At 44.2% G+C, this 121,896-nt stretch overlaps 3 protein-coding genes across 6 annotated transcripts; 1 reads left to right on the top strand and 2 right to left on the bottom strand.

Annotated features, from left to right (window-relative positions):
• Positions 1-245: 245 nt before the first annotated feature.
• On the bottom strand, positions 246-3,677 carry c1h17orf67 (chromosome 1 C17orf67 homolog). Its single transcript, XM_036551525.1, has 4 exons — positions 3,577-3,677; positions 1,837-1,937; positions 1,200-1,336; positions 246-642 (listed from the first exon to the last, which is right to left on the bottom strand). Exons 1-3 carry the CDS (start codon positions 3,629-3,631, stop codon positions 1,220-1,222), a joined length of 273 nt encoding a protein of 90 aa, XP_036407418.1. The 5' UTR covers positions 3,632-3,677; the 3' UTR covers positions 246-642; positions 1,200-1,219.
• Positions 3,678-5,697: 2,020 nt separating this feature from the next.
• Positions 5,698-19,276, bottom strand: trim25 (tripartite motif containing 25). Of its 3 annotated transcripts, XM_036537232.1 has the most exons (12): positions 18,804-19,276; positions 17,781-18,437; positions 17,567-17,662; positions 16,355-16,588; positions 15,692-15,860; positions 15,007-15,033; positions 14,533-14,577; positions 14,125-14,193; positions 13,769-13,807; positions 12,753-12,860; positions 9,429-9,488; positions 5,698-9,171 (listed from the first exon to the last, which is right to left on the bottom strand). In XM_036537232.1, the coding sequence occupies exons 2-12, from the start codon at positions 18,384-18,386 to the stop codon at positions 8,639-8,641; spliced, it is 1,986 nt and encodes a 661-aa protein (XP_036393125.1). In that variant the 5' UTR covers positions 18,387-18,437; positions 18,804-19,276; the 3' UTR covers positions 5,698-8,638. The 3 variants fall into 3 exon arrangements, with proteins under 3 accessions (XP_036393125.1, XP_036393134.1, XP_036393142.1); XM_036537241.1 differs by lacking the exon at positions 15,007-15,033; XM_036537249.1 differs by lacking the exons at positions 14,533-14,577; positions 15,007-15,033.
• A 4,280-nt stretch (positions 19,277-23,556) lies between these two features.
• On the top strand, positions 23,557-95,002 carry LOC118777672 (rab11 family-interacting protein 4A-like). 2 transcript variants are annotated; one of them, XM_036528781.1, is made up of 15 exons: positions 23,557-23,778; positions 34,183-34,270; positions 39,178-39,263; positions 78,326-78,543; positions 79,310-79,495; positions 81,449-81,583; positions 84,232-84,267; positions 85,574-85,673; positions 86,565-86,668; positions 86,924-87,064; positions 87,447-87,528; positions 88,611-88,748; positions 88,973-89,131; positions 90,206-90,349; positions 90,612-95,002. In XM_036528781.1, exons 1-15 carry the CDS (start codon positions 23,626-23,628, stop codon positions 90,726-90,728), a joined length of 1,887 nt encoding a protein of 628 aa, XP_036384674.1. In that variant the 5' UTR covers positions 23,557-23,625; the 3' UTR covers positions 90,729-95,002. The 2 variants fall into 2 exon arrangements, with proteins under 2 accessions (XP_036384674.1, XP_036384682.1); XM_036528789.1 differs by lacking the exons at positions 23,557-23,778; positions 34,183-34,270; positions 39,178-39,263 and adding an exon at positions 65,972-66,322.
• Positions 95,003-121,896: the final 26,894 nt, after the last annotated feature.

Below are 121,896 nucleotides of genomic sequence, written 5' to 3'. Positions count from 1 at the left end.
ACCATCAAATAACATCACGTCCCCCCGTACTTGCTGGCAGACTTCACAGCTGATCATGCAACCCTGTCAGCTCAGAAAAAGGTTCCTTGTTGTACTTTCACATTTTGCTCATTTCAATGGCTTGATTATATCCCCAATCATATTATACCAATTTTATTTGCAGCCCATCTGATTATCTTTTATCTGTTTCAGATTATCTTTAGGGGGAAAAAAAACAGAAACCAAAGGAGACAATCTGTCAGTATACATTTTATTAGTTTATTTCTTTTTATAATGCAAGTGAATATGGGTTTTGCATGTTAAAAGTCAAATATTTTGCTTCCCTCCGTATCAGCACAATCTCCACCAGGGTCCAAACAGCAGTGAAACAAAGCACATGTAAGGTTCTATTTGTGCTCTACACTATTTTAAAGCATAAGCTGATGACGAGTAACATTAAAAACCTCAATAAATGGCTTGCAGAGGACCCGCTGATATCTGATAGCAGACATATTTATGAATAAGGAAGAGATGGAGAGAGGCTAGACACATTTCCATATATGTTATCTGCATTTCAACCAAAATGCCATCCACAACACGGGCAGCGCTTTGGGGACCTTCAGACCCTTCCTTTCAGCACCAGCTTCACATTGTGTGTTCACACTGTGGACAGAGAGCGTTTGGTATGTTCAGACCATGTGGGAGATATAATTATCCATGTCTTCCATTATCATATAATTTATTTGCTAGCTGAGGTACACAGCTCACACATTGCATAAGATACATTCATATCGCTACATTTACTGAGTTCAAGTTAATTTGAATGAACCTTGCTCAAAAGATTAATGGAAATGTTCCACCTAAGAATTGAGACTGCAAACTTTTGTTTTTAGGCCCAGCACCGTAACCACTACACCTACCATCATGCAGCATGGTTTCACAGTGACCTTTAAATTAAAATCATCAGGAGGTCAGACACATGGAAATGACATCATGCTGTGTGTATCCAGAGGGGTGGAAGAGATAGTGAAAGACCAGGTCAGATAGCAGGCAGGCAGAGGTAGGTGTTTCTGTGGTCAGAGAGGAGGGAGATAACTGGTGTGGCAGGCAGTAGCATGCCAAGATGGAAATTCTTGTGATCGGGTGGGGGGGGGAGTCACATCAGTGGGAGCAACGATGATGTGGTATTGCATGCGGGCGGAGGAGCAGGAGGAGGAGACCTGGTCACAGTGGAGGCTGCTTATACGGGGTGAACGTAGTTCCTGTCACAGTGAGGCAAGCAGTGGGGATTGAGCCAGTGCTCCAGGTTGGTCTCGCGGGCTCTCTGCTCCAGCTGCTGCATGTGCAGCATGTGCTCCTGCGCAGGCAGAGGAGGGGATACGGGGGCAGAGCAGAGGAAGCGTGCATTTTTAGAGGAGGCTGGTGAAGTGCGTAGGGGAGGGGCTTTCAGGACACCACAACTTACAGTGGAAGGAGGAGCACTTCCTGTAACATTCAGGGCTAATTATTTGCACATTTTATAAAATGTTAACACCAGATGTTACAACAAACAGTTTTTCTACGATACTGGACAACAGTCGTTTGGTAGTAAATTTAAGTCACCTATAAACCACCTCATATATGTATACTTGTGATGTTTTAAAATGAAGACAGGGAAAAAATATAGCAAAAATGTAGGACAAATAGGGATGGAATGATTAGGATAGAGAGCACAGGAAATAGGGAATGAGATGCTGCAGAGGTTAGCCATTTACATGACATTTATACAAACTGTTATTTCAATGACCAAACCATGGGTGTTAAACATATTGACACATTTAACTGAATATTTTGTGCCCTTTAATTTTAGGAGCCTACCCTCATTGGCTCATCTGGGTAGCCCGCTTTACTGGGTCGTTCCTGCCGTTTGCTTCGGAGAAGCTGTTTGGCTAATTTCTCTTTGATGATGGGTGAAGCATCTACCAACAGAGGGAGACTTTGTAAGGCTTACTAACTTTTCAGTTCACAGCCAAACTGCCCACTTTCACCTGTGTCATGCACTGAAGCTCTGGGCCACATTGCTGGAAAGTAACTATGAGGAATGATTGTGTTTAGAAAAGCATTAGGGAGGAAAACAAACTTTTGTGGAGAGCACTTATGGGAAAGAGGCAATTAAAACATAAAAATTAGATCCCTCCATAATCAAGCATTGCAATCATAATGCTTCCCATAAAGCACTTGTTTGAAGCTCAAAACAGCTGTTTGAAGTCTATAAATTAATTGAGGCTAATCTACTTTGCATTTTTGTGTATCAGCAGCTGCATCTGCTCATATGTCTGCAAAAAGACAAGCTTGCTTTTAGAAGGCATAGTTATACAAATAGTCCTGTTTAAACATGGCAAATAAAGAAATGAAATGGAAATTTTTCTGCATTTTGGAAGTACACTCTGTTCCATATACTGTTCCAAATAGTACAAGTGCACAGTCAGTCCCCCAGGGGTATAATCTGAAATGATTTAATCTTCACATAGAGAGAAAAAAATCCTTCTTTGAAAATGCTTCCGTAAACAAAGCTGGTGATTTGTAGACCCCTGTGTTTTTTCAGTTATGCTGAATAAAACAGAGGAAAACCTGCATTCATAACTGTCATCATCCACCTTTTTGCTTGCATTAATTGTGGGATTTAAAGCCGCGGCTCTGGTGCTTTTGTCTAGAGTTTTACAGATAGCTTCTTTAAGATACAAGCCTGGAGGACTGCCCCCCCCCCCCCCCTCCCTCCCTTAACAGAATTCATTCCATCTCAGAGCAGAATGCCATTAGAAGTTGTTTTTGGTTGGAGCAACAAAGTGCCCATTCATTCCCCCCTCTCCCCAGGGATCTGGGCTCCAGGAGCACGTGACCCAAAGGCCAACCTGTGAAGGGGGGAATGAAAATGAACCTGGCTCCGTCAACACTGCAAAGCACACAGCAACGTGGCAAGCAGCACTGAGGGTCCACTTTGAGGAGAGGGCTGTGTGTATTCACCACACTTTGTGCAGAATGCTCCGGTGTTTACACAGCCTTTAATGTACAGCACAGTTTTAAAATACCATTGTGGATGTTTACATGCGTCTGACTGAATACAGCACTGGAAGACAAAAAAGGACAGAAAACACATCACACGGTGCTGGAATTAAATTGTCTGTGCCATAAGTTCATTTTAAAATAAACTACATGTCAAGAGCAAAGAGCAGGAATGTGAATAATATTTCTATGTGCTCTGCCTAGATGTTGCATAGTAATTTGTTTGAAAGCAATATGTGCAAAGTTTGGAAATGCTCCTTATATCAAGAAGTGTATACTATATTCTTTGAATTAGAGAGTAAATATTTGTTCAAAGGATTTTTTTTTTCTTTACTCCTTTACCAGGGGGGTAGTCTGCTCCTCCTTAGCCCAAATTGTGTCCCATAACAGTAAAATGTATAAAGCATGACGGACTAACATGGAAATTGTAAATGCAATTTTTATTGCTGACATCTCTGAGATGTCAGAAATTTTGCAAGGCAAGCGTCGCGCATCAGCAGAGAGGATTAGGCGGTGCTGACAGAAAAGCCATGCAACATGCTTCTCGTATCCTACCTGTGACGACGGCCAGGAGGACCAGGCACAGAAAAAACGCCACAAACTTCTTCATTTTCGCTCCTGCACTCCTCTGCCCGCCGCTCGAGCACTGAAGCGTGATCTGGTGAAGGTGAGGGGTAAGTTCGGCTCCTACGTCATTCTACACTTAAATTTGACACACTGCTGTTAAAACATCTGGGTAACGTCTACACCACACCGCACAGCATTGCCACTCATCAGGTATGTATTTTCCAAAGCATGTCGGTGAAGAACTCCCAAGGACTGTTTTTGCTGCTGCAAGAGTAAAATTCTCGTGGCAATTGTGTGGGCAAACACTTTTTGCCACTCTATAACAATAAATAAAAAATAAAAATAATTTGTGTCTGTGCGGATACATGTTTGCTGTTTCTCTTTATATCGGATGTCAGTAACTAATGTCTTTTGGTAATGAACACACAGGCTTGAGAACAAGCCGTGTTAACACACTAATGTTGCATATTCAAGCACATGAGATAAAAAGAACGTACCTACTATTTCTGGAATTCTGTAAAATAAATACAGCTAAATATTTTGCAAAAGTGAAACTGTATATTTTGTAGATTTGAGAAGTTTACCACAGATCAAAACGCTTAAAAGGACTGTGCCGACCTAGCCGATAGATAAGTGTTCGGTGGAATCATGTGTTTCTTTCTTATCATTCGTCTAGATAATGATTTGTGTCAGTCCCACCACCATAAATACGTTTTAAAATGAGTGAGCTTTTATATCCTTTAGCTGGGAATTTGTGTCTAAGTGTTGTATGGAATAGTAACTGTAGGCATGCCCGGACAACAGTAACTTGGCGGGCGGCATCCCAGTTGTGCTACAAAATGTAGCATTTACATTTACATTTATTCATTTAGCAGACGCTTTTATCCAAAGCGACTTACATAGGTTACAGTTCTTTACAATGTTATCCATTCATACAGCTGGATATTTACTGAGGCAACTGTGGGTTAAGTACCTTGCCCAAGGGTACAGCAGCAGTGTCCCAGCGGGGATCGAACCGGCAACCTTTCGGTTACGAGTCCTGCTCCTTAACCACTATGCTACACTGCCGCATCTATAATATCCACTAGATGGTGCACCAGTCTAATTTTTCTGAGAAACCCATCGCTTTCGATGTTTCTGAATCGTTCCTTGTAACCGTTTATATATATATATATATATATATATATATATATATATATATATATATATATATATATATATATAGAGAGAGAGAGAGAGAGAGAGAGACAGACAGACTACAGCATTATTTCTTTTCTTTCTTATTTGGGTCTATACAGGTGTATTGTCACTCACACAACAATGCTGCATCAATTGTATTATCTCTTGGACTTTTCACTCAAGAATTCAGGGTTCGTTACAATACACTTAACAAATACTTAACTGCAAAAATTGCTAAGGTATCTTATTGATAACATAAAGAAAGGTGTTTGATAAGGATAAGGGGTGTTTTGGGATGGTCATGCATTTAATAAGTCTGTACAAGGTGAAAAAGGGTGTGTTCAGTTCAGCTGTACAGCATTACCTTTGCCCGGATTATGGAGTACTCTGCTGTGTCATTCTAGCGCACATTCACATGTACTTGTTTACAGATTCTAAAATTAACATGTGAGAAAGGGTGTACTCAATGGCTTCCAACTAGAATTTTAAGTAAAGAATTTATGCATTGTCCATCCCCAGCAAGTGGTAAAAGGATAAGAAATAAAAATGATACTGTTGAATCATTGAATGAATGACTGTTTTGTAGTGGTGTTAATTTTATTGTGTTCCTTTCTTTCAGCTACTTCATGGATGTTGGCATTTCACAGCCAAATTATTTAGGGGCTGAGCAATACAACCACAGCATCTAACTGTAACAACAGTTGCTATGAATGTATTCTTACATGTTTCAAATGTCTGAAATGGGGTGGGTTAGTGTTGTCCAGATTTTGCACCGTTTTGGTGTTGGTTCTACACTGTTAATCGTGATCACGGCATTGCATCAGAAATTGAGAAAGAATTTCCCTTGTTGTGGTTATGTGTATTGTTTCTGAATAAAATGATACAAATGAACACCTAACAAATGGTAAAGCCTTTATTTTTTTATTGAGTTTTTCAGGTTACCACAAATCAAACTGAACACATCACACTAATTGAAGCAGAACTTTGATATGAATAATGAGGTCAGCTTATGCTGGAATGTAACTGTCAGGAGGCATGCCCATCTCTTTCACAACTTTGTACAAGGTTACCACAAGGACATCAAACAGAAACAGGAAGATACATGAAGTGCCAGACTAAATAAACATCATCACTTGCCACAAATAAATTCCAATGCCTGCAGTATCACAAATGAGAGAGACCCAGTTTAAATATTGGGCTCTCATATGTTATAACACCAGCAGACCTTGCATACTATGGTCATGTTTTGTAATCACAGATGAGAGCCAGTGTGATGTAATTCTAGCCCAACTCACACTTCTTAGTTTTACAATTCATCCCAATTCCCTTCTTGCAACCACTTCAAAGTACAATGCAGAAACCATAGTACTACAGTGGATTCAGAGCTGAATGGCTTCTCCTGGCTGTGATATGTGACCTTAGAACAGCAGTCCAAAGGGAAGGGCCCAGAGCTCCAGTAACCCTTGACCCCAGCCAGACGACAGCAGGCAGAGCAAACCATTGTTTTGCAAGGCGCCACTGCTGTGCCATCACACAATGTGGAAGAGCATGATATCCGAGAGTGCTATTGCTGCCAGCATGCAGATATAAATGGTTTTACTTGAGGTTTTAAACATGCCCACACTCCCTATCATCATGTCATAACTGGGTTTGAGGGAAACCAGCTTATTTTGCCCCCAGACTGAAAATGTGAAGAGATCCACATTTCTGTTGGGCATGGAAAGGCATGGCAATCCTTCACTGCATGAGCCAAGGGTACACATGCTGAGTAGATGCCACTTTGCATTTACACTGTGATTCCTAAAATAACCCAAAATAAATTCAGTATACTTCACTTAACTAGAAACATATTCTTACTTCAAAGATCAACATCCAACATTCAGCTGCTACGCTACAGCGTCTTGTTTCCACCGAACTGTGTCCTGGTACGCTTGAATGTGGCCCGGCCATTAAGGCCGTTGCCATTTACAACCAGCTATAATAGTCTTGAAAGCGGGTGGCACCAGGTACAGTTGGATACCTAGTAATTCTTTTGGCCAGTGCATGGTTACGCTACGCTGGGCATGTTTCAAGAACCTTGTCATATGAAAAAAGGAGGAAACAGCCTGGCTCAACGGCAATAAAATAACTAGACCTGCCACAATAATAAATTATTTTTGGTATTGTGATCCAAAGAAAATACTGAATATGTGCGGGCAGATGGAGACATTACTTATTGTGTGGGACGAGGAGGTCACCACTTTTGTGGACATTTGAGCAGAGTGCTCCATCCATCTGACTTCCTTCCGTAGCTAACTGAACCCGAGATGATGTAACGGAAACACAGTCTGTTTTGTAGACGGACTCAGGTCCGCACCGGGGCTGTTGACCCATAGCTCAAAGTGGCAAGTGCTGGACAAAAAGCCATAGCTGTGTACCGGAAATCTACTTTTTGCATCTGAAACAGGGTCCGCTTCGCTCTTCTTTATATTTCATATCTGAAAACCTTTTACAATAAAACATGAATTGCAAACAAGAGTTCATCCAAAACCCAAAACCCAGAGAAACCTACAGCTCTCCACAACATCCCTGACAGGACAGTCGATGAGCACTGATAACTGATTCTCCAACCATGACATATTGTTGTGATTTAACATCGTATTTCAGCACAGAGCATCTCTCTTTTATCTCTAACCCGTTGTGTCCAAACTGTTTCAACCAAAACAAATTGGTTGTAGGTTAAAAATATGATGCTCTTTTCAGTTAACGATGAATGGAATCTAAATGCTACCAGTTTGGGATTCCAACAATTACAAAAACAGTGTGGAATATTCCAGTCACTGGAATAGTAAAATCAGTGGAATCCCAGTAAAGCAATGAATTGCCTTCAGTAAGCGATGGCTATTCAAAAGATTCATTCATTCCAGAGCCTCATGACAGCAATGACAAAATAGCTTTCAGGGACACACTGGCAACAGCATAAAACAGTCCCACTTTTGCCATTAAAACTGTGTTTTAAGCACGAAGCACAGAAGCAGAAGTGCCTGTTCATTCATAGGCTGTATATCAAACACTGATATTTGCAAGAGATTTTATCCTTCTTTTTCAGCAAGCAACTTGCTTTTAAATCACAGTTGTATTATATGAGTATACCTGAAACAAATATTATGTTACAGAGTTCACTCATAAAATGCATAACAAGCAGATCTACTGCTTAGATAAAACAGCAGATTCTTTTGGCTGTCAACAAGCATGAATAGACGCCATAATAAACCTGCATTAATGCCTGCAATTTACCAAAGGTGAGATTATGTCAGAACCACAGATTTCTCTGGCTGTATTACCTACTACTCAGTCACATTTATAAATGTGCATTTAAACATTACATTTACCATATACTGGAATAAACCCAAAACTCGATCCATCTGTTTTGCAACGACACCCTGATACCATATGTAAAATAATCAAAAGTTTTCATTGTTATAATATTTGATTAGCAGGTGGGTCAAATCTTTGACTCATTTGTGCCAGTGCTTCACCATAGCAATATAGTAGAAAGCGTACATAGAAAACAATCATCAGGTTACACTTTGTCCTCTCTCACTGTACTCTGTAACGAAACCTGCCAACGCAAACTCACTCTACCCCAAACCATTTCTGTTAAAAATAACTGTATAAAATAATGTATTATATCCACTGTATAGTTGTTCACTCAAGTGAAACAAAGTACAATCACGCTATGCACCAGACACTGGAAGCTGACAGAACACAGACACAGAACTCTAGCATAGATGGTGTGCAATCTAATAGCATACCTTTTAATGAATCATTTCATTTGGAAGAGAAAGTGCTGTTAATAAGACTGGGATAATGTAAGGGGCCGGGCAGGCCATTAGTTGGTCAGCTTGCACAGGGTGATGGTCGTGCCACTGGAGAAGATCCAGAAGGCGGGGTAGACGGCCTCGCTGAAGGGGGCCATGAAGGTGTGGATGGGGTAGGCCCGGTCAGCCACGTTGTAGAAGGTGGCGGTGCCCTCCTCGCAGTCGAGCAGGACCCCCACGCGGCTGGGGCTGGGGTTCGGCAGGATGGTCTCGCTGCTGGCGTGCCAGGCGGACAGCTTGACGTTGAACCACTCCACGCACCACGACTGGCTGTTGCGGCCCAGCCGGCTGGCGGGGCCTTTGCGGTCGATGCTGTTGTAGGCCAGGCCGATGCCACAGAAGTTGTTGCTGCTCATCTTCACCTCCCAGTAGTGGCGTCCGCGGGAGAAGCCCTTGGAGCACAGCACCTGCGAGCACACCGAGAAGCGGGCGGGGCCGTCCGGGTAGGAGCACGGCTCGTCGGAAACCGTCGTCCTCGTGAAATTCTCAGACAGGGCAATGCGCTTGTGGGCTGTCTTGGGATCCAGGGTAAGCACAGTGCCATCTGTAAAATGGACAGTCAATACAGGGATAACAACGACATTGTAGTCTGGAGTATGTTCATCGTGAGAAAATAGCTGAGGGACAAAGCACCCAAGGAGGCTGAGGGGGAAGGCACCTTTCCTTACAGTCTTAACACTGAGGAATAAGCTGGAACCAGAAGCAGTATCTCTTGGACAGATACCAGACTATCTCTTTGACAGAATCCATAAGACCTTTAGTTTTCAAATTTCTTTCACCAATATGGGAACATGAACTCACACTGAAGAAGGTCGCTTCTTTTTGCCGGAGAAAGGATACTTGGGGGCAAATCTTTTGGTCCTATAGAAAAAACAAAAACACTCAGGTACATTAATTTAGCACACAACTACTGACTCGACTTACTTTATCAAACTATGTCTGGTAAATATACTCAACAAATTTTGAGTATACACCCAGATATGTGTGTATAACCTGTAGGGTGTGCCTACTGATGTAAAAGCATGCTGGGGAAACTGCAGTGTCCACAGTGGCATAATCTATATCACAAGGTGTAGTGACGTTACCATTACTACATTATTGGCATTTAGCAGACACTCCTATCCAGAGCGACTTACATAGGTTACAATTTTTACATGTTATCCATTTATACAGCTGGATATTTACTGAGGCGATTCTGGATTAAGAACCTTGCCCAAGGGTATAGCAGCAGTGCCCCAGTGAGGAATCGAACCGGCAACTTTTCGGTCACAAGCACTGCTCCGTACAACTATGCTACACTGCCTATCTACTATTCTACACATACTACATGCCACACTCCCATCATACAGGGGAATGTGGAAAGACCAGAATGTGACTTCCAATCAGGCCATGAATCACTGGGTCTAAATGCACAGGCTGTGGGGTAGAGTCACTATTAAAACCACAATGGCCCTTTCAACTTGAAAATCTCAATAGAGGACCTCCTTAACAGCTATCACACTCTTCCAGGCATTAGCCAGATGGACAACCAAGCCCCAGTGGGAAGACAATGATTTTTCTATTGTCTCACTGATGTACATTTATTTTCCAAAGAGCCAACCCCTTTTAACTGCTTTTTAAAATCTTCCGTGACTGCCAATATTGCCATTCATGCCATAAAGAGAAATCCTATGAGCAGTTAGCTCAAGGTAGATCATTTGATTCATGGAAAAATGGGAATCCTAAAGCCCCTCCCCAAACAGGTACCACAGCTGACATCATGCTTTTTGTATGCTCTCCATGTCTGGGCCTTAGGTCACCTTACATCTCCACACAGGTGATTCTACATGTAGGAACCTGTAGGCTACATCAATAGTATACAATATCAGATGTCCAAGTACTTCTTTAGTAATGATTGAATACCACAATACTGTCCACAGCGTATTAGCAAAAAATTCTAGTGGTATCACATAAGTTTTTTTCATGAAAACATGTGATTTTGCAATAACATAATAATAACAATATTAGCAAACTTAATGGAGAAGTGAGGAGCAAAGGATAACTACCTGCCCTAAATATGTTTTCTACACAATCTTTTTTCTTTCGATCCATGCTTTCCAATCCATTTCCTTTGGAGAGGGTTAACAACAGAGAGTGTGTTACTGCCCTTGAGGAGAAAATTTACAAAATGCTGTTTAGTTCAGCGTTATCTTATCCAGCACAATAGTGACTGAGGTCAGTGTCTATTCATTCACTCAAATCATGAAGAGTAAGTAAAATGATGACTGAGGCTGACTCATTCACCAGGAAACATGGATGGATCAGATCATCAGTTTTTTAATAATATGTTTTATGCTACAAACAAAGTTCTTTATAAGAACTGGGCAAATTGTTAAGAATGCCGCGGGGCCTGATGAGAATCCAGGAAGAGTGCTCAGAGACTGCGCCCATCAGCTTGCGGAGGTGTTTACTGACATTTTCAACCTGTCCCTCTCCCAGGCTACTGTACCTGCCTGTCTGAAATCAGCCACAATCATACCAGTGCCCAAACAGACCAACATCAGCAGTCTGAAAGACTATAGACCAGTGGCACTCACACCCATCATAGCAAAGTGCTTTGAAAGACTGGTTTTGAAGCACATCAGATCCACCCTCACCCCCGCCCTGGACCAGCACCAGTATGCATACAGAGCAAACAGATCTACAGAGGACGCCATCGCCACTGCTCTCCACACAGCACTGACCCACCTCGAACAGAAGGGGACATATGTGAGGATGCTTTTTATAGACTACAGCTCCGCATTCAACACTATTGTCCCCAGCAGGTTGGTCACCAAACTCCTTGAGCTGGGTCTCAGTAAACCACTGTGCATGTGGATCAAGGACTTCCTGTCCAACCACCCACAGACAGTCAGACTTGGCCCCCACGTCTCCCCAAGCCTGACCCTCAGCACTGGCGCACCACAAGGCTGCGTGCTGAGTCCCCTCCTCTATTTTCTTTACACATATGACTGCATCCCCAAATATCCCTCAAACACAATCATTAAATTTGCAGACAACACAACAGTGGTGGCATTGATCTCAGACGGGGATGAGACAGCCTACAGAGATGAAGTCCTTGGACTGGCAGGATGGTGCACAGAGAATAACTTATCACTGAACATCAAAAAAACTAAAGAACTCATCATAGATTTCAGGAGACACCACGAAGACCTCTCTCCTCTAAACATCAAAGGAGAAGTGGTGGAGAGGGTCTCTAGCTTCAAGTTTCTAGGAACCCACATCACAGAGGACCTCACATGGACAGTCAACTCTACTGCTCTGGTCAAGAAGGCTCAACAGCGGCTACACTTTTTAAGGACACTCAGGAAGATCAACTTGTCCACAGAGCTGCTTGTGTCCTTCTACCACTGCTCTGTTAAGAGTGTTTTTACAGCATGGTATGCCAACTGCACATCAACACAGCCCAGAAAATAATTGGACTCCCCCTGCCCTCACTGGAAGACACCTTCAGATCACGATGCCTCCGCAGAGCCAGCGGCATTCTGAGGGATGCAACTCACCCCTGCCATCACCTCTTCTCTCTGTTGCCATCTGGTAGGCACTACAGGGCCTTAAAGTCCCATACTTCCAGGCTCAAAAACAGCTTTTACCCCAGAGCCATTACTGAACTGAACTCCATAAAACACTGATAACACCCCACTGCTAACCCCCCCCCCCCCCCCACAACTGGAATAGTATTTCCATACAATCTGCATATAACATGCAATAATAGTTATAAGTGCAATAATACTGGTACAGTTGCAATTTTTTCCACAGTGCAATAATATTTCTTCATGGTGCAACAGCATAAGTACAATATAAGCTTTTGATATGCCACTTTTTTTTATTCTATTTTTTTTTTCCTATTGTGTGTTTGTGTGTGTGTACATGTGTAGAATGTACCGTCTCAGGGGCTGCACAGCAAATTTCGTTGTACAACAATGTGTCAATGACAATAAAGGCATTCTATTCTATTCTATTCTAAATTGGTTAAAGAAGGAAGGATGTCAACAGAAACAACCGAATGCTGAGGTGAATGACGGTGAGTTGAGTTCATACTGACACACAATTGAAATAAAGGTAAAAAAGTAAAAGCCAACATACCATGGCCACAGGATGCTTCTAGCAAGGAACCCCTTGGAATGTCATGCGGCAGTTTTTGAGCAGGCGCAGCTGAGTCTTTGAGAGTACTTTGGTTTTTCTTGGAGGGTTCTTAAAGAAAACAGAAGTGCATTTTAGTAAAGAGTCATCATGGCTCTTGTGATGGCTGTACTGATGACATTACAGTATCTATTTGCTCCACAGAAAGCCTGCTCATTTTACACAGCTCACATTTTGCACATCCATTTATAAAGGGTATAAACAGCAGTGCCCCATGTGGGGCACCTGCAACCAGCAACCTTTGGATTACAAGACTGATGTCATTTTGATGGATATATTTGGAGATAGAGTTTAGGTGAAACCCTTTTGGAGATATGTTTAGTTTTGGCTGCCAGTGTGTAAGCTCCATAATAGTATTCAATAGTATTGAATAGTCATCCCTTTCAAGCAGCTGAGAGGACTGGCTGTCAAAAGCAGCACGAACTTGGCCTGCCACCTGATACTGTCAAATTTCAGAATGATGTTGCTTTAATGCTGTCAACAGACACATTTGTACACAATGTGATGTAGCTGTGCTCATGTGGTTTGCTCTTTATTATGATATAACAAAGGCATGTTTTCCTTAATCTCTTGCCATAAAGCCTCACGTTGGTAAAAGTGAACAACCACCTACTGTATTTAAGAGCTTATCTTTAGCGAATGATTCAGAATAGCTATAGCACATTTGTCAGAGCACATTTGCCTTTAATAAAATATGTAAAACATGGTGTGACTAAATCAGTCATGAGTTTCTGTTTGTCTTTTTGTCTGTTTCTCTTTGTGTTAGACAGAAACTCTGTATATACTTACTTACTATATATACTTACTCAGGCATTACAAAGCTATTATATACACCTTTGGTTTATTTCCTAAGAGATGTGCTAAGTGTGCAATCAGGAAAACTGTGGATATCCTTGAAACAAATCTCTCTGGGGAAGCTTTTACTTCGATGATTTAGTATAGGGGTGAAGGTATCTTACTGTCTCCCTTTTCCTTTGTGCCAGGTTTCTTTGCTGAAACTGAGAGAAAGTGACAGTGTTAGTGAACTGGATGTGAATCTGTCCTCAGGAGCAGATAGACTACAACAGTGGAGCTCTCACTTTCCGTAAAGAGACAGTGTATACACCAAATCGGTCAGTGATACTTTCCTTTGCTTTGAAAAAGCAGCACTCGCCAACTAGACAGACTGGTATGTGTGCTTAGAAAAACATATTTGTGCGATTGGCTGAACTGAAAATATTCAGAAGCTGCTACAGCCCATCTTGCAATAATCCCTATTCAAGCTAATTCCATGAATTATACACATGAAGTGTATAATTTATGAACGATAACTTACTTTGTTGTGGCTTGTTCTTTGCGGCTGGCTTTGTTGCAGGAGGGGCTCCTGGATTTGGGCCAACTTGTACTTATTAAAGAAATACAAATGAAAACAAGTTATGAATGTATATATCCAAGCATCACTTTCTCATCCACAATGCAACTGAACTCAGCATACACAGTGCTGAGTTCAAAATGGTGCTGCTGATGTCAATTTGCAGAGCTACTTTCACCAAGACACCTGTTAAAATGGTACGCATGTTGTATGCATTTTACTTTTGAGTGTTCAAGTTTGTATTTTAAAAAATATACTAGTCTACACTTATATTACTATGTTCAATTTTAATTGCATCAAGCTGACAGCAACATTACAGCAAAGCTTATTGGAGTGGATATGGTCAATGTGTACACATTCATACTTATTTACCCATTTCAAAGGGATTTGGTAATAATGCAGGAACAATCTTGTCAGCTACAAGACAACAAAATAAGTAGTCAGTGCAGTGGTTCTCTGCATCAGCCCATATTTAACATTTATTGAAAGGCATTGTTCATGATCACAAACAATATCAAAGATGTCCCCAACACCTCATTAGAATTGTTCTGGAAGACATGAAAGAGCCAAAGGAGGACTATATCTGTGTTACTAAACCCTAGACCTGAAGGGCAACATTGTTGTTCTGTTTCAATCCAGCTACACACATTCATTCATGTAAATTTATTTAACCACTGTCTTGATTAAACCAATTTGGTTACAGTCCCTCGTTTTGAGATGTCTTGTCCTTTGGACACTCTAACCCTATGCAGCCCTCCAGGACCAGTGCTCAGTTGAGGCTATTCAGAGTAAAGACTAGATCAGTCTTTGATTCAATTTGTCACCCATCTCAGTAATAAAACTCACCAACGCTGAACATGCTGGTCCCAAATACTGCAGGGAATCAAATTGTCAGAACTACGCATGAAAAATAAAAGATTAACCACAACTAAATTCAAATCATCATAGTAGAATGGTGCATGTGATGTATATTTTCTCCTGCGTTTCTCCTGGATACAACCAAAAAAAAAGCCAGCAGTGAAACTTAAGCACACACATGCATTCTCGCAGAACCTGCTCTGTTCGGGACTGCAAATATGGATGCCCATGGAAAACGGTACACCCTCATAGAGAGAAAATGGTCTTTGTTCATTTTTGTGGTTTTTATGTTTTTATAAATGGAAACTGATCATTGCAGAAGAAAGAGAACATTCCCAGCTGCCAATAAAACTTGACTGCATTTGATGTCCAGCTACAACCTGAGCAACAGGTCAAATTGAAGCAAACCTGTTATTCCACGCGGCCATTTAGTGAGTCGCGCATATCCCTTAATATCCAATAGCCTGGGGGTTACTGGGGTTAACAAGTGCCATTATTGCATTATATTTTTCTCACCACACATGCACCCATATGGAAGGTACACTAACACCAACACCATATAATGACGAGACAGTTTATTTGTTAGTTAGTGTTAGTATGGGTTTGGAAATGGCATGGGGTGGGGCGTAGGAACCATGTACACTCACACACGCTCACGCACATACACACACACCTGGTTTGAGCAGTGGAATTCGATTATCTACAGGCTGCTTCAGTATGTTTCCCAGGTGTTCCTTCAGCGCAACGACAGATGCATGGTAGGATATCACACGCTTGGAATCAATGCTGAGTCGCGGAGTATAAGGGTCGAACGTCACAGCTGAAGGCAGGTCTTCAGTGGCCTAGAACCAGACACCAGTTTTAAAAGTTTAGTGGTTTTATTCCGCTGGCTGAACAGTTATGCACTGGTCAGAGGGACGAGTGAAAAAACATTCCCAGAAACCCACCTCAACAAATCCCTCGCAGAGCAGCTTCAGCAAAATCAACTGACCGAAACACTTCTACCTATGAGTCGTTTACCTTTGTAACACTGTGCTTTCTGAGCTCTCATTCAGAGCTGCTCAGTTTGCCATAACACTACATGGTCTTTCAAGAGAATATTCTAGAGCAGGGGTGTCCAAACCTCTCCTGGAGGGCCACTTGTCCTGCATGTTTTAGATCTCTCCCTGCTCCAACACAGCTGATTCAAATGATCAGTTTGTTATTCAGCAGCTTCAGGAACTCATAACGAGTTGATCATTTGAATCAGCTGTGTTGGAGCAGGGAGAGATCTAAAACATTGCAGGACAAGTGGCCCTCCAGGAGAGGTTTGGACACCCCTGTTCTAGAGCGTCACCTGCAGGAATGCAAGGGCCTGCGTCTGGGCCAGAAGGCTGTCGATCCGGTCTCTTGCGCCACTCATCTGCTCCACGTTTTGACCGAACTTCTTCATCAGGGAAAGAAGCTTGGACTGGGCACCTTCCTGCTCCTTATCTATGCTCTTCAAGGCCTCCTGCTCATCCTTGTCTAGAAGCTCCCGAATCTGCCTGTACTCCACCTCCAGAGTCCTCTTCCTATTGACAGCTGCTTCCTAGTGCAACGGAAAAACAACTGTCACAGCAAATCACAGAGGAAATACACATCTGATTACCCTCAAACTGTAAATATGGTGTAATATAAGGACAGAAAAAAGCTGAAAAAAAAAAGATTGAAGAGGCTGGTTTTGATGTTTCTAAATGCACATATCCAATACTCTTACCTTAACAGCAGAGAGGGTGGTTTTATTTCCTGCCTATGCTGTTGTATATATGTGACAGTTGATATGTTTTAAGGTAGAGTCAAACATACAAGTCTTATTATAAAAGGTAAATAATATTTAATTCTTACTGCAGGTAAGCTAACCAGTAGTTATCTACACTTGATCTACACTTTCACAAGAGAATGTAGATGACATGAGAGTTCAGTATTCTTTCTACTAAACTGCACAAAATTTAAACATGCTTTGCAACACAGGAAGAAGTTACAATCTGTTCTCCGTCCCAGAGTCACGGGAATAACTGAGTAAGACATTATCTGTGGTTTAGGACAAACTGCTTTTGAAATGGTTCTCAGAGTCCTATGAGACTGTGATGAAAAGAATCATGTTCAGTTAGTGTTCAGTAACATGCCTGGACCAGGGCCGGCACTATAGGGGTGCTTAGGGGTGCACCCCCAGACATATCTCAGTGCACCCCCAGCTGTCTCCTTTTATCCCAATGTCTACACAGTATTTATTACATTTTTGGTAAGATATGGCGTGTCCCCCCCAATGGACTGCAATTTTAACCCTCTGTATTTTCTTCAGGTGCCAAGCCTGGCCTGAACATACTGCACAACCATAGATATGAGACATAAGAAACAACAGGGTAGCTGCCTCAGAAAAACTGAATATGCTCTAGTTGTGAATTGTTAGAAAAGTGCTTACAAAGATTCACAAACAGTGATATATAATAATAGCAAGTGTTTTAAGTAGTAGCAGGACTTACAGAAAACTGTTATAAACAAATCCTTTTGCCAAACAGATACTTACTTTCAGCAAACACTGCTGTTCTTTCATTTGGGAAACAATCATGTGGGTCTTCTCTATCTTTGCATCCAGCAAAGACAATTTTTTCCTGAATTCAGACTACAAAACCAACACGTGGATTAGCGAATGAATCAGAGCCAATAAGTTCTCAATGAAAATGCAAGTTTTCCAAGATCATAGGAAAAATGTTATAACAAATAGTGAGAGAATGATAAACCTCTTTTTGAACCCGTTGCTCGTCTGGCGTGGAAAACATGCAGCCCTTGTGCGCTTGCTGCAGGCAGGCGCTGCAGATGCAGTGACCGTGCTGGACGCAGAAGAACTCCATCATTTTGTAGTGATCTGAACAGATGCGCTCGCGCAGATCTCCGAGCGGCTCGGTCAGCTGGTGCGCAGCAAAAACCGGGTTCTCCTGGTGAGGTCTCACGTGTTCCTCGCAGAAGGACGCCATGCAGGTGAGGCAGGTCTTGTATGCTTTCGCCTCCCTGCAAGTGTCGCACGTGATTGCCGGCGCCGTTGGCTTCTTCGTCTGAGGCACATCGCTGGAGCTGCCGTCTTTCTTGGACCTTGATACAAACTTCTCCACCACAGCGCTGAGCACGGTGTTCTTCTTCAGCTCGGGCTTGGTGTAGAAATGGGTTCTGCACTGTGGACAGTTGAATCCCAGCGCCACCTGTTCACTCTCTTGCCAAGTCAAATCGAGACAAGCTTGACAGAAATTATGACCGCACGGAGTGGTCACCGGACTATCGAAGGGGCTTAAGCATATACTGCAGGTCAGCTCTTCCTCCAGACCCAAAAGAGAGGGCATCTCGTCAGCCATGGTTAGACAGCTTTTGCAACGTCACTGCTCTCAAATAGAGGAGAAACGAAACTAAAGGAAGAAACGAAACCGAAAGTTACCACGAAGAAAATTAGCTCGGTAGCTAAACGACAAACTAGACAGCATAGCCGTAAACTAGCTGACAGTGAAAACAAGCTTCGAGTTGTAGTGAACTGTTTAACTATCAAGTTCGCACACTTGCCTTCTTTATAATCTTGCCAACAAAATATGCAGCCTACTAAAATGTTTATTCACGTTAGCATACACATTTGTTAGACTACCTGGATATTTGACTTAATAGCTTACAGACCCTTGTTTTTTTCCAGTAATTTGTCGCTGACATGTTATAACAAACTACAATCATATATTTTAAATAGGCAATATATGGTGGAGCATTCATAAAAATGATAGACCTACCGATGTTGGTGCAGAGAGTCTCACAAACCGAGTGGCGCAGAGCGTTTCGGTGACTGCTCCAGCTTCCTTACTACTAACGCACGACAGCTATGTGGCCAAAAAGGCGTTTGCGGGCTTTGCGCATGCAATGTCGCTTGCCAAGGAGACAACAGAGCAACTTCCTCGTCGTTGTACGGAGCGTTTATTTCATCTTTAAACCATCAGGACAGTTCGTCCTATTCAAGCCGCTTTCATCCGTTATACACCACATCAGAGAATCTGTGCTTGTCCGGTGTCAGCTGTGGTCCTATACACAGTATTATTTTTTCAGGCGCTCTTAATCAGTTGCTTTTACTCGGTTGTCTCAGATATTAATTTAATACTTGCCTGTATTTTAGGGTTTCAGGTTAACAGCTTTTCTACGCTAATTGGCGTCTTTATACGTGTAATAAAGACAAGATTGAAAATGTTTACAGAAAGACGCGTTAACTTAATCGCCGAACACAGGGTGCATAATGAAAACAGCACCTGGGCTGTGAAACACTTAAATAGAGGGCCTGTATAAAGATGTATTGATGGACAGGCACAGAACACTGACGAATGCAAGAAGCAGTGTGCAAGAGCTCTTTGATCATGTACCTTATTGGGCAGAAATCACGCTACCAAAGGGACTTTTTTTTTGGAGGGGGCCGCGGTGGGAGAGGGATTGTGTTGGTAATAACACACATTACATGTAATGTTGGCTAAATATGTACTTTTATTTATACTTACAGAATACACAATGAAGGATGTGTCTGGCCAACAGGCAAAATACCTGTTGGATTTTGGAGAGGTATTGTAGACATACTGCAGAGAAGCCTGTAGCAAGTTTATAGCCATTAATACAAATATGGACTACTGTGGCATTTAGTAAGCACCGAAGTCCAAAAATCATATTTTTTGACCACATAGTGTTGAGCACTGGCACTTCCTTTGTGCCATTGTTTATTGGCATCTGCTAGAGACACTGAACATAAATAACATAAATAACATACATAAAAACAACAGACACACACAACATATATAATAACTTCATATATACCTTCAAAGTGTTTTATGACACTTTAGGAGAAAATCAGAATAACCAAAGCAGTGTTCTTCCTGTGTTTGCTTTGGCTAGCTGGGGTGGTTACATAAAGCAGACTTTGTACAACAGCAAACAGAGTTCAGTTCATGGGCCGCTTCTGTTTCACTTGGCAACCACCACTCTTCAGATCAACAACGAACGTCACAACCTTCACCAGAGAAGATGAACCTTCTGATCAGTGTCTTAAACACAAGCTCAGGCTCACATGCAGCTAAATCACAAGGGGAAGCTCCCTGAAGCTCTTTGTTGAGTCATTTGCCTAGTACAGCCACGAGAACATGTGTGCCTGCTGCCAACATCCATGTATTCTCATGATTCTCCAGCTGGTGCTGTACCTGCAGACCCTCTGGTGACAAAGTGATCAAAAAAACGAATTCATGCTCTCTTTTGGGAGGCGAGGCATGTCTAGCTCTGGTTCTGTGACATGTGTAGTTAATTCTACCAAAGGACAACACCAGCCTTAGCCATACTTGGAACCTACACAATATAAATTGTATTTTTGTTTGACATGTATCTGTTCAGATTTTTAAAGGTTTTTTTTTTTTTTTTTGCATACCCGACATAGATATTCACCTCTAAAACTGACATAATACTATAACTCACAGATGTGGATTTAGTCATGTTTGACTAAATAAAGACCATGAATAACAATTTTAAACGTCATTTACACTAAACATCATGGAGAAAGGATACGTTATTTTGGTAACAAAACTTTTCAGATGGTCCAAACGTGAAAGGCACATAACAAACTGTCAGCTAAACTTTGAAAAATCTTCTATATTTCCCGTCTTGACAAGGTTTGATTAGCCTTCAGTTTGATTAGTCTTTTAAACTAGGGCACTAGATCACTTGATTTATGCAACTAACTAGTCAACTAAGAATACAAGCATTATGAACGTCTAACTCAGTTACACAGATATGGTGGTTACCATTTCTGTCAGACTGTACAATGTCACAACGGCCTGCTCCACAACAGTGTAGCACAGTTGGCGGCAGTGTAGCATAGTGGTAAGGAGCAGGAGTCATAATTGAACGGTTTCCGCTTCGATTCCCTGGTGGGGCACTGATGTTGTACCCTTAGGCAAAGTACTTAACCCGAAATTGCCTCCGTAAATATCCAGCTGTATAAATAGGTAACGTGGAAAAAAAGTAACCTATGTAGGTCGCCCTGGATAAGAACGTCTGCTAAATGCCAATAGTGTAGTGTATTAAAGATGTTTCACACGTCTGGTGATCAATATTTAAAAAATCAGGTGTGATTTTATCGAATGTAATGGTGAGATTTAACAAATGTAGTACTGTTTCGCTAGCTAGAAGTAACAAATTTGTTAGGATTAATTAAAATAATATTTTCCATTATTTACATTATACGATCTTCTTTACCGCCAAACCTGAATTAGTGATGAGTGAGACCAGCGGCCCTACGAGCATCTTCGCAAAACCCGACTCTATTGTCTTTATAGAACATGGTCATATGACCAACCCGTCAGCTGACCAGAATAAGCGGCGTTATTCCCTTCCAGCTCGGTAGTCGGCATTGCTTGCGTTGTGTTTTTCTCTGTGAGCTCAACAGTTTTGTCGGCATCTTGGTTTGCATTTCAAAGGGAACTTTTAAACAAATAATAATAATAATAATAATAATAAAAACCGACCATTATAAACAGTGTGTTTAAGAAAGCAAATTGGTCAGTCAGAGTTTCACGATCAGAATGCTGTTATGATGAGAGATCCTGTGGATAATATGCAGCTTGTTCTGAAGTTTTTTTTTAGTGAAAATAATTTTTAGAAGGCACCCAAAGATAACACCAGTTCTATTTTATTATTTTATATTTCGAAGTGAGTGTGTCAAAAAAATTCATTTGTGTCATTACGTTTTCAAAATATGGCATATATGGCATTTTAATGTCGTCATTAATATCATCATACAGCTCTTCAATTTGTCTGGCTTGTGAGTGCTGGCTTTACATTAGCTGAGAGAACATAAATGTAAGTAATGTCCTATTTAGACATCATCTTTGACATTGTAGACTTTGAAGAAAGTCTGATTTGCTGTGTTGATCCACAAAGACAGAATATAAAATGAATCAAAGGATCGAGCTCTAAATGCCGTTTGGCCTAATGAAGGCTGCCACTGGAATCGGCAGAAAGCTGCATGCAAGGTGTGTCAGAGGAAAAGTACTCTGTAACAACCTGCTGCAACCTCCATCTTTTATAAGCTTTGACAAAAAAGCTTAATACACAATATTCAAAAATCATTGTCCAAAGCTGTTGATTTAGTGCCCTCTGGTGTATATGTAATGATATTGTTATGATAAGCTGACAACATGTGAGCACTGCTCCACATTGTACTGTGTACCTCTGCATTGGCTATTTTATGGTGGTGTTACAAATAAAATGAAACACCTATGATGTATTTTGAATCTATCTTCTTTTGATAACGATAATGGCCAAAGCTATTCTGCAGAGAGAACACCACACCCCTAACCCTATGGGCCTGGGCTCCTGTAACCTTCCAGAGCAATACTACAATGCTGAGGGCCCACTCCTCTCCACAGAACTGGATCAGAACTGTATCTCATGTACAGCTCTGATACACAGATACTATGGAATCCATATAAATGACTAGTATGTATGAAATCTGTATTAATGAAATCTTGCAATTTCAGAGAGTTTAAAATTCATTAGAGCCAGAATGAAGCAGTTATTAAGTGACTGGCAGATTTAGAGCAGTTGATGGAAACAGGTTCCCATCACTGAGACGCCACAATGTATTGCATTGTTTCCATTGCCATTCTCATAGATCTGTCATTGACATAGTCATGGTGGTCTGGCCTGTGGCATTATCCTCTGAAGCCCTGGGTCATTGCGCAAAACATGGGGTGAGCATTGGCAAGAGACTGGCTGGAACTGGCTGGGGGTGTCTTTTTAAAGTATGTTGATTATGAATGTAAAATTTTAATTAATTTAGAAAAAGAAATAAACAGGGCAGTCGTTTACATTAATTTTCCACGCATTTCCACAACAACAAATGTTTGTTCGTATTCATTCCAAATTCCAAATGTTTGAAAAAAGTTTTTGTTGACTTACATAGGTCCACAGAATCCATCATAGTTTAGCTTGTTTGCTAGGTTTAGAGTACAGTTAGCTTCCAACAGTTACTCTTTGTCATTATTGGTACTCTTCATGAGCATAGGCTTCCTCTGAGCAAAACAACTGCCAGATTTTGATTCAAACCCAACAGGCATGTAAGGAGGGAAGCAACTTTCTACGATTTATACAATTTTAGCAATGATAAGAAAATCATTTTATTTATTCATTTATGTGGTTGGTTGGTGGATGTGATGATTCCCTGTTAAAATTAAATGGTTGGAATCACATGTAGTTTAGGGAAAAATACAGAGAAAAACGCACTTTTCGTTAATTGCTCTCAAATGTTATGGCATATTAGGCACAGGCACATAACTCTAAATTGAGAAAAAGTGAAATAAAAAGCTATGTATCCTAGGTTACTACATTTATGGTGCTTTCTGAGTCGCTCGTGGGCTCTCCAGCTCTCATCTCCACCCCTCCCTTCCTCATCCAGTGGTCCTTTCCGCTCGCTAAGTGATGCTGGTGATGTCACGCTCTGTTTTCGAGCGGAGCGGCGGAGGACAGTGATGGCGCCCGCCGCGCGGGTCCTGGAGTCCCTTTAAGATCTGCCTGTGACACCAAACAAGGATGGAAGGGAATGCCGTTCCCGACCAAGAGCAGCTACTGCTATTTTTAAAGAAACTCAAAGAAGTATTCGATGTTTGTGACGATGATGCGGACGGCTACATTAGTGTTGAGCATTTCGTGGATCTTGGTTTGCAGTTCGGGCAAGGAGAAGAGGTAAGATTGAGTAGATTGAGTAGATGTTTTCTTTATAAAAGGGGTTTGAGCAGAATGAGTGAATTTAACCTGAACTTCTTAATTGCTCGTAAATAACAGAGCTGTTGGTTTACAATGACATTAAGTCATTTACAAGCATGTAGCCTACCTAAAAACGCAATTCGAAGGTGAATTCGTTCTATATGTGGCAAACAGGTAGCCTATAGTAATCAAATACGATGGCTAGCTAATTAGTTTTTCATATTTGGCAGAAATGTTTTTCCAAGGACTCCCTCAAGTTAATTATATTAATTTGATGCCACTGTCGCTTCCCAAACAAATGGTCGACTCCTTCGTTTTCGATCATTTAAAGAGAAGCACACATAAGTGCCTCTTTCGAGGTCACTAACGCTGTATGTATGTAATAATAAATAAACTATTTTGGAAATGTCGCTTACACATTGTGTAGACCGTTTTTCGACGTATATTTATAAAGTATCCTCGATAAAGTGACACTTTTACTGTTTTTCAGGTTTTCCAGTATTTCAGCTGGTGATTTTAAAAATAAAGACTGGCAAGATTTTTGCAGTTGTTTGGGGTATAAACTGCAGATTCGTTCCTGTGAATACAAACATGTTGTGTGAAAAATATAACAATTCATCGTCTACATTTCTGTCGAGATAAAGACATTTGACGTTTGTCCCATGTCATGTCCCATGTAGGAACCTCTTGAAATGTTCGTGGTTAGCAGAATAAATAGCTCGTGTGAAATACGTGAAACTGAAGAGTCATACTCTGTTTCAGTAACACAACAAGATATCGTTTTTATTCATATAAAACATTACCTAAAGTACAGTTTAAGTCAGCATGCAGAGACACTGATGGGGGGAGCGCATTGTATGTGTGTTTTGTGGAATGTCCCCGTGGGCCCCCTCCTGCTCAGGGATTTGTAGCGATGGAAAGTAGCGGAGTGTTGTGGCGACAGATTGGCGTTCTGCTGAGTTCTCATAATGAATTTATCAGGTGGTGTCTGTGCTGTCTCCAGCTGTCCTGTAAAGTGCCCTGGCCCCAGAGTATCAGGCTTTTCCGCTTCATTGTGGCTTTCTCTGTAGGTAGCATCCGCAGTGGTCTCTCCAGCTGAGACAATTTATGAAACACTGGCAGGTGGTAGTCTTTCACAGGTTCGTTAGCAAGCTTACTGGTCTTAAACCGTTAAGCTCAACAATTACGCTTCTCCTTTCCTAGACCTTGATCTGTTTAGCAGTCCCATTGAGTCCGGCAGTAAGAAGCTCTACCTAGGGCGAATCATACACATTAAAGTCTAATTGGGCCATGTTTGTTTGTCCTTGTGTTTTTAAGTCTATTGCTTTGGACTTCTTTCAAGGAGCCCCCTGATCCAGCATTGTAATGCATTTGTGATGTTTTGTTTTGAAAGGGGGATGCGCTGCCGAAAAGAAATTTTGGAGAAAATAGACAGAGATGTGTTACCCACTAAGCAGCATCTGTATAATCCAATTCTGTGGTTTTCAAATTCTTCAGTTATTGTGTAGGTAAGGCCCCACTTGGGGGGCCATTTGGTTTGTGTGTTTTCACTGGCCCATCACCAGATCTCATGCTGAAATTCCATGTGCTGGCAGACTTCTTTTGCTGTCAAGAGCGCCTCAGAGTTAGACAGGGTCATGATATGCCGGGGGTAAATCACAACACACAACCAAACAAGCCCCACGAAGACACAGAGACTGTCCTTGCCTGCGGCTGTGAGGCCTGGTTTGTTGGGGATAGGTAATCACAAGCTGTTCGCAATCATGCAGAATAGTGATTATTAATCACTGAATTTAAAGAACCCATCCAAACATGACATGCTCTGGGTTTCATTTGCACCATTTGGACTGGAGCTAAGCTGAACTCATAGGCACAGCTGCATTGTCCCGCTTCTGGCCCCCAGCTCTGTGATCATGCTTCTGGTTCCTGCATGCTGCATGCTTCCTGCACTAAACACCTGCTAACAAGCAGTTAGGCAGCCGCAGTGAGATGGTTTGTCTGGTGTTTCAGGGGGGTGTGTGTGTGTGTGTGTGTGTGTGTGGGGGGGGGGGGGGGGGGGTTGAATACTGCTTGACACTGGAGCACATATTTTGATGAGGGGTGATGGAGGATTGACAGCTAATGTGATATGCCTGTTTTAGCAGTAATGTGATTTCAGTCTGTCGTGGCATCTGTTGTGCCACGTATCCGTTATACCTCAGCCAGAGATGTTAATCCAAGACACCAACCATCATTCCAGTGGGCGCTATTTAATCAGTGTTGCCATTAACGGGTCTCATCAACTGATGCTACATCTGCTTGCTCATAATTTCAGTGAATGCAAGCTTTAATCACTTATGAGAGGGAGTGTTGTAATGCTGAATGGCCTGTCATGGTGTTGGTCCGTCAGATCAGTTTATGCCTGGAGAGGATCAGTATCAGTATGTTGGATTCAGGGTACGACCAGATTTGACAGGACACAGTAATCCGGACTGACAGAAGCAATCGTCCTGATTGCGCATGTTAGATTTAATCATGTTTTTCCTTGTTTTGTTGAGATTTAACAGCCTCTGTCTGTTTTTCCTCTGAACCATTTCAAAATAGCTCTTTATTGGAATGTTATAAGGTATGATTATTCCCCATCCTTCAGTGTCCTGCCAGAACTGTGAGTTCTGCAGTCATTAAAGACTGGAGAACGGCTCTGGTGCAAGTTCAGAGTTGCCTCTCCCCCTCTTCCTGCTGCCAGCTCTAAAAATAACTGTATTGAGGCTCACACCTCCCATGTAGCCATGGTGACCACCGCTTAACAAACCTGCAGAGTGATGGGACCGCTGGGTGTTGTAGGCTTGTCTCTTCAATAAACACAGCCAATGAGGCGGCACGCTGTATCTGGAGAGGTGTTAACGGCTGACACTCCTTGCGTCAACACAAATGATGGACCATGTCTACAACCATTTCATGGGTCAGTTAGGGCTGTTTGAAGATCACACACACAAATTACACACAATGGGTTACTACACTTTTCTGTTGAGAGACTGGCAGCCATTACAGAACACATAAGGAGATACAAGGAGATTCAAAGTCTATGTGGAGTATCAATATCTGTATTTTGAGTTCCATATTCAAATTTCACTCTGTTGTATAAACTGTTCATCTATCAGTTTTGAGGGCTGATCTCACATTCATTGTTATGCTTTGTAATAATAATGAACACACAAAAAATCCCCAGAAAGAAATCTCCCAGATAATGACTGTTGTTTGCTGATTGCAAATGTCCACACAGCTTTCCAATCTGCAGATGTAATGTGCTTTCTGAAACCCTTGTGATGAAGAAGACCTCTGTAGGAAAGGAAAAGTACAGTAAAAGATATGTGCTCACATTTATTACAATATTTATCACAATATTAGGTTTATACTTGGCATGACTGAAGCTGAAGGCTCATCTGCAGCAATTGACAGTAGAACGATAAGGCAATGCGCAGCACAACCATTCATTTTTTATAATGAAAAGTATTGATTTACCCGTAGATAAATTTGGCCTTGAGAGGTTCTGTAACTGTGAAACGTGATATGAATGCTTGTGTGAAGCCTTCCTCTGGACTCCTAAGTGGATGATGTGCATGCAGAGGGGGTAATATGGCAGTGAGAATAGGCTGGAGATGAAAGCGGTGCAGGCTGGTGGGCTGACTGATCCCCCCAGGTGGAGGCATGCTTCCTCACTGTGGTTGGGACTGTGAAGGGCCTGTGCTCTATCCTCCCAGTGATGGAGGGAAAATGAGAAAAGGAGGGAGACAGAAAAAAACTGAGAGAGAAATAAAGACCTCCCCTTGCTGTTCTCCCATGGTTGACCTATGCAGTCTTAATGGTAATTAGCTCTGGTAATTGATTGCCACTTGCTCTTTGTATGGACAATTAAGGCTTTTAAGAGGCTCTCGGTACATATGTAATTTAGTCTGGTAATTAATTGCAGCGCCCGAGGCTCTTTATCATTGGAAATGAGTTACAATGGCCTTTCTGGGGTGGTGCTAATCAAAACTTGCCATGTTTCCAGGCTCTCAGTAAGAGATCATACTGGAGACATCATTCCTCTATAAGTGGAATACCTGGGGACAACTGATTCCAGCTGGATCCCATAGGCCAAATCGTCTAATCGTCTTTTCTCTCAGTTTTATAATCTCTTGTTGGATAAGTCTGTTCTGACTTTTTAAAGCCCTTGGAGGGATTGGCTGAGAAAACATCCATGTCTTAATTATTTCTGTTATGATTTATTTGTGTAGCAGATGTTTTGGTCAGACTGAGTTTATGTTGATTTAGCTCCGCTAACCTATGCCCAGAGGGTCTGAATAGACACAGTGGTGGAAACAGTTCCAGTTCAGAATAATTGGTTTTCTCTGCTTAATTTTTGTGTAAGTATTTCATAGTGTGCATTTTTAAAGATTATCCACATCATCAATTTTGGCTGTTGTGCAGTGTTGTGACCTACTAAAATTTAGATGCTTGAATGTTTTTTATGCATTTGACTTAATATCCAGAATGAAGTCTTGAGAAGTGTTGGTGTACACCACACATGCACTCGCCCACTTGTCGAGAATATGGTGAAGAATGACTCATCTAACCATATCACTTTTTTTTCCACATCTCTGTAGACCAGTGGCTATGGTTTTTGCACGCACCACTGAACTCTCAAATGTGCATTCATCTTTGTAATGAGGGGTTTATGCACTGCAATCCTACTATATATATACATACATATATATATATATATATATATATATATATATATATATATATATATATATATCAGTATCAGTATATCATTTCTATAATATAGTGTATTTTTGTGTCATTTGTCAGATAATTAACACAGGATACTGTATGTTATATACTGCTATGTTCATTAATGAGTTACTGCTCTTCTTTGATAAAAAACATGCTTGAATCTAATGGGGGAGAAAATCGTGTGCTTGTTCCTAATTAGGACTATTAGAAGAGTGAGGATAATGGTAATTTGATGATACAACAACACTGATTCCCAGTTTGTTAAGTGCATCTCTCCCTCAAACAGGAAAAATATGTGATAAATGTAGCTGAAAGTGTACTATGGATGTAGTGAAATTTTAATGAGAATATAAACATTTTGAGTATTTGATTAAAATGTACAATATTAATATTAATATTAATATCACTTTACAACCATTTATTGATAGCATTTATAAAATCAGTTGAAAAGCAGTCATACTTAAATTCAGTAAATCAACATGTCTGGTGGGTGGAAACTACCCCTGACATCTGTGTAAGAGCTTTCTTGGAAACTCCAGGCTCTTGACACCCATGGTGGATGCACTCAGGTGCCCAGTGCTGGTATCCAGGAGACAGATCAGAAGATTCTGCAGTGCAGTAGAGTACATGAGCTGTGGATGAGGACTTTGCCTCCGAGTTTACAGTCTCTTGGTGCTGGTTGTTAATAGCTTGTTTACCTGTGGTGCTCTGCTGTATCTCGCCACACTCCTGGAGCATCAGAACTGATGAGACTTGTGGGAGTAAACTAGTTTGGTTGTTTTGGCAGTCTGAGTGCATGTTCCTACTGCTGCATTAAATCTGTGTGACGTTTATGTAAGATTCAATTCAGATTAAGTCTTCCAAAATCAGATTATTTTTAGTACAGAACAATTAGATGGCCAACATTTTACACAGGATCAGAGATGGACATCCCGGCTTCAGAAAGTAAAAGTCCTGCCACGTGTTTGTTCTAACCATCCACAAAACAAGGTGATTTCACTAATTAGCTCCTTTACCTGGCTGAAGAGTTGTGTTAATTAAATTCAGCTGGTGTAATGAATGGCTAGAACAAATATGTGGCAGGGCCTTTACTTTCTGAAGCCGGGGTGTCCACCTCTGCATAGGATTACTATTTTCAAAACAATGTAAATGTCAATCACTGAAATACCTGTGGATTGTGACACTGAAAGTGGCAAGGGTTGATGTAATTAACAAACCGGGCCTCCGGGGTCTGGCAGGTTGGGAAGTGTGAGGAGCGGGGTTAGTCTGGCAGTGACTGATATGAATGTGACGCTGGGAGGAGAGCTAGTGACGTCTGAGGCACGCCGGGCCTCACTAAGCTGCTTGAAGCCTCACAGGGGCGGGGCTGACACCTGACACCTGACTCCTCCCTTCCCCACACACTGCCACTGCTGGCACTGACGCGAATTGAGTATATCACAGGCGGACCGGGGGGGGGGGGGGGGGGCTGCTCTTACTGTTGCACGTGAGCATACTGTACCTCCCCGGCACTAAGTGCGAATACTCGAACCGCAAGGTGTCCCTGAGGGCGGCCTTGGGAAGGGCAGTGAGGAGGACTCGCACGGGCAGGATAAAGCTCTCTCCCTCGCTCCGCAGCTCCTCCTCCCTCCTGCCCTCTGTGTTCCCATCAGCTCTGAACTGCTGCTGTCGTCAGCAGCTTTTACCCCGACCTGGTTATCGTGCTGAAAGCGTGAATATGAGTCCTGTGGGGTCAGTTGGGGAAGTTAATTCAGCGCCATGAAAGTGTTTGAGTATGTGATTACATGTGAAGCCTTAAGGGTGGCTTTGCTCAGTGCCCTGACCTTCAGATTAGCCTCTGTACACTACTGACTTTTTTGAAGTTTTTTTTTCAGGATCAGACATGCAAAGAACATGTCTCTGGTAGAAAATAACATGATTATTAGACAGAAGACTCAAACATTGCACAGAAGTATTCCATTAACAGACATCTTCAGTGTGTGTGTGAGTGATTTTCTCTATATGCATGAATGCATATGCATGTGTGTGTATCTGGGTGCATGTGTCTATGTGTATGTGCATATTCTTGCTTATGCATACACGATTGAGTGTGTGTGTGGACATTTGTTTCTATATTGGATCCACCAGCGCATCACAGGCACTGCCAGACCGGCGTAACTCATGCTGGAAGGCAGAAGGAGCTGAAACGTGCCGTGCGGCCGCTTTCCCCACGCGTGAGCAGGAGTAGCTCGCCCTGCGTGGCAGGTGTTCCAGCCAACGCGTCACATGCCGCCCTCACATGCAGAAGCCACCTGTCATGGCTGGGCAGGCCTCGTCACTGTCTGGGTGGCAGTGCTAACTTGCTTCAAAATTGAAAATCATACTTACAGTTTGGACCCCCTCCCTCCCACCCTACCCAGAGCTTTTCTCTTGTAATTTGTATTTGTTTTCCCCTATCCCCATTAGAACCCTGAATAAGGATCAGCCCCCTCCCTCTCCAAGCGCTCTGTCTCTGATAGGACACAGCTGTCAGGTTTTGGATTTGGCAGGTGGAGCGTCCCTGGGTTTTTTGGTGGCAGCTGTAATAAGGCTTGCCACCCCTCCCTCCCCATGTGAAAAGTGGTTCTAAATCCAGAGGCTTTGATCACAGCTCCCCCCTCTCACCCCTGCGGAGGTTCTCGCTAACATTCACAATGACGCCACTACCTTTAACAGCACAGCTGTAGCACGCAAAGATTGCTATTTTTACCATGCTTTACTGTGGGTTGGTGAATCACACCAGTCAATTTTTTTCAGAGGAAGAAAAAAATTGAAGAAAGCTTTGCCCCGACCATTCCAGCCATGTTCCATCATATAGAGAAGCAGAGTTGTTTTCAATGGGCGTCTTGCAGAGGGCTTTGAGCAGTGATTGAGCTGTACTTCCTGATGTGAATAGGGTGACATCGTTTCTGCCAAGCTTGTTGGATGTACTGAGGCTGTGTGAATCCTCCTCTTGACACTCACATTGCAGGGGGTGGGACTTTCAACCACAGTTCGCTTTCTTGGATGCAAACCTACACTTTGTTCGTGCATACCATTTGGCAATCCTTCGTGCAGTTTTGTATTCTCAGATACATTTACCTCACCGTTTATCCAGAACTTGCATGAAAAGCTGTCTGGGCCTCGTTTCGAACCGCCAGTGCTACTTGTTTTCATTCCGTTAATACTCCACAGGCACAGAGCACTTGGCACATGATGATAAATCATAACGGTGCAGCCTCTTCCTTTTGTCCTGTTTCCTTTTCCTCCTTAGTTTTTTCCTTGTCTGCTTCCATCCTTGAAGACTTTCTGCTTATGTTTTCTCATGTGCATAGCTGCGTTTTGCAACACTGTTATTGTTTTTGTTCCTTTTCCCACCCCAGAGCTCATTTAAACCATACATCAAGCCCATTTTATGTTAAACTCATTAAAACTTAGTAACCTCAATTCATCTGTGTGTCCTCACAGTGTTGCACTGAAGGGTAATCAGAGAAAGACTAAGGCTACCAACACAGCAAGCGCCATTGAAGTTGAATTGGACCTCTTTTCAAGAGGGATGCACCAGTCTCTTCCGCCAGCAAGGCTGTGGTGAAGAACAGGTGAACGTGACCAGACGGTTGGTCGAAGATTGGCAAGAGCTCTGAGGAGCATACACACAGTGTGATGAAAGGCGGTGGCTCTGAATCAGTTTCCTCAGCTTGCTGATGGGTCTTTAAGGGAGGCTTGCCCTGGGTGATCCTCCCTTTATTAATACTGTATGCCTCTGTAATGAAAACCCCTTCAGAGGCATTCAGAGAGTACTGAGTCACACCTGGATGCGACAGAGCGGAGTTGCCCTTTGAAGTCTGCGTTGCTGAAATGCTCAGGCCTCTGTGATATTGCTTCTGTGATTGATGTTCTTTTAGGTGGAGGGGGTAAACCAGTTATATATATATAACAATAATATAACCGCATCCCGATAGCGAGATGCTATCATGATGATTATACATGGAGACAGGTAACAGTAAATGGTGTATGCAGGCCTGTTTAGTACATGTTTGAATTGCACAGTCTGAAAAGTTGCTTTTTGCATTTGAATTTGGCTAAATATGCTACCCAAACCTGCTTGTGTAGGTTTTTTATTAGGGCAGCCTGGGACATTCAGTCTGTCCTATTTTTACACACCATTCCTCTTTGAGATTAAAAACTTTCTGTCTGGCTTCCACCGTCCCGTGGCCCACACACACCTGGCTTTCACAACCTCTGGATTTACATGTTTTCCTCCCAATGTAGGGCTGGACCAGCAGTGGATCTGGAAATGAAGAGCAGAAATGACAAGATAATCTTTATAGTTGATTATTTGAACTGAACAGTCTGATGGCCTTATTTTTATTTTTCCAGATGCGTGACCCATTTCGCTGGTGGTAACAGGCAGTCAGGGCATTTTTACCCGGATTGTGTTTTGACGGGTCTTGGGCTTAGACTGCGGCACAAGGCGGTCACATCTGTCAGTCACTGCTCTGACAGCTGGGACGGGTCAAACATCATCCTCAGCCTGGTGTCTGGCTAAAGAAGCAGGCGCCGATGGCAAAGTAATGGAGGACGTTGCATGCGTTGGCTTTTAAATCCATGAACGCACCTAGCAAGAGCAATATAGTTTCATGGAATGCTATTGGTGGCGACATAAATTCAAGGAATAAATTCAGTGTGTAGTGTGTCATAGTAGCAGCCTCAAAATATGGCAACAGAGATAAAGATGTGCTCTTGGTAGTTCTCTCTCTATCACAAACACATTCACAAACACAAAACTCATTATATGGTTATTGTTATTATTATATGAGGAGCCCTTATTCCTGCACGCCCCACGTAGCTCCCCATTTCTTGCAGCACAGGCCTAATCATATGTCTAGGAATGAGGGGATTCCAGAAAGGCCTTTCTCCAGCGTGTCCCAGGAGCCGTGAACCTTCTAAACCGTCTAAAATGTGTTGCATTATTTAGGATGATGGCAGAAAATGGCTTTTTTCTTGCGATTTACTGATCCGTACTGCTTTGGAGCAGCTCTGTCAGGGAGTGGGGGGTTTCCTCTCTAGACTGGGGAGTCAAAGGTGTGTTCAGGTGAGCCTCATGTCTCTCTGTCCCTTCCTTCAGGTTTTGTTGTGGGATGCTGCAACCCCTGGGTCCTTACTTGATTTTCTGCACGCATGCTGCAGATTGCACTGCAGTTCCTAACAGCTAAGATCTGTGGTTGTGAGCATGAGTACTGCCTGTGGTGTAGGGACAGGCAGCATTTCTGATGTGCTGAGACAGCAGGAGCTGACCTTACACAGAGCCCGTCATTTCCCATCAGGCCGAATGCTTGTTGGGGTTGATGTTGATCAGAAACCCACAGCAACACGTTAACTGATCCGTCATGTCTGTAATTATCTCAGACAGCTGCTTCTGAATACAGTGACCGAGCGTCTCATCCGATGAGAAGTGTGGAAGAGATGTTTGCAATCACCCAGCCCATCCCAATGTGTTTGATATGGTGTTCCATAAATCTGTCAGCGTAAATTTCCCAGCTTCACTCTGAAGGTTTAACTAGAACTAAGCCTGAACAGGGAGGATGTGAATAAGTGGGTCTTTCTCATGCTGGACGTCTCTTCCAGGTGAAGAAGTTGGCTAGATACCTGGACCCCAACGCTCAGGGCCGTATCAACTTCAAAGACTTCTGCCATGGAGTGTTCGCAATCAAAGGTAGGAACATGAAAAGAGCTTGTGGCCAAAAAGAACGTTCAGAATTGTATTTTTAAATTCCCCGTTTCATGGGATTAAATATCTTTTTTTCGATTTCAGTTTGACATTCACTGACATTTGACATTCATTCATTCAAGGGAAACACTCTCAAATCCAAACACTCATAATACGAATGTCAAGGCTAACTATGACTCCGTTGGCGGTATTACTGTTTCTTATTTATTTTCTTGAACATTGCAGCATCCTTGTGAAGGTTTTGCATTAGAGCTAGCAAGAACCCTTATTACATGTTACAAGAGTGCTGCTTTTTCCTTTACAGACTCTCCATAGATTACATTGGCAGATGCTCTTATCACGAGCAATGTACAAGGCAAAGACACATAAGTGCATATAATAAGGCCGCATGAACCAAGTACCGTCTCCTGTAACTCAGTGTTCTGACACGATGAAGTGCCATTGTGGTAGCTTACACAGACTGTTTGACATTGCCTCAGCTGCCTTGATTTGCAGAAAGACCACATATACACATGTGAAGAGCATGCCTTTGTGTGCGCTGTGTGTGTGTGTGTGTGTGTGTGTATGCATGTGCATGTGTATGCTTGTGCCTGGGCGGATGTGTGTGTATATGTGTGTGTGTGTGTGTGTGTGTGTGTGTATTTAAATAGGTGCATGTGTCCATGTGTATGTGTGCATATGTGTTAATGTGTATGTGTATAGCTGTATGTATAAGGCATGAAATCTAGTTAATGATTTAAACAACAAACAATAAAAGTAAAGGGTGCAGACAAACTGAGGATGCATACCTTAAGAAATGATTGCTCTACACAGCCAGCGGAGAGCTAATTGTAAAAGGCCAACTAATGGGTGTTTCTGCGTTTGCTGACCCGTAATGGCACATTCAGTTCAGAATTACCAGGAGGATCAACTTGTGTGTGTGTGCATGTGTGTTTGTTTGTGCATCTATGTATTCATGTACATGTGTATTTATTTTCAGGGATGTGTGGATGTGCCCGTAGAGATAGTGGAGGTATAAATAGAAGCACACTGTAGCAGTGCTTTGCCTGCAGGGTCTATGCAAGGTCCTCTGCTTGGTTACCATGCTGTTACCATGGTTTTACTAATACACCAAAAAAATCACAATTATGTAGTGTGCTGTTGGTATGTGGTAGAATATGAACACATGGGTAGGCGTTATTGACAGAGTGGGCCTTGCTTTGCCACTTACTTGTAGTTGAAGAACAGCTGTGAATTCATGATTGTATTTGTTAAGGATTAAAAGATGTTGCTGCAGCATTTTGATTTACAATACATTGTGGCACTCAGCTTATTTCCCCAACTTTTTTGAGTCCACTTAGGATTAGCTCTGTGAAATCACATCTTAATTTAATGAGGGCAGTGTAGAAAACAGGTCAATGAATCTGCTAATCTACCCGCAGTTATGAGAGAACTGAAGAGCCCTTCCTATTTAGACAAAACTTTGTATTCCTGTACAGTGGTGGTGTTGAGGATTCATCCCCAGGTGTTTCCCTCATACTGGAGGTGGTAAACATTTAAAGACCTGTCACCAATGCCACTGACCAATGCCAATGTGTGCTTTGCTTGTAGCAATTTACATGTGCAGTTAAGGTTAATCTTTGCATTCCAAATACACTGCTTGAAGAAATGCATGTGGTTGTAGGGAGTATTTTCAGTATTTACAGTGCCCAGCTCAGCTTTTGCAATCCCATGCTGGCCATGAAACTTAGGTACTTAATCACACGGTTTGCTTTTTTTCATGTTGAAATCAATAATACAGCTCTGCTGCTTTACCCCTGGCTGTAAATTTACTCTCAGAAACTGTGTGAGTGAGCAAAACAAGCCATTCTTGCATTATGTGAGTTTTCAAACATTTGCTTTTAATAATCTCTTGCTGGGCTATTAAAACCTCCCTGTAAGAAATTATTGCGTCCCTCCCCCGTGCATTTGTGTGAGAATTCAATACTCGTCAGAATGAATAATGGAGAGAACAGCTCTTTGGTAGGAGATTGATTAGCTGGCTTTGAGGGCCTGAGTTTAAAGGTTTGCAGAATATAGTAAAAGTGTACAGAGCTGGAGCAGTGAGGCCAGTTATGCTGCGGCTGCAGCCAGATATAGCAGGACTGGGTTTTTATTTATTAATAGGCCTTCTGGAGTAAACAGCACAGTGAGAAAGCGCAGTGTTAACCTCTTAGACAACAGAGTGCATGGTGCAAATACAATGATGTTTTATGTGGAGGTCTGAGATTGGAACTTGGAAGACTAAAAGGGGGATCATTAACGCTGGCTAGGGGAGGGTGAGGGCCAGAGCGCATACTGCCAAGGCTAGAGAAATAGAGAGAGGGTGGGGTAGGTAGGGAGAAAGAGACAGACAGGGATATAGAGAAAAAACAGGGAGAAAGAGTGAGACAGAGAACACAGACACCAGATGTTCATTGTCCTGTCCAGCGGGTCACAGTCAGTCAGGTCAGCTCAGCACATCTGGCTGACTTTATCTCAGACAGTGTGTGTCCATGTGTGCATGTGTGCACGTGAGCATGCATACAGTGTGTGTGTGTGTCTGTGTGTGGGTGGTTTGTGCATGCCTGTGTGTGCGCATGTATGCTTGTGAGTGTGCAAATGCGCAGCAGCACATACGTGAATTCCCTCCTCAAGTTATGGTAAAATCAGACAGAGCAGATGGAGGCATGATATAAGGTAGGCCTGATCCGTTTAGGTCATGACTGCAATAACGATCAAGAGTGCATCCTCCAGGTTACTCTTTAATCATATGAAGTGCTAGAAAATGTAACCACCTCCCTAACAACTCAGTTGATAAAGCTTTGAGTGAAAATCGCCAGTAAGTTGAGCATTACCACAACAGAGACAGAAATTAAATTACTGATATGGGATCATGGAGAACACCATGGACCACAGCTGAACTTGTTGATCTGCTTCCGGAGATAAAAACAGCAAGAAATACAACGTCAAATAAGATGAAGAGTGGTGGATTATTTTGCCATCACAAGGCGGATGAGACTGAATTTAAGATTAAAATGAGTGACAAGCTCTTCTCAGGGTCTTAATGGAGGAACAAATCCGCAACTTGTAGAGATTATGAGCACCGTAGTGTGAGGGCAGATGAGATCCGGAGGATTTTGCCGAACAGTATCAGGTCCAGCTGTCTTAGTTTGTGGATACTCTTTGATGGAAATCTTTCATGTTTTGGGCACCCTCCCTGCCATGTGACCGATGGGCAGATCTTGCAACACTGGAATTAATCTTATTTTTTTTAACCTTCCAAGCCCCTGAAACTCGCTATCTCCTCCTCCATCTCATCTTGTCCCTGTGTGAGTCCGGAAGCATCCGTGGCACTAGCTTAAAGAAGCCAGTCTGAGCAAATGGAAATCGCTCCCAGGCATTTGGGAGGCTGTAGCCGGGCGTGCCAATAACTCAGTGGAAGAAGCGCCAGCCCCTGTGGGGGTGCAGGCCAACCCGGCTGTATGTACTTCTGCCAAAGCACAGCCAGAGGCTAAACAGAGCTGGCACGGCCCAGGCGGCAGCGGGCTGGTCGCCCGTATACCCGTGTGGTGTCCGCTGTGACAGACTCTCTGTGCCCAGTGGACGGGCTAATGAACCACAGAAGGCAGAAATGGGCGGGGTGTGCCCCTCGCTTCTTAATGAACCTTAGCAAGTGAGTTCTTCTCCAATCATTAGAGTAATGAGCGACGTGGACCCTGGGAGCCTTCGGCAGAACTTAATGTCATAAATCGGGTTCGCTGTTGTTCCGGTCACTCGTCCAAAGCAGTGACGTGCTCCCGTTCCTTTTGTTTGGTTGTTTTTTACCTGGGTAATTAAACACGCTCAATGGCCACAACAACAGTACAAGCAGGCCACAAGAAGCGATGTCTGACTCGGGGCTCAGTGCAGAGCTCTTACTCCTACCCACTTCTCTCTCTCTCTAGCCCCCTTCATCTCAGGTTGTTATTAATTCATGGCATTTCACTTACTTTGCCTCCTCGTTGCTATTCCTCCTTTCTCTGCATGCGTTCCTTCACCGTAAGTGTGGGGGTGTGTGGCTGAGAGGTGATGAATAATGAATGTGAGAGAATATAAATACCAAAGAGAGAAAAGGAGTCCTGTAATGGTGGGGTGGACCGTAAGATGTGTCAAACCATTTTGGCTCCTCTGCCCAGAATCCCCGTGAGGTGGTCATCAATGCCCTATCCTCGGTCTGTCGAAATTTCCTCAGCTTGACAAAAGGAGCCCATCCACCCAGCAGTTCCATGCTACGCTGAGGCAATCATGGCGATGCATTTGAAAGTAGGATTGCGGCAATGTTTCGTGTGTGCAGGGCTTTGCATGCTGGATGAGTGGAAAGGCAGTTTTAAAAGGCCCGTGCAGAAAAGAAGACATAAGCCAAAGTAGAAGCCAGGTTGGGCTTAACCCTTACACCTCTTGCTTTTGGTCATGCTTGGTCATGCTGTGGTCCTAAACCCCCATTTGTTAGCCATGCACCTGAGCTGGACCATTCTGAATCAAAATATTGTACCACAACCGGATTCCAGTGGTGTCTAAAAAAGGACATGCTCTATTTTAGTCATCCAGAAGCACATAAATACTCTCTTTGAGACTGTTACTTAGCTTCACTGCTACAAAGCCAGCAGCATTCAGTTCATTCTCAGTTCATCAGAATGGGCATTTAAAATATGTTTTGGAGGTGCCTCTCATTTTGAAAACAATGGACTTTAGGGTGGTAGTCACAGGGTAATTTCAATGAAAGGTTTTTCTTGTTTTGTTGTGCCATTTTTCAGTGCATTCTGCGTGTTCCTGTGTTTGACATTAAAAATCTGTTTTGGGTGTGAAAGTGTGAGAGGCCCTGTAGAGCCTGACCTGTTCACCTTGTTTTTCAGGCTGTGAGGAGATCCTGAAGACTGCACTAGGGACGCGCAATCTCACCCGCCGACCATACGAGACGGACAATGGATACTACTATCAGGTACTGTGGCTGGATGGGAGGTCTGCTGCCTGTGGGTTCAATCACATTGTGCTCATACCAACTGCACCAGTGAGCAGTGACACACACACATACACACACACACCCCTACCCACCCCAAAAAATCTCACACTGGGGCCAGTCAGCTGTAAACATCTCTCTTGTCATCTGCTTGACTGCTCCACATGACCTCTCTGTGTCTTTGCGAGGCTTACTGGGCTCACGGAAGGAGGAGTCAGTCATTGTTTTGTCCTTCTGGTCCTCAGATGTCCTCTTTTTATGCTTTTTTTTCCCCTTTATGCAATCCTGCTTTGGAATCTGTAGTTGTATATGATTGTATGGATTTATCTCACTGCGACAGCCTCCGCACTTGTGCAGGAGCGCTGAGGCCGGACCGATGCAATGCTTCAGTACACTTGCATACACCCAGCGGTTGTTTTTTGCACTACAAGTCACAGTGCACTGCAGTTGAGCGGGCTCTTATTGGCTGATAGGTGCGCTATTCCACTAACATAATCCAATAAATTCACAGCCGCCTAACGAGTTGCAAGGTGCTTGAGAGTGGTGAGAGAAGGAATCCCTGGCTGACCAACCCGGTCATTGTCTGCAAATGACACGGCCAGTTTCAAAACCAGGTCGTGGGGCTCTGTCTGCACTCAAAGTGAACACCTTCCCGACTGAACCACTGGGAGCAAAATTCTTGACAAGGCTGTAACCATGTCCGTCTGAACGATAGCAGCGGGATGAGATGGTTGATGAGTACTGTGAGCACTGTAGAAATGACAGGTTCACTGTGGCTGTGCCATGCACGGCTTAGGTTATCACTGAAACAGTACTAGCCTTGCAGATGGGCTTGTGTTTAAGCTGTCAAGCTTATTGTGAGTAAGTATAGGTCTGATGCTGTGGAAATGCACTGCCTCTATACATCTTAAGTACCTCTTGTAAGAACACACAAAGTTCCAGCTGCTGTGGATGAGGAGTCTGATTTTATTTCTTTGACTGATTAAGGCTCACAGTAGATTCTAGTTCTGGCCAGTCATCCTGGATTCTGTGCCATGGTGCCTTTGGAATGAAGTGTGTGAGAGAGATTTTCTGTTGTGTTTTGTTTCTGTGTTGATCACTCAAGTGTGGGTTGTGTTCGCTCACAGGAGGGCAGGAGAAAGGATCCATCAGTGTGGTGATGCACCTACAGTGATCATTAGTCCTCACAGAGGTCACGGTTAATTGGTTAATTGGTAACATGATCCAGAATGTTCTATCAATGCTTATTCCTTTTCCTGCCAAATAGGTTCTGTTAGTTCTAAAGAGTTCCATGTAAGGCACCTCTGTCCCTGTGCTTTTGAATATTGAATTAGAAGACAGGTATGCAAATTATTTTACACTTAATAATTAATCAGTAATATTTTACTGATTAATTATTAATAAATTCAATGTATTCTAAATTCTAAATTTAAATATTAAATTAAAATTAATCATTAAATTGCTTTCACTGGAGTTCTTCAGGATCAAAAATGAAAGCAAAGACGTTTCAGTCAGATTGAATACGAAGAGTCAGTGTTTCCATTCCACACAGCGGAATATCTCAGAGGTGATGCTGATGTCTGTACAGTGAAACTATATGTAGTGGCCTGCCACTCTAATGCCCAGTAATTTTTCTCTATTATTTAGTTCTCACTTGTTGTTTGCTTTAGATCTGGGTTCAGGAATACAGAAGGAAAGCCCTCAATTAAATGCCATCCCCTGTGCCGTGTTTTATGATGTGTGAAGCACTTACACGCACAATTGAACATTCAGTACAAAGTCCTATAAGCCTGATGTAGGGCCCTGCTTCATGGTCCATAGTTCAACTCCTCCGAAGCGCTCCGGAGAAGTGTATGTGTTTTTAAATCCAGATGTGAATTCTGGGCATGTGATGAACGTAAAATTGTATGCATGTGCACTTGTAGTATGACAAAAATTTCCACTTAAGAGGACATGACAGATACCTGACTGTGGGTATGTTAGTGAGTGCATGTTGTGTTCTCCTTTGTGTGTGTGTTTGAATATGTCGCCTTTTTTCATGTTCCGGAGGGCAAATATGTTAAATAATCTCTCTCTTTGGAAATAAAAGTTAGTGAAACAGATAAGGCCACTCTGAGACTGATTATCTCCTGAGTGTAATGCAACCTTATATCCATGTAACCAAGTTTCTGCAGTTTCGTTGATTGCGCTGAATGCTGGTTATTTTGTTTTATCTTTTTGAAGAAACCATAAACCACAAAAATGTGGTGTTTCATTGTTTCTCAGTTTTCACTGCCATGTCTTAACAGGAAAAAAGGTTGTGTTTCAGGAGCGCCAAACAGTATTATTAACTGCTTGATTTTATTGAATGTAATGAGTAGCATAAATGGATCACTTATTTATAAGGTGTTATTGTCAGATCATCATCTGATTTGTTTATTGTTTTGATGCTTTAATGTGCAGTGTTTACACTCCAGGTATGCAGCATATCACATCAGTTTTAAGGAAAAGTGCATAATTAAATTAGGTTTGCTGTGCACGTGCCTTTGAAATTCATATCTAACATTTGTCACGTTTTAAAGATGCCCATGTCACAGACAGCCTTTAAACAGAGGGAAAAATACGCTCAGGTTTGTCAATCTGCTAGACGGCAATTTCCATGTAATGTTTTCAAGTTCCCAGTAGAGGGCAGGATGTAACAAAAAACCAAGTAGAGGAAAAGCAGCCCCAGAGATCACCAAGATACAGTAAATGTTCTTCCCAGTGCTTCATATTTGTATTATTTTGATTTCGGAGTCAAACACTGAATTCAAAGACTCTGCATATTCATGTTCACCTAACTGTAGGAAGAATATTGTTATGTAACAATAATAGCGCTTGTTCTATAAATATGTATTTGTGTATTCTAAATAGGCACACAGGCTACAGAGTGGTGTAATACAGAAGACAGTATTTCCATTGTATGTATGTATTTACGTCTTCTTTAGTAAACACATTTTAAGCGCCTTACCTTCAAATGTGCTGCACTTTGCTTTCAGGAAAGCATCTCAGCATTACAAATTGAGCACTACCGCTTCTGAACAGAAGGTGGCGTGATCCATCCGCACAGGTCTGCTGAGTAGCGGCAGTTTCTGGCTCTCTTTGCTTTTCTGGCTTATCTTGGTTTGGCTTTGTGATGACAGATTTGCAGATTACCCCATTCTCTGTGCCGATAACCGCACTCCGAATGATATACTGAAGAGTCAGAGCGGCTGTGCCATTGTCACGTTGTCACAAGCCCCGTAAATTCTGGCTGCAGTGGGGACTCACTGTTGCACCTTTGTAGCACTTAACTTGAAATGCCTCAGTGAATGTCCAGCTGTATGCAAATCCATAATATAACGGTGTAGTTTGTCTCATTCTGTTAAGACTGACAGAATAGAAAGAGATTGGCGGTGAGACAGGGTGTGACTGTGCTGTGCTGTGTGTGTGTGTGTGTTTGTGTGTGTGTGTCTGTGTGTGTGCGTGCGCGCGCATGTGTGTTTGTGTTTGTGTGTGTGGGTTTGGGGGGGCTGTTGCTCTCTCTGTAACAGGTTTTTGTGCTTGATCCCGCAAGCAGCCAATCCTGTGATGAGAAGTGGAATGAACCAGGTGATAAGTAGATGATGTGCTATCACCAGGTAAGTGCAGTCAAATATATCACAGGGGGCTCAGCAGGCTTTATCAAACCAGTAAACAAACACTTCACTGTCTGCCTGTCATCCAAGAGAGTAAATTCAGAGTGTTCCCTCTGTGAGGGCCACAGAGCCAAACAGCTCATTGTGCAAATGGCCTGGCACTCTTGAAATATTCAATAAGGTTGGAATTCTAGACTGATGCTCTCAGACTGGTGGAATTGCTTGTGAAGTGACTCTGATCTCTCAAAGCATGCTTCTGTTTCAACGGAGATGTACTGTAGCAGCCACCCAGTGAGTTCCCTCGAATGCCATACAGTCAGAAATGATCAGATTAGATATTTCAAATGCAGTGTGTGCGTTATTGTGGTTTTAAGATCTGGCATTGATTCTGTTGTTACTGCACTGCAGTTTAGATTCCTTCTCTTTATATAGATGCAGCATACAGAGTAATTGTCAGAGCTGCTGTGGTAGAATTAATGAAAGCGGTGCAACATTTGGAGAAATCATTTTATACTTCATAGCCTTTGTGTCTGGATGAGAACTTGGTCTGGTGTTTGTTCACAGAATAAGCTAAAACCAGTTTGTGTTGCCATAGTGACATAGTGCTAGAGCTCACTGTTTCTCACCAGAGGTTTCCAAAAAAACAGCTGAACGAAGGAAAGAGTTAAGTAGAAAGAAGCTCGTTCTCCTCCTCAGCCACTTGATAGAGATTGCCAAGCTGTTTGCTTCAGTGGCAGACGCGAGGCCAACCTGCAGGCAGTAATGCATTATTGATCATCAGTCCAGAGTTGCTTCCAACTCTCATATCAACCTGTAGGGCGATTTAGACTGTGGCAGGTGTCCGGTTAGCTCCTGAACACAGAGGAGCTGGCAGTCGGAGATCACTGAGACAGGCTCAGGTCAGAGTTGCCTTTTCTCCAGGGCGCGGTGAGAACAGGGGCTGCTCATCAATTCAAAGGTTTCTTCAGAGGAACCTGGCTGGTTGACTTGATTGTGACAGTCGTGCACTGTGGTTGACTGTTTTACTACGCAAGGTAATTGGAGGAAAGGGGACCTTTCTGGGGGACTTGCTGGCTGGGTCAGTGCTGTGTGATAGTGAGATCGTGGAAAGCGTTCCAGAAGGGCCATTCACAGGGAGCAGTTCGGGGCTGAAGAATTTGTTTCCATAGTGAGAAGAGGAATTCCTCTGCTGCCTGGCTGCTGCTCTGTGAGGTTAAGTTTCCAGTTTCCACTCCTGGCCTGAGAGAGGTGAGAACAAGCTCAGCACTGTTTTGGCAAAGGGGGATTTACGCTTGTCTTGTCTTGTACACACACACACACACACACACACACACACAAACATGCACACACACCACCCATCCACAAATACACACACAAACACACACACACACCCGCCACCCATTCGTAAGTACACACATACACACACACACACGCACACACACACACACACACACACACACACACACACACATCACCACCAACCCACCTCCATTAACAAACACACTACAGAGACACACACAAATAGCACTACCACCCCCAATATTCCAGCTGTACTTTGCATTCCCCTCCTCCTCTAGCTGTGGTTTCTGTTGAAAATCATATTGCTGTAGAAGTGGTTTAATTTTCCCCAGTCCTGCTGGGCTGTAATCTGGGAAGCACAACTGCAGTCACAGCTCTGGAAATGCTGGCTGTGTGTGGGTTTTACTCAGCTTCTGGGGTGAGTTAGACATGACAGCAGTGTGCACAGGAAATGCTTGGGCTCTTGTTCCAGTCCCTGGTCTTTATGTCTTTATAGCATCATAGATTCTAATTAAAGTCTTGGGACAGTTCCATTATCTCTGTCTAGTTTACATGATCACAGCAGATTGTGGAAATGATGGAGAAAGAGACCCTTGTGACACACATGCCATCCAGTAACTGAATTCCTATTAAATTACCCAATTGTGTATTGACTGGAATCCTCACGGTTACATCCTTTCATCAATTACAGTGAATGCATGCCACAGTGCCAAAGTTATTTTGTGGGTAATTGGACATCACATCATTTGTACGGAGAAAGGGTAAACGTGGAAAATGTCACCACGGCCTGCTCTACTTTAGACGAGTTCCTTATTATAGAACGTTTCACAATTTTAGTGATTGCTTGACCTCACCTGGGTTACTGTGTCGAGAAGAAAAATTGAGAGAACCCCAGCTGGTGATGGGAAAGAGGCTCGTCTTTCACCGGTGTGTTATCTGTGGGGGCTGGGCCAGGGGGGCTCAAGGAATCAGGTATCCAGCACTGACAGAGGAGACAAATGAATCGGGGCCGTGGAGTGTAGGAGGGAGTGCATGGGGATGTGTGCGCGGCCTAGATCAGTAGCAGCGAGGGGGAGAGGGAAGAGGGAAAGGGAGATGTTAGAATTGGCACACATGATTCGGAAAAGGAGGTCAGAATTCCAAAATGGAAACCTCCAAGCACTGTGACCCTGATAGAAACACTTAAGTGCACCGGCTTTTAACATAAAGGCGATTGTGTATCGAGCACCAGCACCTGATCTTAGCGGACGTGGGTAAACGGAGCCGTGCAAGTCTGCAGCCGTCCATAATGCATTAAGGAAAATTTACATTTATTCATTTCAGTCGGGTGAGCCATTAATTGGAGCAGACTGACACTAACAGGAGCTGGCGGCGGGGATCGGTAACTGCCATGGCACTTTTATGAAGAAGTACTCTGTGTCTCTCCCCAATTTACAAAGACCCCCCTCAGTCCCTAGTCCCATTAACCTAATAGTGCTCTGGACAGCACTAAGATGTGCTAGGCTAACACAAGAGGCTTACTGCTGTTAGTTCATGTTATTAAATCATTCCACTGATGGAATTAGAACCCCAGAATGCAGAGCTCCATTGCCCCCAAGTATCTACTGCTACCACCACAACCAATAATAATAATAATAATAATAATAATAACAATAATAAGTTTATTGTTCATCCTAAAGCATACATTTACCTGCTAACAAGTAGGAGATGATTCTGGTAATGTCACTGAAAACCTTATAATGTTTCTGGTAATGTCACACAGGGACCATGGAGAACAATACTTGCTAACTATTTTATGTTATTCTGCTCTGTTCAAAAGCATATTCTCTTGGCCATGGACCCATATTTATCAAGGATCTGAGAATTACTCCCAAGAGTCCTGCTAAAAGCACTTTTAGGAATAAAAAAGTCCTACCTCAGAGAAGGTTATGGGAGTTATTTATGAAGCATACTACTCCTACTCTCAGCAGGGAGTACGATCATTTTTTAAGACTAAATCCTAGTTGATTTTTATGACAGGGGAAATGCCTCAAATGAACAGTAGTGATGACATTTTCCATAGTTCATCCCATATGCTGAGAAGGGCCCCAATAAGTGAAGCCATTGAAAGCAGTAGACTTGTCAAAGCACTGCACTGCAAATAGTGAAGATCATCAAACATTTCATAAATGTGAATAAATGCCAGTAAATAAGAACAGATGGTTTCCATTCTTTGGCATCTTGAAAGCAACAAAAATAATTATTTGAAACTGTTTTTGTTAGTAACCATAATAATTATAACTTGTCAAGGCTGTATGATTTTATTTCTTCATTATGGTTAATATTGCCTTTGTTCAAAAATTCCCCTCAATTTTTGGCTAGGAAATTCCACATATGCCAACATGAGTCTGCAGCTTACATATGCTTCCCAGTAGTGCGCAAGCTGTTATTGTGTAGCTGGCTTTTACAGGGCTGATGCTGGATTTATATACAGTATGAAGAACATGAAATCTTCTTTTCCAACCGTCCATTTCCCATCTCCACAACACTAAGTGTATAATCAATATCTGAAATATTTAGTAATAAGTAATTTATGGGTTTCACACACTGCCGTATTTTTATACATTTAGAAACGTGGCATGAACGTTGAACCTGTAGCTAACTGTTGTACTTGACTGTGCACCTGCAAGTGGTTATGGGAATGGGGTCATCAGCCATGGTTTTTTTGAGATATCCTTTGTGATACAAAATAGTTCTACAATAAAAACTTTTCCACATCACCAAAAATATAAAAACTAAATTACCTTCATTAAAGGTAACATTAAACTACAATTACCTTATTAAAGCGATAAGTGGTGATGTTCTTCTCAGGGACTGACTGACAATGTCTCTGACGAGGTTGGTGAGAAGTTAAATACCTTCATCGTCTGCCTGATATCTTTCAAAAAGCTCCACACTGTCAAAGGAATAAAAAACATATTTGCTCTTCTTAAAAATGTGTGCCTGCTGCATCAATGTACCCACTTGTTGGCAACTCCTAACAGGTTAAGACAGCTTGCAAGGACTCCTAAATATCTGCTGAGGTAGGAGTGCTTCTATGTCAAGATACAAGTTTAAGTTAAGAATCTTGATAAATAGCTTGTACTCGAAGGAGTAAGAGTTGGACAAAACTGATGTTATTCTCAGAATTTTCAAGCACTTAGGATCTATTTCCTATTCTGAGATGCTTGCTGAATACTAGCCCTGCCATTCCAAGTATGGTGTTGTAGAAGTTCACTTTTTTGTTTGGCTTTCAACGGGCCAGGCTCATCAAGGGGGGATTAGTGTACTTATTGCTTGTTACTTTCATCATTTCTCTTTCTTCTCAGGCTTCTCCTGTTTTCCCTCTGTTCCGTAAGCGCGGGCCTTAGGCATCTTCGGCGATTCGGCTGCTGTTTGAGAATGTGCAAATGAGCTTTAAATTGTGCTGTATAATCGCCCTCTCTCCTGTCAGAGCGGGAGCCGGAGCGCTCTCTCCCTGCATTAGCACTTCAAATGCGCAGCGATGTCACGCAGCCCCGGCACCGCAGCCGTTCTGCCGCGCTGGCGCTTCACGCTTTGATTTTAAGGAAAGGGAATGGAACGGTTACTGTGTGGGCACTCGAACGCTCTGTCGGCTATCTGAAGGAATCACACGCGCACGCTCTCTGGGATTAGAGTGGGCTGTTTGGTGCGAGGATCCTGGGGGTGAATATGCTGCAGTGCTGAGTGCGGTGCAGTCTTCAGGGCTAGATTAAGATGGAGTCTCTGGTGGGAGCAAAGACCAGGCTTTGTCCCAGGGTTTGACAGTCCTTCTCCTGCTCCAGATGTCCCTTATAAATGCCCTGCTACACACTGCCTTGTGCACAGTCATTGTGACTGGTACCCCATATCATATATCATAATATCATAAATTGTCATTTTGGATGATATCACAGACATGGTCGTTCAGATTGGCATGCCAATGAAGTGATCCTGTTATGCAATGCAGGAATGGGACAAGGGAAAAACCAGTGAGTCTCCGTGGTGCCAGGGGTCAACCTCCCCTCCCATGAGTGGTGTCCTGCTGGGGTTCATATAAGTATGGGTGGTATAGAGCTGAGAACCAGTGCCCAGCCTGGGCTGTGTTAAACACTTCAGCGGTCCTGTAGCCTCATGATATAGTGCTGTTCGTCTTGTCAGCTGCTACACTGGACAGCAATCTCTTATGGCAGTTGAACAAATGGGAAATCGATGGTATTGATCACGGCTGGCCGCCTGTCTGTTTGTTGTGGTTTATGAAGACACGTGCTTCTGCAGGTGGTCGCCTGCCTCTCATTAGTGTCTGTGAAGTTTTCCCTTTCCGAGTTCGCTTCTTCCTTTTCTCCTCCATTCGCCCCAGTAATAAATTTAATGCATCTCCTCACACAGTAGTGGTTGTATATATAGCCCCAATGGAGCTGATTGTTTTTGTGAAGTAGGTCAAAGTTCCCTTTATTTTGGTTTGGTGTCAGATTGCATGTTTACAAACAGAAATGTCTGTGTAAAATCATCATAATATTTAGAGTCATAACGTGGACACGTACATGGCAGCAATTGGAATTCATGTCATGCCTTTTCCATTCTTATCCAACAGGACAGATGATTGTCCTCTATAGATTCTGTCTACTCAATCCCATAAGGAATGCGCATCCCTGGGGTCACACATTTAAAAGTGCAGTACTGATAAGGAGTTAGTGTACTACGCTACTTTGGAAATATTCTTCATGTGACATCAGTGGCAGAACAGCACATTTAGATGCTGTTTGGATGCTATCCAGCTTCATATGTTAAGGTGCCGTTCTTGAGTTGGAGGTCATTGAAAAATCTGTCTTCTTATTGAATGGTTGTTGCACTTCAGCCACCAGTCTTGGCTGTGAATGCCAGTGATCCACTTCGCCCATCATTTTTATGCAGTATGCATGGTATCTGTCAGCCCGTGGTCATCTCATGCGAGAGGACTAGAATTAATTGATTGTATCATATGTTGTTTTTATTCCTCTCTCCTTGTAAACCTCATGCCCTCGAGAGTGTTTCATAAGGCCCAGTGGCATGTCGTCCCTCCAGGAAGCCTGAGTGGGCACGCTCTCCTCCACTCGAGGAGTGTACCCACGCTGCTTGGCGCAGTCCGACCGTGTGACTCGCTCTTCCCCTGGCTGTAGCTGAGATGACAGCGTGCGGCAGGATGATAAAGTGTGGCCTGTCTCTGTAGAGATAGAGACATTTGCTGGAGGGCACTGCTGCTCCTGCATCTGACAGCACTGGGCGTGTGGGCTGCAACTAGAACACAAGAGTCCCCCTGCTACATGTGCCATAATTGAGCCAGAAATGTCACAGAACCCAACAGTCAATTACCCTGCTATGTAGATGTATACATACATGTATCCCCTTAATATCGCCCCGTCACAGTGCTGAGGTACATTTCCTGTAAGTCAAATTTCACTATGCAGTGTTTTAAAGAAATATGTACATTTTCATACAGTATCTTACATATCACATATAAAATATGTATATTTTAAAATCGTATATCTGATTTGCCATACATCAAGAATCTTTCAGCACAGGCAGGAAGGTCCATTTCAAAACAGTTATCAGAATAGCAGTAAACATTTGGAAAAATCCAAATACAGTAGGCTTGAGTTACAGTATTGTTGCAAAGATTGCATGCAATTTGTTTGATTTGTTGCTATTTATATCCATGGTGAGTCAGATGGACATGAAAGTCAAATGGAGAGTAGATTCAGAATACTAAGCACATCTGAGTCAATTATAATCAGTGTCTACTAATTATGCAGTGGCATTTCCATTCCTAATGCATCTATAATGAAATCACACTATTTTTGGGAGGTTGGGGATTTTTACATTCTGTGAGGCATGGGTGTAAAAGCACATACTGTACAGAGCAAGTATGAATATGAATGCTTCCAGCATGGGTTTTAGCTCCTTTAATTGGCCATTCCTTTAGTGCATATCAGCAGGTCATAATTCAGCCCATTCTGTACAGTGAACATGCTGCTTATGAGTAAATATTGACTGTCTAAAAGCGTCGGCCTAATTTCCCCCCAGTGAATTAAAGATGTGCACTGCACGGGACCCCACTAATGAGGCCTGTCAGGGTGATTAGAGTGATTGAGTGATAAGCGGAACCCCCTCAGCACTGCCTCCGAGGCAAATGGCATGTGCGAGCGAGTGAGCGAGAGAGAGAAAGAGAGAGAGAGAGAGAAAGGACCCACAGCCTCCTCTCTGATCAATGCACCCCGCCTCTCCTTCTCTGTGCCTTATTGATGTAAGATCTGAGTGTCTCTACTCGGGTCTGTGCGGAGGTTAGAAACGATCATTGGAGCTGGCAGTGGTAAACCCTGACTAGCCTGTAAGTGTGAATGCTTTTAACTGGTGGCCTCTGACTCAGTGTTGATGGTATGCGCTGTCCTGGCTGGTGTTAAGTCCTTCAGAAGCTGACCCCGTCATGGTGTGATCAGACGCCCTTACATTTTGCCTGATAATATGGTTGATGTTCCTTTTTTGACGTGCCATACAGTGCCAGTCAAAAGTTTGGACACACCTGATTAGGACAAAGGGAAACATGCATTCAAAGTCATGTTGATCTATGGACTTATGTTTAAATGTGTGAAATTTGTTTCTTAGGCAAATACATATATAAAATATAGTGAAGTTGATGTCTATGTATGAATTTGCAAAAAAAAAGTAAATATTTTTGGCCACTTTGAAGAATCTAAAATATGATAGTTTTAATTTGTTTAATACTTTTTTGGTCACTGTACAATTCCATTTGTGGAAAATGTGGAAAATAATAAAAATAAAGATTTTATTTTTGACTTCTATGAGTAGGTGTGTCCAAATGTTTGACTGGTACTGTAGATGCTCAAAGTTTGTCCTACTATTTCTCTTTAGTAGGATTAATGTGTTCTTTTGCATGAGTCCTCCTGTTGAGCACTTCATCAAAGAACAGTAAGAAGCATCAAGTGCCATGAGAGATCAGCCAATGTTTCTTTATCAGAGCCACTGGAAATGCAAACATACGATTTTACTCAGCAGGCAAACCTAATCATCATTAAATGCAGTCCTGTCTTCCTCAGCCATCATAATGCAGTATGTTGGCTAGGCGCATATGATTTACAATAGAGAATCATCATCAGTGGTGTTTTGGTGTTCATATGCTATGATAAAGGCATTCTCTTTCTTTGTCACATTCCCTGAGTATTAACTTTCTTATAGAAACTGATACAGTGTAATGTATCTATAGCGAGCGCTCTACTTCAACTGTACAATATCCTGATTGTTAGTGCTGTATGCATTAATAATTAAGAGTCCCCATTGACATCTATCACCAGGAGCGAGTTTTGTGTGTATTTATGGTAGCCACCACCCCACCCCCCACCCCCCGACCCCCCAACGAATGTTACACTTAATTCAGCATCATCTTCCCTGGAAGAGAACTCCCCGCATGTTCCTGTCGTGGAGCAGAGTTCTCCCTTTTCTGATAAGAGCCCACGCGCTGACAGTGTGCGGCAGCAGCGCAGAGCTGAAGGCCTCCATGACAGATGTGCAGGAGAGGATCCAGGATTTGCAGGAGCTCCGCTTCCCAGCAGCCCTTCAGCAAGAGCGCACAGCATCCCAGCCTCCGCACGAGCCGATTCTCCTCAATGACAGTCAAGGGCGTTCTGATTAGCACAGCTCTTACTGAGACAGGGAGCTGTCTAAATATCCATAGCTGCCTGCTTATTTTGTAGAGTGTAGAGGCTGCATTGCAGATAGGCAGTGCTTCCTACTGTCCAATAGAGTGTGCGAGGCTCTTTGTGTGTATTTTGTATATCCTCAATATATTTATGTTTAGGTAAAGATCACAGGAGAGCTGAAAGAATGCACAATGAAACAGCCTTTTGTGGAAGTGGAAGCTTGATCACTCCTTCAAGGCATTCCTGTTTCTTAAACATCTAAAGTTGAGCTTTTGGACATCATTAATAGGATCATGTTAGATGATGTTTTCCAGACCATAAAACAGTAACAGAGGTTAAAGCTAAATTGTCCTCATGCCAGCTATTAGAAGTTAAGGTATTCTGAAAGTTTTCTGAGTAACAGAGGATGGCATCGGTGAATATTTACAATTTTCCCAGTAACAGCTTAGCTAGCCAGAGCGTCCTTGGCTGTCATTGAGGAAACTTGGCTGGTGTGGAGCTCGTGTCCAGATTGTGAGCTGCTGTGTTGCTGGAGTGCAGGCTGTCTGACACATCACCCCCTGCCGCGGGCATCTGGACACAGGGCTCAAATACATGGACTTTGTGAAACACTCACTCACACTCACACTCACACACACGCACACACATACGCACACTCATTCTTTCTAAATCACTCTCTCATTCATTCTAAACAAGCATGTACACTACATACTCACTCCCTTTCCCTCAACAGAATGCTCAAAGAATCAAACCAAAATTCACACACACACACACACATTCACCTACTTGTTGTGCCCCCAGCCCCCTTACAAGTGCGCTTGCTGCTGCTGTTGCTAGGCTCTGTTGAGAAAAGAATGTGCTGCCTGTTGGGTACCTGCTGCTTGGCCAGAGGGGGAGAGAGACACTCGCAGGCAGCTCAGAGTTGGGATTGCTGCCAACATTCCCAGTCCAGTTTTGCGGAGAATGTGGGGTGTCTTCTGTAGAGCGGCTCTCACTTCAGGGTACTTATAGGATCTGTGTGTGTGTGTGTGTGTGTGTGTTGTCTACAGTGCACACTGTAATGCTCTCGTGTATTTATGCCTCAGAGCACTTTGCTTTGCCATCATATTCCACTGAATGTTCCACCAATGTTTCACTGCACCATCTGTAAACATGTTTTACAGTAAACTTTTCTAATGACTTGGCAGACATGGGCCGAGGACGGTCACACAATGGAGAGCAAAGAGCAAATCTTGTATCACTCTGGTGGGTCTGCTTGAAAGGGATAGGCCTGGGTCAAGACTGATGTATTAGTTGTGGACTTTGTTACAGGCCTGGGTTACAGGCATGTAATACACTGTGCCTGTCTGACTCTCTCTTATGCTTTGTGTGTTTTCTCATTTCCTCACTGTGTCCACCTTGGACCACGTGGCAAGCCAAGGTCCAGCTGGGTCAAGAGGAGCACCGGCCAGTTCAATTTTGTGTTTAGTTGCCTATTTTGTCAAATTACAGCAGCTGAAGAGACTGGTGAATTGGTGTGTGCTGCCTTGTTGTAGCTGTCGGGTTTTATGTCAGTACAGTGCTTTTCTAGGGATAATATTAAATGCTTGTGGCAGCACTATTACCTCTTGAATTCTGATCCAGCAGTTCTTACATTCCTGCTAGGGGTGGATGCCCCCTCCCCTTCTCCCTCTCTCTCTGTCACTCCACCCCCCTCTTCTCTCTTATCCTCAATCCCACACCCCAGCTCCCTTTCTCTCTCTCTCTCTCTCCTTCTCTCTCTGTCTGTCGTTCTCCCACACCTCCCCCCTCCCTCCCTCTCTAGCAGTTTAATTAGGTCGCTGATTGTCCCGTGATGTCGGGGTTGAATGGAGGAGCTGTCATATAAGCTCAGTTCTGACCTGCTGCCTCCCTCCTCGCACACTTTAAGCCTCTCAGGCCTACCTGAATTATGTGACTGTGGCCTGCAGGGCGGCACGATTGCGCTGAATTTGCGAGGCGGCTTTTTGCAGTGTCCATACAGAAGGTGCACTTCTGGTTGCAGGACTCCTTTCTCTCGGAGACAGTTTGACAGTTGGAGCCGTGCCAGCGGAGGTGTCATTGTTCACTTCACAGTGGAACGAGGGCAGGGGTGGGACGGGGGCATCTGACATAACACATAAATTATCCCTGCTGGATGTCCTTTGTCGCCCCGGCTGTCTTCTCACCAGCATGCAGCCGGGCGTCTCGTGTCACTGGGGCTTGTGCTGCCCCATCGGTCCCAGCGAAAGGCACAGTACCAGAAAAGAGAGAGGGACAGAGTTTTGTCACCTCTTGCATCTGTTCCCTTATGCACCATCGGAGGAGCAGCTAAGGAAGGAGGAAGCCATTGAGCTTCACAGGAAGAACTGCAAATATGAGCAGCTTTTAATTCAATTGCAAAAGTAATCAGCGTTAACTCCCCGAGGAAAGATCTCAGTAAATTAAGGTTAGGCTTGGATTTGAATAGTTTGAATAGTGGATTTGGAGTAGATTCTTTGGTAAAAGTTTTTATAGACTGGTAAACAATTACAGATTGGCAAGTTTAATCAGTTAGACTCAGATTTTTGTATTTGTTATGCATTATAATATGCAAGACTTTTTTTCATTGGACAGTTTCAATTAGATTTTCCACTCACTACAGTCTATTCATGTTTCCTTGCTCTTGTAATTGAGGTGGAAGTCAATGTGATTTCATTCCGCTTGTTCATTTTCAGGGACGTGCCTGACATGCATCATTGTTTTGACCTGTTTGTCAAACAGATTACAATTTTCAGCTGTGTAGTAACCATACAGGACAGAAACAACAGGAAGCAGGTCTCAGGTTGTGTAAGTGCAGAAACCCATTGGTCAGAAGTAATTGCACAAATAGTGGACCTTTACATGCGTAGCAGCGCTAAGAAACAGGAAGTGGGCTCATGTTGTGTCTAGGATGCCATTTCATCACACAGCATTCTTTGTGTTGCAACCGCGGAGGAGCCGCAGCACAAGAACAGGTTTCGGTTGCTGCAATCAGGTTCTCAGTCTCAGACCATTAGGCAATGGGCTTCAAACGCTACTACTGAGAGGAGAAAAGCAGAAACTGAGAAATCTTTCCAGCACCATCTCCGGTTGTGTCCTGCGCCCTGATCCACCTGATTCAGTCTATTCAAGGCTATGTCTGTCTGCACAAGAGCACTGAATAATGGAAGCTCAATATTCAGCTGTTCAGTTCCCTACACTGTCTCTGCTGCTCTCGTAGTAAGCGACTAAAAGACACGCTAATGGCAGAGTATACGGGAATGGATTTCACAGGCCAGTATTTCCTGACTGAAAGTCTAAATGAAAGGGATGGTTGGGTGCACTTTTAAGTTTTTCCTCAGCCCAGTGCACACAGGTCTTAAACCATGCCCCTGCACCCATGGACAGGAAACCCCCTGCATTAACCAGCTCAGCACACAGGAAGCTGGTGAGGGGAAGTGAGATGTGATAGTTGCTCTTCAGGTTCCTGTGTTAGCTTTGTTTTTTAGACAGGCTTCTGCTCAGCTGTTCCTATGTACTCAGTACCTACTCACAGTGATGGTATTAACCCCTGACCTCAGCATTCGGGTCTGTCGGCAAGCAGCTGTCTTGCTGCAGCCAGATCTGCCTCACTCTTAACCTGTGGACATGTATCTGTCAGTCAAAAAGCCATTTTAAAAAGACAGGGCGATTCACTTCCCTGTTTCTGATTGATCCCCCATCACGCTTTCTCCACGGTGTCATTGACACATTGATTGATTGGAAAAAGATTGATTGGGGGCCTTTGCTCTGCTTTCACTCCAGAGTTCAGATAGCAGAGGATATCACCCATTCCAGAGATATGAGAGATATAAGCAGTGCACCTCCATTCACAAAGCAATCTGTCCTTGAAATCTACATGTGAAAACATATACACTCAAACGTAGGCTGGTCTGGTATAGATTTTTTTTCTGTTTCACAACTGAACTGTGCCATAGAGTCACAATGGCCCGGTAGAACAGTGCTAAGAATAATGTGCTGTGATAATCGATACACTTCCACAGCTCAGCATGATACTGTCCCGAGGGGTGTGCTAACCTAGTGGCCTGATTTTTACAGGTCACTGTGATTTACAATAGCATTCCAGGGGTATTGTGCTGGTGATATCCTTCTGGGCACTTCATCAAGGGAACGGCTCATTTACCTCCATGGAACAAGACAGAGGAGACTGTAAGCGAGTCAAACATTTATTTTGCCCAGCATCACAGTCAGCTGTCAGCAGTTTTTGCAAATTCCTCAGAAATGTAACTGGGCAGACTATAAATTCTATTCTCTGCATTGCTGTAGAGATTAGTGTGGTAGCCCTAGGCAATAGTGCATGCAGGTGTATGTGAATGAGGTCAAGTACGATCTGTGGGTTCATGGTCTACAGTGTTCTGTAAGTGATCACAGTCAACTGTCTTCATTACACAAGGGAGAGAACAAGGCCCTGATGCATTTTTTCATGGCAGCTCTGATGCAGTTTCTCCTTTGGGGCTTCATCATGTCCCCGGGTAATGCTGTCCAGGGCTAGGAGAGGGAGGGCTCAGACAGAAAACCTGTAAATGCATTCAAAAGGGGATTGATTTTCCTAGCATTGAAAAAGAGAGGAAAGAGATCATTTGGTCCTGAAATCTGTATCCACACTGGGTAGAATGTTCAGTATGACACTGGGTTTATCAGAACCTTTCATTTCGACGAGTTTCAAAAGACTGCGAAGAGTTTGAGTGCTCGTCACGCACAAGGGGCACAGCACTTTGTCATGGGAACTCAACCAGCATTGATCACCCCTACAGGCAGCAGATGTAAGCCGGGCCCGTGTGCAGAATCACGGGCCAGGAAATAAAAACACCCATCAAAAACTCGCTCGTCTGCTATGCTGTCGGTTCTGGATGCATTAGGTGTGCACACTGCTGACTTCAGTCATACGGAGGCGTCGACATCTATTATTATTCCAGACATCTGAGCGGCTCTGTTTCTGTGTTCGGCTCAACGACAGTCACTTTTTCAGCTGTTTGAGAAACAAGAAACAGAAAACGCACTCCTTGCTGTTTGTGGTCACTGTAACTGCGGTTACATCCCCCAGTGTGGTCACTTTTCTGATTTTCCAAATGAAGATGTGGTAGGAGACTTTACAGACAATGCAATTACACAGTTAAACAAACCTAGACAGACCGGTCCCTGTCCGTGACTATAAAAATCGCCCTTAGCGCTTTCTTTCTGTGTCAGCCGTTCAAGGCATCCCTCCTCCACACCAACTCCACCCTTTCTTTTCCCTGTTCAGGATGTCCACATGAGGGGTCACCAACCTAGGCCCATGGCCAGGTGTATTCCCTTTGCCGGACTCCAAGCCAAACAAAGTACAGGCATAACCACACCAGATGTAACCTTTGTGCTTTGATTGTATGGAAATCCATCAACTGTTGGGAGGACAATCCATCAATGTGCTGTTGGGAGGACAATCTGTATTTAGCCCCGCCAGCATGCTGTGTATCTTTCAGTGTGAGGCACATTGGTGAATAAACTATTCTTGGGTTGCTGTGAAACTCTGTTTAGCAGCTGGGTCCCAATGGAGGCACCTAGAGACAGCAATATCACAGTCACACTGTGTGTAGCTGTTGGTGGGTCGCTCTCACCCACAGTGTAATCCAGTGTTATATAACCCTGTTCACACTCAGCAAACAGATTCTCATTTAACACCTGAGGCTTTCTTGATACCTGAGTGAATCAGAGGCATTTGATTGCTCGCTCTCGTCCAAGGAGATGGATTGAGAAAAGAATTCAGTGGTAAGTACAGCCTGTGCAAGTACTAGTCCTCACCCCTTATACTAGTTGTTTCAAACCTCCTTAACAAAGAAGGTGGGAAGAAGAAAGGGTGGCTCGTCTTAGAGTAGACCTGTATGTAAAGTATCTCTAGGGCAGAAAATAGGTATCTTTTAACCAGATTGAAACTAAACACATTTCCCTCACTTCATTTCATCCAGGTAATACATCAGAAAACATTTACATTTATTCATTTGGCAGACGCTTTTATCCAAAGCGACTTACATAGGTTACAGTTCTTTACAATGTTATCCATTTATACAGCTGGATATTTACTGAGGCAATTGTGGGTTAAGTACCTTGCCCAAGGGTACAGCAGCAGTGTCCCAGCGGGGATTGAACCGGCAACCTTTCGGTTACGAGTCCTGCTCCTTAACCACCATGCTACACTGCCGCCCAAAACAAACGAATAGAATAGAATAGAATAGACTTTTTTGTCATTGCACGGTGGGGGTGCAACAAAATTGTGGATGTAAATTGTTTGAGTGTGCTCAACTAACAGCACCTCTTCTGACATGTGTGGAACAATCAGGACAGATAATGTAAACGAGTGGCCTGCCTACTCTCTGGATGTCCCACTTGCCTACAGACAAGCCATTGGAGTGACCTGTGCTTCAGCCAGCTGCAGGCATTCAGACTGAACTCCATAGGAACAGGACATACGTGGGACCCCCCAGAATTTTTAATACGTATGGCGTATCTGTGAATAGCTTTGCATTTGAAGAGGGCACGTTCCTCCTGACCCACGGAGCGAGGAATGCATTTATCTCACAGCTCAGTTGTCATCTTGGCTGAGGTTTCTGCAGTGTCGCAGGGCCAGAGTGGGGCTCTCACGCATTTCACCACTGCACATTTCCTTTCATTATGCTGGTTTACTGGTGCAGTCAGTTCATAATCTGTTACGTTGCCCTTACTCATGTTAAATCCTGGCACCCATAGCAGTACACAGTGCAAACCAAGCTAGTACAGGTAGAACACACAGTTATAAAGTAAATCCAGGGCTGCGCTGCTCTGACCCACCGGGCAACAGGTCACTGGATGTTGCAGAACAGGGTTCCGTCCTACAATACCCAACATTGAATAGGAAGCATGAGTAATGGTGTGTTAAAGTAATCAATCAGTCTCATACAAAGGAACCAATGGAAGCCAGTGGGGAGAGAACAGATACACTGAAATAAAACTGTATGACTTGCAGGCTCCAGCGTTTTGTGCAGGTTGTGCTTACAAACAGTGTGTGGGGTCTACTGTGTTGAATCAGACACTTGTGTATCATCCAAATTACTGACAAGAAAAAAACTGATGCGTGTCAGAGGATTTCATTGCTCATTAGATCAATGGCATTGGTATCAACTGATTGACACCTACAGTAATTCGTATAATTCGCTGTTTGACTGTTTTTATGTATAATTCGCTGTTGAACATTTTTAAGAACACCGAGTGCAACAGACTCAGGCTCACAGACTCAAGTTATCACTGTATAGTATCAACAACAAAATGCATGGCAGCCACACAGTACTGCATGTTCAAGTTGAAAAAGCAAGGAGGGGGTTGGGTGTGTCTGTGTGGGGGGTGAGGGGTGTCTGGGCCAGTATTTTAGTATCCCCGTGTGGGGCTGCAGCAGGTTAGTGGGGTACAGAAAGATAACACCCTTGTAGTCAGTGCCCCCCATGAGGACCTATAGTCATGCATGTATGGTGTGCTTGATCAGGGAGAGCTGGTTGATTGTTGGTATGCATGGTGCCCTATCAAGCAAGACTCTTCTCCCTGCTGTTTATCTCCTTATACTGTATGTCTCCTTTTTCCCCTGTCTCCCATACTCCCCCACCTCCCTACCTCCATCTGTCCCTTTCTCCCTCTTGCTCCACCAACATTCTTCTTCAATCTCTCCCTTCCCTCTTCCCTTCCCTCTCTCTGTCAATCCTATCACTTGTTCCCGTTCTATCATTCTCTCCCCTTCTTCACTGCTCTCTCTCTCCTTCCCTCTCTCGCCTCACATTTCTTCCCTCTCTCCCTCCCCCTCCTTTTCTCACATACTGCACCACTGCAGGATATGTCTTAAAACTCCCCAAGGAGCAGATAGATCTAGCCCTGTGGAAAGTGTAGCCATTTATTCTGTAATATCTTCTCTGCTTTGGTCTTGTGGGTGTGGCTTAGGGATGAGGACGGGGATGGGGGGGTGGGGGGGGGGGGGGGGGGGGGGGGGGAGCAGAGCTGCAGATGGCATCAGGCTCTTCCTGATTCGAGAAAGAAGCTGCTGAGTGGTCGCCTGTCCCGAGTCCCCAGAATAATCGGCTGATGGATTTTCGGCAGGCTGCTCAGAGGGTACTGTGAATATGCATGATGAAATCAAACAGAAATACACACACACTACAAGAGCACAGAGCTTTAACATGGCACGCACCGGCCGTTCTCACCCTGTATATGTGATCCTCATCCAGACACGTGCTCACACTTGCTGTATGAATTTGTAACTTGGAATAAATTCATATGCATTGTCAGTAAAAATACGCTTAGGTATGATATTATTGTCCAGATTTCTAGCCAGTGAAAAGATGTAGAACTGACTGCAGAGCCTTTTTACTGCAGGGTATTTTCCAGAAGGTGCTGAAATTCAGCTGTGTTTACAGCAGAGCCCGGTATGTTTTTATGTTGAAAATAAGTTGGCAAATATGGGACTTTCTAGTCCCTAGGTAATTAACTGTGACGCTCATCCAGACTTCTGTTGAAGCTTTCTGCTTTCATCGTACTTGTTCTGCCAGTCAGAAGCAGCTCTGTGGGTTGTGCTTTCCTGTACCCACAGTGGTGTGTGCGTGTGTTTGTGTGGGTGTGTGTAAGGGTGGGTGTGTGTGGTGTCGTTTGTTGGGGAATAAGGGGGTCTGTCTTTGTGTGTGTGTGTGTCTGTCTGTCTGTGGGTCTTTCTATGTGTGGATGGACATATACAAGTGTGTGTGTGTGTGTGTGTGTGTGTGTCTGCCTGTCTGTCTGTCGGTCTGTAGGTCTGTCTGTCTGTGGTTGCTCTGTGCGTGGATGGTTGTATACAAGTGTGTGTGTGTGTGTGTGTATGTCTGTAGGTCTGTATGTCCATGCATGTGGCGTGTAGATCTGTGTGTGTCTGTGGGTTGGGGGGTGCATAGTTTTTTTACAGCAGACGCATTACTGATAATGGCTGCAGATCATGAACCTCCTTCCTGTCCGCATACCTCTCTGAGCCAGCTTTGTCCCATCAAAACAGGAAAGTGGTGGAGGACACCCCTGCGTGCTTTCTGCAGGACACTGCCGCTGTCCCCAATAAACAATAACAAAGCCATGTTCTGCGCTCATCCTTTGTTACTGTGACAGCTTGTTGGTTAGTCTGTGCAGTAAAAGAGAAACATTTTTGCTTATTCTTTTTTTAGGTAAGATCCGCCCTTGGTCTTGAACACTTCATCTTCATAAAATGCGTTACCATTGGTGATTCACTCTGATTTGCTGTCACTAAAGACTGTGGCCAAAGCGGTGCAGTGCTGCAGTGATCCACATAAAACCAAGGTCCGTGAAGGAAATGAGAGGGGAATAGCAGTCTCTGGACCTGAATCAAAATGGACGGAGCTAATTTCACATCAGAAGGTACAGTGCTCCCTCAAAAGAACACAACCCTCTATAGGGTAGTATTTCCGTTATGGAGGAAGCTTGCGGTTTCTATGTGTCAGTTTCCTCTTAGTTTCTTGTCAGTTTGCCCTGGTGTTGATCTCATTAACATCACCGCTGTTCATCTCTAAACCACATTTTGACAACCCCTCCATTCTCTCACGGCAACAGTGGCACAGTGCAAAGTACATTTCACACACATTTTTGTATACGGTAGCAACATCCACTCCATCTGTCTGTAAACCTTGAACAAAAACACGCATTGTGCATTACCGTCTTGGGAACAGAGCACCCAGTCAGTGTCTGACTGGAAGTTTTGTTTGTGTGGATCATTATGGATTGCATATTTCTTCCTTTATATGTGGAACCTGGAGATTAACAATGACTGCAGGGGAACCTGTACAGAACCACTGCCCCATACTGTGGAAAGAATATAGGCTGTAATGCCTTTAATTATGTCAAACACTGAGGATCTAAATATCTTAGCACGGGGGGTAAATATAATCAAGACATACACCAGCCATGTATTGAGGCGTTTGCTCCTCAATTCTTTAGTTCCCAGCCCAGCTCACACTCACGCTCAAATTTTGTTAAAAAACATAAATATTTGGACAGATTATGTTGGTGAACCTGAATGAAGCCCCATCTGTAAAATTCAAGTGTTTGATGTAAAATGCTGAAAAAATAAAAGCGATTTGAAAAGAATAACAGGGCTGATGGACTTGATTGAAACCACCATGTGAAACCCAACAAGTTAACTGTAGATCATCAATGGTGCACCTGTGAAAACCTGTGACACCTGTTTTACACAACACACAGTGCAGAAACGTTATCTGAAGGGAACCGACCCAGAGATTGAAAAACAAATTAATGGTACTTAATTAACGGTGGTTGTCTTTTATACAAAATTTAATGTAAGCAACTGTGAATTAATTTGAAAACCAACCCAACTACCCTGGAGTGAATTTTGTTCCTCTTACACAAGCTCAGTGGGAAGACCTGTTGGAGTTGTTGGAGCTGTAGGGGGGAGATGTTATATTTTGTTCTGCAAAGAAAAATTCTCATTTGTGCAAGCAAATTAGCAGAGCATTAGGATTCCATGAGTGGGGAGTCATTGGGGGGGGCTCAGTGTAAACTGGGCATTACCAAAGTATGTTGTGAGGAGGAGAACAATTTTTCTAATCTCACACAATTACATTGATTTATTCATTAATGCACTTCAACTCTTTTTGCTCCAATAACTGGATTATGACTATATTGTCCCCCGAGAATGATTTAATGAAACAATTCAATTTTTTTTCTTATTGGATTTAATTAAGAAATGGTGTTAGTGTCTGGAAGTCCTACCCCGTAACTTTATTTTATGGCTCTAGGGGAGTAATACTGCTTGAAAGGACTGGGTGTATAGAATTGCCAATGATCATCTGAAAAGGGCAGCATAAGTAAGAAGAGCCTCTTTTCTGTACATGAAATGCAAACTACAGTATGTGAAATGAGACTGCTCATTGACCTGCAGCCAAATTCCTGGAATAATTAATGTGACAATGCCCAGAAAAGGAAAATTCCTTTACAGACAATTTGCTTTTAATATGTCTCCCTGGCACCACCTACCCAATAGCTTCCCCTCCCTCCCCCAAACAAGAAGACAATAAAATACACTGTTGAGCTGCTGCTTCGATAAAGACATTTGATCTGCTGTGGAAATGGGCGCGGAGCGTGGACTGCAGTCCTTTCAGCCATATCGAGGATGCAAGAAAACAGAACTACAACATAAAGCAACACGAGAGAGGAGGTGTTTTTCCACAAGGTGGCCTTTATTTGTTGACAAAGGCCTTGATGGATTAGTGGGAGTGTCCCTTGTTTGTGGAGCTTCAGGAAGCAGCTCTAACAGGAGAGTGTTTACAGGGAAACTGGGGCAGCAGAAGCATAGAGCAGGGAGGTGCAGCACCGAGAGAGGGCAGTAAGATGGAGTAGTAAGCTACAGCAGCGAAATAGAGTAGGGGTGTATAGCAGTGAGACAGAGTAGGGGTGTATTGCAGTGAGATAGAATAGGGGTGTATAGCAGTGAGATAGAGTAGGGGTGTATTGCATTGAGATAGAGTAGGGGTGTATTGCAGTGAGATAGAGTAGGGGTGTATAGCAGTGAGATAGAGTAGGGGTGTATTGCAGTGAGATAGAATAGGGGTGTAAAGCAGTGAGACAGAGTAGGTGAAGGCAGCAGTGAAACAGAGGAGGAGAGTACAGCAGTGACATAGAGTAGGGAGGTACAGTAGTGAGAGCGTAGGGAGATACAGTAGTGAAACAGGGAAGGGAGATGCAGAAGTGACATAGAGCTGTAAGGGGAACAGTATGAGACAGAGTAGCGGAATACAGCTGTGAGCAGGGAGCTACAGTAGTCAGATGGAGCAGGGTGTGTAGGAGTGGGTACTGATTTCAGCCAGATGTCCACAGCAACTGATTATTCACAACTCTTCAGTTTGAATTTTTAGAAGGTGAGCTGCCATGAGAGCAACATCACACTGAAGGTGAAGACCCCTCCATTGCCTGTATGAATGGATGAAAAAAGGAACCAAAAAGTGAAGTAACACACATAGCATCAGTCTCCTGATACTATAGACTCCCACTGCCTGCGTGTATTGGTTGTCTGGCTGCAACACAGAGAACCAACCAAATGGAATTTTCCATTCAATAACATACTTAATCAGAAGAACTACAGAACTGAAAACTTTTTAAAGTTTATTGGAGATGTTTTAATGTTAAGCAGAAGTAGTCATAGTGAAGATCATAAGAGGATTAGAAACATTTTATTGGAATATATTTAATTTACTTTCATCTAATTGGGATTAAAATGGGTTTAACAGATGTTCTGCAATACCAAAATCATACCAGTATGTTGTCTCATTAATATATTGAACTGGTGACTGTAAAACTCCTCTAATTAGTCCAGTTTTAGATGGCTACAGTAATTGAAGTAACATTTTCAATAAGGCTTATGCAAAAATAGTTTTTTTATGTTCATAAAAATGAGGACTCAAAAATGTGATTTTGCATTTCTGGCTGTATGCATACCAAGGGGAATAGGGGCCATTGACATGTATGTGTGTGTGTGTGTGTGTGTGTGTGTGTGTGTGTGTGAGTGTGTGTGTGAATGAGAGGTTCAGTTTCCTTTCATATTATTGCAACAGCTATTTTGACACTGTTACGCAAAAAAACAGGGAAAAGGATATTATCAAAATGTACTTTTGGGAATATAAACTGATTTTGGTAATACTGATTTGCATTTTTTAACTGTGAAATGATGTATTACAAAAATATCCTATCACATATTCTGTATGTTTTTTGGATGCATGTCGTTTTTGGATAAATGCCAGGGTATACATACATTCTTGTGAATGTAGATGACCCATGACTACAGAGCAGAAGGAAGACTAACTGAAGTAAAGTTTCGGGAAGAGAATTTCCAGATAATGTCTATGCAGTTAAACAAACCTAGACAAACCAGTCCCACTAAAAGAAAGTGCCATTTACCACTTCTTTCCCGCATCAGCTGTTCTCACCCTATCTCTCCTCTACCCCATCTCCCCGCTTTCCTTTCCCTGTTTGTGATGTCCAAATGGGGGAAGGTCAGCAGCCTCAGCCTGTGGCTAGGTGTGATCCCTCTGTCAGACTCCAGGCCACATAAAAGAACCACTAATACCCATCTCAATCTAAGCCCTTATGCTTTGATTGTGTGGAAACTCATAGCGACTAAATATAACATTTCGGGTGTTCGCTGTAACACCTGTTTTGTTCACCCAGAGTCCCTGCTGCCTACTGCAGGCCCTTCGAACGGTTCTGATGTGCTGAGTCTGAGGGGTCGCTCAGCAGGTGAATCCGGTGTCCATGGGGGTGACCTGCGGGCGGCTCACATTAACGTGCTGTGCACTGGTGAGGGGGCGGCGGTGAGGCGACGTGTTCAAAGTTGAGTGTTGATGTGATGTCCTGCCTGCTGTGACTCAGCCTGTATGAGCTGCGTGCACAGAGGGTTTTTTGGGCCCGCCTCGCCCCGAGGGAGTCACGTCACTCCAGGTCCTGTGCAACCTTCCCGAGTGGGATTTAAGAGCCTGTAAAATATCTCCATAAGCAATGGGAGTGTCTGAGGAATTGGGATACATGAACCCAGTATGATGACATGAATGGGGTTTTATCATTGTTTGGTCCTGCAAGTTTGTTGCCCGGAATCCCTGCTTATCTTTTGCCCATTTGTCAACTTTTCATTTTTTGTTTTTTTTTTTTTCTTTTTTTGTTTGGTTTTTACTTGAATGAATCTTATCATCGGGGTTATTAGTGTTGATGTAGTGACATTTCCTTGAACTTGCCGGTTGACTCGACGGAAACGCAGACTGAAGTGAAAATGCGGTGAGGGCAGCTGAGAGGAGAGTGTGTTGCAATGCGAGTCTTGCCTTCCCACTGATGTCACCACCGAGGGACGGGCCAGCCGAAGCTAGTTGCCTAGCAACAGCCCAGGGAGAGGGAGGGGGGGTGGGGGAGTGGCTTAATCCCAACAACTGTTGCCAGAGCTGTAGTGTCTCTCTGTGTGTGTCTGCCTGTGTGCAAATGTGAGCGGGTGAGCGTGAGTTAGAGTGTGTGTGAGTCGAGCTCTCGGGGAAGGTTTTAGCCAGCACAGTGTGAGCTGTGGTAGAGGAGGCTCCCTCAGTCTCTCTCTCTGACCCTTCCTGGGGATTTACTCTGGAAGAAGCTGAAAGGACTGCCAGCGTTCCCCCACAGCCCTCCAAACCTCCCCACCTGCCTCCACCTGTTGGAACACCTGCGCGGGGGGGACCCGGGGGCAGAGGCAGGCTCCGGAGTGTGGATGTCTTCCGTGGATGGTGGCTTGGCCAGCGCAGCCGGGACAGAGGGGGACGATGGTTCCCCCGCAGTGAGCGACAGGGTAAGAGGCGGCGCTGCTCTGTGACCGGGGGGGACTGCCGGGGTGAGGAGAGCCTAGCCGAGCAAAGTCCATTGTCTCAGTCTGCTCTGTGCGTCCGCGCTGGGCGCCCTCTCTCTCTCTCGCTCACTCACTCTCTCTCCCCCCCTCTCTTTTGTGTTCGCCATCTCTGTGTGCCGGAGCTCGGCAGGCCCGTAGCTGGGCTTTCCACTCGCTTCACCCTCCCTCTGACGATAATGGGATTAATTAATGGGAGATCACTGGTGGGGGGGGGATATGGATGAGTTCGGAGAGGGTCAGCGTGAAAAGTTGGGAGGCGGACTGAGAAGGGCTTTTTCATCCCGTGGGTCCCTCCTCCCGGTTTCTGAAAGCCCGTGTCACGTCTGAGCCGCAGACAGAACGTCCAGTCATGCGTGGCTCAACGAGGAAGGAGAAGTTTCCCTCAGCAGTGTGGCGTTAAAAGGGAAGTCAGAGCATAGACTGCATCAGAGAAGGTCAGTTTCAACTCAAAATAGTGAGAGAAGTGGGAGTGGGGGAGTTAAAGAGGAAATAAGCCGTGGCTTGCTCTGATCAGAACCTGTGACACTCTGGGAACATTACGAGTTACGTGCAAGTGGTTTTATCTTGTTCTGTTGAATCAGAAAAGGTAGCAGTCATTTATGGGAATCTGAAGGAAGTCCTCTTGGCTCTGTGTCAATATCAGTGTCCAGATGAGAGGTCTTTCTGTGAATGACACAGGGAAGAGCTGACATTTTAAACTGGAACCACATTAGTGCCTCATTCAATTGTATTGTGTTTTTCAAAACAAGTCCAGCAAGGTTCACTTGTTCAAAGCTGTCATTCAGTCGAAATGTATTTTTACCTGGACAAGAATAACTAGATTATTAACTTAACCAGGATGAATACCTGGTAATGCAATGAATACTTATTAATCCATTGCAGGCAAAAGGGGGGGTTGGTCTTTTCAAATGCTAATCAGCCTGGGTGTGTGTGTGTGTGTGTGTGTGTGTGTGTGTGTGTGTTATTACTGGTATGTGCACGCACATCTAAAAGCAATAACAAGTGGATCTGAGCAGGATGAACACTCTCATGTGGAGGAACACCTTCCCCTCTAACTTACATGCCAGAGTCCATGCAGCCAGCGGAGAGATCAGTTACACCAGCAAGTGCTGTCCGGTCCCACCCACCCCAGCATCACCTGCGGGCTGCTGTCAGCCCGTGTTCAGATGGATTGCGTGCGGGTTGCGGGAGGTACAGGTGCCCTCTTGTCAGGTTCGCGGCGAGTGGGAGTGAAGGGCGAGGTGGCGGAGACGAGCCCCCAGGGGGTTTTTAGTGACAGTCATACTGCAGCTGGGGAGGTCATCCCAGCAGACACAGAGATGAGGGAAGGACTCTGCTGGAGGTTAGGAACCTCATAGCCCTGGCTGCTGTGGTGTGAGTCCAGGGGGTTGTCATACTCATGTCATACACTCTCAGCACTGACTCTCTCATGCTGGGTTAGTTTTTTTTCCTGGATAGTAAAGGTCAGACAAGTGCAGAGAAGGAGTCCATTGGAATTCCTCGCCACTCTCTTGTCTTGAGCCCTGCTGTGTTTTTTTTCTTATTCCTTTGTTTTGCTTTGCTCTGGTTGGTTGGTTTAAACATTGACAACACGGGAGTTGCCAAACACTGTCAATAAGGCGGGTTGAGAAGGCTTGTGAATTTTAACCGTTAGATGTCATAGGGTGTTGAGTGCGTGTGTGTCTGTGCATGTCTGTGTGTATAGGTCTGTGTGTGTGCGTGTGCACGCGTGTGTGTCTGTGTGTGTGTCTGAATTTATGTGTGTGTGTGTGCATGTGCATGTGTGTGTGTGTGTGTGTGTGTGTGTGTGTGTGTGTGTGTGTGTGTGTGTGTGAGCACTTCAGTAAGCCCAGATCCCTACCATAGTGTGTGATCAGAAAGCAGCATTGCTGCAGTATGCTCAGGCTGTGGCTGCAACGAGGGTGTCACTATGGCACTGTGAGAGTGGGCCACAGAGACCAGCCCCTGCACTGAGAGCTGTGTGCTGTAATCCTCTGTAGTCTCATTGCAGCATCTCTCCAGCACCCCGAACCTGCAGTGGCAAAGTGAGCCTGTCATTATTGCTCTAACTCCACCAGTCCCTCAGTGAACTGTAACATAGACAGTAAAGTTAAATGCATTAACAGGTCGTTGGGTGGCCCCAGAGTTTAATAGTGCTGTGGGTCTATCTGTCCCCTGCTTCTGTCAATCACAGCCTATTTGCACTTTACCCCGGTACAGCTGTCCCCTTCCGGCCTCAGCAGAGTGCTGTGCACGCATCACCTGTTCCCCCCTGCTGACCATGTCAATTACTCTCACACATTTTTTCCAGTTATCACCTCACACTTTTTTTTTTTTTTTACATGACTATTCATGGAGTTTATAACACAGGGATAGAGATTCCTGGTTGCTCTTGTGGATCTCTAACGTGTCTTTGTGCTACATGGGCACCAGTCTGAGTGTGGTGGTGGGAGAATCCGCCGTCCGTCCAGCCGATTCGCTGCATCGCAGACAGCTTTACCCGACGCCGCCATAAGCGCCTGTGTGAAAATTGAATTTGCTGCTTTTGTTCAGTTCGCAGGGTGACTGCGGCACAAAGGGCTTCCTGAAAGCGCATCAGCACGTCTCTGGCAGCCAGCCACGTAGGTGTTTATTGCGCTCCCCTTTCTCCTGAGGAGACGGTGTGAACCGCACAGGAAGTCAGCGGCTGGGTCGTCAGGGGCTCCCGCCATTGCCGTTGGAGGTGCCTGCTGAGCAGTTTAAAAGGAGAGCGCCAAAGGGCAGGAAACAAAGCTGTCGCCCCAGAGGCGATCGGATGAATGAGACGGAGGCTGCAGGAATTTCAGGTGGAGGGGCCGCTATTGTGCGCCACGGCTGCTCGTCGGGTTAAATTTCAGACCGATCCTAGAAGCTTTGCACGAGGTCCGTGCAGCTGACAATGACCTGCTCTCACGAGGCAGCCAGGGAGACGCCCCTGGCTCGTGATTGGTGCTCTCTGCTTGGAGGTTTGGCTGAAACAGGTGTTGGTTCGTTGTGTCAGATGCAGTGGTGGATTATTACACTGTGGCTGTGCCTCAGGTGACTCGTCCAGCGAGAAGGGCAGGGCTCCAAGGTGTCAGTGTCAGATAGGGAAATTTTATCCGTTCCATGTATGCTCTGGTAACAGCACAGCTCATTACCTCCCAGAAAGCTTTGCTCTCTGTTTTCTTTTTTGGGTTAAACAAATGTGTGGGAAGTGAGAATAACTCGTTTTACAGGGGTGAGTCATCAAGACACAAACATACTGTACTTATTCGAAGTATATGTTCGTCCATGACAAGCACAGCACGTGGATTTGAATACATAGTCTAAACTGATCTGAATTTTCAACTGTACATACAGGCAATGAAAATAGATTATGCCCAGTTTTAAGTGTGATTTCAGTGGTTATCAGTTTTGAGAGTTGTTTCATGAAGCGGACATAACGTTTGAGTCAGTGTTGCAGACTCTGTGGGCCAGAGAGACCGCGTGTGTGGGTGCAGAGGGACTAAAATTAGTAGACACAACATGATCAAGTGATTTTCCCAAGCTGTGCCGTATAGAGAAGGAGGAGGCTGTCGCGCGACCGCGCGAGCAGAATCGGTCCAGGTTGCAGTAGCGCTGTGAGATACATCCCCGGGCTAGAGACGCCTCTGTAGAGCGCCGCCTGTCCTTGAGAGATGCACCGAGAGAGGCTCTGATCTCGTCACCGACACGCAGCCGGACGACCCTGCATTGATAGTTTGCGTTTTGCCTTACCGGATCAATCCCACCCCGTGTTCCCTTTTCTTCCTGTCCCCTGATTCCCTAGGGAGATACGGAACATTCGCATCGTGTGTGCTTCCGAAGGAAACCCCTCTAACTGTCCGGCGAGCCGTCTCCTGTGCTGGATTTGAGGCCAAAGGGAAGAAGAACCACAAGCGCTAGCTCTCTCCCTGATCTCCCCCCCACTGCTATACAAGCTCATGAATTTCAGCTGTAGTGAGAGGCAGCGGAGAATCAAAACCGTACCACAGAGGCTTTTTTGTCCACTATGTGTTTTTTGCTGTACCTTCTTCTCTGGTAACTACGCGTGATACACAGGAAAATGAAATGCTGTGCCGGTTTTTCTGACAAATTTTAAATCATTTTGCCCTGACCGAATTAGAATCTGCCGATTCAGAAATCAGTTGAATCAATCACATCCCTGAACTGCATGGTCACCCCCGTGTTTCCTCCTAGCACAGGGGTAATCAATGGCCAGTTCAATATGAAATGTTATTGACTTCAAGCGCAGGAGCTGGGAATACAGAAAGTGCCAGTTTTTTTAATTAGGATAATATTGAGGTTACTTCTCCTTCACGGTATGAAATTAATCTTGGCTCTGGGACAAAAAGGTTTTGTTCATTTGGATTTTAAAGTGTTTTAATATACTGTTAACATAATACCTTTATGCCTCTGTGTGCATGTGTGTGTGTGTGTGTGTGTGTGCCATATTTCTAAATCAAAAACAGTAGGGACTTGATTTAGTAGGGACACATACTGCTTGTGGAAGCAAAAATATAATTAGATTTTGGAGTAGCAGTTGGAATATATTAGCATATTAACATTCACTTTAAATGTATTTAACAGATGGTTCAATGCTCACCTGTTTTTCATGGTCACAGAGTTCTGCTTTTAGATCATTGAAAGAGGATTCAGTTAAGCATTAGCTAGCTGTGGTAAGAGCATAAGTATTGTATGTGTGTTTATATTTGACTACAGTTCAAATTTGCAAGGAGTCATTTTCACGTTCCTGAATTTCACTGTTGTCAGCATGAAAATATAATACTGTATTGGAGTGTGAAAGCAAAATAACAGAGCTGCTGTTGTGGGTTAATTTGAAGGTTATTGATATTACGGTGTGTTCAGCATGTTCATACGTTATTGCGATCACGTTATTGTTATTGTTATTACATTACATTATTACTGTGTGCCTTCTTCGATACCGAGCACAGTATTATGCCAGAGCTGTGGTATAAGGCACGGCACACAGACAGTGCATTTCTCAACATCCTCACAGGAACACGCTGCGTTCGTGGTGAGAAGATGACAGTCTCAGGATGATGAAACCCTGTGACACTGCAAGTTTCTGCGTGCGCTGTTTGATGTTCCTCGGGCAATCAGGTTTCTCTCCAGATTCCCTTCACCTGTTGTAATGTTCCTTCCTGTGTTTGGCGGTTTCTATAGCGTCAGTGGATGAGTCAGGTGGCTCTTCTCAGCTCAGGCTTGCTGTTATTTCTGCTGTTGTTGCTCTTATGGTGTCGGTGTGCTCTGTGTTGTGTGGAACGCCCCGTAGCCATGTTCAGATGCGCGTCAGTGTCCGAAGAAGGACTCTGAACTGGAACCTGGAGGGCTACACAGGCAAGGTGATAATGAGGTGATCTGCATTTTAGATTTCCCAATGCATCGTGAGATTAAAGCCAGATATGGATCAACCATAGTGCACTTACTGAGCGAAACCACGACTTGTTTTTGCCCACATTCTGAGAGTCAAAGTCGCTGCATACAGCAGTTTCACATGCCTCTCCGGTCTGACAGCCAGTCACCATTTCTGAGCCTCCAGTGCCTGGCAGTGCAGTAGGATTCTCTGGCAGTGGCAGAAGTCTTCTCCGTGCGAGAGACACCCAGATGAGCTGCCGTCCTCTCTGCTGCGCGGGCCGTGAATAATAGATGGGGAAGATGGGCCTCTCCAGAGAGCTGTGCTACATCTCATTCTCGTAGAGCGGGAGGCTCGGCCCAGGTTCAGGCTGGAGAGGAACACAGCAATAACATCTCTGATTAGCCCCGTCTCTGTACCTGGCTCCAGCTGTGAAAACATGGCCGCGGTGAAACCCTTGGACAGCCGCGGTTCGCCCAAGAGTTATCACTCGCTCTGTCTATCCATGCTTTGTTTCGTGCTTCGCAGGCAGGCGTTAGAAAGCAGTCAATAAATAATGGACAAGGAAACTCCCATAAAAGGGTGACTTTGTATTGGAAGGAGGCTGGTGTGCTCTCTGCATGACCGGCATGTACATACCGCTGTGAGGTTGTTTGGCGGTTGAACTCTCTTTTCAGCGATAAAGAGTTCAGCCGGTAAGTAGTATGTTATTTTGTTAAGTATTTCCTTATTCTGTAATGGTGTGTGTTTTTTTTTTTTTCTTGCGAGGTTGCATAGGCTTAGACAAAGCCTCATTAGAGAATCCCAAGTTATAGCTGTGTGGCACATTCCCATGATTAACCCAAGCGTTAGTAACAAAAGGCTTTATAGCGCCACTCTTTTCCTCAGTAACCAGCCAGTGATGACAGTAATACAGCCATCAAGCTTGATCAGGCTTGACACCTGAGGCTGATGAGTGGATGGGCAGGAATGAAGTTTGTTGTGCTGTGGTGAGAGATACAAACAGGAAACCTGTTTGGAAACCCCCCTCCAGTTGCTCTGTCCTGTCGGAACCCTGTTGATCTCCTGCAGTACTTCAGTGCACTGCACGGAGGGCCATTTGGCAGAACCGCAGTGGGGAGGGGGTGGGAGCAAGGCCGGCCTCCTCAGGGGGGTAGGGTCAGCCAGGACTCTGCCGTGCGGGGGAGACAGACGCATGCCCACTGGCTGCCAACCCTGTGTCAGGGTCCTCTCTCAGGCGGGGCTGAGCAGCGACTCTGTCCGTCTCACCACGCCTCTCCTGTGAAGCGCGGCTCCCGATAGGGGAATCTGCATTACTCTTCATGGGACGTCAGGTGCTGTGAAGTCATGCGGGGTATTTTCACCATAGCTCTCAGAAGGGAGGAGATCTTAGACAAAATCATACTGACAATCAGTGAGACAAAGCTGTTTCCTCACAGGGAGAGAGCGTGTGAGGGTGGGGGAATTCAGCTGGTTTTCTGCACTTGTGTTCTCCCCAGCATCTCCCTCAGTGTGCCTGGTGACGGACAGGTTCCCGGAGCGCCACACGGCAATGCAGACAATGCCACAGACAGAGAGAAAGGAATGCCTTTGTTTTCATTTTCACAGACCTTTTTCCACTCCTTTTATCCCTCCAAACAAGGTCGGGGTGAAATACAGAAACTCTGGGGTGGAACTGAGTGAGCACCCTCTCGCCCGACACTGACAGATCTCACCGGTTATCTCGGCGCGGCCCTCTCCCTCAGATTACCTCAAGCGGGAGAGAGGCAGGAGTCACAGGAGAACTGAGGATAATGAGAGCCCAGAATGGGGACAGAGCCCTTGGGCATCTCTCAGGTTCAAGGGCAGCGCTGAGAGTCTGAGTTAAACGGGGAAAGTAGCAGGTAGGCACACAGAAGGCGCGATAACAGGATAAGAGCTGTTTGATGAGAGGAGTGCAGGTGGGACGAGTACGCTGGGGCTGGGCTGTCAGCATTCTCACATTAGAGGTAACGCTAGTGAAAAAAGAGGGAGACCTGGTCAGGCTGAGCACTAGATCCCAATCCAGCAGTCCAGAATGCACATCGTTGTGGTGTGGAATCCCACTGCTGTGTGAACACGACCTCCGTCTCCTCTGCTCTGAACTCACATCTTACAAGCCTAAATGTATTATTATTGTGAAAATACAATTGCTTGACTGCAGATATTTTTATGTTTTTTTAATCATTTTTCGTGATTGCAGTCAATTTAGTTAATTTACAGGAGTAGTAATTTGGTAGAGTTAGGGAGATATTAGAACAGTGTAAGAAGTTATAACATTCATTTAGCAAGTGATATTTCTTATACTTAAAAACTACAATGATTTTTCTAAGATTCCGCACATTTGAGATTTTTAATTAAGTATCTCCACACACAGTAATCTGCATGTTTGCATTAACTGTGTGGCAGCAGTACTTCTCTGCATTATTCGGTGTGTTATTTCAGTTCCTCGGTAACAGATCCTTGAGGAGATGGTCTCTTGTCATTTGAACCTGGAGGTGTTCAGCCACCATGGCTGTTTAGCTCCTGAGGGCAGCGTTGTGTAAGACGCAGGTAGAAAATCCGGTATAGCCTTACACACCCCATCCCTGCCGTCCCACCCTTCCCTACCCTGTTCCCATCACCCTCACAACAGCGCACAGACCGTTGGAAAGGCACCAGTTGGATCCAGTCCAAAAAAAACCTGCCACCCAGTTTAAATCACCTCCTCTCAGTGTTTCCCCAAACAGATGAATGCTTTTATTGAGGCCAGCCTTTCTCTCCTCTTCAGCCCTGATCAGCCCTAACGGCCTCGGTGGCATTCACTGAAACGGGCTTAAACCCCATTGTGCCCCGTGGCGTGGAGTCGGAGGCCATTGGAAGCTAACGGCTGGCTCTAATTCCCAGATTTAATGAAGCTGCATCAGGCCAGACGCTGCTATAAATATGCCACAGAGATGCCGTGTAAAGAAATGGGTAGGGAGGCCTATGGCCGGACAGTCAGAGACTGACTGTAATCTGCTCATGTCTTCAGTAGGGTGAGTGAGAGAGAGAGAGAAACAGAGAGACAGAGAGAGGGAGAGACGAGCAGTGTTCAGATTTTTTTTCTGCACACTCAGATGCAGTGAGAGTCACAGTTGCGCCACCCACACCATTCTCGGGCACGCCCATGCACAGAGATGCATGCAGCTCTCTCCATGGCAGTGCTGTCCATGGTAGAATGACACGGGGATTGGGGCTGCAGGCCTTCACACACTGCTCCCAAACACAGTTGCAGAAGTGATGGTGCAGATCAAGGCCGGGCGGGGCAGGTCCTGTCATTGCAGGAGATTTTCCAGGTCTGTTTCTGTCAGCAGTTAATGAACACCCTGAGCACGGGCTCACCGGAAGGCAACAATCCTCAGCGTTATGTAACCAGGTCCTTCAGATGAAGCTTCAAACTGTGGTCATGTACACAAACCCTGCCCTGCAGCTCTGCGTGTGTGGAGACTCAGTGTGGAGGAAGCAGCAACAGTTGCTGGAATGTGGCATGAAGGTGACAGGGGTCTCTGTTGGGCTCCTGGTGATCAGCATGTACCTGCTGAGTCTGGCTGGGTCTAACCCCCACCACACCCCACCCACAATCTGGATGTCCTGTGTGGACAGCTGGGTGTAGCTACACAGTTCACATCCTGTGTCTTGTCATTAAACAGAAGGGGGTAGTGTTTGTTAAAAGGAACAGCGGATTGCTTTGCCTGCTTAAAGTGCTTGTTTAAGATGTATTTTGTGCTTAAAAAGCACCATTTTAGACGCTGTGGTCCATAAACCTAGATGGCGTTCCACTGCTCATAGAGACAGCTAAGGGGTTTGAGATCTCCAATGGACGTGAACCGGGTGCACAGCTATCCAGGGTCAAATATTTCACTCTACTTGCCCACCCCTCCCAATCTCTTTTTTTCCAGTGGAACAAACCATACACCATGTGTGGCACATGGTGAAGTGATTTTTATGGTTTAAGCGATATTGCTGCGCAGCAATATTATATAGTGTAATGTTTCAGTGGTAAATGTGGTAAATGAAAAAGATAAAGGGAAAAGAGAGAGGACTGTATACTGCTAGACATGGCCACATTCCTTACCTGGTTACCAGTGACATTGCAGAGATGTGTATTTACAGAATCATAATTCATAAGCTTGCTGTGTCAAACTAAATTGGTTTGTCAGTCGTGAAACCAGAAGTTGATGCATTTGATGAGCTCCTTGTGAACACAACGGGTAATTGGAAAGGTATCAGCTTTTTGTAGACACAATAGCTGGACTCAAGTGTAAGTGCCAGTAATTAATTGAGGTCTTTGGTAGTTTGGACCGTGTAAACAGGCTTGTACTGTGAGGACCGCAGATGGCAGGTCTGCCTAAGATTAGGGCCAAACACTTTGTGTAATATCGCTCTGTCTCAATTATTATTGGAGGTCTGTCCTTGTGGAAGAGATTGTATTGTATGTACCCTTAAGCAACAAATAAGGTTAGTTACATATCATGGATATAAACACAGGGGAACACAAAATGTCAGCTTCCTATATTTCAATCTTTTTGGAACTTGTGGATTGTGGATTTAAATAAAGCATTCATATGTGTATCAATGTATCAACAATAGCAACTACTATGAGTGAACACAGGGAAGAGTTTGCGCTTTAAACTGGAACTGCTTTCGTGTTGTCTGAAACAAAACAGGTGGAAAATATATTGCCTTTCAAATTCAAGTGAAGTAACATCCATTTGTCTCATTGAGAATATATTGGACAAGAATAGATACATTATTCACTTAGCCAGGATGAAACCTGTTAATCCATTGCTGACAAAAGGAGTCATTCTTTTCAAAGGCCAATCTGTCAATGTGTATGTGTCTGTATGTGTAAGTTCATTCTTGTTTGTTTGTATGTGTGTGGCTGGCTTGGGGGGGTTGGGGGTAAGTTGAGGGGGGTTGTAAGGGCTCAAATTGGGCTGTCTGCCTGACCCCTTGCTGGGTGGCTTTTTTTGGCATGAAAGCCGTTATGGAATACTAAACACCCCTCTTTACAGAAATGTGCATTCATCAAGGGCCCCTCCTCCTCCCTGATCCTACCCCTAATCCCCCAGTGCGGACCCCTCCCCTGCCCTGCCTCTCTAGCCCCCCCAGCCCCCCAACGCATCCCAGGGGAGGCTGTTGGGCTCCTGTATCTGTGGGTTTGGGTTTGGCACTGCTGCAGGAATTAGAGTCTGTTTGCTGTACAACCAGTCTGGCTAACCGCTGAACTGGTGCCTCACCGAGTCACATACCACAGACTTACAAAAACAGCAAGTGAAAGAGGCATAGGGGTGAGAAACACGGTCTTTTCGAAACTTTCCACTGAGAATAGATTTTTTTTTTGCATTAAGTTTGCGCTGCATAAGAAATTCACACAGCGGTGTGCAGAGTGTTATCATGGTGAGAGGAAGGGGAGGGGAGAGAGGCCCGCAGCTCGGTATAACAATGAAAGCCTTTTGAGGTGGGGGGGGGTCACCCAAGGGCTTCAGTAATTGATTTGCTCAGCAGCTGACCTGGATTGGTCAGTTAGCACCCGTGTCCTGTATTCCTCTCCCATTTGGTCTGGGGAGAGTTGGACACAGTCACTTTGTTTTTGGCATTTCACATAGTGGCAGGAGGGACAGGGTGGAGCTGGACCATGGGACCAGGGCCGGCACTGACTGAAAACAGAGCAGGTGTTGCTGACTGACCCTTGGGACACACAGCCTGTGATCATATTAGATACATCTTAGTTTACTGCAGATGCCACTTTGAGAAGAAAGTAGATGCCTTTCAGATATTGCAGTGTTACAACACTGTGGTTCTGATTAAGTCAGGAGCCTTGCGGGCAAGGGGGGCTGTTGTAACCAGTTTAATGTCTTACCCTTTGTCGTACTGTGTGTCCTGTGTGTGATTGTGTGTGTATGAGAGAGAGATGGAACAAGTCCTGTCTGGCTGCTGTCCTCTTTACACTGTAAAACAATGTGACACTGTGCCAGTGGGGTGCACCTGCATGCCGTGGCCTGTGTTATTGGCCTGACCTGTGTGACTGGTTCATGCTCCCTCTCCTTCCCTCCCGTCTGTCGAAGCATTGCCTGTGTATTCGCACGCTTAGGGCCGGGAAGGCGAAACGCCGTGCTATTTGCATTAGACTGGATTACAGCGGCCTGCGTCAGCGGGAGGGCAGAGAAAGTGAATGAAAACCCGCTCATGAACTTTTACCCCCACTGTCTGTCCCTGTTTGACCTCACTGGTGTTCCCGGCAGAAAAAGGCCCCAGTGGTCAATGACCCCACACTCATAAAAGGCTCTCATTTAAAGGTCCTTTCCCAGATGATCATGGTCAGGGTTTGAGATATACCCTCAGAGAACATGACAGTGCCAAATCAAAAAAAAAACATATGTGATCAGTTTTAACTACACTGTTTCTATTGTGCGGTTGGCAAGCATGAATGGAAACTGTCCAGTCCTGAGTTGTGTTAACAACCCCCCGCCCCCCAGCTGATATTATCTCTGTGATTGTTGTGCTTACAGCGTGGGGAGGAGGGACTCGGCCGGCCGATCATCATGTGCACACGGCCGTACCCCACCTGCCATCTGTTTCCCGAAGAGGAGGGGCCGACCGGCAGAGACGCCCAGGAGTCGGACATGGACAGCGCCGTGGAGAGTGCCCCGGGTTCCGAGACTTCCGAAGGGGGGAGGCCCAGTGACAAAGACGAGGGACTGGGAGGCCTCTTCCTGCCTGGAGACAAGTCAGTACTCCTCGGGTGGAGTAGGATCTCTGTAAATTTTCATTAAATTTGCAGTGTGTCCTTTAAAAGGGCAGTTAAAACAAAAGTAAAAATTTGACATGTTTTATGATATGTGTTGTGCACCACATATACATCAGCATTGCAAACTACATTCTACCTTCATGATACTAGGAAATAATTGCTTTCTCTCAGAGAAATAAATATTATAAATGCATGGAATGGCTTGCCAGAATTTGTAGTGGAAGCAGAGACATTTAAAGTGTTGAAAAACATACCTGACACAGTCGTAGATACACTCTAGACCATAGACGAAATGAGAAGTCTCGCTCAGCTGAATGGCCTGTTCTCATCATTAAACTTCTTATGTTCTTACATTCTATAAGCCTACAACCTCCTCCAGCTGATTATGTAACCTGGCCTTACTACTAGCCTCGGATTTGCATCAGAATGAATGGAGGAATAGAAAGCCCTGTCAAAAAAGCCGTTGTTTTCTGCTTGTCACAATGATCTCGTAGAACCATCAAAAATCATATAAAAAAGTGTGGTGAACATATCACAGCAGATCAAATCCAGACGACTGAATTTAAACCAAATGGAAGCTTGTAAATAACAGAGGCCTATACACATTGTAATATGAAGGGCCTTTGAGTGAATGAATGAGTTTGAGTGTTTGGTTGACTGAGTGAATGACTGAGTGAGTCTTAGTGAAGGAGTGTCTGAGTGACTGAGTGAACGTCTCTGTTTATGAATGTGCCTGTGTTTTCAGGTGTGGTCAGATGAATCCTTCTGTGACCTCTGACCTGTCCACACGCTCCTCTGCCTCCCTAAATGAGGAGCAGTTTGAGGACTATGGAGAGGGCGAGGACGTGGACTTCAGCCCCAGCAGCCCCTGTCCCGATGACGAGACCCGCACCAATGGCTACTCCGACCTGGGCTCCTCTGTCCCATCCAGGTCAGCTATCAGACACAGATACGCTTATACACACACACACGCACACCACACATACGCACACACGCACACACGCACACACGCACACACAAACACACCATTGTTAACTGCAATCACAAATCCCACCACACCTTTAGTGAAGTCCCTCCCAGCATCATTATTAGTTGTGACAGAGAGATGGCAGAGCAACAAGTGACAGGGTAACTGTTGTGCTAGTTGTCCTAGCAGATCAGCATATGTACTACAGTAGAGTGCTACATACTAGTGACTCTTGATGCATTTTGCCCATCTATGATCCCATGATCCTGTTGATTTCTGACTCCTCAGCCATTAGCTAAACTAAACTAAACTGTCCAATAAGCTCATTTCCGTCTTAATCCTACCTCAACTCCACAGCCAGGTTGTCTGAGTGCACGACTCTGTTTACCTCGCTGCAAATTCAAAACTCATTACTTTTGACTTTTGACTGGAATTGAATGGATAGGCCAGTGAGGCTTTATTAAGATAAATATAGAACTCCTATTTTACTTGGATTTACCCAGATTCAAGTAACCCATTTAGCTCTCTGCATTGATTAGAACACCTCCCAAACTCATTTCTCTCTCTTTTTGGGATCATCAAATTAAAGAGATTTGTGGCGCAACTTTGTGCAGATTGTCCGATGTAAAGTAGATCAGGATAGTGAAGAGCCCCAGGCCCATTCCCTGAATGTACGCTCTAATATTTCTTCATGGTGACATACAAAACACTTGGTAACATTCTAAAATCCTTCAGATACCATTCCCCAATGAGCGGAAGGGCATGCACTCAGGCAGTTGTGCACCTAAGCCAGTGAAAACTGTGAGTTTTGCCTGTTCGCTCCCCTGCTTCCATCTGTTTAATGACTCCATCTGAGTAGGGCATGGAAGCAGCTGTTCCTTGGTCTTAACTGCTTCAGGGCAGATATGTTAGTTTTAGGTTGAGCTTTCCACAGGCGCAGTTCCTTGAAGGCCAAGGTCAACACCATACAACCTCGTATAACTGAACGTCCAAGATCAATATAAGTGTTTGTACTACAGCGTTTTCTTGGCTGAACCTGATTGTTGGGTACGATCAGGTACTATTACAGAAATATCCGTCCATTGTTAGGCTTTTTTTTTCTAGGAAGTGTTTTTTAAAACCTTCTTAATTCCAGTCGAAACAGCCTCCAGCATTGGTATTTCATTGTGTTGGGGACTGCACAATGCTTTCAGCTCTGCAGGCTGTGATTTCGGCAGTTCACATTCTTAAGTCGACTGTAAAGCGAAACTCGCAAATCTGTCACATTGTCTGGTGTAAACAATACTCCCAGCAGATCGGGTGAGGCTGCGAAGGTACAGGCAGTGCTGCACCCCCAGTGTGCTATCAGAGATCCTCTCAGTCCTGACGTGTGCTGATGAACTGCCCCACAGCCTGTCACCCCACCCTCGACACCTTGGGTTTATTGACGAGGACAGGCAGGGGGCCAGGCCCGGTGTAATGCACCTCTTGGCACCTGCTGCATTGTTATTTATGTCCCCGCTACCTGAACACGCTCCCTCGACAAGCTCCACCGTTTCCATTCCAAGGTCACTTTGTATTCCAAGCTTCCACGAATGACCCAAGGCATTTGTTTTGTGTAAATGGACATGAATGCTGCCAGCCTGTAGCCTCTGTTCAGTCTAGCTGTGAAGCTCTTTAACTTCAGTCATTAACTTTCGGTAAGAATTTACATAAACATGTCGTAAAAACATTACAAAAAAACGTCTTTTGTTACGTATACCACATTTTTTTATTAATCCCTCCTCCTGATACTCATTATAGTCTGCAAGAAGTGAAATAAAAACATAACGCCGACATAAAATGTGCTGCTCTAAGTTAAGGGGAAGGTGCCGTGTGGTTAGATTGAATTGAGGCATACAGAGTTTAACCTGCAGTGTTGGTGCTTTGTCTCTACAGCGCCGGTCAGACCCCACGGAAGATGAGACACTTGTACAACAGCGAGCTTATGGACGTGTACTGCTCCCAGTGCTGCAAGAAAGTCAACCTTCTCAACGACCTTGAGGCACGGCTCAAGAACCTCAAGGCCAACAGGTACGGGGAGCAAGGGGGAGAGGGCAGTAGCCTCATAGTTAAAAAAAATTGTTAATCTGTGCCACCTCACTGATCAGATACATATAGATGTATACTCTGGAATGAGCGATGTCTGCCTAAGAGCAGTAGTGTTTTTCTTATCCCATATCTGCAAGCTCATTTCGGATAAAGCAGGAAACATCTGCAGGCTGACTCATGTTTAACAGAGTATCCCGTAATGACTGTCATTGTTGCGCAGTGGGTGTCTTATATCCATCGCTGCCTGTATTCTGGAGACGTAAGAAGAAGGAGATGACCTCCGGTGGTTTTATTTGGATGGCTTGCCTCTTTCCAGCATTAATGATTTATTCCTCTGACTGAGGCTTACTTACAAATGGAACTCATTAACACTATCAACTTTTTTCCTTTTTTTTTTACTTGAGAAAAGTCTTCAGCTTGTCTTTCTGCCTGCAGCTAAAGCTTGATTTAAAATTTTTAATCCATGCCTATGTGTTTTCTGTAATGGTAAGATAAAAACTCCATATCAAAGGATGTTTTTATTTAAGAGAAGTGGTTGCTATGACAGCGCTATCGCTGCTGAAAGCTGGGTTAAGTGTGGAGCCATGTGACAGAGTGTGGAGGAGGAAGGCAGAGGAGAGAGTCCACAGTGCACTGCTCATGATGGGTGGTGTGTGTGCGTTTCTGTATGTGTGTGTTTGTGTGCATGCTCTGTGGTGAAAGCATCACAACTCTAAGAAATATTACTAAATCTGGGGTCTGAGACTCCTGGTGAGCCCCAGTCAGACCACCTTCCAAACTGGAATTCTTCAGCTTTGCTATAGTAACTTCACTATGGAAAAACCCTCAAGGATCAGAGTTCCTTCAATTGAACCTGATGAAAGAGGGTAAAGTACCACTGCGTATTCAAACTCTTTCACTGTTGGTACTGGATGTAAATGGTACTGCATTTTTTTACATAGTAGCATTGTTGAATCCAGAGTTTGATGGAGAGACTTGTAATGGTGGTTTGATGCGGGGGGGGGGGGGGGGGTGTCATCCTAAATCCATGGATCGTATTCCATTAATCCTCTCTGATTCCTGGAGAAATCCTTTGACTCAGAGCTTCATCGTTAAGTAAAGTTCATACAGAACATGAGCGGCCACAATACAAAATCCCTTACAGAGATCAGAGGCAGAATTTAGGGGAAGAGGTAATTGTTCACAGTGGTTAATTGCACTCAGGTTTCCTTACTGTTCACAAGGTGTTTGTGTGATGGCTGTGTGTCTTTGTGCAGTTTGGCTCCAGAGGAGCCCTTTGTTAGAGATGGGTCATTCACAGTGGTATAGAGGTATGTTTTCATGGTTGAGTTGGTCAGGGTTTTCATAGCACAGCCTGTTAGCTAAGATCAAAGTTTCAGTCAGCGCCATTGTTTTTCCCCCCTGCTGTGGATGATGTAACAGCATAGGGAGCTTAAAGCATGGTGCTCTCCTTCTGCACATTCGTTTCTGCATTACGTAAAGCCTGTATTTCTAATTCAGAACTCCCCTGACTACACTGTATCTCCACATGCATTCAAGGGCCGAATTTTTGAAATGGGTCTCCCTGCTGCATTGTCTTCAGTGTAGCCCCCATTTCTGAGTTGGTTCCCCTTGCCCCTCACAGACGCTTACTCTCCCCCTCTGGCAGACTCTCGTTAGGGATCTGAGACGTGCTGCTGTGGACCCTCAGGACTGCAGTTCACGGGACTGACTTTGATTAAGTGTTGAAAACTTCTGACTCTTTTTCTCTTTAGTACTGCTGAGGGTGCAGTTTTCCTCCTAAGATGTTTTTTGGGGATGATTCCCACAGCTCAGTTAATGCACATCACTCCAGAAGCAGGCTTAGTGTGTGGTGTTGGGGTGTGAGTTGGGGGTGTGTAGGGTGACAGGGGATTAACTGAAAAATAAGAGAAGGCAGGGAAAGAAATGTGAAGGAGGTGAGAGGGAATTGGAGATATAAGATAAGACATAAGAACAGAGGGCTGAATAAAAAGACTGATGAGACAGGAAGAGAAGGAAGGACGACACAAAGACAAGAAACAGAGTGAAAAAGAAAGAGTGAGGCTGAGAAGAAAAGAGGAGGAGAGCATTGAGAGAGATACAGACAGAGAGATTATGCGGAGGGAAGCAGCCCGTTCGGTGTGCTATCAAGTGAACCGCTGAGGCGAACATGACAGCATGTCAGGAGAGCAGCAGCCATTCCTATAAGGCTATCTCAGCTCCTAACATCCAGCAATCCTGCACAGCTTGGTGTGTGTGTGTGTGTGTGTGTGTGTGTGCGTGCGTGTGTGTGTGTGTGTGTGCGTGCGTGTACCTGCGCCTGTCTGAAAAATAATAAACCCACAGACTCAGAGCCTTAAAATAGAATTTGCTTTCAAATCAAGACTAATGCTGAGCTCACAGAAAACCCAGCTCCTTCGGGGAAAGAGATTTCATTAACATTGAGATGTCCTTCACTCTTATTGAAGCCTGCACACAAATCGGTTACCATTTTGTCCTGTCGCAAATCAAATTGCAATTATCTTTTAATGTCTTAGAAGTATAGATATAAATGGAACATGTCTCCCTCTATGGTAGTTTTTGAAAGAGTGTGGAGTAATGGAAATGTTTTCATTTCTCTTGTCTTTCAGTCCCAACAGGAAAATATCCAGCACAGCCTTTGGACGGTAGGTCTTTCAACCTTCTGTTTTTTTTTTTTTTTATTATTATTTACTCTTGGCATTGGATGGTTAATCATTGCTATACCTGAGCAATGGCTGTGCACAGTTCATTGGCCAATATTCACAGCTGATTAGGAAATAAAAGATAAACATAAACCAGCAGCTACAGCACGTGTACTCTTAATATGCCTCCTGCCTATCTCACTGTGTGATGGATCACCTCATGGACAGAGTCACATATTTCAGATGCTCAGCTCAGTGCAGGAACATTGCTTGGGAGGGGAGAGCTCTCTTGGCCAGGTGGAGAACATTATAAAGCACCATCATTTGAGGTGCTGACGTACCGTCTCGGCCCAGGTGTGATCTCTGTGAATCTCCATGGCTTAAACTGTGCCCAGCAGCCATTAGACAGACATCTTTCTAAGGTGTTACAAGTGTGATCTACAGTTATATCTCCCAAACAGGTCACATTAATTAAGTCCAAAATTTCAGAAATATAAGCACATATACAGATACATTTGAAATGATTGTACTTTATGTAAGATTGGAGTCTTTGGTTTCTGGTGTAGCGATGTGATTTTCATTTTTTACGGACCTCTGAAGAGAGATCACATTAGCTATCTCCTGTGAGTGTTTTGTTGCACTGTGCAGGCAGTTTGAGGTCTCAGAGGTTAGAGAAGAAGACTGTATCCCCTCAGAGGAGCTCTGTTTCAGTCCTGTGAAACACGGTTTCTGTGTCGAAGAGGCGACAGAATAAAAATGACCCGTCAGCGGTGATCTATGTGTCCTGTTTCTCCCTCCCGTCCTCTGAGTCAAATTTATGGATAATCTGGATAATGGAGGCTGTGCGTGAAGTCATCACATTAGCGAGTGAGTGAGGGTGCTGTGAGAGGCGGGTCCCTCAGATGAGAGTGTCACAGAGGGGTGATGTGAATCTGGCGCCGCCCCCTTCCCCCGGAGGAGCTCTTACTGCCCCCTCACCCTGCACGCTGGGATCAGAGCGGGCGCGGAGACCAAAGCATTCATGGGCATTCTGCCCTCCGGAGCACAGCTGGATCAGTATGGGCCCTGACATTTAAACACTGCCCTGCGTGACCGCTTGGCCTTTCTTTAGACCCTTCACTACAGCTCCTTAAACAGGGACACATCCACCTAGAGCCAGTAGGCATTGACTAGGGACTCGAATAGGTGTCTCTTTTAAATCCAGCGTGGTTTTACATTTTGCATTTTTTTTCTCATGAATGTGATGGTGGTCAAGCAATGTTTTGTGCAGTCTGTTCACGACAAACGATTCTCCTCTTCCTGCATTCAGGCAACTCTTCCACAACAGCAACATCAGCAGCAGCAATGGAAGCACGGAGGACCTGTTCCGGGACAGCATCGACTCCTGCGACACCGACATCACCGAGAAGGTACGGTGGGATTGTGTGAACATCTGGGGCGACAGCCCTGTCACCAAAAGGGCAGGATCACCAATAGAATGAACACGATGACAGCTTTGCCCCAGTTTTAGCACTGTAGTCTGCAGGTCTGTGCTAGTGTACTCAGACATCACTTATGTTAGTGTCATATTTTCATATTTAGAATGCATTAAGTATGTATGCTTAAGTGCTGAATAAAATGCTTATGATTCATGAAGTTTTAATATAGTAAGTCATATCTTGAAAAAAGTGTTTATACAACATGCTGAAATGAAAACACATCATTAAGTATTGCAATATAGCGACATGGGAGCTTTGGTACATAAAACAAATTATAGGATGCTCAATTTTTACACAGAAATCCTAAATTGCACAATTGCTGGATGCATGATGAATAACACTGTTGTTAATAATGGATTTTAAGACTTGGTTTCAAAATAGCAAGCTTTTGTAGCCATGTATTCATCCCCTTAATCTCCACTAATACAGTGAGCATGTATCAAAACACTGTTAAACCTTACAGCAAGACCATCACAAAAATGTCTGCCACTTACAGTGGATGTGGTGCTCAGCCCAGGTGAAGCAGTGAAGACTACACTGATATTCTGTAAACTAAAGCAGGGGTGGGGGCAGTTGTTGGGACTGATTTCCAGGTAGAATGATGACATCTCATCTCAGGAGTTAGAATCGGAGATTTCATTTTGTAAGTTGATGGTGGTTTTAAACTGGAAGCATGCACAGGGGAAAAAAAATATACATATATGTAATAATGTTAACAATCTGAACACTGAACACTGAAAGTTGGAAAAAAGGGAGTCAAAACCAACCAAGCTCTGGTGCTGGTCCTTGCTCTCTCTCACTCTCTTGCTCTCTCACTCACAGGTGAGTTACCTGGAGAAGAAGGTGACAGAGCTGGAGAACGATAGTCTGATGAACGGGGATCTGAAATCAAAGCTGAAGCAGGAGAACACACAGCTGGTCCACAGGTAGCAGGACAGACACACAGAGAGCACACACCCAAACGCAAATCGAGGGAGTTTAACTTTTAAGTCAGTTTTATTTCAACAGTTTAGATGAAACAAAAAAGGAAGAAGAACTATATGAATTACACTTGTAAAATAAAATAAGAGAGAGGGACTAGGGAGCAGGACAGAGGAGAATGCGGTGTGAATAGTAACAAATTATGTGCATATGTTCGTTAGGTGTCTTTATTTCAGCACTTTTGTAATATGTGTTCTCAGGGTTCATGAGCTGGAGGAGCAAATGAAGGACCAGGAGGCGCGAGCAGAGCAGATTATGGAGGAGGAGCTGAAGAGGCATCGCGAGGCTTACAGCAAGATGGAGAGGGAGAAGACTACAGAGATTGAGCTGCTCAGTAACAGGTACTCCCCTTACATTACACCTCAATAACGGCGACCCCCTCTACCATACTACATACTACCTCATTAACAGGTACTAGCCTAACCGTATGCCTTATTAGCAAATACCCCTTCGTACTACACCTGTGTTACAGGTAGCCCCTCACGTTACACCGCAGTAAGAAGTAACCTACTCTCATTACACCTCAGCGCCAACCACATATTGCAGAGCACAGAACATCTCATCGCTGCAGTACAGCGGAGCACCAGAGAGTGTAACGCAGCGTGTGTTCAAATTTGGAGCCAAGCGCAGCATCACGGCACAGCAAGGCCGCTCAGCACAGTGTCTAGCGAAAGCGGAGCAGTGTGCAGAGCGACCGAGCAGTGTCACTCCTCTGTCCCACAGGGTCCAGCAGCTGGAGGAGGAGAATGGAGAGATGAAGGTGAACATGTGCAGGCTGAAGTCTCAGACGGAGAAACTGGATGAGGTGTGTGTCCGTTGGCCGTCTATCTTTCGTTGCCCCGATTGCACAGACGGGCAGACCTCTGTAGGTAGATGGTGTTATAGGACAGTGTAGTGAGTTGACAGGTTATCTCACAGTTTAATCGTATTTACTTGCCTGTGCAGGTCTGATGGAAAAAAAAGGTACTGTACATTGTCCCTTAACATAGTTCCCATGTGTTAATTGTATGCTATTGATTAAGTCGTGTTTGTTTGGTGAAGCAATTGTTACACGCCCTTTGATTGAGCTCTCATGAGAAAGAAAGCAATATTTATTGCTAGGTGTGCCATTACGGTACGCACTGGCACAAGTAATGTTACAGAAACTTGTGCATCACTTTCATCGCTAGCAGCAGCATTTTTTTTTTTGCTTTTTGGTTATGAATAAGGTATGATATCATAAAATGCATAACTCATTTTCCCACCATTGTGTGAATCTTCATCTCAACACATTTCAATACTTAATATGCATTTATATCTGCACATGTGCTATATTTAGGATTGGAATGTTTAAGGCGTGATAAATCTCTGATTTCGCATGAAGAGCCGTGAGTCTCTCTCACACGCGCATGATCACAGACACGTTGCATCGACTCCAGTGTGCTAGATCCTGCAGTTCCACATCTCAGTGTTTTTTTTTTCCTCACATAAGTGCCCACTTCATTGCCCCATCTCCCACAGATCCATTCACATCACTCAGGGTCTCTACATCTATCGCAGTCCTAATTATCAGCAAAGACACCATAAGCACGTCCTTTCACACAACACTGACTCCTGCAGTGTAATTAAAATGTGTGAATACTTGCCGCGTGGTTAACATCAACAGTTCTATTTCCAGTATGTGAGGCGAAAACCCCAGAGGGAAATAGTTCTCGTTTTTATAACCTCTGATGGTGTTTATGGTCCCTGTTATGCCGTGAATTTATTGCTGTAAAAAACCTTCTGGGTTTGGCTCTAAAGTGGTTTACCTGTGTAATATAATATAATATAATATAATATAAAGAAATTGATGAGTAAATATTTTCCATCCTATTTTGTCTGTGTGTGTGTGTGTGTGTGTGTGTCCAGGAGAAGCAGCGGATGACAGATAAACTGGAGGACACCAGCTTGCGTCTGAAGGATGAGATGGATCTCTACAGGAAGATGATGGACAAGCTAAGGCAGAACAGGCACGAGTTTCAGAAAGAGCGGGAGGCCATGCAAGAGGTGAGAAACACACTCATGGATGCACAGACTACATGTACAGACACACACAGAGGCAGCACACACACCCACATAGGCGTACATACAGACACATGCAAAAAAATATACAAATACATACACATATTCATATAGATACACATGCATGCATGGTCCTCATTGGCATGTGGTATTGTTCTAGGCTCTGTTTTGTAAACTACTGTGCCTGACTTTGACTGTCTTCTTCTCAGTTGATTGAGGACCTGCGCCGGGAGCTGGAGCACCTGCAGATGTTCAAGCTGGAGACAGAAAGACCAGGCCGAGGGCGGCACTCCTCCTCCAGCATGTCAGAGTTCAATGCTAAGACCCGCGAGATGGAGCTGGAGCATGAAATCAAGCGCCTAAAGCAGGTGGGGGATTAGGATTGACATTGGCGCAGTAGGCACTGAGTCTAATGGCCTTATGCACTGAAACTGGTGCAGTAGGCAGTATAATAATAATTATTATTATTATTAATAATAATATTATTACTGTGAGCTAATTTACACAGGCAGTCATCACGTATTTACTATATCTTGGATGTAGAAGAAGAGCAATTTGTTTATTTTATTGTTCAGTTTCATAGCTGGCCCTCTGCTGCTGCAGTATTTCTATTAATGATTGTTATGCTGATGTTATCCTGCCGAAGGTTATATCTGCACACAGGGAAGTAGTATTGTTACAGCCATTTTTTTATCTGTTCCTTGTTTGAGGGAAAAGATGCTGTGTAAACACAATAAAGATAAGATAGCGGGTGCTGGAACAAAGATCCCATCTCAGACAAGGCGACTGTAATGGCACTGAACGGCCTGCAGTCTTGCAGCGAAAAAAATACACCTCACTGATCCATATGTTCTTTACAAATGATTAGATATTCTGCCTCCTGGCCCAAGTCCACTCCTCTGAGCTGCTGACTGCATTGCTCTGACAGCAACTGCACATTGGCTTGCCAGCAGCATTAATCTCTCACTACTCCCCCCCCCCTCCTCCTCACCTCACTCACCCCTGAAAGCCAGTGTTCTCGCTTCTGTTTTATAGAGTTGTTTTCTTTGTGGCTCTGCCATAACGTTTGAAGGAGACTGAGAAATGCAAACCGGTGCTTGTTGTTTACGGCAAAGGAAATTGATGTACTCAGTGCCCTGGGTGCCCATGAACGCGGCTGTTAGTTTAAGTGGACATTTTGAATTGACGCCATAGGTGCTGGGCCCTTGGCATTAGCGTTGCAAAATGACAGCAAATGCCCTATCATGCGGAGGACGCCAGTGTACCCAGCATTGTACCCAAATGGAGTGTTACAGCACATTCCAGGTGGGCATCACACCTGTGCTCTCTACACAAGAGGTCAAGCCACCCCTCTCAGCCTGCCTCCTGTCTCCCCACCATGGCCACCCACTCCTGGCCCAGCACCTACCTTCCACTAATGTGCCCCTCTGTCCCCTCTACAGGAGAACCAGAAGCTGCGGGACCAGAACGACGACCTGAATGGGCAGATTCTCAGCCTCAGCCTGTATGAGGCCAAGAATCTCTTCGCCACCCAGACAAAAGCCCAGTCCCTGGCTGCAGAGATCGACAACGCTTCCCGTGACGAGGTGAGAGAGCCAGGCATCAGGCTATGGGGTGGGGTGGGCTGAGGTGAGAGAGACTCTGAGATAGTGGTATGTGGGTTTGGAGCTTTGGGAGAGATCCATAATGGGTGACATGAATTACTGTACATCAATCGGGTGTGAATGGGTGGTTCGTGAATAATCAATAGATGAAAACAGGAGATTGATTTATTCTTGGGTGTGTGCATTACAAATGGAAACTACAGTGGTTGCTAATGCTGTGTTAATGTCATGGTGATATATGCAGCTGATGGAGGCCCTGAAAGAGCAAGAAGAGATCAATTTCCGCCTCAGGCAGTACATGGACAAGATTATCCTGGCCATCCTGGACCACAACCCTTCCATCCTGGAGATCAAGACCTAAATGTCACGGTTTGGTGAGAAGGAGAAGAAGCAGAGCCACACTGGGCAGACAGCACCCCCTACAGCCTGGGGGTTTGTACTGCACTGTCACGGCCACTGGAACTAAAGTCATTATGTGTTTACAAAAGGAGTTTCGGTACTTCACTGTAGTAATCTGTGAGTCACTAAAGATGTTGATATCTTTCATGCACTTTTTTCCCCATTTTATTCAATATTTTTGTCATTGCTACTGTTGTTGTCTTAAAAAATACAAAGAGGAACCACGACTGGAAAAGGCATTAGGAATGTTTGGAATTGGGAGGGTATTTTATCTCAGTTGTAGGTTATGTATAAATACTACCTCTGGGTATATAAGTACAATGTTACACACACCTGCAATACTATATGATTACACAGACAGAAAAACAGCAAAGACCCTCAGATAAACAGGGAGCCCAATACAACTTTGGTCCTAATGTCAGTCTTCTGTATGTGAAGGCCCCTGAGACAGTTGTGGAAGCAAGTCAGGTCTGAATGCCATGTAGGTCGATTGAGAAGGTGATGCAGCATGTGAATATATGTACTGTCTTTGTGCAAGCAAGACAGTAAGGAAGTATTCTGGTACCAGGGTGTTGCTTTCAGGTTGTTGGCCTATTATAGCAGTCACACTCCTAAGACAGTAGAGGGGAGACAAAAGAGAGGGTTCATTGATTTGACAGTAGAGCACAGCAAATAAGAGCAGACTTGGACGAGAAGCTTCAGACCTGCAGAAACCCAGAGGATGTGTGACGGTGGAGCATTTCTGGAGCGTGAAGACGTGCAAAATGTGAGGCCCTGTCGCTGTAATAGAAACAGGAGGTTCTGTCAGATAAGTATTCCAGCTTATAACAGGTGCAGCAAGGCTAGCTGTGGAGTTTGGCTGAGGACTGCGGAGATGTGTGGAAACCAGAATGTTGTCCGAAAGACAAGTGAGGTGCAGATGGATTTCTCTGGTCTAGGTGGTCCTCCTTGATCCTGAAGTTTCAGGCGCTTGAGTGAGGCACAGAGGCCATCTGGCCTCCTCTTGGTTCGGCTTTCTCAGCCTGTTTCGGAATGTCTTGCGAATGCAGAGAAAGTGACAGCAGTGATGAGCGGGCATTCACAGGAACAGATCTCAGCTCACAATACCACAACACCATTGGTCCAAAAAGCACAGCGCTGCATCTCACCTAATGTGTGTGACTTTGTCCTCATGACTGTGTGTCAACCCAGAGTTTAACGTGAGAACAGCCATAGAAGTTCGATTTATTTGTTTGTATTGGGATAACATTGTTTAAGAAGGATTTACTCCTCATGATGGGCTTGTTTGGGATATTTGATGCCTTTTTAGGCTACAGCAAGGCCAGGCTGGTGTGTGGCTGGGATATTCCAGAGATGGATTGTCCTGAGTGGGTCACTTTTGGAACACAGGCATATTTTGGGTGCCTGCATCACACCCACAGCCATGGAGTGCTGGTCCTGGTTGGAAGCTGATCTGGACTACAGTCGGAATTATGATCTGGAGTAGCACTGGACTACAGTCAGAACTATATGCCCCTGGGTGGAGCAGCATGGAGGGTTACCAGAAACAACCTTAAAATTCTTGGTCTAAACCTAGCCACAAAATTCAATTTGTGCTTCCATTGCTGTAGAACGGTGATTGAATGTTACCCCACCAAATACAATAGTATGTAAACTATGCATAATTATAGCTTAATTACAGCATGATGATATATGTGAACATTGTGACATTTTATTTCCTTAAACACAGCAAAGGTTTATCTTGAGGGAAGTCTCTTGAGCCCCCTGGGAAATATCGTGTGAGTTTGATAGTTCAGCTGTGTGAATTTCAGGGACCAGATTGTGAAATGCCAACCAGCATTTTCATGAGTGTCTCGTTGTGCTGTTGACAGGCTATGGTGAATCTGGCTAAGCCTGATCCTGCTGCTCCACCCTCATTGCCCTGCCCCCTGTAACTGGTACAGGAGAACAGAGGCTGGGGATGTTAGTAACGTACAAGTTCGTGAATGTAAAGCATTTGATGTGAATGTACAGACTATATATACAATATACAGTGAAACGTACAATATACATATATACGTGAATATGTATGCATAAATGAAACCAGTACTTGAATGTTGGTCGGGAGGATAGAAGTAGAAATTATTTTGCAGATAATCCAAGTCCGCGGATGTAAAAATGAAAGAGAGAAATCATTTATTTTTTCACAGATCTTTAAATGAAATGGGGCAGGCAGAGGAAAAAAATAAAAGAGGTACGGTGTTCTTGAGTAGAGTAGGTACTCTATAAGACACTTAGTCCAAATGGATGATGAGTAGGTTGTCTACAGAGGACACTGTAGGCGTAGGGAAAGAACACATCCATCTGGGAATGGATTCAGCCTTTAACTGTATCATAAGCCCCCTGCATACAAAGCTATTCAAGGCACTAACTTACCAAGCCTTAGCCTCATGTGAAAGTCTTAAAACACAGACTTGAAACTCCCCCCAGTGGCTGTCAATGCTAAAGCAGTTCTGAGATCTGAGATAACCCTTTTTAAATTTACAGCAGAGAGTATAGTGCAACAAATTTCATCCATAGTAGCTGTAGCTCATGACATCTCAGCAGGACTCAGTACAGCAGATATTTTCACCTGGCAGGAAGGTACTGTAGTATAGACAGGCAACAAATGGGATCTCTGTGAAAATGCTTTGCAGAATTTCTTCAGAGGGTTTCAAACAGAATGAAGTTACCTGTAAAGGCATGAAGCTTGCATTTGGGTGCAAACAGAGTCCTTGTATGCTATGTGCCCCTTAGCAGCACAAAAATGAAAATGTTTGTAAACACTGTAAATGTCATGAATGTATCACCTTGTATTTCACTCTGTTTAAGGGGCTTCTTGTAAAAAGGTACATTTTACTGAGATATTTAAGTCATGTGCATAGCAGTATTTGAAGAGCTGTAATTAGGGAAAGGCTACAAAAAAATGATCTGCTGTAAACTGTATTGTAAGAGACTTTAGTTTTGCTTTGTTGCACAGAACAGGTTTCTTTGCATGGTCTCACTTTTTTTCTGGTATTTGTGCCTTTTTAATCTCAAGAAGTAACACACTTTGTTTTTTCTTCTAGTTATTCTTTTTGGTCAGCTACATAGAGCTTTTATACATTTGCAATCTAATCTGTGTCTGAACATTTTTTTCATAAATTGTAAATGTTGTACAGAAAATAGTTACTATTTGTATTCATGTGCCACTCATTACACTTTTAAAAACGAATAAAAAAAAAGTCTTTTTTACAGTTTTAAGAGAAAATGACAGGATGTCATAGAGATTGTGTGTGTCCACAATATATTTACAGCACAATGTTTTTAAGTTGTTGGTTTGGGACAGGTTCACTTTTATGGATTCCGTCTCTCCTCTGTGACGCCCTGTTTATGACTGCGGTGTCTGTTTTGTTGTTATAGTTTTCATTGTCTCATTTAACTACTTTTACGGTTTTGTCAGTGTGCAATTTGCTCTTTCTTCACAGTCATCTCTTGTTTTAGGGATGGGGTTACAAGGCAATATTACTTTTCCCCATGTTAAACCAAGGTGTGCTGACAGAGGGTCCTCTGTAATCACTCTCTCTGTGCCCACCAGCCCAGGCACTTCAGTACCTGCTATATGCAAGCTTGTCCTTATGCCTTTCCACAGTTCATCCTCTTTGTGGTGGCAGTAACCCATGTCCTGATATGGCCAGTGCAGAGGCCTGAGCAGTGATGTCAAACTCTTGTTTGGTGAGAAAAATATTTACAACCACATTCCCCCACACAGCCACAAGCAGGTACCCAATTTGCTACCCCCATGTTTGTAAGATGGCGGATTATATTGTCTTTTTGACCTGTTGGATTTGAAATGTGAAGTGGGTCAGTGCAACACGAGGAAGCAAAACACCTGAATTTCCTATTTTTTTTAAAAGCTGTCTACATGGCATCAGTCAGTCACTTCCTCTCCTTCCCCAAACTATCCAAAGCTCTGGCAACCCCAGTTCAGCACTGGTAGTTCAGTGGTTGGAACAGCAGTGGGGGTAATATTGCCTGGTCAGCCCAACAAGAGCATTGCTTTAGTTCTGTAACCCTGCCACTTTCTGTGCTAATTTACCACCTTTGCTGCACCACAGCACCGCCCTCTATTCATGGTTTTATATGAACACATCCAGGAATGGCTGATGTGAGTCCTTATAGGTAGTTGTGATGTACAAACTTCAGCTGTAAATAAAATTATTTGCTTTGGCATGATTACAGGGTGTGTTTTGACTCTTTTGTATTGATTTATCAAACACAGAAACAGATGCATATCAAACACAGTCCCTGATTAATGCAATGACTTAATTAATACTAATCTCAATAGCAGCATACTTTCCTTAAGCGCTTGAGATATTCCGCTGCATGTGTGGGCATGCATGCTGTGCAGGCTGTATAATGTTGACCTATATTTCACTGTAGTGAAGAATGACAAGGGCCTTGGGAGAGTAAAGGAAAGAAATCCACAGGAGCCAGTGCTGAAACATGGCCTTGCAGGATTCACTGAAAGCAGGGATTTATTCAAACATCATCACAGGCTCCCACAAACTGTTTACCCACTAACACAAAAGAGGTATTCTCATTGACTTGCCAACGGCTGATGTTACGCATTGCTGCAAACGCTCATTCCTTTACAGTCCAAGTTACAGTAAACCCATCAACTTGCAAAAATCATTCTTCTGGTACGTAGAAATAATTCACAACACTCCCTAGCTGTGTACATGCATCTTGTTCCCCTGACTTCATCCCTGTTGCTGCTAAAGTTTGGTTGGAGTTGAGCAAGGCGAACAGACTGCAGAATTTAATCAGAGCTGACCCCATGCCCTCTGTAGGGGGCACCTCCAGGGTCAGGACTTCAGGCTTGGTGGGAAAAGACAACGTGGTCAACGTCCACCGATTTCGAGAAAGCAGGTAAGCTACTAGTCAGCTGTGTGACCTGGCTAGCTCTGTCGCCGTCACTCTCGAGACATTATCTTTGAATTAACATTTACGATCTCTGGGTACAAATTTGTCTGTACCGGCTTGTTTGGTCGTATGCATACGTATGCGCTGATTGGAATGGGGAAAATGAGCAAATTAGAGAATGAGACAGCTAAACCGACGTATGCCTGCTGTGGCTAGTTATTTTAGCTGATGACAGGTTGTGTCCGGCAAGCTAGCTAGCTGGACAGATTACTGTATTACTGAAACATAAAACCGTCTGATCAATCTTACCTAGATCGGAGTTTAAGTGTAATCTGTCGGCTGCCAAGAGTCAGGAAATATACAAAGTTCCATTTGTGTGAAGCCAGCTAGCTAGGTAGCACTGTATGTAGTGTCAGCTAAGTGGCTATCATGCTCGCAAGAAACCAACTTTCTTTAATTTTTTTGGTAGCTGGTTACACTAGCTACATGATTTAGAAGGCTACCGATTCCTTAAATCGCTGTAGTTTGAGCTATTAGGCTTGATTATGAAATTTCTAATTTTGTGGGGCACGGGCAAAGGAGCTATATCTGCTTCCATAGCACGTGTTCAACCAGACCCAGGTGTACCCAGTTCTACTCTCGACACCTCACCATTTCTTTGCTGATAACTTTGAATCAGATTGTATCATAATTTATATATTTAAATATTAACTGTAATCAACCTAGCGAAATCAGTGTTATTCTTTTTTTTTGTCCACATCGTGGAAGTGCATGCTTCATCAATTGGTGTACCTTTGCTTATGCCTTATGTCATAAGCTAGGGTACAAAAAGTATAAAGAGCGGGCCTGGAATAGTCTTTTCTCACTAGCAGATGTTGGTCTGGTCGGGTTGCACGTTGATTGTGAGAGGCGAAACTGCTGCGATACGTCTGCGTTGAGTCTTTCCTTCCGCTCAGACAGGCGTGGAGCACAGAGGTAAAGTGACGTGGGCGTGTGCGACGCGTGATGTCCCAGACATGTCATTCCTCAGTGACTACAGCAGGTACAAGCTGTTCGGCGAAAAGGAAAAAATCCCAGAGGAGGAGATGGAGGAGGACACTTAAGGCCCTCGGAGAATCCCAAGCCAACCTGAACCATCCTCAGGAAGAGGAGGACTGGGATAAGGACGCCTATAGCTATGTCTATGGTGAGGAAAAAGAATGGTGGATAGAACTACCACAATACCTATGCTCTGGAGCCTAACAGATGGAATTTATAAAGCAACCAGTTTCCCTCTTAACCAAACAAAATGGCCATACTGCAACAGTGTAGTGATTTACATGCTTTTCAGAGCAAAGAATTTTGTTATGAGAACTGCAGAGAACACTCTTGGTTTGAATGAATAAAGACAGCTCTTCCCGTTGAGTCTGATGGGTTGAGTAATGTAATGGTAGAATATAACTGGTAGTTTGCTTTAATTTGAATACTGATAAATTACTCATGTTGTTTTTGTTAACATAGATAAATAGTTCAAACAAACATTCACAAAAAGGCTGTTGAGCAAGTCATCATGAACAATGTACTTCGCATCGTGGCTGCACCCATTGAACTCTCTATATCATTACAAATGTAAGAAACTATGCACGTGAGGGTCATGAGTGTCTGTGTCTGTGGCGACATTGCTGTTAGTGGATATATACAATAAGGCTAATATTTTCCACTTATTTGAAATATAACAAACACACATTCAGTGACATTTTCTTCACCTAAAAATACAAACTTGCAAAAGTTTGACCGCACGTGCATTCTGCCAAGGAAAACTCTGTGCCACTCTAACCTGGCCCAGCGCTTTGCAGTCAGCACCGACATGCTCCAGGTTACATTGCATTACATTACATTCATTTGGTAGACCCTCTTATCCACGACTCCCAGCACAAAATAACAGAAAGCGTATCCATTCAATTTGAATGAGCAACAGTGTCAGACCAAGCTAACAACACTCCCAAGTCATTGAATGTGGGCATAACACTATTCAAGCCATGTCACAAGTTAATTTGTGCAAACTGATCAGATGAGGGAAACCAATTATGCTACCATTCGTCACAGTCACTAGATTAAGTGACGATCAGTTTAAGTGATGCCGTTGGCCGAAATGGCTTATATCTCCGTGCAGCCCTGCATCGGGAGTGCCGTGGCTCGTGTGAACCACAAGCATCATTTTGGCCTCGGCATGCGTCACCGGAAAGCGGAAAGCGTGCATGACCATCCACCCTCTGCTCTCCCCTCTCTTCCACCCCCCCATCCCCCCCCCCCCCCCCCCCTCGCAGACTCTGAGGACGTGATTTGCCCTCGTATGCAGCAGATGACCCTGAACCACGTCCAGCACCACAGCTCTGCCCATAACCACTACAGCCCTGCTGCCCACCACGCCTCTCCCATCGAGTGGGTCCGCAGCATCCGCCACGTGGTGGCCGACCAGTTTGTAGACGCTGAAGAATAAGGTCACGTCCAGTTTCATTTGTTTTTAACCATGAGTGCATCAAAGGAATTTTTTATTGTTCCAATGTTTTCATTTCAATCATCTTCTGAACGGAAGATTGTTTCTTTTAAGGATTCAGTGTTTGATTACTTTTTTTTTCTTGGTCAAACCGTTTTCCTGTGGTAGGAAATGGAAAAGCAGTAGTTTTAATCTTACTCTGACGTTATGCTCCCCAGCGGTAAACAGATCTGTGTGGGTTTGTGTTCCTTTTTCCATTTTGATTGGTGCCTTGTTTAGGAAACAGTAGAAGGCATTGAAAGACAGGAGGCAGATGTGCATGCAGGGGGCTGGTTCATTGTGCTGATTTTTGTTGCGTTGTCAATATTCTTTCTCAATGCGAGCATGTGGACGAGACCAGTGATGGCAGCCGTGTAAGTCATTGAGTTCACTTCTGAGAGGCGAGAGGAAGCGGCAGCCATCTTCCCACTGTGCCCTCTCCTGTATTCCCAGTGTTTGTCTCCTGCAAAAATAAACACAGCATTCCACCAAACTCTCTAGTTTAAAAAGAGGTGTGTATGTATCTATGCGTGTGTGTGTCTGCACCAAAATGTAGTACTACAGTGACGCTGGTTAAAAACGGGAGTTACTTCGAGCAGGTTCCCAGTATACTGCAATTAAAACAATTTTAATACGTCGATCGAGAGAGGCAGTGCTTTCATAAGGTCTTTGTGGAAACACTGCTCCCCTTCACGCTGAACAGCATGTAAGGGCAACAGACTGTGGCTAAAATGTAAGCAATTTCTTTTCAGTGAGAGTCTAGAAAATATTTTTGGTATGGTTGGAACCAGTTTGTGAGCAGTTCGTGTCATACTTAAAAATGCTCATCGAGTGGAAACTTCCTTTGGGCGTGGAATAGAAATAGGAGTGTTGTGTATTTCTTGTGACTACCATTTGTAGCTCTGTTGGTAACCAAAAAACACATGTATGTGTGATATTTCACTGCTCTTGAGGCCAGAATTAGGCAGCTAACCTTGGTGCTTGTCAAGGATATGTTGCAAGTTATGTCCACTAGATGGCAATATTGATTCTATCAGCATTCGCTCTGCAACCAATACAGCAGTAAATCATTTGAACAATGTTCTTACTTGTTGACGCCTTCTCAACATGTATTTTATACCACTGGTTGTGCAGTGCCAGTCATGATTTACATATGTGTTACTCCATAATAAGTGTCATTGTTGGTGGGGTTGGCTTTGGGTGTTACAGGACATGTGCGCATCTCAGTAGGAGAACACTACATAGCATGATGAGCATTGTCACCTCTAGTATTGTTCCTGTTGACTCTTAAATGAATGTGTTCTTTATTTATTTATTTTTTAATGATGGTTGTATTTTCCTTGTGTCATTTGTCAAAATTCAGAATGTATTGCTCCACTGTTTTCACATCTTTGGTTTTAATAAGTTAAAGTGGCATGTTTTGTGGCCGTATATTACATAAATCTGTATATATACAGCACATGTGCTCTTGGTGGTATTGATGGTACAAGAGATTGTTTTAGATAATACAGTGTGTACTGGAATGCTGTGTGTAGCTGCCAGGTGCTGATGTTTAGTTTGTGGAATATCTCGGGATCTCAAAGGGAATCCTGGTATTTCTCACGGATTAAAATTCGAAATGAGATCATCTGTTGGAATAAGGAGCCACATTCTCATTTGCGTTCACATGGTTTAATTTTCATTTTAGGGCTGTTGTGGAGAGTATTATGAAGTCAGTGTTGTCTGGTGATGGTGCCTTCACGGAGTCAGCAGGGAGCTGCCTCAGGTACTATGTGCGTGACAGGTAGTGTGCTGGGGAGGAGGCGTGTACATACAGAGAACACAACCTTATAATAAAATGCATTGCCAGCACCCGTTTGTAAGTAACACTCAGCCATTTTAATTACGATGCCATCAACAGGGTAGTATGTCTCACGGATGACAAGGAGAGGTGCTGTCCGCACACTGCAGAAAGAAACACATTCACAGTGGAGGTGACCCAAAAAAAAAAAAAAAAAAAACCCAGCACCAAACAGGTAATAGCAGTTAATGAGTAATAGTGGGTAACATGCTTTATTTCAGCAGGAACTGAAAGCTTTATTTGTCAGGCGGCCTTTTGGACCTCCTGACCACATCCTGAGTGGAAGCTGCGGGAGGGGATGACCGGCTCTGTTCCCAGCCGGCCGCAGTTCCGCATCTCAGCTCCACAGGCCCTCTGAATCATCAGGCACAGCCTTTTAATCTGGACCAAATGCGTCCGGTAATTAAATCTGTTCATTGATTAGAACTTCAGGACTGCACAGGAAGGCACCGTTTTTCAGGGAACCGGTGTTTGATCAGCCATAGACTTACAACACGCTACAGCGGAGATGTTTCCAGGAACGTCCAACTTCTGATCAGCCCACTGGTCAGCGCTGAGCTCCGTGTCTGTAAAAGCGAGTGTCTCAATGCTGGGAGTAGGAGACAGTGCAGTGTGCCGGAGGCCAGGCGCCGGGTCACAGCTCCTGGAGGTGTCTGGAAATCTGCAAAGCGCCTGGCTATCCGGGCCCCTTGCATAACTATACAGGGTGCCACGGGAGGCTGGCGCAACGTGGCCCCCACTTGGCCAGGGCGTGAGCATTCAGAGTGAGCCAGACTTAGAGGATTTCAGAAGCTAAGATTAAATTTCCACATATTCCCCTTTTAATATGTTTAATGTAAATGCCACAAAGAGCAGCTGCAGCACAGTGCATTCTTAGATAGAACTACTCGGACCAATCCCTTCAGGTTTTGTTGCTGTCCTTTTCACAAAAATACATGAAAGTCCATGAAAATCTTAGTGTACCTGTTCAGAAGCGCCAACATCCTGTGCATCCCTGCTAAGAAATATTTTTATGCAATCTGTGTTAACGACTGCTTTAGCAGAATGGGTGGAATAGTCTGATGCCAGATTGCCAGTTCATTTTTTTTTCTGTGCTGAGTGGTTTAAATGATACTGTTTGCTCGCATTACTTGTTATGCAATCAGTTACTCTGTTGATTTCTTTTCAAAGTTCAAAGCTTATTGTCATATGCACAGTAAAGAAACAAGTTCTCTGTACAATGAAATTCTTCCTTTGCCTTCCACTTATGAAAGCCGTTAAGAGTAAGAAGTACAATTAGGTAAGAAAACACAAGAATTTAAGAAAGAAAATATATAAAAAGGTCAGAGAGTGTAAGAAAAATAAATAAAGGATATATACATTAAATGTGCAAAAAGGACATCAGTGCAGTGTAGGATGTGCAATGTTGATGCAGTGTCAGTTCCATATACATTAATAATGTGCAATATCAGTTCCAAGTATACAATATGCAGCAGGAGTAGTAGTGCAATAACCAGTAGTGCAGGTTTATAGTCCCATCAACAGTTCTGTGCAAAATGCGTATTTTGCGTGCGGTTGGTTGCGGTGTGGGTGTGTATGTGTGAATGTATGCATGGGGTAGGCCGGGGAGGTGTGTATTTGTGCATTTGACCTATTCAAGAGTCTGATGGCTGTTGGATAGAAGATGTTCTGGATTTCACACTTCTGTACCTCTTTCCATAGGGTAGACGTGTGAACAGTTTGTCTTACAAGTAGCTGTAAAAGCAAGCATAAATATAACATATTAATGACTAAAGAAAGTAATTAAAAAGTTAGTCTAAGGAGAATTTATTAAAACCTAATGTCATTTGTTTTGTCCCAAGTAGTCCATGCCCCATGGGTACCCTAGATTGACAGCCACGGCTTCAGATGATTCTTTGGTCTGCACCGTGGGAAGCTGTCCATAAGGAGGCGCTGTTGTGCAACCCTGCCGATCAGATGTTGCGCTTGCAGATGCATTCTCATGCAGCGATCCGTGACGTTTGTCTAGCGCAAGAACATTCGGGTGTCTGGGTCAAGGTGCTAGATAATGAGACTCAGCCAGACTGGGCAAGCAAGGCTGCAAGATGGAGCTCACTAAATAAAAATAGACACGTTGCGAACACATACACAAGAGAGGGTGTCTACTTATTCCTCCCTTTTTTATTTGCTTGTTTTAGGGGCAGCACTCCAGACAGTGATGTATTTGTATATCTAGAGCAGCGGTGCACTAGGGTCACTTTGGTCTCAGAGTGTTCAGTTGTCTCTCAGGTGTCACTAGCTGCGGTATCTATTAGCTTTTAAAAGGACTGGCAAATGTTTAGATTTATTTAAGGAAAGATAAATTTGTTGACACATTATAATGTGACTGCATGCCAATGATGTCTTTAATGTCCTCTTGCTGTCATTGGAGTTAAATTGAGATTGAGCGTTACGTGATAGCATCGGCACATGCTTCTGTATAGCGCAGGTGACAGATTGTATCTGCACTCGGGTTGTATGACAGTGCAGGTGAGTGTTATTTGTTCCTCATGTTGTCATTACTGCCTTTGACTGCAATGAGGAACCATGCATGCTCATTCCCAGCATTGCTTTATGCCTGATAAGTATGCCAGCTCCCACGCAAATGGTACGAGACACATCGGGCAGGAATGCGCTTTTTAAATAAATTATGCATGGTTTGTATCACAGCTGTCCAAATCCAAGGTTCGTCAGACCTCTTTTCCTGTTGAATAAACCTTTCTAACACACTGCCCTGTTTTTGGTTCCCTTAAATGTTTTGCTTTTGTTTTTTTTGTTTTTTTTCCCCTGGTAGTGGTCACCAGAGGAGGAAAGGTTTGCCTGAACTGCACAGAGCTGCCTGAATGTACAGGCTGCTTCAGGGGTTATAAATGTCTGCCATCTCAAAGTTGACATCTATGACTGTGGGGTTTGTGCAGATCTAATTTTGTGACCTCTAATTCTCTCAATAGTAGGGAAAAGCCTCTGGGTTTGACAGTTGGAGGCACAGCTACAGTATGTCCAAGTGACTGGACCACGCAAACCTTTTTATCACATTGTGTCATAATGACTACGGGCATTGCATTAGACCAGAGCCTTTGGGATCATGAGTGTTATGTGGCCTAACTGGTGGCAGGAGCGTGGAAGATACTGGGGCTGAAGTTGTTTGGGGGAGTGCCGCCGCTGTCGCTATGCCAAAGACACTGCCACGGTCCCCTCTGCCCGCTTTGGCAAGTGCTTCATCACCACGCCACGGGAATCTGGCACCGGAGCAGGGCTGAGTGAGGTCGCCACTCGTGATTGAGTGCTCATAGGTGTGGGTGACCTCCTTCCCTTCTCTAACAAAAGCAGGAGAATGAAGGAAAAAACTCAACTGACTGGGGCCTGTCCCAGTTTCTCTCCTCCCTCCGCTGGGTGCTGAGATAGTGCTCTGCACACTCCCGGCCTGACACTGTTCTCAACCGGAGAGACTGCTACTCCAATCAGACCGAGTCGAGGAGTTGGCTTCATTAGCAGGTGTTCCGATCTCCCCCAGAGAGGTGCGCATAGCACAAAGCCACACTTTTCGGTTGGGGCGAGTATCGTAATATCTTGAATACTGCAGTCTCGCAGCAGCCTCAGGTCAAAATGCGAAGCCTTTTTTTGTTGTTTGTTTGCTTGCATATTTGCTTGACAAGCTACTCAGTCTTATTTTTTTTTTTTCAATAATGAGCTTTTGACTTCACGCAGACATCCTTATTGGGAATTTTGCGCCTCAGCGTGACCCAGGTTAGCCTAGCGGGAGTGCATGGCCTTGCAGCATGAGGACCGTCTTGAACTAATCTGAGCGTGTGGGTGTGTTTCATGTGTACATGCTGATGGTAGCGGCTTCCATTGAAATGTCATTTCCTAGTAACTGTGAAGTAATGTGTGTGTATAATAGAGCCGTCTTATCTGGGGAAGACAGGAGGAGTGGGGGTGGGGGGGGCTTCACTGCTAGCGAGGAGTGCAGGTCTGTGCTGTTCTTCAGGGACCTGGCACCAGAGGGGGACTCCCACGCACCTCTCCCTGCTGGTCTCCATTAGAGGACCCTTTCATCTCCAAGCTCTCAGCACCACCTCCCGCCTCTCCCTGTGCAATTCACCAGGCATTCTTCTGCAGGAGCAGGAACACTCAGCCCCTCCTTCCCTCCTCTTCTCTCTCTCCCTCTCTCAGGCCACAGTGCAATAATGTAAACCCGGCTGGAGTTTATACTTGTTCGTAGAAGGACAGGACAAGGACAAGGTCATCATGAGTCTCTTGGACTGAGACAGATTGGATGACAGTCCAATTCCAGCAGGGAATGGTGACCTCTGTGTCTCAGCAGATTTCCATATCCAGTCTTTGCTGCTGTTTGGCCACCTAATGGTAATAGTAATAGTAAGTGCCTAAGTAGGGTCATTATCATGCAAAATGACTGACGTGCATCACCCTTAAGTTGGTGTCGAAAGTTGCATTGGTCTGAGTGAAGAGAGTTTTGGTCTGATGAAAACCACTGTACAAATGTAGTAAGCAAGCTGCTGGCATAGTTCATAATCATCAGATAGTCTGGCTGGGCAGATGGGTTGTCGGCTGTAGCGTCCATGCGCACCAGCAGTGGCCCCGTGCAGCAGTGCACCTGAGCAGTCTGGCGCTACCAGAGGTGGCAGCATTGCTCTCCGCGTGTTGGCCCGTCTGTAAGCGGATCTCCGTGGGTGTCTGCTGATGAAGCTTCTCTCCCAGGGAATCGGAACAGAGCTTAAAAGTGTTTCCAGGAAGCCGGAAGACATCCTCAGGAAGGCAGGCTTGAGTTTCCTGCAGGTTCGAGGTGGAGAAAATAGATCAGCAGCCCCTATAAATCTGTCCCTTTGGCGGAGGTCCACGCAGAAGGAAGGTGCACCTTCAGGACGGGAGAGAGCCACAGCGAGAGAACAGCATCTGCCTTCACCTTGTGCGTTCTCTCACTAGGATAGTTGTATGTTTACCTTGACTTGTTTTTACTTTCATGAACTAGTTGCATAATGTCGGGTGCAGAAAGATGTGTATGGCTCCCTGTCACATTACCTACAACTGTCCTGCCGTTCAGCTATGTCGTTCTGCACATCTTTGCAAACCTTTTTACAATTCAACACAGAACACATTTGAATTACAGGAACAGCCTGTCTTTTTCATTTTGCCCCTGTGTATAACAGAGTTGTAGTGCATCGCAGTAAACAGCTCTAATGCATTAATCACCATTACACAAAAATAGCTCATGGCTGTAGTGCGTTGCATTTTGTGTGAAATTGTGTGTAATTCTTGAGACGTTTTGAGGAGAAGAAAAAGCATAGTCGTTTTGCTTCAGGTGACCTTCTTTAGATGTTTCACCAGCTAGCTTTTTTCTAATCTAGATGAAGCCTTTATCATTCCTCAAAAAATATGAAATTGTGTTTTGGGATGTGCCAGAGTTTTCACTGGTGTCCCTCTGTGTGCAGAGATTGCAGCGGTGCAGCTGTGAGTGAGCTGGACCCTGTGAATGTCAGCGCAGAGGAGGGGAACTCCAGTCTGGCCGGGCGTGGCTCCTCCACTCCCTCCATCTGATGAGTCAGAGAAACGTGCTTCTCACTCCTGGGGAATTCTGCCCCATTTCTGCTGGCAGAGGCGTCCTCCGCTCGTGAAACTCGATCGAAATTGACAGGAGGTCCGCAAGAATCATGTAATTGGGGACGTGTGATTTATGATTTTTCTCCTTTGGAGTCAATAATGCTTGGTGTTAGCGAACGCGCTCACCGATTATAAAAATGCTTAAATGAAGTGCCAGCATGCCTTGGCTGAACTCCTCTAATTCTCAGTGGAGTTGTAATTATTTCTTGACGCTCCTTGGCGTTTCTGTTTGAATTTCTGTCTTCAACAAACAGGAAAACATTGGACGGTGTTGCTCCAAACGGAGCCAATGGGAGAGCAGAGCTGTTGTTGTCGAGTGACTGTGTGCCTGGTCCCGGGTGGGTCCCAGGGTGAGAGGAACATTGTGTTATGCGCTGTGCGCTGTACCCAAGGGGCTGTGTTCACCCCAGCATTTCTGCCCTGCCACCTCACCCCACAGAGTCACTGTGGCTGCTTCCCAGCTCAGATTCTACTGTTACAATGCAGGCACTGAACCCAGAATCGCCTCAGTAAATATCCAGCTATATAAATGGGTAAAATGTAAAAAATTGTAACCTATGTAAGTTGCTCTGGATAAGAGTGTCTGCTAAATGCCAGTAGTGTAATGTCATGTCCCCCCTCCCACAGCAGCCATGTATTTTCTAGTAGAGTGCGTACATTGGTGCTATACCGCCTTCCCCCGCCCCCTCAAAAAAGTCTTTTTATTTTTAATATAATGATGGTAAATCAGCACAATGGACTGGTCTGTACTGCCGGGAAAGGATTAATACCTCATTCATTGTGCCTGTGTGTGTTCTCAGGAGTGAACAGGAAATGGGAGTGTGTATGGTTCTCCTGGGGTCAATGAAAGACGCAGCTCCAGTGGGGATTACAGCTGTCTGACCTTGGGCCGATATTAGTATTTCACCCACGAACAATGGTGTTCAGTGCAGACACCACCACACACTGATGTATTTGATATTTGCAGTACAACACTTCTATGGAACTCCCCATGTGAGAGTGGCAGACGTTTGAAGCCCGCAACTGAACTCTGCATCAAATGGCAGACACGCAGACACCATGGATTTAGCCAATGTGCCCCTGGGAAGGGCATCCAACCACAGGAAACCCAACCCATTTTGATCCCGCAGGTGATTGTGAGTAACGGATGCACCACATCAAAGTGCTCACAAAGGCCATTTTGATAACCACCTTGGACCCCTGCTGTTTGATAACTTCATATCAGAACAAACTGGGGCCGTGTACCCATGTACAGTTGAGTAAGCACCTGTGTGCGCTGGCTGTCCTGTCACACTGCCTCCTCATCAGTATTCCTGCAGGACTGCGCTGTATCTGGGGCGGGGCCCTCTGAACCCCACAGGAGACTGCCAGTGTGACAGGATTCCGTCCACACCCGGCATTTAGGCACAAACTCCGCACGGTGAGTCATCTCATTCCTTACATTATTCACTCGCGTCTCGTCCTTGTCCCTCTTTTCCATTTCTAGATCTAGCTCAGCCGGGAGCAGTGAAGCAGTCCAAACTCAAGTCCAAGATGCGACAGGGATACAGATTGACAAAGTGCGGTGCCGTGGGGTGATGGTACAGTGCAGCATGCCCATACGTCATCATAACCTCCTGCGTGCGGAGCCCTGTCGCCTGTCCCGATGGTGACACGGCGCGTGTGTTCCTACTCCAGACGTGCTTAATTGCAGTTAATGATTCAGAGATCTCGAGGACTTTTCTCGTACCCTCGGGCAACGCAAACATTGACAAAGGGACTCAACAGATACACAAACAACGGAGGCTGAGCGATAGCGAGCGGCGATTCCCTCGCCACACGCGGGGCTCTCGTTCATTTTGTCAGCAAGGTCACAAGCAGTGCTCAGGCGGCGGGGAGCTTTCTAATGAGGAGCCTCGGGTCAGTCAGAGCGGCTCCGGGGAATGTCATTTGTCTGTGGCCTTGCGAGCGCTGTTGTTCCGTGGCGCAATGTGAGTTTCTTTTCCTTTCTGTGATTCCTGCCCACATTTTTGGTCAGGAGAATAACCAGCCCTTTTGCTATGTCCCTGATTGAAACGTGTCTTACTTCCTTACTGTACTTACATAATCCCAGGACTCTCTTCCCCATACTGTGTCCCCTTTCTGACTTCTCTCTCTCTCATTTTCATCTGGCAGAGATGTGCTCAGGCGTGCTTTTCGTCCTAATGCTGACTAGCAAATGTATATAAAAAGAGTACATACTGTATCTAAGGACTGCAGCCTCTGTCAGGAGGTCATCTTGTGTAGGTGGTATGTAGGCTTGGCAGGAGCCAGAGGGAACAGATAGGGCAGTTTGTGTGGGATGGGTGCAAGGCCCTGCTTTGGAACTGGAAGTAAATGAGAAGAAATTAAATTGTCGGACATTTTAATCAGTAATGGGCATGGTATGTCTAAGTGCTTACAGGACTTCTGATGTGGTCATTGGACCGCATTGGGACGGGCCTGTGGCGGCTTTGGTTAAGCCAGCGTGGAGGAAGCACTGAGACTGGCGCTGAAGCTTGGTTTCGGCGCTGCCATATTGATCTGGTTATCCCTGAGGTGGGGGTGGAGAGCGAGCGGCAGAGGGAGACCAATCCGGAGCCTTTGAATAGGCCTTTTTGTGCAACAGTGACTCAGTGCTTTAACTCCAGCCTGCGCCCTTGGGGGGGGTGAAATCAGTTGATGTGGTTAAGTTGTTTGGAGTCAGCATTTTATCCAGCAATGTCAAGCACGTCCTCTTTTCTTTTGAATCAACGGTTAAATGCATGAAATAACGTAACACCGCTGCTGTGCACGCAGACAAGTTGGCTACATCCCTGGTTTGTAAGCTCTATAGTTTGGCAAGACTTTATGACCTTTGATCTGTATGAGGAGCCAGACACTTAAGCCTTCATTGGGATTTAAAACCGTTCCAGTGATGTATGTGTCCCCTGTGCATTTCATCATCTAGGCATCATTTAAAATTGGCATGAGTGGTTCCTCAAATTAAGTGCCACAATACTTTGACCTTAAAGAGCTCTTGTTGATTCTGCAATGCGTGATCATGTTTCTGCAACAGTGGTTGGGCCTCTTGTGCATCAGGGCAACATGGAATTAAATGCAAGACCCTGCAACCCTCGCACAAGTAATAGAAGAATAGCCTGTTTTTCTGCAGTTACATATTTAGATCCGCCAGGGTTGAAGTACCCTTGTCGTGTCTCCTGGGGAGAAAGCACAGGTGTTTTCTAACCTCTGAGGACGTGAGGATCTCTCTCTCTCTCTCTTTGAGTTTTTATTTGGTACAATGGAGCCCTGATAGCCTGAAGAGTGCGAAGTCTCCTCTTAATCCCCATCTCCTGCTGCTTGACCTGTAAACACCCAAGGCATTTGTCATGTATTTCAAAACCATCTGACCCAAGTGTGCTAATGCTGCTATTTTAAGATGCTGGCAAAAACTTCTGCTCTATACGCTGGTCATTGGAAAATAGGTTGAGCAGAGCCGGGGCCCAGGGGTACAGTATGCATCTGCTTCACCAGGAGGAGGGGTGGCGGGGGGGTGGGGTGGGGAGTGGCTCAACCCAGAGCAGTCCAGGGGGCTGGACAGTACAAAAGTGGACCGGAATTCTCCTGCTGTTGCAAAACCCACAGACATTATTGCCTAGATCCTCTGGGTCCTGCAATCCCCCTAACTGGCGACTGCTGCTACATGATCCTTTAAACTGCTACCTTCTTTCATCAGTTTCCTGCTCCCTGGCCAGATTGCTGTCCGTTGGGGCGTGCTTTGCGTGCGCGTGCGCATGTGTTCCGAGTGCGCACATGTGCGCGTGTGTTCCGAGTGCGCACATGTGCGCGTGTAACAAGGGTAGGAGTGACATGGGTTTCGAATTGCAGCCCTCGCTTGTCCATATGGCATATAAAGAGGTACGATTACATGTTGCTCACGCATGTGTATCTGGCTGTATATCTGTTTCTGTCCCGGAGTTTTAATGGCCTCCTCAAATTTCCAACTCCAAAAGCAATGGCAGTGGTTATGTTCATACAAGTGAAATAACAATTCACTCAATTGAATCATCAAGGGCTGAAGTATGAAAGTCACACCCCCGCTGGTAGGCAGGGCAGGGAGCTGGGGTGTGTACTCATGGTCTGTTGAAGACACACATTTGTATTTTTATCATTTTTTCTCGTTTACAATAAAATACACAAGGCAGCATAGGCGAGGCACGCATTTTGGAGTGAGTCATTTCTGCAATGCAAGTTTAATCTGGGAAAACAGACCAGAACAGAGGTTGTGAATGTAGGTAGATATAACTGTAGGAGGAAAGCCCACATTTTGACTCACCCCTGTTAATTATCACAGCTATTGTAACTGCTACTCATCTGTGTTTATCAGTTGTTGCTATCTCTGCATCCCCTCTTTCACATCTCATCCTTTTCCTCAGCCACTCTAGGTTCCGGTAAAAAGGCAAACCCTGGGGGCTCCAAGGTGGCTCAGACAGTGAAAGTGCTTGTTCCTGAGCCCTACAGCCTGGTCTCAAAACAACACTAACCAGGAGCCCACACCAGCAGAACAAATTGGCTTCATTCCGCAGGGGTTGGTGGGTAGGTCAGCCAGGGTTGTCATTCTGTTCTCCGCACCCTGGGGCTTGCTTGGGTATCTATGACTCAGATAGGAATAATAGGCTGGGTGCCTCTTAGTCAGAGTTACTCAGATAAGCATCAGGGGGGATGCACCTATATTACTGTTTGCCTCCTGGTGTACTGCTGGAGGAATAGTGTGAAAAATGGTGTGCTAGGTGTATGTGTATCAGAGAATTACATGCACCTCATTCTGCACTCCAGCGTGACCCCAGCAGTGTTGATGAGGCAGAAATGCTTAATTGGTGACCACTAAAGTATGGTTAAAAAAGGAGGGAGAATACAGAGACGCATCCTGTAGGTCAGCCACTGCTTATGGCTCCATAGCAAATACTCCCAGCACCATATTCCAAAAACTGGCTTCACCATCTCACCCCTACTCCTTCTCACCCTCAACCAGGAGCACCAAGACTCCTCTGAATGTTTTTTTTTGCTTTCAATTTGATTATCTGCGAAAAATATGCAATTCGCTATTTTGCATACAAATATGTAGTGTGCTATTTTTCAGACATATATACAGTGCTATTTTGCATGCTTTATGCATGCTTACATATTTCTTGTGTTGAAATGTACAGGTTTGACTGACGGGCTTGAAAGATGAAGGATCTGTCATGGAATTAGCCTTTCAAATGCACTTTTGCCAGAGCCTCCCATTTCATACCGTCAGGACTTTTGACTCCTACTCGCCACTCCGACCATTAAATGTCGAGTCAGTGCTTGGAAAGGCCAAAGATTCTGACAAATAACACCAGGGGAGTTTTTCATATTAAGTGTTAAAGGTCAGTGTTAGAGGTTTTGTTGGTGATTTAAGAAATGGATGCACTGAGCAGCTCAGAAAGAGTGCCAAAAAAGACCACATTACACCTACAGTTTCGCAAGAAATTTGGTTGAATATAAACACAGAACACAGTTGTTTGCCATTGGAAGTCTTTAGTTCTATGTATCAAATGAATAAGAGATATATGTTTTGGAAAATGATTTAAAGCCATCATTGAGGTCATTGTTGGATAGTTTTTCATCAGCCATTTCCAAGGGCCTGGAATCTCTAAAAATGAAGGCAGTATATCCCTGATTATGATATCTGACTGGTTCTCTGACTGTGGTGGTGAATCTCTGTATGTTCTGGGTGCCAAAGACCACAGTGGCTCTAACTTAACTGATGCTTATTCCTGCATATTCAGAGGATTCACTAAGCCTCATCTGAACTGAATGTTCAAAAAGAGTACCACAGGTGTCTGTACTTGGCCCCTGTTCACAGTGTAAATCTTTAGTCTGAATCTAAATGTTATTCATAAACACAAATCTATTATTGGGATGCAAGTTTTTCTTCACCATTGTCTGAAAAACCATTTTCAATGGGTCATTTCAAAGGACACGAAGAGCTTGCATTTGTGGTTATCAGTTAAAATTAATCTCTCTCCTTCTGAGACCTCAGTTGTGATTGACTATAAATATCCGCATATCCTTTATCGTACCAGCTGTTTTACTGGAAGTTGAATGAGCCGGTCACCACTGTACAGGCATTGTAGAGGTTTTGAATGAGATTTTGTGAAAGCTCTTTCTTCCTCTTTCTGAAAAGGTTAAGTGACTCTCGGAGCGCCCTCGTCCCCGGGTGTTTGCAGAGTGCCGGGCCACTCTGCGCCGCCATGAGTAACCACAGGGGAATGTCTTTGTCAGACACAGCTCTGCTTGCTGCCTGGTTCCCTCTGAAGCTCTGTGCTGCTTAAGATGCTGCTTCAAAAGCTTGTCCCTCTCAGCCCCTCCCTCTTTTTTTTTTTTTTTTTTTTTAACCGGCCCCTATCTCATGACCCGGTTTCACAGACACTGCCTGGGCATCACAACTTGCTTCAGAAAAATGCACTCTGGGGCTGGCTAGTTTACTGTAGGATTAGAGTAAGATGTATGTAAGATTTTTGTACGGTTTTAAGGTGCTTGGAGAGATCAGGGCACGACAAAGGTAAACATTTAATGTATAATAACTAATACTTAACTGCTCCCATACGTCTGTGTGGTCTTTTGTGCTCGTCCACGGTTGATGTGTGTGAAATAATACCTTCTGCCGTTCCAAAAACCCTTTCTCGGGAGCTTAGTTAGTCTTAAGCTTCCAAAATTTTTTCAATCAATATTAGAAATCTAAGCCGTGTTTCAACAAAACATCACCGGAATGGCTTCATTTCAAAGGAGCAGCTGAGATGTGTCCTCATGGTATTCCTTCATAAGGAAATAAAAGAACCGGTTTCAACAAAGAGCAGTTCATCTTCTGAACACGTAGCTGTTTCTCACTGTGATTGATTGCCGTCCTGGAGCACAGAATTAGAGCGTGCATGAAGGCATTATTTCAGTATATTTAGCTCTAAGCGATCGGCACAACCTTTTTAACTCAATTTTGAAGCGGCAGAAGAAACCCTGTAGTAAAATATCCTAGCTTGCCTTTGAAGACAACCCTGATCAACTGGTACAGCAGCTTTGCAGAGCTGGATGTTAAAATGATCCCCAGGTCTGAACCGTCCTCATTTGCTCCTCAAAGCATTTATTCTTCATTTGAAAATATGTACATTTGTATTCAAAATGACAGGGCCACAGGCATTATTGAACCAATAGGAAAACATGGGGATGTCTCTCTCTGAAGAGGTGATCATGAAAACCTTCATAAAGTTTTACCTGAACTGGCATGTACTGTATATGTAAAAATGTTCATGCGACATATACAAAATGAGCTTATACTTACAAATATTTGAACTAGGTGAGATGTTAAAATGTTACTCTAAAATTGACTCCACTGTCACAGTTGTGTGAAATCAGTTGGTATGCTAGATTAGATGGTGTTGCTGGAAATAAAAATATATCCATGAAAGACAAAATAACTCCCTCTCCTACAAATATGGAAAACATTTACATTGAGTAGTTTACTGTGCTGTTTTTGGTTTTGTACTGTCCATTAATTTGCATGCATCTGTCTGTTTTTACTTTTTAAGGAATGTTGAGATCAGGGTGTTGGGTTCCTCTGTGTGCATAGTGTGTGGTGGCAATGACTTTCTCTGCCTCTTACCAGTCTCTTCTACTTGCGGAACCTCTTGAATTGTTCTCCTCAGCATCTGAAAGAACCCACACACATCTGGACTGGAGCTAAACTGGCCGGATTGGCCAGGAAATGTAGCTACCTCACTGGAATCCTCCCAGTGTTGTGAGAGCAGGGTAGAACACAGCACGGGGTGCGTGTGTGTGTGTGTGTGTGTGCGCGCAGTGTCTACAGGGTGTGCAGCAGTTGGCCTATCTCACAATACACTGTGTAATAGTTGTGTATCAAGCCAGCTCAGCCTATGCACTCCTCTGTTACTGACCAGAGAGAGGGGATGAGCTCAGATGAGGAGTGTCTGCATGTTTTGAAATCTTCCATTGTCCCAGCTGTGTAATGAGGAACTTGTGATCCAGGGCATAGGTGCTGGCTGGCCCACTTCATTCAGGAATCATGTACTGTCAGTGGATTCACTCGTATAAAATCATTTTAAGGGTATTACTCAAACACGGGGGTAATGGTTTTACTAATTTCATAGTTTCTGACTTCTGTCTCATGTAAAAGTTGTGGAGGGACTTGTAACAGTAAAATAAAAGTGTGTTATTCTTCACGTTTCTGCCTCATCAAAATGACCGGGGATACAAGGAAATCTGCCATTTACAAGGAAAAATGAAATGCATGTAATATTATTGCATGGTTATTATGGTTATTATCATTATTCAGTGCTTACAATGACAGTCCTGGACTGAATTTAGAAAGCACCAAAGTGTAATAAGGATTATTAGAGTAAATCATCTGAATAATTTGCACAGCATTTTCACACACTGCAGTTCATCTCGACAGCCTAGCTCTGCAGGTTTTTGTTTTGCATAATGATATGTCTGCCTCTCTTTGTTTCACTCGGCGGTTAATAGCTGGGATCACCTGCCAAAGAGTGGGCCTTGAGCGTGTCACAGCTACACAGGGGGTTGTGGAGACTGCATGCCCTGAGGCAGTCCAGCTCTACTGTACGCACCCCTGGCCGTGTTCCCAGTTCCTGTTCTCTTCATTTCTGGGTGGTCTCAGTGTTTCAGTGTATGTGACTTTTTCCTCACCTGGACACAACTAATATATATCACTCCCGATCGGATTCCTACAGACGTTTTCATCCAGACCACCGCATGGCTGCTGTGTTTAGTGTGTGGGAGGTGAGTGTGATCAGTATAAACAGTGCGTGTGTGTGTGTGTGTGTGTGTGTGTGCATTTTAAGGTTACCTTGTCTTAAAGCCTGCCCACACATCCAAAAAGAAACACAAAGGTGTCCACGTCACTCAGTGACTCACTCCCCAATTACTCTGTGGGGTCAAGCAGGCCTGTTGGGCATAAGATCTCCCATGAAGTGATTTTTACACCATAATGTCCAAAAAAGACACAGCCTGCAGTAGAGAGGGCTTGTCAGCAAGTTGTGTTGACTTTTGTGTTGACATACTTAAGCTCAAAGTGGATTTGGGATGTGAGAAAATGCTCAACAAACTAATTTATATTCACATCATTATCTTCATTATTTTGCTACGTACCCACTGACAGTATTTTTTCTGACAAGTGAAGGTGTGAAAGTGCTGACCATTGTGGTGTTTTCTCTGACACTGAGAGCCATACAAGCCATCCACTCCTTCTGTCTGCCCTTGCAGAAACTGTTTGATTGGTTGGATGCTTCTCCAATGGAAATGAATGCTCAAACATCTGGCTACTCCAGTGCAATTAATAAAGGGGGCATGTTCAGGTCTGGTGTGCTTTGACTCTTGAACCCAGATCTCTCTGTTGTCTTTTTCAGTTGGCCTTATCCGTTTTACACGTTTAATGTGATCCTCAGTATGGCTAGTAGTGTATTCATTTATTTTTTTGGAATGGACCCATGCATGTGTACCGAATTCTGAGATCAAAATGGTTTTCTGCATCCAATTAAAAGCTGTACAAAGTACAAAACATCTCATAAACTTGATTGCATTGTTGTTATACGCGAAACGTTATTTCAGATAAATAACTGTTTTCCCTCCATGTTGATCTGAGAATGTAGCGCCATCTGTTGGGACAGACTGAAAGCGAGCGTAGACAGGCTCATTCATTTGGCTTGCTATTAGGCAGCAGAGAGTGGAATTTCTCACTTTATGCAACTATCGGTATAGAGACAATGTTAGCATCATATTGGAGTAGATATGTGGTAATAGTGTCATTGCAGAGGGAAGGAGACATACACAGAACAGAACAAATCAGCATAGTTGGAAAGAACTTTATTTACTGTAGCATCCATTGTCATTGAAATACAGGAATGGCAGAAGACGTTGTAGCACGTCATGGTTTCACCACCTTCCTTGCCGTGTTATTTCACAGCCACCCCCACGTCTGTGTTTCAGTGAAAGAGTTAAATTATTTAAGGAGGAGTTTTAGTTGGAGCTGTGCAGGCTGCCTTGGGCTGTTCCTCATATGATACTGCAATGGTGTCAGCTCAAAAAATCTTGTGATTGGAGGCCAGGATACGTTTTACAACACTGTCTCTGTATTGATCCATTCGGTCTGACGCAGTCGTAAAATAAAAAATTCTAATAATGAAAAAAAGGCACATTTTGTTCACGTCGTTGAATTTGATTCATGCATCTCATGAAAACCAACGCAGAAATAAAGAAGCATTCTTGACGGCCTTTAGTGAAAGTCTGCCACCCGTCAGATAAAGAGCTCTGATTAACCCAGTGATCTGCTCTAATTAACTGCACCCCTCTCCTGAGTTTGTGTGATTTATTCAACGCTTTAGTGAATGCCTACAGGATACTGGTTGGGGGAGAGTCAGAGTAAAATCCCATGATCTAAGCCACAGATTCACTTTCACCTTCATCTCCTGTTTGATTAGGCGTCGTCCTGAGTGTTCTGGATTGTTCTAATACGTCCTGTTAGAACAACCTAGAGCGCCCCGTGCATAACATAGTGCAAGATACTCATTTTAACAGACACTCTTCTCCAGCAACTCACAAAGTAGGAAATATAAAGTGCACTTTATACATTTGCAGTAGCAGTGGAATGTAGTAAAGACTGTAGGTAAAATGATGGAACTAGTTAAGCTCTGTTCTTGGCACCAAACTTCTTATGTTCTCAGTAAAATAATGCAAGAACTCTATGAGTGTTCCTTTGCTGTGTATAATATCAAATGTGATTGATTGAATGAATGCCACATTTGGTAGGCTCTGCAGTTCACACACAGGGCTGTACCCTGGATGGGAGCTGAGAGGGACTTGCATTTGTGGGTGTGTGTGTGCACGTGTGCGTTTGTGTGTAAGTGTTTAAACATGTGCTGGACCTGGGGACAGAGCTGTATCTCTGAGTGGGTGCAGGTGCATGGGTCAAGGATCTGGAACGCCAAAACCCTCTGTTCACACCATAGGAGCACTCAGTTCTCTCCCACAGCTGATCTTCCCTTTGTTCAGAGACCTTGAGGTAGTTTAGCAGTTACTACATGAAGTATTACACTGAAGAGCTGAATGAGGTCTTTCACTACAGCAAAATGTTTTAAGGTACAGATGTTTATTGAGTTATTGTTAGTAATTATTATTTGCTTTTAATTTGCAGGTTAACAAATTAAAACAATGGCTTTATATCTGCTGGTGGTATTAACACAGCCTTGAGGCTCATAAAATATATTAGATTATATACATAAAAGAATTTTTATTATATATTATTTATATTCTTTCCATTTTCAGTTCCCCTGAGTCCTGGAAAACCACAAATGAAGCATTACCACCATTCCCTGTTGACTCAGGCAACCAGCTGTATTCTCAGGTGCAATTCTGTGCATTCTGGAGCTGTTGTTTTACCAACAGAAGTACATTAGGCTAAATGATCCCTGCGGTCCAATTCACAAGCACTCGCTATGCTTGACGTGCGATTTATGTGGCATACACGCTAAAGGCTATATACGTACCCATCATGTGATCTCAGTACCCACTCTGTGTCTGCATCCCGCTGGGTTGTTAATGGGGCGATGATCCTCAGCCCGCCTCCAGCGGTCTGCTGGTCTTTAATGAGCTGAGTATCAGTGTGCTTTCCCAGCGAGGAGCGGAGCTCCGGGAGGGAGCCGTAACTCACACTGACTGCAGGCTGGGGTACCGCCAGTGACAGATGTAAACTTGGCCTCGGCCTGGGGGTTGTCCATATTAATTTCAGGGAAAGCTCAAACCTGGGAGTGGAAACCGAATGTGTGTTCTTCCTGCTAACGATCAAAACAGTTGATAAAACAATTACAATGTTTACAATACGGATTATTGCACCAGTTAAAGCCAAATATTGAATACATTCCCCCTCAGAACCGGTTCCAGGCTGCGTGGTTTTTATTTCATCTTTCACTGGCTGTTTACTACTTTTCCCCCCGGCAACTATTCGATCAAGAGCTCCACAATGATAGCAGTTATCTCCCAGTTCACGAGGAAGGGACACCTGCAAGTCATGCACTTGAATACATCTACTGTGTTAAAGAATTCAAAGTACAATGGAAAAAATACATGAGTGAGAAAAATGCTGAAGGGAAAAAATAGCCTCTGGGATTCTGACCCCATATATGTAATATTGAGTGGTAAGGAAAACTGGTTGCTTGAGTGAGCATTCATTGAACAGAAGGTCATCTTTGACATGGATTTCCTTGTTGTTTACAGACATTGTCGATCCCTTGTATGATCTTAGAAAAGCTCAGCAGAGGGTGAGATGGTGTGGAGGTTGCCAGAGTTATATACACAAGAAATGAGAGTTTAGCTGGTGCTGTACATTCACTCTGAAGCAGTAGATTAAGGCAGAGGTAGAGGTACCATCCTTCCCACAGAAGTGACTGTAGAGAGCTCACATTAATCTACTAAAAAACATTAGAATATGACTGTATATTTCTGGCAGTTTTGATGTGCTTGATTTCTGTGTCGTCTTGGGACAAAGATTTCTGACAGGAATTTTCCGCATGTCTGCAGTGGTGTTTTTGTAACACAGTATATTGCTAAACAGGTACAGATACAGATACAGATATATTACAGAAAGGTACAGATGGTGCACTGGCTTTACTTCACCTCTCTGTCCCCTCTTGGTGGGGCTCAGGACAAAACACCCACCTCTTAAATTTGGAGGGCTGCCGCGCTGATATATCAGAGTTGGGTGACAGATGCTGTGAATTCTTGGCTAAATAAAGCTCTCCAGCTCATCAAAAACATCCTCTCCCCTTGCAGAGTTCAGGATGTATTAAGTTATGAAGAAGCGAGTGACCAAAAAGCGCACCGAAAGGTCTTCTCCCCTCTGACATAAAATGAACGCTGACCTACATAGGCCGGCAGCTGCGTGAGGAAAGGGGATCCCACCCGCACCTTGGTGTGTGACCCTGCCATAGTAAATCTGGGAGAGACCCCCCATGTCTTGCTCTGCCACAGTAAATCTCTGTGCCACAGACTTCGCTGCCTGTATCAGTCTGCGCAAGGGGGGGATTTGAATCAGGGTGCAGGATTCCTTTCCCAGTACGCCGAACAGTAAATCAGCCAGACAGGCCCATAGGGGGCCGGATGGAACGCCCATGAACCCAGGTCGAGACCTCAAATGGCAGGACCTGTCATAGCGTATCTGCAGCTTCAGGAGAGGAAATAATGCCCTTCATGCAACGGTTCCCAAAGTACTCCACAATAACGCTCCCTGATTTATTGTTCTTATGTGGCACACACACACCCGGGAGGTCCCTGACAGCCACGTTGAACCAAAATGCTTAGAGCATATCAGCTGCGGTGTAGAGGAAAGTTTGCAAAAGGTACATTTGCGCTTAGTTGCAGCAGCACATGCAAATTAAGTTAGTTTTCACGTAGTGTTAGTGCAAATAATTATAAAATCTACAATGGTGCAAGTTCATAAGAGCCTGACCATGAAGTGATTTTCACTCTCCACCTGCTCAGTTCCAGACATTGCCAGGTGTCTGCTCATGCATGACTTCAATAATAGGCTAATTAGATTTTTTTGTCAGTGTTAATTCTTTAATGGCAAATGCCAAAGTGGGTCTGAAAATGCCCCAGTATACAGTTTTAAATCAGTTTTATCATTACACTAAACTTTTCTGCACACTTTCTAATAATCAATACAAAGTGAACTGGCTGAAATGTACTTTCCCCTCATTTCAATGCAGTTGTACAGCGCATGCCTTTTTAATGCCAGCCAAAGCTTTGAATTCTCAGAATGCAATTGATTCAGTATTCACCATGGGATTAGTCTGGATTCTGACATCTGATTATTTCTAGGAAAAAAGGCCATGACAATTTCTTTCCCATAATTCCTGCTTCACAGATGCAAACAGTGGAGACATTCATGATTTAGAGAAAGCCGTTCCAGTGATCCAATCAAGTGTGCTTCTTCCCGGGGGTTATTTCAGGTTGAATCACATCTCACTGCATAACAATTGCTTCCAGTCTGTGATATGCAAGTCCAAGTATTAATTAACACCTTAAAGGCGGACTCCACCCAGATAAATCACAATTTCATGTGTGGTTGCTCACCTTGAATCACCTGATAATTCCCTCAGCTGCGACGAGCACTGAAATCTAAATATGCTAAACCCAGTTCTGCATTGACTTTCATTTTTACAGTGCTAGTTTTCTCTGTCTGTTTTTGCTGTTAGCATGCTATTTTTTAGTATCTCATTATTTTCAAGGAATTCAAACTTGCTTGCCTGTTAAGAGGTCATTTTTCTCGTGTTGGCTTGAATTGGTCTTTTTTGTTTTTGTGATTCCCTCTGGAAATTCCCACTGTGAGGCCATATGTGACAATCTGACTGAAAATTGTGCCATAAAAATACAAATTGATTGATTGATTAATGATAACAGCATATCTTTTGTCATCACAAAATGCGTGCTGAATGTGTAAATGTCATTAATATTCTTCAGATCCTTCTTTTTATGTGTTACATGTCCTTGAGGTAAAAACCCTGAAAAAGGGAAAACGCTACATTTCATCTTTGTTTTTAATTGAAAGCATTTCACATGTTGGAGCAAGTTTGTTTTTTGAGAGTTCAAGTATGACTCAAATGTGGCTTAGTTTATCCCGAGTTGCTTTTATCTCTTCTTTGCCTTGCAGAAATCAAAATGATTTGTTGATCTGACCATATTCTCTACTTTTCATCGGTTTTAACAGAGGCCTGAATTCACTCTGAATTGTGGCGAGTCTCAATTAGACTTCGCAGGCCTGTGCTGCGGTTGACTACCTTAGCTGGAACCTTGAAACAAACATAAACTTGGAACCTGGTGCAATAACTTGTTAAACTGAAATTCAGAATAAAAGTAACATCCTCATATACTGGCAGAGTACTGTACACAGTGCTATGCACATGCATTTACGTAGTACAGTAAACGCTGCATTGTCAAACCAGGCAGTGCCTGACTGGACAGGCAAGTTCTAGTGTGACAGAGAGAGAGAGAGAGAGAGAGAGAGAGGACGCCAGTGTAAATTATAGGCACCTCATATTTAAAAACGATCCCCGAATGCTATGCGCGCTACTTCAGACCTCAGCGCTGTGTACAGTGGGGTGCAGCCAAGAGCGAAATCTGTGAAATAACAAATGCAGAGCAGAAACAAAAAGAAGTAGGCCATTACTACGAGAAAGACAAGTGGACCATGTCAGTTTGTGAAAACACATTTGGAGCCTGGTTAGGCATATAAAAGGCAAACAGAGGATCGGCACTGTTGATCTTGGAAGGAAAAGCCCCTTTCACAGTCTCCTTCTGAGATGAATGTGGATGTTGGAGCCTGGGTTCCTTAATGCCCCAGGAATTGGAGTGGCTTTCCAAGCAGGCACAAAGCTGGACATGGGTCATGCGAGGTCTGCTGTTGTGTGTGGCAGAGAGCGCATACTGTGGCTTACATCAGATGGCTTTTGTGGTGTTACAGCACGGGTACTTTTAGGAAATGCTTCTGCAAATGTTTCAATAATGGAAAGACAAAAGGAGCTCACCTGCTTTTGATAGCACAGTTGCTGGAGCAGAGGACTGTATGGGATGTAACTTAGGTCACTGATTTGAATCCAGCTCAAAGGACTGTGCTTTTGATTTGGATAAGAAATTCTGCCCAGTGAATAAATGTAAATTTTGATTTATTCAAAACATCATGTTTGTCTGTCATCACCTTACATAACTATGATAGATTACAGTTTTGTTCAGCAGACAACCAGGAAAATATGACAATGAATAAGACTTGCTCAGAAGCTTATACCTTCTTGTTCACAAGCAATATACAAGTTTGTAATGAAGCTTGACATAACAAGAAAACTCAATGGCAACTGCACGACCACAAAGATCAATAAATGTTGTACACACCATTCTTATTCTTCCAAAAATTATATTTTTTCAAAATAATGATATGACAATTTAATTTGTTATATTTGAATGTAATTTTTGGTTGGGAGTATCTGGAAAGCTTTGATTTGGGGGAGTATCGGGAGAGAGTATGGACTCATGCATTGACAGTTTCACCCTAAAAATGTTTGGTTTCTGTGCAAAGTAATGCTTGGAGGACTTCATTTATTAAAGGGAAGCAAGCATAACATTATTCTGAAATCT

Source organism: Megalops cyprinoides, chromosome 1, assembly GCF_013368585.1.
Source record: "Megalops cyprinoides isolate fMegCyp1 chromosome 1, fMegCyp1.pri, whole genome shotgun sequence".
NCBI classification, from domain to species: Eukaryota; Metazoa; Chordata; class Actinopteri; order Elopiformes; family Megalopidae; genus Megalops; species Megalops cyprinoides.
The sequence above is the reverse complement of the archived record's forward strand: the minus strand, read 5'-3'. Positions and strand labels throughout refer to the sequence as shown.

Bases quoted from the DNA above. Each gene is read 5' to 3' on its own strand.
- c1h17orf67 (XM_036551525.1), bottom strand. From the start codon at position 3,631: ATGAAGAAGTTTGTGGCGTTTTTTCTGTGCCTGGTCCTCCTGGCCGTC. The intron at 1,938-3,576 runs GTAGGATACGAG...CTCTGTTGGTAG, and splicing joins CCTCCTGGCCGTCGTCACAG to ATGCTTCACCCATCATCAAA. The intron at 1,337-1,836 runs GTAGGCTCCTAA...CTGCCTGCGCAG, and splicing joins ACCCAGATGAGCCAATGAGG to GAGCACATGCTGCACATGCA.
- trim25 (XM_036537232.1), bottom strand. From the start codon at position 18,386: ATGGCTGACGAGATGCCCTCTCTTTTGGGTCTGGAGGAAGAGCTGACC. The intron at 14,194-14,532 runs GTAAATAAGTAT...TTCTTTAATAAG, and splicing joins ACCAAATCCCTTTGAAATGG to TACAAGTTGGCCCAAATCCA. The intron at 13,808-14,124 runs GTAAGTTATCGT...ACTTTCTCTCAG, and splicing joins AAAGAACAAGCCACAACAAA to TTTCAGCAAAGAAACCTGGC.
- LOC118777672 (XM_036528781.1), top strand. From the start codon at position 23,626: ATGGAAGGGAATGCCGTTCCCGACCAAGAGCAGCTACTGCTATTTTTA. The intron at 34,271-39,177 runs GTAGGAACATGA...CTTGTTTTTCAG, and splicing joins TGGAGTGTTCGCAATCAAAG to GCTGTGAGGAGATCCTGAAG. The intron at 78,544-79,309 runs GTCAGTACTCCT...CTGTGTTTTCAG, and splicing joins CTCTTCCTGCCTGGAGACAA to GTGTGGTCAGATGAATCCTT.